This window comes from Mesocricetus auratus, unplaced genomic scaffold (assembly GCF_017639785.1).
Source record: "Mesocricetus auratus isolate SY011 unplaced genomic scaffold, BCM_Maur_2.0 Super-Scaffold_100004, whole genome shotgun sequence".
In the NCBI taxonomy this organism is placed as follows: Eukaryota; Metazoa; Chordata; class Mammalia; order Rodentia; family Cricetidae; genus Mesocricetus; species Mesocricetus auratus.
The window spans coordinates 43,069,375-43,213,553 of record NW_024429189.1 but is presented as its reverse complement, the minus strand read 5'-3'; the positions used below and the strand labels follow the sequence as shown (position 1 = coordinate 43,213,553).

Below are 144,179 nucleotides of genomic sequence, written 5' to 3'. Positions count from 1 at the left end.
AAAATGGTGGGATTACTAAGATTTTCTTCAGAGTAATATAAGAGTGTCCTAGTCACTGTTCTTTTGCTTTTCTTTTTTTTTAATTTTTGAGACAGGCTCTCTTTACACAGCCCTGACTGTCCTGGAACACACTATGTAGACCAGGTTGGCTTTGAACTCACAGAGATTTGTCCAGTTCCCAAGTGCTTGGATTAAAGGTAGGTACCACCACTGACCAGCCACCTGCTTGATTTTTAAAATGAGTTGCTATTATTATTATGCTATTTTTATTGTTGTGTCTGAGTTGCAGAAATTTTATTCGTATTTTGGAAATTAATCACTTATGAGGTATTCAGTTTACAAATATTTTATGCCATTTTTATAGGTTGTCTCTTTTTCTGTTCATTATGTCTTTCTCTGTCCTTCTTTATGGAAGTGGTACTATGAACATAAAAAAATTGATAGTGTCTCCTTATCAACATATCTCAACATGGAAATGAATGGAAAATAATATTGATGATTGGGCATCAATAATGCTGACATAGGAAAGGGAAGCAACAGGCAGGGCACTTCCTGGTAGAGACAACAACACAGCGTCCTGTAGGCAGACTTTTCTTTGCCACCCACCAGTTCCCAAATAACCGGCATGGGGACTTAACATTAATTATAAATGCCCGGCCAGCGGCTCAGTCTTGCTACTAGCTAAATGTTACATTTAAATTAACCCATATTTCTTATCTACACTTTGCCACATGTCTTGGTACCTTTCCTCAGTATGGCATACCCATCTTTTTTCTCTCTGCATCCGCTAGTGACTCCTCTGAGTCTGCCCTCTCCTTTCCAGCATTCTGTTTGTCTCTTCCACCTAACCTTATCCTGCCCTGCTATTGGTCTGTCAGCTTCTTTATTCAACCAATCACAGCAACCTATATTCACACAGTGTAAAGGAGTATTCCACACTGTCCTGCTGTGTTGACAAAAATACTGATATTGAGTGTAGTAAAGATAAAAAATTCAAAGTAGTATAATTTACATAAAACACAGAGCACTATTCATTTAAGGAAATTCATTAGCAAAAATCTAGTAAATGGGAGACTTTGAAACCAATCCAATTAAATTTTTTCTTAAAACTTACATTTATTGGGGAAGGGTCTAGGCCCTTCCCTATATGAAATGACAGACTATGGACACCCCTATGGAGGGCCTCACCCTCCCTGGGGGATTGGGGGGAGGGCACGGGAGGAGGGGAGGGAATGGGAGAGGGACCTGGAATTGACTTGTGAAGCAACCTCGTTTCTTATCTAAATATAAACTGGAAAATAAAAAAAACTTACATTTATTTGTGAGTGTATGTATGTGTATATATACATGTGGGTGTGCACATACCTCAGCATATGTGTCAAGGTCAGAGAACAACTTTCAGGAGTCTGTTCTCTCCTTCCATGCTGTGGGTCCTGGGGATTGAACTCACATGGTCAGGCTTGGCAGGAGTCACCTTTGCCAGCTGAGCCATCTCACTTACTACAATCTAGTTGCTTTATCAAAAATATTGCAAAGAATGAAAGAAAAGGGAGGATCTCTGAATAAAAAGACAACATGCTGGTGCTGGAGAGATGGCTCAGTGGTCAAGAGCACCGGGTGTCTTTCCAGAGTTCCAATTCCCAGTGCCCACACGGAAGCTCAGAGCTGTCACTCCAACCCCAGAGGGATGACACCTCTTCTGGTCTCTTCCAGCACAGTAGGCATGTGCTGTGCAGACATACAGGCAGGAAAAAATATACATGCACAATTTACAAAAGAAAAAAGATGAAAGATAAATCCCAGCTTGGTGGCTCAAGCCTGTGATCCCAGTGTGGGAGAATGAGGCAGGAGGATTGCTAGTTTAAAGCCTGCCTAGGCTATGGAGTTCAAGGCTGCCCTGAGCAATTTACTGAGACCACATCTTTAAAATTAAAAAATAAAAACGAGAGAGAGAGGTGGAAATATAGTGATAGAACTAAACCAACGACTGCAGTACATGAACTAATTTTGGGAACTTGCACAATAATTTATGATATTGTTGATATTAGTGGAAATTTGCACACTGGATATTTCATGGCAAGATATTACTATTTTTATACAAATGTAATGATGTTTTAGTTAGATTTTAAAGGAGCTCTTCTTAGAAAGAATGAGACAGGGCTGTGCTATATGGCCCAGGCTACCCTCACACTTGCAGCCCTCCTGACATATGGAATACTAATGTTTACATAGGAACCACATCACACCCAGCTTGATTTCATGTATGTTAGAGACATATGCTGGAGTTTCATCAATAAAATGGTGGGATTACTAAGATTTTCTTCAGAGTAATATAGGAGTGTCCTAGTCATTGTTCTTTTGCTGTGAAGAGCCACTACAACAAGGCAACGCTTACAAAAGAAAGCATCTTACCGGGGTTAACTTATGTTTCAGAGGAGTAGTCCATTATCGTCATGGTGCTGGAGGGTTGCTGAGAGCAACATCCTGACTGGCAGACAGAGAGGAAGAGAGAGAAACACTGGGCCTGGCGTAGGCTTTTGACCAGTGGCACACTTCTCTCAGCAAGGCTACACCTCTAGTCCTTCTTCTAACCCTTTCAAAAAGTGTCACTCCCTGGCATCTAAGTATTCAAATATATGAGCCAGTGGAAGCCATTTTTATTCAAATCACCATAAGGAGAAAGGGTAGGTGAGTATGGAGATGACTGGTACAAATTGGTATGGTAATCATCAAAGCAGATGATGTGCCCACCTAATGCATTACCTAAATTTCTGAAATTCTCCCCAGTAATGAATGTTTCAAAATGTTAGAAGGTACTAAACATGTTTTTTTTATATGACTTCTCATTAAGCTAAAATGAAAAGGACTGGCAACATTTACGTTGATGAGGTTTGAAGCCATTATAAATCTTGTTCACTGCTGATGGCCATATAAAGCCATGCATCATTTTGGAAACCCTTTACAATGTTGGACATATATCTATCCTATCATTCAGACAATTTTTCTTTGTTGTACTATGATGTGAACTGAGTGTACATGCCAGGCATATTCAACCATGTAGTTATATATTCAGTCTTGTCCTGAAAAAAAACTTTTTTTTTGGTTTCTCTGTATTGTTTTGGAGGCTGTCGGTCCAGCCCGGCCTCGACCTCACAGAGATCCACCTGCCTCTGCCTCTATTAAAGGCGTGCGTCACCACCACCCAGCGAAAAACAGATTTTAACGAGAAAGTTTGTAGCCGTCCTGGTCCCAATTTTTTTCCAAGAAGAATTTCCCTCTTCTGTCCACCTCAAATAGGCTGAGTGTTTCTCCTCTGTGGCCTTATGACACCCTGGATATCCATTCTTCCATTGCTTCTTCATAATGTTGTGAAATGATCTGAAATGGCCCCACTCCTCCACAAGACAATGCGGTTTCTGAGCTTAGGATTAAGTCTTACTCATTTTCATATCTTGGCTGCAACCCAACGGCCAACAAATTCATTTGTATTTGGATTTTTTCATTCTTTTCCTCATCAATGAGCTCAGAGGACCAGGCAGGATGATTTATAATGTGTGGCTGAAAGACAAATATGAGAAACAGTCCCATTTGAAGGCTGATTTCCATTCAAGTTAATTATCAGTCTAAAACTCGCAGACTTGGGAAAACAATTATAGGTAATCTGATTTAACTACCCACATGACAGTTGGAGCCCTTTCAACGCTTCTCTAAGTTGAGAATCTCAGAACAATATACAGTAATGGTGATAGGAAAGGGGAACTCCTTAGCTGTCTAGAGAATCTGTCATTTCTACTTTCTTCTGGTTCAGGATGTTGTGTGTGAAAATAATGCAGCAGAATGATCTGAATCAGAACACACATGCTCACATACAGATGCACATATGACCAACCACATGCTGTATGCCTAAATTTACAAGTGGCTTAAGATGATGAATGGTAGGCAATTATCTAAAATGTTAAGTGCAAGTTGGGGACTGAGACAGTACCCAGAGAGAAAATTATCTGTAATTTGAAGTTAAAACCATCTGTTAAAGAAGGGGCTCAGAGCAAAAGGAAAGAAATTGGTGAACTCCATAGATGAAGACAAGGACCAAGACCCACCCTACAAGTGACTGCCAGCTAGAACCAGCAATCCAGGCACCATCTTGCTCTGAACAGAAAAAGCAGACTATTATCCTTGAGTCAGTTTTACTCCACTGTAGTGACTTCAAGTACCATATTGGTCTCAGAGTTTTGGGAGCTCCTGGGGTCAGATATGTTTATTATAAAGTAAAGGACTTCCATGTTAAAAAGTGGAAAACTTACTTTGCCCAGAGGCACTTTGATGCATTATTGTAAAGCTATTTTAGTTGCTTTCCCCAAAGTTGAGTTGAAACTAATCATTCTGGAGGTTGTTGATTCTAGCTTTAGCCCTGAGTCACATAGAACAAGTTTTGATGCATGTCAGTTTAGTTCAACAGCAGAATTAGGTTTTCCCTTCAATCCTGACATTCCCTACGATGGGATTTTAGTAGGTTTACAGTTCCAGATATGGAATGCTTCTGTGCAGTAGGTCTCAAATCCAATAAGGTCATTCCCATTAGTGTGCCACTATTATATATGGGTGCACTTTGCCTGGCAATAACCTATACACTCTTTTAAAATTATCTTTAAAATTACTTTTGAAAAAGAAAAAAAATGAAAAGCCAGGCTGTGGTGGCTCATGCCTTTAATCCCAGCACTCGGGAGGCAGAGGCAGAGGCAGGTGGGTCTCTGTGAGCGTGAAGCCAGCCGGGTCTACAGAGTGAGTTTCAGGACAGGCTCCAAAGCTATACAGAGAAACCCTGTCTGGAAGAAAAAAATACTTTAAATTAAGTGTATATGTGTGTGTGCTTAGTACCTGGGAACACAAGTACAGATTTCTGTGGAGGTCAAAGGTGTCCTACATTTCTAGAGCTAGAGTTGTAGGGTTGTAGGCCATCCAATGTGGGTGTTTGGAACTGAACTTGGGTTCTTTGCAAGAGCAGCACACGCTCTTTAATTGTGAGATTTCTTTGCAGCCCCACCTACACATTCATAATGCTTTTCTCTGTGACAAAAATAAAGGCAACGATAGGTTTCATTTAGTTCATTCAAAGTAGTTTAAATCAGTATTTATCTGTGATGGCGAGTTATCAACCTGACACAAGCTAGCGTCACTAGAGAGGAGGGAGCCTCAATTAAGAAAAATGCCTCCATAAGATTAGTCTATAGGCAACCCTGCAGGGCACTTACTTATTTAGCCATCCATGTAGGAGGGCCCAGTCCATTGTGGGTGAGGCCATTCCTGGGCAGGTGATCCTGAGTTCTATAAGAAAGCAGGATGAGCAAGCCATTGGTAACAAGCCAGTAAGTAGCATTCCTTCCTGGCCTCTGCAACGGCTCCTGCCTCCAGGTTCCTGCCCTGGCTTCCTTCAATGATGGACTAAGTGTGGAAGTATAAGCCAAACAAACCCTAGTGTTTCAGCACAGCAATGGAAACCCTAACTAAAACATCATCCAAGGGAAGTCTATGGAGTTTGGAATGTTAGAAAGCATGAGCAGCAAGCAGTGTATGCACTGAGTCATTTCCCCAGCACTCTCTAGGTTTTAATCTATTCCTTTATTTAAACCTCTGATCTCTAAGCATTCATTTCATGATCTCACACTTCCTTGCTTTCCTTTGCTTCCCCAGGCCCCTATCACACTCTCATTTGGTAGCATTGGGGTGGTTCTTTCTTCTGGTACTGGGACCAAAGCTAAGGTTCCACACATACTTAGCCTGTGTTCTACCATGTGGAACCACCGGCTACTACTGGGAAAATATTTTGAAAGCCTAAGGCCTGTGTCCTACCCACAACGATTCTGATGTAATTGGTTTGGAATACAGCCTGGCTGATTGTGTCTGAGATTCCAGTGTGCAGTCAAAGTAGAAAATTGCTTTATTCCCTTCCTTTGGAAGACAGAGCTGACTTACAGAGAGCCCTGCTATGCATGTGTGTAGAACCAAACAATGGGAAGCCTCCTCAGTTTCCAATGCTAGGATAAAATAACTTGAGAAGTGCGTCATTTTGTGTGTAAAATATCATCCAAGAGTATTTTTGTATCTATGTGAAATCAGAACCATGTCCTTGTTTGCCATTTTGTTAAAGAGAGTAATTTTACCTTTTATGACATTTCATTCTTCCTTTTGAACTTAATGAAAGTAATTTAATCTTGAATGAAGACGAAGTGCCATTTTTTCAACGACTGATATCCGATTGATTGGCCTTCATGTGTCACAGTACTAACCTGCTACTGTGTAGGTGAGGGAAACCAGTATATTATCCAATTATTTCTCTGAATCCCCAAAATTTTGACTGAGCACTATTTTTTTTTGAGACAGGGTTTCTCTGTGTAACAGCACTGGCTGTCCTGGAACTCATTTGGTAGACCAGGCTGGCCTCGAACTAACAGAGATCAGCTGCCTCTCAAGTGCTGGGATTAAAGGCATGCGCCACCATTGCTTGGTTTGGCTGAACACTCTTTTTTTTAATCTACTTTTTAAAAATTTAATAATTTATGATCATTTTACATATCAATACCCCGTTCCCTCTCCCTCCCATTCTTCCATTCCCCCTACCAGCCCTCCCAACCCACTCCCCAAGGTCCGTGAGGCCTTCCATGGGGGATGGCTGAGCATTCATGACCCATGCCATTCTCCAGGCATTCAGGAATTACCAAGTCAACTGATTGATGGAGAGTAGAAGAACAAGGTTGTCTATTGCAGTGTGGCAGATTATCTCCAAACCAGGAAGTACTTTATGATATCTCATGATTTTGAGGGGCAAGCTGAGCTTGCTTTGCTGAATCCACAGTCTAAGTGACATCACGCAAGTCTTCTTAGGGCCTTCCTACAGAGTCTGGGCTGCTCTGGAGAATTGAATACAAGTTCTCCCATGTCTGGATAGTGTTGGTGGAGACATGGAAGGCAAGACCCTGTTAAGACTGCCCACCAGACAAGGCACTGACATGTGGCCTCTCCAGCATGCTGGTCTAGGGTATTAAGATTTCTTTTTAAAAATATGTGGTATAACATGCTGATTCCTTCTTGTATTTCTTTTATTGTGTGACAAAGCATACTTTACATACACTTTGCCATTTTAGCCACTTTTAGGTTTCAGTTCAGTGGCATTAATTACACTGACAGTTATTCAAACATCTATTTAAAAGCTTGTTCATTATCCATACAGAAATTCTGTGACCTATCTTAGTTACTTTTCTATTGCTGTGAAGAGTGTCATGACCAAAGCAGTTTGTAGAAGAAATTATGAAATTGGGGGCTTCCTGTCAGTTTCAGTAGGTGAGTCTATCACCCTCTGACAGTACATATGTGTGCTACAAGGATTCTGGAACCTGAGGAAGTCAGAAGAGGCAACAGAGCACAAGGAATTGGAGTTATACCTGGTTGTGAGCTGACATGTGGGTGCTGGCAATTGGGTCATTGCCAGCAACAAGTCTCTTAACTGATGAGCCATCTCTCTATCTCCCAGACTAGGCTTTAAGTGTCTTCTTAAAAAGTGCAGACTGCCCAAGAGAACGAGAAAAGAGAAGCGTCATCAGTGACCAAGGGGTAACTGCAGAGTAGTCGACAGCAAGGGAGATGGGTGGTGGTGCTGATTTCTCATGGTTTTCTTATCCAAAATCATCCATTTAATATATTTAATGCCTCATAAAGACCCAAGAGTACTTATCAAAACAATAAACCATTAAAAACATCCTCTCCCCCGTCTTTCAAAGAACAAAACAAAACAAAACCCAAAATGTATTAAGTCTGTGATACAAGCCAGTAGGCAGCAAAATACTGTGCTAATTTTGGAAGCCTTCCATATGTCATCATAACAGAAACGAATGCGTGTTAATGGCTCTCTTGTCACAGCCTCTGTTGGCTGAACACTGGATGTCATAGTACCTTTCTGGCTTAATTGTGCATTTCCTTGATTCCTTTTGGTTCTGTCTGTCAAAATAAAAACATTTTTATGCTTGTGCATACAAATATAAAAATAGTTAATGATGGAAAAATTTCATAGGCAGGAAATTTTTTGTTTTTAAGGTTTGCAATTCTAGGAATCACACCAGGGCCTTGTATACACTAGGCAAATTTTCTGCCATTGAGCTACACCAGTAGATCTGAAATACTTTAAAAAAACCCAAACAAAGTACACATATATGCTCTTAAAATGATCAGTGGGAGCCTTTACTGTTTTGGGCAATAATTTTAGTTTGCAAATTAGAGTCATAGTAAAAAGGTTTTAATATGGGCATTCAAGCCATGCAATGTGTCATTTATTGAAATGGATGTAAAAATAGAGGGAATTAACTTGGAAGAAGTTAGTAAAGTGGCACTGAGAACAATAAAGTGTATCATTTGCTCGCCACACAGCAAACTAGGAAAGCAGTGCTTATTTGATAGCTCAGCAAAACAGCCTGCATTGACTCCTGCGCAGCTTTCCTTGGGTAAAACACCTAAGTAACTGCACTTTAATAACCTGAAATTGTTTAAGGTATCATGTTTATGGAATCATAATCTTTTGAGAAGATGTCTAAATGTTTAATTATATGCAAAGTTTTTATTAGGAAAACCTGAAAAAAACTAACAAAATTGCTCGTCCTTTAAGTCAGTGTTAGTATTGGTACACTTGACAATGTGGACAAAGCAAACATTTGTCCTTCTAAACCCTGATAGACAAAGACTAGCTTCCTTCATGTGTGGTCTTGCTTCTATGTGCAACACAATGAAAAGTATTTAAGAATTTGGGGACAACGTATTATTAATTTAATATTTGGAGTGACAAAAATTTCTACATATATGTAACTTTTAGCTTCATACTTGTCAAAATAATAGAACATGGACAAGATGACTTTAATCTTAAGAATAAATCAAATTTAACTGTCCTGCTCTATGATTCAGAAGTTTTCCCTCTCCCTCCCTTCTTCCTCATTTTCCTTCCCTTTTGTTAAAGAATAATAACAATAACAATAATAATTGTTATTATTCCTTCTTTCCTTTGGAGACAGTGTCTCACTCTGTACTCTGTAACCCAAGGCTGACCTGTAATTTTCCACAATCCTTCTCTTGCCTCAGCCTCCCAAGTTCTGGGATTAAAGGCCTGAGCCCCCAGAGGCCTATAATCTGAGGGGTCCTCCTTAGGAACATAAATTATCATTGTTTATGGTTATAAAGAATTCTGGTTATTGTCAAACTCCATTGGGGGGAAACCCACGAAGTCTCAACCGTACACAAAGAACTGAAGGCAACCGGAAAGCGGAGAGCAGGAGACGTGGTCTTCTCCAGGGAAGGGCTCACCAGCTGGCTGTGCAGTGCCAGATGGTCAGCCCTGAAAACACACACATAAGTAACGTTACATAGACTGAGCAGGTTATAGCTGGAATATATGTGTACATGCGTACATGCGTATAATAATTAATCAAAAAGATGCAGGGAATTTGGAGGAGAGCAGGGGTGGGTATATGGAAGGGCTTGGGACTAGGAGAGGGAATGGAGAAAGTATAATTACATTAGGATCTCAAAAATAAAAAGAATTCTGGTTATTTGGTTCTCGTTAGGATGAAGCTTATGGCATTTGCCTCAGTTCTGCTTTGGATTTCATATATTTACGGTAATTTTGGTGAAATTATTTAAACCCGTCTTTTTTACTTGTTAAATATGGAATGGTTCACAAATTTGCATGTCGTTTTTGCACAGGGGCCATGTTAATCTTCTCTGTATCATTCCAGTCTCAGCATATGTGCAGCTGAAGCGAGTCCTAGACCTCCTCTTAGTGGTCTGGCTTGGTTGCTCTCAATCTCAAATTAAAAATTTCAACATCTGTTTCATTAGTCTCTCTGTCCATTTCACCCACATGCCCAACCTGATCTCTCACGTTCCCTTACCTCCACCCCTGCCCTCATTTTACCCAGGAGATCTCTTTACTTCCCCTTACCAGGAATATCCACATGTCTCTCTTTGGGCCCTCCTTGTTACCTAGCTTCTCTGGGGCTGTGAATTGTAACCTGGTTATTAGCAATACCCACTTGAATGAGTACATACCAAGTTTGTCTTTTTGGGTCTGGGTTACCTCACAGTTAGGGAGAAACCTGGGGCCAGGGAAACTCCCAGGAATCCACAAGGATGACCTCAGCTAGTACTCTTAGCAATAGTTGAGAGAGTGCCTGAACTAGCTTTCTCTTGTAACCAGATTGGTGACTCCCCTAATTGCCATCATAGAGCCTTCGTCCAGTAACTGATGGAAGCAGATGCAGAGATCCATAGCCAAGCACTGGGAGGAGCTCCGGGAGTCCTATTGAAGAGAGAGAGGAAGAATTCTATGATCCAGGGTGGTCAAGTCTATGACAGGAGAGCCCACAGAGACAGCTGACCTGAGCTCGTGGGAGCTCACAACTCTGGATGGACAGTTAGGGAGCCTGCATGGGATTGACCTGTTGTAGTTTTGTCTGTGGGGCTCCTAGCAGTGGGATCAGGACTTGTCCCTGTCACTTGAGCTAGATTTTGGGAACCCATTCCCCATGCTGGGTTGCCTTGCCCAACCTTGATGCAGGGGAGTGGGGTGAGCTTGGTACTGCCTCAACTTGATGTGCAATGCTTTGATGATTCCCATGAGAGACCTGCCCCTTTCTGCATGGAGACGGAGGAGGAGTGGATGGGGGGTGTAGAAGTGAGGTGGAGGGAGGGAATGGGAGGAGAGGAGGGAGAGGAAACTGTTTGGTATATAAAAAATGAAAAAACTTAATAAAAATAAATTAAAAAATTCAATCTCTGGGCATGGGGGTGCTCACCTTAAGTCCCAGTACTATGGAGGCAAGGCAGGCAAATCTCTTTGAGCTTGAGGTCAACCTGGTCTACATAGTAAGTTCCAGGTTAGTCAAGGATACATAGCTGCAATAAAATTTCCCCTATTTATTTTACATCTGATTTAGTATGCTGTATTATTACCTAACATTATAACATTAAATACTTTAGTGCTATATGTATTAACTCAAGTCAAGTAAAACTTCTCTGTCTAATGTGCATATGATATCTGATATACATATGTATGTTTGTTTTTTTTCTGTTTGTCTATCTGGCTTGATGTCAGATAAATTAAGGTAAAATTACATGAGGGGGAAATATTCTTTTGAACTCAATTTTTAAAAATACATATATGTATTACAGTTTCAAAAAGTAAGGACAAATAATTAGGGTTTTACCAGACTAGAATGGAGACAGTAGCATTGTGTTAATTTTACTTCAGTCAAGATGGTTTATTAGAAAACTGTCTTGCAGATCCCAAATTATAATTTAGGCAAGTGTCATTGCTTTATTCTGACAGTACTGTTTGACCTTCAGTTATTATTTGTGCTTTAAAAAAGTTAATGTAAGAAGCATCCATCTTAAAAGAATGTTATGACCAAGATTAGAGAATCCTAAATAACTCCCTTAATGTTTGAAAAAGGAAGCAACATAAGAAAAAATATTATACTGTATTTAAAAAACATAGTAAGAGGTCAGTTTCTCTGTGGCCCTTTGTAAGGAACGGACAGTTCCTCAACATAATATGTAGAAATCAGGTGTGTGGCTGCAGGGGCATTTACCTTTCCAGCTGTCTTAATCTACTTATATACATTCATGCATATTTCAGAATAGAAAGACACAGGACATATATATTTTGTTGACTTTAATGATGGAGATGTCCTTCTGTATGCTGTGAATATATGTTTCTTCTATTGGTTGATGAATACTGTTTCGGCCTATGGATAGGCAGGATGTAGCCAGGCAGGAAGTATAGGCAGGTCTACCAGACTAGGAGAAGGTGGGGAAGAGGAAGGCGGGGAGTGAGTTGCCAGAGAGATGCCATGTAGCTGCCAAGGAAGCAATAGACCTGGGCATCACCGGTAAGCCAACACCATGCAGAGAAACCCAGATTATTAGAAAAGTGTTAATAATTGAGATAGAGCTGGCCAATAAGAAGCCTGAGCCATCAACAAAACAGTTTATAATTAATATAAGCCTCTGTGTGTTTATTTGGACTAAATGAATATGGTACAGAAACTTCTGTCTACACTTTAACTTAAAATGCCCTGAAACAAAATGTAGAACCAATAATCTGGTGACTCATTGGAATTCTGAGAACAAAAGATTTTGTCTTAGTTTTTCTTTTCTTTTCTTTTGTTTTTAAATTTGGGATTGAACCCCAGGCCTTGCATCTGACAGGTATGCTCTACCACTGAGCTACAGCCCCTGAGAACCAAAGATTTAAGAGTCTGATTTTCATATTAGAAGTTGAGATTTGGAAACTGGTGACAGCTCACCAATTGTTTGAATTGGTTGCCAGGCATCCCAAGCTTTGGCAAATTTTGCATTTCTCATTTAATTCTATGTCTTAATTTACTAGTGACTTTTAATAAAAAAATATTACAGACACTAATGACACAAACTTGCAAGATGACATCTTCTGAGAGTCTCACTTGTTTCTGAATGGGCAGTTGACTATGAATCTTCACACTCCCACAATTTTATTGAGTGCTTTGAGGGTACAAACATTTTACATGAGTTATCTTCACTCAATCCACATGAAGTCTCTGTAACATAAACATTATTATTTCTACATTGTACCAACAAGGAAACAAACTTCTCAAGGAGCTGTTCATAAACTCAGCAATGGGATTAAGTGAGATCTGGCTGGCTCTAAACTAGCCCTCTTTCTAGTATACCACTGTCTAGACAGTAAACTCTGATAAATACAATTTATAAAAAATTAGAGGAAAGGATTTTGAGTGTTTTTACCATAAGAAACGATTGCTTCGGAGATGGAGAGATAACTTAGAGGTTAAGAGCAATGACTGCTCTTCCAGAGGACTGGGTTCAATTCCCAGCACCAACACGGCAGCTCATAACTGTTTGTAGCTCCATTTTCAGGGGATCTAACACCTTCACACAGACATACATGCAGGCAAAACATTAATGCACATGAAATAAAAATAAAGTTATTTAAAAAAGAAATGATTGTTTGAGGATACAGATATATTCCCTTGGATTTCTCAATTACACACCATAGACAAGTATTGACTCATCATATGATATTCCATAGATGTTTATAGTTTATATGATTTTTATGTATTGATTAAAAATAAATAAAATAAAATAAATGAAATTTTTTTATAGTTGAAGTTCTCAGGCTGTGTGGTAGTTCTTAGGTATAGAATTTTTAAGTGGAACTAGGAAGAACACAGACACCTTATTGCCATGTCTTGTGACCCAGAGCATTGCTCTGGCTTCCTGGGAAGCTGTTACAGTATGGGTTTGTGGGTGTGTTATGTAGACTATGAGTTGTTTATTGGCAGCTCAAGAACAATGGTTTTACTGTCTTTATGTGTTTACTTATTTGTGATTATTTGAAAATGATTTTAGACTAGTATTATTTGAATCTAGAAAAATCTGTACTAAACCCTTCTACATGGGAAAAACCTGAGGAGTAGGAAGAGCAAGTGAGGCTGCTGAGCTGTGGAAACAGGGAGACTCTGCTTCAAACCACACTGCTTACCCTTGGTAATATTTATATGTATGGTGCTTGCAAAGCAGCGACGTAAGGTTCTGTCTGATAGTAGTTAATAGTGATTTAAAACTATCTAAGTAGGAAGGAATGTAGTATTATTTTTGCATAAAAGCCATTCAAAACAGAATGGCATGTGGCAGACAGATAACAAGCGTTAACAAGCGGAGGAATTTGTCTCAAACAAGGTGTAATTATTGCTCAATACTTCTGAAGGCATAGAGATTGTCTAACCCAAACTTAGTGATTCTTATGGGGGAGGAGGTGTAGAAACAAGGAGTTTCTGAGTACAGTGGTATCTGACCCTCCCCTTGAGGAAAGACACTGAGATGACCTCATTTCTAGAATCTCATTTGCTTGCTGGAAATGTAGACATAAGCCTGTAAGATATCGCAGACAAGTTTCTTCTCGCTTTCTTTCTTTTTTCTAGAAAAAGGTTGTCCTATGATAGCACAGTATCTCACTATGGGTGCATATAATATGAAAATGATTTTAAATAAAAATTTAAACTTGCTGGGCGTTGGTGGCACACACTTTTAATTCCAGCACTTGGGAGGCAGAGGTAGGTGGATCTCTGTGAGTTCCAGACCAGCCTGGTCTACAGAGCGAGTGCCGGGATAGGTTCCAAAGCTACACAGAGAAATCATTCCTAAAAAAACAAAACAAAACAAAACAAAAAAGCCCAGGATGTTCTTGAGTCTTCTAACAGTCCTCTGTCCCACACCTGACCAAAGAACTTGCTCCATTTCCTGAAGCTGGGACAGCAATTAGGCCCATAAAAATGAAGTTCATTAATGAAAACTAATTGAAAATTAATTCACCATGACTCCAGGGAAGAGCTTGCATTTAAAACATTGTGTTGTTAGCAAGTGAGGCTGTAATCATCAGAGCATGGCAAAATACTTCAGAATGACACACAGGTTAATGAGGTGGCGAAGCGTCAGGAAAACAAAGGCTTGTAACATTAAAACAGCCACTGTGCTTAAGAGCTGCCCACCCTCCCTTTCTGCTTCATGCCCTTTTTATTTTATTCTCACCTGACAGAGCAGATGCCGTACCATTATCCCTTCACCCAGTGATCCTTCCCACAGAAACACTTCTACAGTAATCCTTCCATTTTTGAGTACTAAGTATGATTTCTGCAAGTGCCAATCTAGCCACTTTACAAACCCTTAAGAATCTTAGTTTATGTATTTTAAGTGGGTTCTTACAGAAAATTCAAACTACATAAGAGAGAATCGTGTAATGAAATCCTTTCCCCTGATTCCAGCAGTCATACGCCAGAGGCATGTTTTAAGACGTATTTCAGTAATTGTAGACAAATATTCAGATTTCTGAGACTCTTGTTTTCCCAAGTTAGATATTGCATCAGAAACACACTGGCTTTTTTCTTTTTGTCTGTTTTTACTTAAAAATACTTACTGAGCTTGAGATGTACCTCAGTTTGTAGGGCATATGCCTAGGGTGCACAAAGCCTTAGTTTTGAGCCCTCCCATCGGCAAAAAGCGTTAAAGGTGTGCAGGTGTGAATGCAAGAATGGTGGGCACTTAGTCTTTCCAAGTTTGTTGCAGGTAGCCTCTTGGGGGAGGGGCGAGAAGGTGGGATCAAGGACACAAAGCTCTGAGAGTCAGATGAGAAGCAAAAAAAAAAAATGCATGGGCAGGCCTCTTAAACCCTCCTCCCTGATAATGAGTTTGAAGACTACCTTATAGGCCATCCTAGAACCTTCATCCAGTGAGTGATGGAAGCAGAGGTAAACATCCACATCTAAACACTGAACTGAACCCCTGGAAACCAGTGACAGAGAGGGAGGAGCGATGAGCAAAGGGGTAAAAGAATGGGCTGGTTTAACCCACAGAAACAGCTGACCTGAACACGGAGGAGCTCTTGGACCCCAGACTGATGACTGAGAGGCCAGCATGGGACTGATCCAGACCCCCTGAATGTGGGTGTCAGTGAGGAGGCCTGGACAATCTATGGGGCCCTGGGCAGTAGATCAGTATTTATCCCTGATATATAAATGGACTTTATGTGTCCATACCAAAGAGAGGGATGCTCTCTCAGCCTGGACTCTTGTGGGAGGGCCTAGGCCCTGCCATAAATGAAAAGACAGACTCTGGCCAGGCAGTGGTGGCATACACCTTTAATTGTAGCTCTCGGGAGGCAGAGGCAGGCGGATCTACAGTTCCAGGACAGCCTCCAAAACAATACAGAGAAACCCTGTCTCGAAAAAATCCAAAAAAAAAAAAAAAAAAAAAAAGACAGACTCTGGATATCCCCTATGGGGAAGGGAGTGGGGAGAGGGTGGGAGAGAGGAAGAGGATGGTAGGGAGATGTGGGAGGAGGGAAGGGAGAGGGAGCTGGGATTGACATGTGAAGCAAGCTTGTTTCTATTTAAAAAATGTAATAATAATAAAAAAAAAACCAAACCAAAAAACCTCTCCCTGAGACCAGGAGCTGAGAAAGGCTGGAATATACTCACTCACTCTCTCTCTCTCTCTCTCTCTCTCTCTCTCTCTCTCTCTCTCTCTCTCTCTCTCTCTCTCTCTCTCTCTCTCTCTCTCTCTCTCTCTCTCTCTTTCTCTCCCTCCCTCCCTTCTTCTCTCCCTCCCCCCTCTCTCATTGGTCAGGTCATCCAGGCTTCCCAGCAGACTTCAGATTGCCTCAAAAGGAAGTTGTGAATGCCCAAAGGGTGACCTTGAGCCTGCTGTTAGCCTCCTTCTACAAAAGTTCACTTATATTTCTTCTAAGAGTTTATCTAAAACACCCTCTGAAGGTTTTTTTTTATCTTCGTGTTTTTTTTTTTTTGTGTGTATGGATTTAAAGTTTCCCTCATCAAAATTTCGTTGATTTTATTCACTTGGAGTGTGATTGTTCTTTATGAATAAAATCTTTTCTTCTTCTTTTTTTTTTCTTTTCTGAAGCAGGGTTTTCTTTGTGTAGCTGCCCTGGCTGTCTTGGAACTTGCTTTGTAGACCAGGCTGGTCTTGAACTCACAGAGATCCACCTACCTCTGCCTCCCGAGAGCCGGGACTAAAGGAGTGTGCCACCATCATCTAATTGAAAACAATCTTTCTTATTTTGCTCTTGATATCATTGATAGTTACGTTCATGGTAAGAATATAAGGAATGACTGCCTTTCCTCTCTACATGTGTTCCTTTTCTTATTTATCAGTCATCATCATCACCATCGCCACTAGAAAATGTTGAGTAAGATCTTCATACAGTAAATTCTGCCATGGATGAAAGGAAACACAGTGGGTTGGCCAATGTGGTTGTATGGAAGAGATTGTGGTGTGAGGAATAAATTCTCTTCCGATCACAAAAGAAAGACATCTTAGCATTTCTATCATTGTAATGTATTAAAACAAAACTTTTGTTGTTGTTGTTTTCCAGACAAGGCTTCTCTATGTAGCTCTTGCTGTCCTGATTCTCACTCTGTAGACCAGGTTGGCCTCAAACTCACAGAGATCCTTCTGCCTCTGTCTCCCAAGTGCTGGGATTAAAGGCATGTGCCACCATGCCCATTGAAACAAGACCTTTTAAAAAACAATACACACAAACAAAGTAAGAAAGTGTAGCAGAGTAAACAGTTAAACAGCAGATGCCATGCCCAGCACTGTCCAGTAAGTACTTAAAAAGAGGATGTCCAAGGGGGAAGAGACTGATATTGAGTCAAATTTTGACTTTTCTTTTTAGAATTTAATTGCCAAGAAAAATTCTATGTATTTCAATTTTTAGAAGACTTGATAGAATACTAACATTCAAAACCTTTCTAGATGCATCTTCATAGAGGAATCAGAAACACAAAAAAAGATGTGGATTATTTCGAGGTGAGTCTGTCTGTTAAATGTACCTGCTATACTTGGTCAGGTATCTCCCTCCCTTGACTGCATTTCTTCTCCATTTACAGCTTTGGGATATCATGTTGTCTGTTTCACATGACATCTTTTCCTGCTCTGGAAAAGTCCAGAGGGGTAAGTTAGCAAGAGTCAGGGATTTGGAAGGAGATAGTTGAACCACATAGTCACATTGTGAGAGGCATTCAAGGCTGACTGAAAATAGCCACACAGAAAGTTCTCTGCTTTCTAGAAGGCACACACCATGTGTGCCCTCTGAGAGCTCTGCCAAACGGAATGCACATACATATTTCTTGAGTTTCCCCATGAATCTTCCTAAACCCAGTACTCATTGTCTATACATTAAAGTCATTGGCTGATGCCAACGCAGGGACTTTTAAACAGGAACCATGTATTTGAATGGCAGAATCAAAGAAAATATGCCATATCAATTAATTACCAACAGCTAGTTGATTAAATGCCTCTACTTTTCCTTGGATAACTGACATGGAGCTTACAGTGAAGACTCGCTCTTGGAAACAGTTAAGTTACTAGTGAGAAAAATAGAAAAAAAAGGAGACCCCTGGCTTAATTTGAGTTTGAGCATTTCAAAGCTGGTATTTGCCAACTCAGAAAAAAGGGGAGGGGAGTTTTCATTAATCCAGGATTTTGGAAACAGTTACTCCTAGCTCACAACTGTGTACAAATACAAAAATCCTAATGGGACTATTTTCTTACTAAGCCTGTAACAGTTTACATTCACCTAATGGCCTGGGGTTATGAGCAAACTACTCAATTAGAGAATTTAGGCTGCTTGCCCACATATTTTAGAGCAAATTATCCTTTCACAAATGCAGAACCCCCTATATAAAAAGCCTAACTAGTATTTCCTGAAAAAAAAAAACATACTATTCCCCAAATTCCCACCTTGAGCCTACTAAGAGTTTGTCTTTCTGCTAGGGCAAAGATTTTATGAAAATATTTGTTTTCATATCACATACCTCACTGTTGGTCTTCCTGCTGGCTTGTGTTTCGATATTAAAGTAGCTGTGGAATTATGATCAAAACACTTCAAAATGAGGATTTTCTTTCTAAGGCCTTCTTCGAAGTTGAGGATTTCAGATTAGAAAGTATCAAATCCAGCCAATTCTTTGATAACAGATCTTGGCTTTGGGGATTAAATGAATTTCATGATTATTTTTAACACCATTTCTTCTTAGGCCTCTTTCATTTAAAAGGGGGTCGGTGCTTCCAATCTATAAACACCCATTAAAAGTTGTCCACCCTTTTATACTTGGCTGCTGGTCTTAATTGTCTGCAGATGGGTGGATCGCTGCATTTTATTTCAAAGGTAGAGATTTGCAAAATGTAAACGGGCCTATTAAAAATTCTAAATCAAGACTCTCAGCATCCATTAAAAGGATCCATGTGTAAAAGGGAACTGAACTCAATGGGAAAGTGTCTTTTGCCATCAAACATTTGTAGCTGCATTAAAGAAAAAGCATATGTTACTACCAGTGAGTTGCCCATGTGCTCAACACAATGCGTGGCTGGAGAGTTATCTTAAACATTCCTGCAAGAGTTGGAAGTAAGGAATAGGGATTGCTACACACCTCATCAATTAGCACTGCCCTTAAGAGGAATGGAAAGATTTGTTACACATTCCATAACAAAATAAAAATTCTGTATACTTAGACCTGTAGAGTATTGAATAGAGAATCTTAAAACATGACTATTTCCACTCCATCTATTGAACTATTATTTTCTATTCTATTAAAATTCCTTCCAAAAAATGAAGGATTCTCAATCCTGCCCACGACTGAGAACTGAATTCAGGCTCACTGATCTTGCCACTGTGGTGTTCTGGCTTATCTTGCCTAAGGGACTGACAGTTTATCTCGGCTCCTACAGTTTCATTTATACCTCTTTCACTAGCTTTCCCCCTTAGCCTTGTTTCTTATTAGCCCACCCTGATGGCTGATCACTTCTAATCCATAAACCAAGCACAAGTTAAACACAAAAAGCGTGTGTCTTTTATCTCTGCAAAATCAAACCTATTGCAGAGGTGATTTAATTTGTTTTCCTGGATTTAAAATGAAATATTCTGAATAGTACAGATCAGTGCTAAAATCTTTGTCCTTAAAAACTAGCCCAATATAATCACCTTCTAGTCAAGACTATAGTAGAATGGCTATGGAATATTTTGTTCACTTTGGCTTTGAGACCCAGAATCTATATCAGGTAGACCAATAAAGGCTTCAGCATTGGATATGTGTGTTACCTTCCTCCTTTCCCTAAGTACAATGAACCATTTAGTTTTATACAAATAATTTTCCCCCCTAAACTCAGTTTCAACAGACAGGTTACAGTGACAATGTTTAAAAGATGTTCTAGTCTTTGAGATTGCTATTTATTTGTTAAATTTGCTGTAACAAAAGAGGAAACAGAATTTGGGTACCTCAACAGAAAAAATGATAAAAACAGTTGAGGTTACTTTTCTTCAGCTTGCAAAAACACATTTATAAGCTTTAAACAGAATTTTACTTTCAAAAAGTATTTCAGTATTTGTTATCTTTCTTGGGGTAAGATCTCTGATACTGTTACATGTGGCTCTTATTATGTGAATAGTTGTCTAAGCTTGCATATGTAATTGTATGAATTACGAACTGTGACTTTATTTCTTTTATAATCTTTGTAGTTCTTGCCATTACTTTTACATGTCTATGTCTGGCATTATGTAGCTTTGAAACTGTGCCAAAAATATTTATTGTCGTATATCTGGCATTCTCGTACTGTGTGGTTGGGTTTGGTCTCCAAGCTGGGCAAAGCTTATTAACAGATACAGTTCTTGGCATTTGTGTGAAAATGTCCTAAGTAATTTTAGTATGTCCCTGAACTATATAGCCTTTTGCATTCCTTGAAACAAATATGAAGTTGAAATTTGATACTTGAGTTTTTTTTTAACTTATAAGGTAGGGAAAAAGGAACAAAAATAACTACAACAAAAACAAACAAACAAAACCACCTCAGAAAATAAAAATATAGATTTAGTTGCACACTGGAATATCCTGAAATAGTCTCATGACAGACTGAATAAAATATTTCCTTATATGTAAGGCCCAGAAAGCTGGGGCGGACACTGGTACTTGGTAGTGCTGGTATTTGGTGGTTCCATGAACTGATAATGTTGATAAATGCAAAGCATCCATGAACAATCCTCTTCTTAACCACCCGGAAGCATGACTGCTTTGTTGAAGATGAAGACACGAGCCTGTGCTTAGGTTTGTATCTTACCCTCCTGCACGTGGCTGTTCATTACATCAGACACAGCATCATGTTCTTCTTATGGCTCATTCTTAGTATACTTTTGTGTACATAAATATGGAAACCTAGCAGCATTATTTAAGCCGATTTAAAGGTATTCTTAACCTGAAAAAGTTCTTTACAAATCTTTTTTAGACTATTTTATGTGCATGAATGTTTTGCCTGCATGCACATAGGCACATCACATGTGTGCCGGTCAGAGGAAGCACTGTTCCTGTAACTGGAATTAAGGATGCTTGTTGAGACTTGCCTGTGATGCCAGGACATCTGACACCCTCTTCTGGCACCCAAACTCACATGTACATAATACCCCCCATAGATTTACATACATACACATAATTAAAAGTAAAATAACAGTGTTAGAAAGGGGAGGTTGAGAGATGGCTCAGCAGTTAGGAGTACTGGCTGAATTTGTGGAGGACCTGAGTTTGTTGCCCAGCACCCACGTGGCAGCTCACAACTGCCTGTACTCCATCACTACTGCCTGTAACTCCATCACTACTGCCTGTACTCCATTCTGGAGGCTTTCATACCTACTTCTGGCCTATGCAGTCATCAGGTACCAGGCACACATGCACACATGGTGCATAAATATATGTGTGTGTGTGTGTATGTACATATATACATGCAGGCAAAATACTGATATACATAAAATAAAATACAAATTAAAAACTCCTTCTGGGATTAGAAGTCCCTCAGTGGTAAAGTATTTGCTCCTCATGACCAAGGGTTCAGATTCAATTCTCAGCATTGCAAAGAACAAGAACATTCTCCTGGGGTGGGGGTGGGAGGATGACCAATCAGGGAATGTGGAAAACAAGACAGGAAGAGAAGACAGAAAAGTAGGACAGATTCCAGGCTGATTCCATCATAGAAGGTGGTTTCGGCCTCCCTCCATGGGGCCCATTTCTGGAATGTAAGTTAGGCCCACAATTGTCCTGGTTAGAGAGAAGGGACTGGTCTTTCATGTGCCTACACCTAGAACTCCCCCCTAGAGGCATTGTGGAATGGGGGAAAGCAAATGCCAGTCACTTTCCAGGGTTGACAAAATGGGATACAGTGTCCCAGGGACATCTCATGAAAAAGAGTTGGGTATTTGCTGTGGGAAGCAGAAGCAGGCAAAAGGATAAAAGAAGATTCAAGGCTATTGCAAAGCAAGGTTAGTAAGTGCCACTCCTGGGGCAGCCTCATATGAATTGTGTTTCTCTACCCTCATGGCTGGAGTTCATGTAGACTCAACTTGATAGTAACCATGACCTTAAGACCTTAAGAATGATCATGCATTTCGTCTGCTTTTGGGACCCTTTCCCTCCTACAGGGTTGCTTCATCATCCAGTCTTAGTATGAGGGGATGTGCCTAGTCTTATTGTAACTTTATATGCCATGTTTGGTTGATATTTCTGGGAAGCCTGCCCTTTTCTGGAGGGAAACAGAGAAGTGGATCTGGGGGAGAGACTGGGAGGAGGCGAAGGAGGGGAAACTGTGGCCGGGATGTAATACATAAGAGAAGAACAGATAAAGATAAAAATGAAAGCTGATACAAAGTGGTAGTGACAGTGGGTTCTCTGGATGATGCCACGGAGCAGAGATGTTTGATGTCGGATATTCACCTAGGAAAAGAAGGTAAAGCAAATACGCCATTTTAAAGGCACTGCATCATTTCCTGCATCTTCACACAGCAAACATGCACTTTTCCAGTCGATACAAGATTTTATTTGTTTTTTTTTTTTACCAAAAATTGTGTGTATTGTTGTTTTCCTCTACTAGAACATATGCTATATGAGAGCAGATTTGCATTGTTTTTGTCTATACCAGGTAACTATTTACTTAGTGAATAACTGAAAGTGTAGGGCTGAAGTTGTAGCTCAGTGATGGAGCATATACTCACAGCCAAGGGTTCTACTCCCAAACATCACAGAAAGCCCAAACCATAAAATGCCTGGTTCTCCTGTGCTCTGCAGTAGTGAACATGAATTATGTCAGTGGGAAAACTTAACCACAAAGTCAGTTACGAGTGATGTGTAACAAATAAAAAAGTTCAGTGAAAAATAACCTAGATAATAAGGTGAAGCAGTAACACATTAAAAATGGAAAGAAGATAAATTGCATCCTGTAGGAAAAAAACAAGGTACCGGGGCACCTTGGTAAGTGCCTTGGTGTATTGGAAAGGAGATTGCAAAGCGGTTGCTGACCAATTGTTTCCCGTGTCTTCAGAGGAAAACTCAACAGGAAATAGCTTAAACTGATCAGACAGTAATAGTGATTAAACATTAGAAAAGCCTCCAGGGGCATGCCACAGAATCTCTGTCTCTGGTGAATTTTAAGGAGAAACCATTCGTCTTAGACATTTTAGGCAGAGCCTTGCGAGAAGACAGAGATCCAGATTAAATGATGCCGTGCGCTAGCTTCTTTTCAGTTCTAGATGCCTATGCCACTGTATAGGGCAAGAAGGAGGGTCTGGTAAGCACATTGTTCACTGCAGTGATCAGCTGGATTAACTGGCATTTCCTGTCTATAACCGGAGAGAGTGAGGTCGTAGGTTTGAGTTGGAGTACATGGAATGAAAGATTAACTGACCAAATAACAATCTTAAAAAATGTCTCTTGAGTCTAAACCTTCTAAGTTATTAAGTGATTTCCACACAATAAAAATAAACCAGAGAAATCCTTATTAGGGTTTCTATTGCTGTGATGAAACACCATGACCAAAAAGTGAGTTGGAGAGGAAAGGGTTTATTAGGCTTACACTTTAGCATTGCTGTTTGTAGAGTGAAGCCTTCCCCGCCATCCGCCTGGATGGACCCTGCCACAGTTGCAGTCCCCAAATAACACACAGGACACTATATTAGTTATGAAGCTGTTGGCTGTTTGCTTGTTTCTTACTGGCTAGCTCTGACTTAAGTATTTAACCCATAATTGTTAATCTAAGTATTTTTCTTACCAGAGAAAAGGGTCCGGCCCTCTTACTCCTCTGGAGGCTACATTGTGACTCTCTGTGTCTCTCTTTCCCAGAATCCTCCTCGACTCCTAGTCCCACCTATCTTGCTTCCCTATTGGCCAGAAGGAGTACATACTGAGACCCTGTCTTAAAATATACTGTTTTAATGTTCCTCATTAATAATCATCACAGTAGATTTCCATCACTGAACAAACACTTGAGAGAACAACTTGAAGGAGGGAAGACTTTAGCTCACAGTGCCTGAGACTCATGAGGGGTGTATTTGTCAATATATGTCAAAATTATAATTACACATCTCTTTTAACTCAACAATTATACTTCCAGATTTTTTTTGTTAATAATGAATGTTGACACATAAAGAAATGACGCTAACACATACTGAAGTGTTCATTGTAGTGAGGGGCCAGAATAAGGTAAATATAGTGGAATTAAGTTTATTATTTAAAAAAAGCTTGCTCATACAGGATACACAATGATATGCATCTCACATGGTTTTGTTTTTGATAGGAACTCTGCAAAGTAGAGTTTCTTATGCTTATTTTAGATTTATCTTTACTTTTGTGTGTGTATATGTGTATGGTGTGTGTGTGTGTATGTGTGTGTGTGTGTATGTGTGTGTATGGGGTTGGAGGCTGGAGGCTGACACTGGTGACTCCTTGATTATTCCCTTTCTCTATATTGAGACAGGGTCTCTTGATTGAATCCAGAGCTTGCTTCTTTGACTAGTCTAGCTAGCCAGTGAGTGCATCCCCAGGATTTCCTGTACCTGCCTCCTGCACTGGGATTACAGATGGGCTGCCAGGTCCACCTGACATTCATGTGGGTGCTGGGGATACAAACTCTGGTTCTCATGCTCATGAGGCAAGTGTTTTACCCACTGAGACATTTCCCCAACACCAGCATTCCTATGACATATCCATAAGTACTTTTAGAATATCTTTTTTATTTTTTATATATTTTTATTTAAATTAAAAACAAGCTTGCTTCACATGTCAATCCCAGCTCCCTCTCCCTCCCCTCCTCCCCAGCTCCTCACCCAATCCTCACTCCATTCCCTAGGGAGGATGAGGCTTTCCATGGGGGATCTCCAGAGTCTTTTGGTTCAGGGCAGGGCCTAGGCTCTCCTTCAAGAGTCCAGGCTAAGAGACCATCCCTCATTGTGGGATGGGCATGCAGAGTCCATTTGGGTGCCAGGTATAAATACTGATCTACTACCCAAAGCCGCCTAGGGTGCTTAAGCATCCTCACTGACATCAACATTCAGGGGGTCTGGATCAGTCCCATGCTGGCCTCTCAGCCATCAGTCTGGGGTTCAAGATCTCCCCAGCTGATTCTCTGGGTTTCACCAGTCCAGTGTTAACCCCCTTGCTCATCATTTCTCCCTCTCTGTAACTGGGTTCCAGGAGTTCAGTTCAGTGTTTAGCTGTGGGTGTCTGCCTCTGCTTCCATCTGCTACTGGATGGAGGTTCTTGGATGGCATATAAGGTAGTGTCAAACTCATTATCAGGGAGGGGCCTTTAAGGTAGTTTCTTCACTATTGCTTAGTTTGTTAGTTGGTGTCATCCTTGTAGGTCTCTGGAAATCTCACTAGTTCCAGATCTCTCCTCAAACCTAAAATGACTCACTCTATTATGGTATCTCTCTTCCTGCTCTCCTCTATTCTTCCCCTGACTCAACCTTCTTGCTCCCCCATGTCCTCCTCTCCCCTGATCTTCTCCCCCTCTTTTTTCCTGGTTCCCTCTCCCCTCCCCCACATGCTCCCAATAGGCTCAGGAGATCTTGCCTCATTCCACCTTCTCTGGGTTACCATGCATATCTCTCTTAGGGACCTTCCTGTTTCCCAGTCTCTCTGGCAGTGGGATTGTAGACTGGCACTCCCCTGATCCATGTCTAAAATCCATATATGAGTGAGTACATACTATGTTTGTCTTTTTGTGACTGGGTTACCTCATTCAGGATGGTTTCTTATAGTGCTGTCCATTTGGCTGCAGATTTCAAGATTCCATATTTTTTTTCCTCACTGAGTAAGTACTCCATTGTATAAATGTACTACATTTTCTCTATCCACTCTTCAGTTGAGGGGCATCTAGGTTGCTTACAGGTTCTGGCTATTACAAACAGTGCTGCTATAAACATAGTGGAACGGATGACCTTGTTGTATGAATGTACATCTTTTGGATATATGCCTAAGAGTGGAATTGCTGGATCTTGTGGTAGACTGATTTCTATTTTCCTGAGGAGTCTCCATACTGATTTCCATAGCAGCTGATTTCCATAGTGAGTTGGTACTCCCACCAGTAGTGGAGGAGTGTTCCTTTCTCCACATCCTCTCCAGCATAAACTGTCATTGGTGTTTTTGATTTTAGCCATTCTGACAGGAGTAAGATGGTATCTCAGAGTTGTTTTGGTTTGCATTTCCCTAATGGCTAAGGATGTTGAGCACTTTCTCAAGTGTCTCTCAGCCATTTTAGTCTCCTCTATTGTGAATTCTCTACTTAGTTCTGTAGACCACTTTTTAATTGGATCCTTTGGTGTTTTGGAGACTTGCTTCTTGAGTTCTTTGTAAATTTTAGAGATCAGCCCTCTGACAGAGGTGGGGTTAATGAATATCTTTTCCCATTCTGTTGGCTGACTTTGTCTTGTTGACTGTGTCCTTTACCTGCAGAAACTTCTCAGTTTCAGGAAGTCCCATTTATTAATTGTCGATCTCAGTGTCTGTGCTACTGGTGTTATGTTCAGGAAGTGCTGTTCTGTACCAATTTGTTCAAGGGTACCCCCCACTTTCTCTTCTAAGAGGTTCAGTGTGACTTCATTTATGTTGAGGTCTTTGATCCATTTGGACTTAAGTTTTGTGCATGGCGATTGATATGGATCTATTTGCAGTCTAACTGCCAGCATCCAGTTATGCCAGCACCATTTGTTAAAGATGCTTTTTTCCATTGTATAATTTTTACTTCTTTGTCAAAAAACCGACTGTTCATATGTGTGTGGGTTAATATCAGAGTTTTCTATTTGATTCCGTTGGTCAACCTGTCTATTTTTTTTGTGCCAGTATCAAGCTGTATTCAGGACTATAGCTCTATAATAGAGCTTTAAGTCAGGGATGGTGATGTCTCCAGACGTTGCTTTGTTGTACAGGGTTGTTTTGGCTATCCTGGGTGTTTTGTTTTTCTGTATAAAGTTGAGAATTGTTCTTTCAAGGTCTGTGAAGAATTGTGTTGGGATTTTAATGGAGATTGCATTGAATCTGTAGATTGCTTTTGGCAGGATTTCCATTTTTACTATGTTGATTCTACTATCCAAGAGCATGGGAGAACTTTCCATTTTCCTTAATTTCTTTCTTTAAAGACCCAAAGTTCTTGCAATACAGGTCTTTCACTTGTTTGGTTAGAGTTACCACAAATTGTTGTTTGTGACAATTGTAAAGGGTGCTGTTTCTCTGATTTCTTTCTCAGCCCTTTTTTCTTGAGTTGATTTTGTATCTTGCCACCTTGTCTAAGGTATTTATCAGATGTAGGAGTTCCCTGGTAGAGTTTTTCGGGTCACTTATGTAAGCTACTATATAATCTGCAAATAGTGAAAATTTGACCTCTTTTCAATTTGTATCCCCTTTATTTCCTTCTGTTGTCTTATTGCTCTAGCTAGAATTTCAAGTTCAATATTGAAGAGGTATGGAGAGAGTGGACAGCGTTGTCTTGTTCCTGATTTTAGAGGAATTAAGTTGAGTTTCTCTCCATTTATTTTGATGTTGGCTGTTGGTTTGCTGAATATAGCTTTTATTATGTTTAGTTATGTTCCTGTTATCCCGGAGCTCTCCAAGATCTTTATCGTGAAAGGTGTGCTGGATTTTGTCAAAGGCTTTTTTAGCATCTAGTGAGATAATCATGTGATTTTTGTTTCTCAGGTTGGTTATTTGGTGGATTACATTGATGGATTTTTGTATGTTGAATCATCCCTGCATCCCTGGGATGAAACTTACTTGGTCATGGTGGATGATTGTTTTGATGTGTTCTTGAATCCGATTTGCTAGTATTTTAGCATCAATGTTCATGAGGGATGTTGGTCTGAAGTTCTCTTTCTTAGTTGTGTCTTTGTGTGGCTTGGGGATCAAGGTTATTGAGGCTTCATAAAAAGAGTTTGGAAAAGACCCTTCTGCTTCTATTGCGTGGAATACTTTGAGGAGAATTGGTATTGGTTTTGTTTTTGTGACAAAGGATAATTTTATATTCAGGCTATCTTTGCATTCAAGATAATCCTCCTGACTCAGACTCAAGTTTTGACGTTACAGGTATGATCTATGACTCCTAGCCTAATCCTGTTTAATTTATAGATTATTTTCATGATAGACATTATTTATGCTTATACATTATATTTATGTACTTATTTATTATAGATATATTTATTATTATACATTATTTTGATGGATTTTCAGACTGAAAGAGTACACTGAAAACCCCCAAAGTCTTTGTCTACTGCAAGTAGCACCAGAAGGCCATGTTTTCTTATATATAAATTGAAGCACAGGTAATAATAATTTTCCCTTTTATTTTGAAGTGCTGAAAGAACAGTTGATGTTATTATGTCTTACAGGGAACTATCAGAAGTTATTGATGACAATAATGGACATGATTCAAATAATTAAAACTCAATGCAAATCCTAGCTAGTCATTGATTTCAGCTAATTTTTGCATGAAACTTAAAGGAAAGATGTTCCAAATGAAAACAATAGTGGTTTATGAAGAATTAATTGAAATATGGGAAATATGTATGCACAATGAAAGACTGAGCAAATAAACAGACACCAACTATTGCTCTAACAGTGAAGATTCTGCAGATGCAAGGAATGTCATTGGTTGACCATTATTGTTTGTGTGTTTTGTTGAGGATTTTTTTAAATCAATTTATTTTTATGTTCCAATCTCAGTTCCCCCTCCTTCCTCTCCTCTCTCTCCCCTCACTCCTCCCCACCTCCCATCTGCTCCTTGGATTTGGTAAGGCCTCTCTTAGAAAGTCTACTAAGTCCGTCCCATCATCTTGTTGAGGCAGGACCAAGGCACCTCTCCACCCCACACCCCTGTGTCTACGCTGGGCATGGTATCTCTCCATATAGAATGGGCTCCATTAAGTCAGTTTGTGCATTAGAGTTAGATGTTGGACCCACTGCCAGTGGTCTCATATATTGTCCCAGTCACACCATTGTCACCTATGTTTAGGGAGTTTACTTCAGTTTTATGCAGGTTCCCCATTTGTCAGATCTGAGTCAGTGATCTTTCACTAGCTCCAGTCGGCTGATTCTCTGGGTTTCCCCATCATGGTCTTGACTCCTTTGTTCATATTATTGCTCCTCCCTCACTTTGATTGTACTCCAGGAGCTTGACCAATGGTTAGTTGTGGATTTCTGCATCTGCTTCCATCTGTTTCTGGAAGAGGGTTCTAGCTTCTCTGGGGTTGTCCATTGTAGGTTGGGTATCTTTTGCTTTATGTCTGGTATCCACTTATGAGGGAGTACATACTGTATTTGTCTTTCTGGTTTTGGGTTACCTCACTCAGCATGTTTTTTTTTTCTAGTTCTCTTCATTTGCCTGCAAATTTTAGAATGTCATTGTTTCTTACTGCTGAGTAGTACTCCATTGTGTAAATACATCACATTTTCTTTATTAATTCTTCCATTGAGGTGCATCTAGGTTGTTTCTAAGATCTGGCTATTACAAATAATGTTGCTATAAATATTATTGAGCAAATGTCCTTGTGGTGTGACTGTGCCTCCTGTGGTTTTGCAGGGTCTTGAGGTTTGTTGATCACTAATTTCTGAGAAATCACCATACTGATTTCTACAGTGGCCGTACAAGTTTACATTCCCACCAACAATGGGGGAGTATTACCTTTTTTCCACATCCTCTCCAGCATAAGCTGTCACTGGTGTTTTTGATGTTAGCCAATCTGATCAGTGTAAGATGGAATCTCAGAGTGGTTTTGATTTGCATTTCCCTGATGACTAAGGACACTGAGCATTTCCTTAAGTGTCTTTCTTCCATTTGAGATTGTTTTGTTGAGAATTCTCTGCTTAGAGCAGCACCCCATTTTTTAATTGGGTAATTTGGTTGTTTCAGTTCTAGTTTCTTGAGTTCTTTGTATATTTTGGAGATTAACCCTCTGTCAGACATGGGGTTGTTGAAGATCTTGTCCAATTCTGTAGGGAGCCATTTTGTCTTGTTGACTGTGTTCTTTGCTTTACAGACGTTTCTCAGTTTCAGGAGGTCCTATTATTTGTCATTCTCAGGGTCTATGCTACTGATGTTTTATTTAGGAAGTGGCTTCCTGTGCCTATGCATTCAAATGTATTTCCCACTTTCTCTTCTATGAAGTTCAGTGTGGGTAGATTTATATTGAGGTCTTTCATGCATTTGGACTTGAGTTTTGTGCATGGTGATAGATAGGGATCTATTTGCATTCTTCTACATGTTGACAGTCAGTTATACCGGCACCATTTGTTGAATATTTTTTGTTTTTTCCATTTTATATTTTTAGCTTGTCAAAAATTAGGTGTTCATAAGTGTGTGGGTTGATTTCGGGGTCTTCAATTCAATTCCATTAGCATACCTGTCTGTTTTTATTCCAATATCAAGCTGTTTTCATTACTACAGCTCTACAGTAGAGCTTGAAGTCAGGGATGATGATGCCCCCCTGATGATCCTTCATTGTACAGGATTGTTTTGGCAATCCTGGGTGTTTTGTTTTTCCATATAAAGTTGAGTATTGTTCTTTTAAGGTCTGTGAAGAATTGTGCTAGGATTTGGATGGGCATTGCACTGAATCTGTAGATTACTTTTGGTAGGATTGCCATTTTTATTATGTTGATCCTAACTATCCAAGAGCATGGGAAATCTTTCTATGTTCTGATATCTTCTTTAATTTCTTTCTTTAAAGACTTGAAGTTCTTGTTATATAGGTCTTTTACTTGTTTGTTTAGAGCTACCCGAGATATTTTATGTTAATTGTGGCTATTGTAAAGGATGATGTTTCTCTGATTTCCTTCTCAGCTTGTTTATCATCTGCATACAGGAGGGTTACTTCTTTCTCTTTCTCTTTTTTTTTTTTGAGTTAATCTTGTATCCTTTACTGAAGGTGTTTATCAGCTGTAGAAGTTTTCTGGTAGAATTTTTTGGGTCACTTATGTAACCCAAGCAGGAGTTTGACTTCTTTCCAATTTGTATCCCTTTTATCTTTTTGTTGTCTTATTGCTATAGTTAGAACTTTGAGTACTATGTTGAATAGATATGGAGAGAGTAGGCAGCCTCATCTTGTTCCTGATTTCAGTATGATTGCTTTGAGCTTCTCTCCATTTAGTTTGATGTTGGCTGTTGGGTTACTGTATATTGCCTTTAATATATGTTCCTTGTATCCCTATTCTCTCCAAGACCTTTATCATGAAGGGGTGTTGAATTTTGTTGAAGGTTTTTTTTCAGTATCTAGTGAGATAATCATGTGTTTTTTTTTCTTTGAGTTTGTATGGTGGATAACAGTGATGGATTTTCGTATGTTGAACCACCCTTGCATCTCTGGGATGAAGGCTACTTGGTCAAGGTTGATGATTTTTCTGATATGTTCTTGAATTCAGTTTGCCAGTATTTTATTGAGTACTTTCGCATCTATGTTTATGAGGGAAATTGGCCTGTAATTCTCTTTCTTAGTTGTTTATTTGTGTGGTTTGGGTATCAGGGCAGTTGTAGCCTCTTACAACGAGTTTGACAATGTTCCTTCTGTTTCTATTGTGTGGAATAATTTGAGGAGTATTGGTATTAGATATTCTTTGAACAACAGGTAGAATTCTGCAATGTATCCATTTGGACCTGGACTTTTTTTAGTTGGGAGATTATTGATAACTTTATATTTCCTTAGATGTTATAGATGTGTTTAAGTTGTTTATCTGTTCTTGATTTAACTTTGGTATGTGGTACTTATCTAGAAAATTGTCCATCTCCTTAAATTTTTCCTATTTTGTGGAGTACAGGTTTTTGAAGTATGAACCGATGATTCTCTGGATTTCCTCAGTGTCTGTTATGTCCCTCTTTTCATTTCTGTTTTTGCTAATTTGGATCTTCTCTGCCTTTTGGTTAGTTTGGATAACGGTTTGTTTATTTTGTTCAATTTCTCAAAGAACCAACTCTTTGTCTCACTGATTCTTTGGATTGTTTTGTTTCTATTTTATTGATTTCAACCCTCAATTTGACTATTTCTTGCTGTCTACTCTGTCTGGGTGAGTTTTCTTCTTTTTGTTCTATTTCTTTTCGTTGTTCTGTTAATTTACTAGTGTGGGATTTTCCAGCTTCTTTATGAAGGCATTTAGTGCTATGAACTTTCCTCTCAGCACTGCTTACATCATGCCCCATAAGTTTGCATATGTTGTGCAGTCATTTTCATTACATTTTAGGAAGTTTTTTTTAAATTAATTTCTTCCTTGACCTAGTGGTAGTTCAGTTGATTATTGTTCAATTTCCATGTGTTTGTGGGTTTTCTGAAATTAATGTTGCTGTTGAATTCTAACTTTAAGCTGTAGTTGTTTGATAGGCTACAGGAGTTTATTCCAATTTTTAAATATCTGTTGAGGTTTGCTTTGTTACAGAGTATATGGTCTATTTTTGAGAAGGTTCCATGAGGTACTGAAAAAGAAGTATATTATTTTGTGTTTGGGTGGAATATTCTATAGATATCTGTTAGGTCCAATTGAGTCATAACATGTTAGTTCCCTTATTTCTCTGTTACAGTTTCTGTCTGGCAGACTGTCCAGTGGTGAGATTGGGGCTTTGGAGTCTCCCACTAGTAGTGTGTGGGACATGATTTGTGATTTAAGCTTTAGTAATGTTTCTTTTACAAACGCAGGAGCCCTTGTATTTGGGGACATAGATTTCATCTTGATGGATTTTTCCTGTGATGAATATGGAATGCCTTTATCTTTTATGATTGATTTTAGCTTGAAGTCTATTTTGTTAGATATTAGAATAACTACATCACTTGTTTCTTAGGTCCATTTGATTGGAAAATTTTCTCCCAACCCTTTACTCTGAGGTAATGTTTGTGAGGTTGAGGTGTGTTTCTTGTATGCATCAGAAGGATGGATTCTGTTTTTGTACCCAATCTGTTAGCCTGTGTCTTTTTATAGGTGAATTGAGACCATTTATATTAACGGATATTAATGACCAGTGATTGCTAGTTCCTGTTTTTTTTGTTTTTGTTGGTGATGGTTTTGTGTGTTCAATACCCTTCTATGGGATTTGCTGTTTTCTTGTGTATGCAGGTGATCCTTGGGTTGATGTTTTCCTGCTTGTACTTTCTGTAGGGCTGGGTTTGTGAATAGATATTGTTTAAATTTGGTTTTATAATGGAATATCTTTTTTCTCCATCTATTGTTATTGAAAGCTTTGCTGGGTAAAGTAGCCTGGGCTGGCATCCATAGTCCCTTAGTGTCTGCATAACATCTGATCAAGACCTTCTGGCTTTCATTGTTTCCATTGAGAAGTCAAGTAAAATTCTGATAGGTCTGCCTTTATATGTTACCTGACCTTTCTCCTTTGCAACTCTTAATATTCTTTCTTTATTCTCTATGTTTATTATTTTATTATGTGGTATGAGGGACCTTTTTTTCTGGTTGAGTCTATTTGGTGTTCTGTAAGCCTCTTGTGTTTCCATAAGCATGTCCTTCTTTAGGTTGGGAATGTTTTCTTCTATGATTTTTGTTGAATATGCTTTCTATGCCTTTGAGCATAGAAAACATATTCAACTTCTTCTCCTTCTATCCCTATTAGTCTTAGGTTTGGTCTTTTCACTATGTCCCAGATTTCCTGCATGTTTTGTGTTAGGATTTGTTGGGTTTAAATTTTTCTTTGTGGTACATTTACACAATGAAATACTATTCAGTGGAAAAAACAATGGAATCTTGAAATTCGCAGGCAAATGGATAGCACTAGAAGAAACCATCCTGAGTGAGGTAACCAAGTCACAAAAAGACAAACATGGTATGTACTCACTCATATATGGATTTTAGACAAGGAACAAGGGAGTGCCAGCCTACAATCCCACTGCCAGAGAATCTGGGAAACAAGAAGGACCCTAAGAGAGATATGTATGGTACCCCAGAGAAGGGGAATGAGGCAAGATCTCCTGAGAAGATTGAGATCATGGGGGGAGAGTAGAGGGAGCTGGGAGGAGAGGGGGAGAAGAGAGGAGGACATGGGGGAGCAGGAAGGTTGAGTCTGGTGAAGAATAGAGGAGAGCAGGATGAAAGATGCCATAATAGATGGAGCCATTATAGGTTTGAGGAGAGATCTGGCACTAGTGAGATTTCCAGAGATCTACAAGGATGACACCAACTGGCAATCTAAGCAATAGTGGAGAGGCTACCTTAAATGCCCTTCCTTGATGAGATTGATGACTACCTTAAATGCCATCCGAGAACCTCCATCTGGTGACAGAGGGAAGCAGAGACAGACAACCACAGCTAAACACTGAACTGAATTCCTAGAACCCAGTAACAGAGAGGGAGGAGTGATGAGCAAAGAGGTCAAGACTGGGCTGATGAAACCCACAGAAACAGCTGACCTGAAAAAGGAGGAGCTCATGAACCCCAGACTTATGGCTGAGAGGCCAGCATGGGACTGATCCAGACCCTCTGTACGTGGGTGTCAGTGAGGAGGCGTTGGCAATCTATGGGGCCTCAGGTAGTAGATCAGTATTTGTCCCTGGTATACGAATAAACTTTGGGAGCCTATTCCACAGGGATGCTCTCTTAGCCTGGACACATGGGGGAGGCCTAGGCCCTGTCCCAGACGATATGACAAACTTTGGAGATCCCCCATGGAGTGCCTCATCCTCCCTGGGGAACGGGGCAGGTGATGAGGTGGGAGGTTGGTGGAGGGTTGGTGCAGAAGAGAGGGAGGAGGAGGAGAGGGGAGGAAGGGTGGGAGAGGCAGCTGAGATTGACATGTGAAGCAAGCTTGCTTCTAATTTAAATAAAAATAAAAATTTTTGACCAATGGATCTATTTTCTCTGTCATATCTTCAATGCCTGAAATTCTTCCATCTCTTTTATTCTGTTGTTTATGCTTGTATTTGTGGTTCCTGATTGTTTACGCAGTTTTTCCATTTCCAGGATTACCTCGCTTTGTCTTTTCTTTATTGCCTTCCAGATTTCATATTTTGAATCATTTCCTTCACTTGATTGCTTTTTCTTGGTTTTCTTTAAGGGATTTGCCAGTATCTTTCAATTGTTTGTCTTTTCCTCCATTGCTTTACGAGAATTTTTCATTTCCTCTTTATGGGCCTCAATCATCCTCATAAAGTTACATTTTACGACATTTTCTTCTACTCATCTGTGTTGGGATGTTCAGGTCTTGCTGTTGTAGCAGCACTAGTTTCTAGTGGTGCAGTACTGCTTTTTTATTGTTGAGTGTGCTCTTACCTTGTTGTCTATGCATCTCTTCCTCTAATATAGGTGTAGGTGGAGCTTGTGCTCTCTCTCTCCAGTTGGCATAGTTGGGGGTTGTGGCTCTGTTGATCACTCCTTCGTGCACAAGTAGAGCAGAGCTTCAGGTGAATGCTCCTCCTGGTGGAAGTGGCCCTCATGCTCAAGTGGTCACTCCTTGAGGTGCAGGTGGGGTTACAGTTCCGGTGGATGCTCCACCTATTGGAGATATAGGTAGGGCTTAGGGTCCAGTGGTCAATGTAGTAGCAGGATATATCCAACTGAGAAATGGCAGAGGATGCTGGTTGGGACACAGGTGCTCTTTCCCAGAGGAACTTTTTGAGATAGTTTCTGGAAGCTACTGCTGGAAAGTGCTGCTGTGGTTTCACCTGGTAATCACTCCTTGCTCCTGGGCCTGAGGCTAGGACATCCCTCTGACACTGCTCCCAGGTCTCATGTTCATTGCTTCCTTGATGGTGCTCAGGGCCTGAAGCTGGAAACTTCCTCTGCCTCTGCCTCTGTTCCTGGGTCTGAGGCTCATGGCTCCCTTGATGTTGTTCTAGGCCTGATGCTCCGGCCTCCCTCTGAAGCTGCTGCTTCGGGACTGAAGCTCAGCTTTCCTCTCCATTATTGTTCTTTATTGTTATGACTAAAAAGCTTGAGTTGTTTTCAATTTTGTCACCAATGGATAACTGGCCTACAGCTTTACTCAAGAATGTGGAACATGGACCAGGCCTGGTGATGCATGCCTTTTATCCCAGCACTTGGAGTCGGGTGGTGCTAGCAGTCTCTTTGAAAGGCTAGCCTGGTTTACATGGCTAGTATCTGGACATCTAGGGCTATATATAGAGACCGTGTCTCAAAACAAACAAACCTCCAAACAAAAACCTCCCAAACAAAACAACAATGAAAGAGAATGTGGAGTAAAGTTTGGACAACCATAACCTGTTGCTGAAAACATCCATGGAGAGTCACCTGACAACACAGAAACCACGAAATGTGGGGGAAAGCAGTGTCTGAACTCTTTAAAGACGTTAATAAGCCTGCAGGATGCACACCACTGTGACTCAGTGCTTCAGTCAGCTGAGCTGGGGGTGAGGATGGGGTGAAGTTACCTTCATGTTAAATGTTAAACCACAATGGCCCTTAACAGCTTCTTTTTCTTCTCCGGTTCCCCTCATAATTGGGGTATGTTAAATACACACGCCATGATTTTTTTTTAAGTTGAAGTATAATCCAGGAGCTGCCCATTAGAAAACCATTCAAGTCTTGCAGCACAAAGGTCAAGTATATTTGTACATTTTAAGATTCAAAATTTCATTTTTGAAGACTTGAAAGGAAAACCCTAGTACAAATAAAACAATCAAAACAAAAGAAAAAGACAAAAACTATCCACAAACCAAACCAAACAAAAACTACAACAACAAAAAAACCCCAAAAGCAAAACAACAAAAACTTATTCTAAGAGTTGACAAAGACCAGAAATGTGTCATTTTGATTGCAACTGACAAAGACACTTTGGATCATTCTAGCAAGTCATTTAGGAAAACAAAATTTGATTATTTGCATGAAGGAAACCTTCCTTTATGTATTTAAAAGTATTTACAAAGAACTAAGAAAAAAATTATAAAAAGAGGGATATGGAACAAAAATAAGGCAAATGATGACATTGGCAAAAATCACTCTAACATTGAGCATAAATTGTAAAAACCAAGGATATAAAAGCAGAATGAAAGCAGGACTGTACTAGAAGGAACACATTTCACAGAGAACTGACGAAGAGGCTCTTTGATTGTGTGATAATCCAATTAATGAGAAGAGGGGATATTTCTCTCTCTCTCTCTCTCTCTCTCTCTCTCTCTCTCTCTCTGTCTCTCTCTCTCACACACACACACACAAACACACACTGGAAAAAGATTGAAATTCTAATTTCTTTGACACAATAAAACAGAAAAAAATAATAAAAAATGTTACTGCAACAAGAACATCAAGGAAGGATAGCAATTTTCACTGTCTAAAAAATAGTTTCTTATTGCACAAAATTCTAAAGCTCTCATTAAAAAAAACCCCAGTGTATGTGTTCGTGTGTGTGTGTGTGTGTGTGTGTGTGTGTGTGTTATGTGTGTACATGTTTGTAGGTTCAGAGGACAATTTTGTGAATTAGCTTCTCTCCTTCAACCTTTACATATGGTTTAGGGATCAAACTTAGGGTATTAGGATTGAAACAAAAGTGCCTTTACCCACTAATCCATCTTGCCAGCCCAAGCCCTGAATTTTTAGAGTATACATACAAAACCCCAAAAGCACTATCCACATTTGATATTTCTCCTAAACATTTATCCACTGTCAATGCAAAGTTGAAACATTACTATCAGTTACAATTAACCAAATTACTCAATTATGTTTCACTTCTTTATAGGAGACATTAAAAAATCATTGTCAAATCAAGAGCTTATCAAAAAGGCTGGGGAATTTTATTATTGGCAGGGTGAAGGTGGTACACATCTTTAATCCAAGCACAAGGGATGTAGAGGCAGGTGATCTCTATGAGTTCTGGTGTGGCCTGGTCTACAGAGTGAGTGCCAGGACAGCTAGGGCTACACAGAGAAACCCTGTATTGAAAAAAAGATATTAACAAAGTACTGGAGCTTTGTCCAGGCCCATAGAGATGACTCTGCTTCTTCCTGACTTAAGGTCAGAGAGTTCAAACCCATTATGGCTCTCTTAAGGTTAAACAACAGGATATTTGGCCTAAGAAGTAACTAATGGATGACTTACTTTAACAACAAGATATTTAGCCTAAGGTGTGGCTATTATCTTGCCTTTACAACAGGATAATTGGTTTAAGGTATGGTTACTCGATGTTTTGGGTATTGAGAATGTAATTATGCTTGCTTTTTCTTTGTATCTTGCCAAGAAAGTCTCTTTGCCTTCCCCCACTTTTGATAACGGTATATAAAGACTATGTGTAATAAACCTGGGGCTTTTCCCCCAGTATTCATTGGAATGCCCTCTCTATTCTATCCTGTGTCTCTGTCTTCAGCATCGATAAATTTTCTACCTGCCATTTCTCAGTCTACATGCTTTCCTCCAAAAAAGGATGGGACGTATAAGCTGGGTGGGACCCAGCTGTTGTGGTCTCCTGGGACTGGGACACTACAGAGCCTAGAGCTGCAGCATAGTTCAGCAGTGGAGACATGCTCAGAGAACATGAGGCCTGTAGTCCAGTCTCCATACCCTGCCCCATCACAGCACAGGGGCAGGCAGAACTCGCGATGTCTGATGTTTGATATGCTTGATAATTAACAACTAAAAACTCTAAACAAAGCCCATAGGACAATTGTCTGGAGACTTTAAAGAGTGAAGCCAGTAGGTGAGAAATGTTGGAGAGGTGAGCAACTTAGAAGTGAGTTTCTCATTTCTCTCCTTTTTACTCACGGTCTCAAGCCAAGGGCTCCTGATAACACCACACATCTGAATGGCAGACAGTTTCAATTCTGAGATTCTAATTTCTGTCCAGAAGGGCAGGAAAATGACTGCTTATAGGCCAGATGGGTAATATAAGTTCTCTTGGCTAACCAAAGGCAGATGAATAGTGGAGATGAGTCTGTGTTTAGAGTCGTCCAGAAACAGGGCACATTGGTTCTCAGAGAGTTCATAATTCTAAAAGTCTTTTTTCCTCTTGCTGTTTCCTTTGTGGGTGGCCCGAGATGTGAGAACTGTGGCAGCTAGGAGCTGGTGAGGAACTCTATCACTATAGCCAGAAGATTAGGAGAAGGAGCCCTATGGGCCCCAAGGTGTGGGGGAAGCGCTGGGAGACAAGGGCCTCAAGATGATCCTCCAATTCTGTGGGTAAACCAGCATAATAGTTGGTCTCACTTCTGTGCTGCACATGTGCGTAACAGACACAAAGCTACACAGCAACAACTTTGACGGCTGACTATAAATCTCCAAAGGCAGACTAAACAAGAGGTGGTACATGAGACAAACATAACAGCTTAGCTAGGCAAAACAAAACAGCAAAGAAGAATCCCCGACCCCCCACCAGTGGATGATTTCTTACGGGAGAGATGAAATCTGTCTTCTGATACATGCCAATGAGTCAGCCCCATCCAGACTTCTGAAACTATATTCAAGTCAGGGTCTCCCCCAAACCATGTTTTGTTTATAATTCACTGGAAAGTGTCTTCTCTCTCTGTCTCTGTCTCCTCTCTGTCTCTGTCTCTGTCTCTGTCTCTGTCTCTGTCTCTGTCTCTCTCTCTCTCTCTCTCTCTTTCCATAGAGTTTCTCTGTGTATAGTCCTGGCTGTTCTAGAACTTGCTCTGTAGACCAGGCTGACCTTGAACTCACAGAGAGCCACCTGTCTCTGCCTTCCCAGTGCTGGAATTAAATGCATGTGCCACCAGACCTAGCCTGTGCTCCACATTCTTAAATAAGGCTGTAGACCAGTTTTCCATTGGTGGCAAAATTAAAACCTTTTTAATAATAGCAGTAAATCACAATAAAGGCCAACTAATGACATTGCTTACATCTGACAGAATCTGCACTGTAAGAGCAATAGGTTCTTTTCTGATAACCAAGTTTTTAGTTTAAAAATTTTATGGGTGTGGGTGTTTTGCCTGGAGGTATGTGTCCCTGCACCATGTGTGTGCCTGGTCCCTTTGTAAGTCAGGAGATGGCATACAACCACCTGGATCTGGGGTTTAAGTTGTGAGTTGCCATTTGGATACTGGAAATTTAACTCTGGTTCTTGTCAAGAACAAGCGTTCTGAACCTCTGAACCTCCTTTCCAGCTGCTGTTAATTTTTTTTTGAAGACAGGGTATCAGTAGCCCAGGGTGGCTTGAAACTCTAACTCTCTAGTCTGTGTTGGTCTTTAATTTGTTGCAGTTTGCCTGTCAGTCTTTCTAGTATTAGGATTATAGGTGCCAGTTGCCACACCTAGCTGCTGCATCACCACACTACCAAGCACCAGCACCACCACTACCACTACCACCACCACACCAACTACTACCAACAACCACAACCATTGCCACCCACTATCACCACCAACCCTAATCGCCGTCATCTGCCACCACCAACCACAACTACCACCACCGCCCACCACCACACCAATCACCACAACCACCAACAATCACAGCCATCACCACTAACAACTACAACACCACCCACCACCATCACCACCACCAACCACAACCACCACCACCTACCACCACCAACCACCACCACCACCACCACCACCACCACCACCGCCACCACCACCACCACCACCACCACCACCACCAACCACCACCACCACCACCATCACCACCCACCACCACCAACCATCACTACCACCAACTACTGCCATCAACCACCACCACCACCACCACCACCACCACCACCACCACCACCACCACTGCCACCACCACCACCACCACCATCACCACCACCACCACCACCACCACCACCATCACCACCACCCACCACCACCACCACCACCACCACCAGCATCATTATGTTTTTGGTACCAAATTAAAGATTTAAGCATGCTTAGGAAGTGCTCTATCATTTAGCTCCATCTTCAGCTAATACACATACACACACACACTTAATGTGTACATATATATACTATATATACATATATATATGCATGTTAGCAAACAAAGTAATTGCTTCATTGCAGCATTTTCACAAATAGTTTGTTATTCATCTCTCTCCACACCTCTTTCCCTGTTCCATGTATTCTTTCCACAAGTAGCTCCTCCTTTGCTTTCATGTTACATGGATTTCATCACAGTCCCTTGCTTGGTATCCACAGAGGCCAGAGAGGGGTGGAGTTACAGATGGTTGTTTTTACCCTGTGGATGCTAGGAATCCAACCCTGGTCCTCCGGAAGAGCAGCCAGTGCTCTTAACTGCTGAATCATCTCTCTAGCACACTGTACATTTGATCCTGAATATTTAATTCTGAATGCTTGTGTTTGCGTGTTCATTTATTTCTCCAGATGATAATTTTTCTGCTATAATTTCATAACTAAATTGCTCAGCCTTTAATACTTCAGCTCCTTTTCCCATTTTGTAGATTCTTAGGTTTGTCCTGAATAATTCTGGGAAGTTTTGGCCATGCTCATTTTTTCCCTTTATATAAGTCTGAATGCATTATTGTTTCAATCTTGTCCTCTATGTCCGTCTATTCTTTTGCTTGGTCTTGTCTATTGTGACACTATCCATGGTGTTGATTCCTCCATTTCCAGCATGTCTGTTTTGTTCTTTTCCAGAGTCTGTTTCCTTACTGAAAATTTCCTTTATGATTTTGAATTTCAACTTCAAATGTCTTCATTCATGGTGTTTAACTTTCCTATTTAGGCTCCAAATTGATTTCATCAGTCATCTGCTTTTGAGTCCTCATTATGGTCACAGATCCTTTTTAAAACTAGGATTTGAAATTTTTCTTCTGGAATTTCAGCTCATTTTTAGTTCCTAGCACTGGAGTTGTGAGTTGCAGATGTGTGACAGTGGCACATTTTCTCCAACTGTGTTCCTTTGCTGCATTTTGCCAGTGTTGGGATGAATGTGTTCTCCAGTTTTCACTTTCCCTTTTGTTCACTCCTCATTGATTGGTTTTGTATCTGTGGTTCTTCCTTGTGAGTTGTCATCTGAATTTATGATCCTCACCACGCTTCAGGGAGGAAGCTTACTGAAGTAACACACACAATGATTTGGCAGCAGCACCAGTGTTAACCTGCAAAACTAGGCATTTACTTTACTTGGATCCCAGAGAAGTTTCAGAGACAACAGCCCCAGTGTATGGATTGAGAAAAACAGTTTACAGTGTTTTTAAAACCATCATTATTGATAGCTAAGAAAAGAGGAGGGGTGGGAGGATGGAAAAAGGGGGGAACAAGGATGAACAACATGGAAATTGGTTGGTTAGAGGAAAGAGAACAATGAAGAAAAATATAGACACAGGGAAAAGTTCATAAAACAGTACAGAGAGTGGATGGTTAGAGGCAAGAGATCTACAAGGGAAAATATTGAATATACAGAGAGGTCATAAAAGTCTTTTCAGATGAGTTACAAACTAAAACAAAATGAAATCAAAATGTGTTAAATTGTATATTTAGGTATGGGATTAGTGGACACAGTGGCCATTGAATGGGCTTTAAGGCAGTAGGTGTGGAGGGGAGTAACAGAACAAGACAAAGAGGGATACTGGAGGGAAGGTTAGAGCAGAGATGGTGCAATGGGTAAGAAGATGTGTATGGGGTGAGCAGTGTGTGTGTGTGAACCAAACACAAAGCATGTAAGAAAATACCGTAAAGAAACCTGTTATTTTGTAAGCTAGCTAGAATAAAATTAAAACTAAAACAAAATTGTAGCAGGATCTGCAGGAAGAAGAGGGCTGTTAGAATGTTCTCCTGTTTACTACATGGAGCTCCTCTTTCTACAGCAATTCTCCAGTGTGAGACTCTTGCCTGTCCTTTAAGCTTTGTCTCCAGCATGCTAGTGTGCTGGAAATCATACTCTCCATTCTTGGTTTTCTGTGGATGAGGCTATGAGGGGGTGTGGCAGGCTTGTCCACACTTGTGTTTATCTTGGTTACTGGGTGTTTACTTCTTACTGGATCTTGGCTCCCCCCATCCCCATATAAGCTCAGCACACTTATGTTCCTGTTTGTTGCTTCCCTGGCAGCAGTGAGTGGCTTCTTTGGGCTGAGCTTGGAGAACCTCAGCTTCAGGCTCCTGACACACTTCTCTGTATTTCTGTTTATAGTGCATCTGGCTGCTGATCACATATCCACGGTCCACTCAGACATTATAGGTTTCATTCAACTTTAGGGTCTAGGCATTCTTTCTAAAAGTACATGGAACAGTAATCTACATTCACCTAGAATGACTGTCTACTTTAGTAGAGTGTGATAGATGAATCCAAATTGGCAAACAATGTGTGCCACAGTGTGACCTTCCAACTATCACTTTACATCCAAGCCTCTCTGATGAACTGTCAAAGATATTTTTGCTTACGAGAAAGTTTTTTTTTCTGCAGCTAATGCATTGTCATGTTTTAAATTTTGTAAAATACAGTCACACACACACACACACACACACACACGAGAGAGAGAGAGAGAAAGAGAGAGAGAGAGAGGGAGGGAGGGAGGGAGGGAGAGAGAGAGGGAGGGGAAGAGAGAGAGAGAGCGAGGGAGGGAGAGAAACACACACATACACACACGAGAGAGAGAGAGATAGATAGAGAGATAGAGAGAGATAGAGAGAGAGAGAGAGAGAGAGAGAGAGAGAGAGAGAGAGAGAGAGAGAGAGAGAGAGAGAGAGAGAGAGGAGAGAGAGCTCTATGACATGGCACATGTGTGGATGTCAGAAGATAATTTGTATGGATTGGTTTTTTCCCTCAACCATGTGGTAACCCTGGCTAAAACTCAGGAAGTCAGGTTTGATTTAAAGTGACTTCACTCACTGAGCCATTTAGCTAATCCTAACCATACATTTAATACCTTGAAGTAACATTTATCACATTGTTCTGTAGGTCAAAAATCCAGACAGTGTAGCTTAGCTGGTTCTGTTTTAGGTTTCACAAGATTTAAATATCAGTATGGTTTCTGTTTGTTGAGAAGTGTTTCCAGGTTTACTCAGGGAGTTTGAGTTTAATCCTACACATCAGCAAGGCTGAGCTTCTAAAGGATAACTGCATTCCTTGGCTTCTGGCCTTTCACCTCTGTTATCAAAAGTCATAGATGAAGCACCAAATCTTTCTTATGATTTGACTAGCTCTGATTACTTCCTATCTTATATTTTTACTATTTTCCCCTCTTGTTCCATCTCTCTTTTTTTACAGCTAAACCTCTCTCTCTCTGGCCAGGGAAGTAGTTCAATTTGCTCCACTCAGATTATCCAGGAGAATTTTCCCCTTTAAAAGGTCTATAGCTTCAATTTATTCTGCAGATTTCCTTGATAGCAATACTTGGATTATTATTTTTGACTAGCCAGAGTTGAGAATCTTACAGGAATACTTTGAGAATCCTGCCTATTACAAGGTATGGAATATAATGTAAATGAGAACAAATCTGGAGAATAAGAGGCTAATACCGGAGCAATTTAGGTCAAACAACGTTCCAGAAAGAAAGGCTTACATGAAAGGAAATGAATATACACAGAGAAGGTTGGATGAAAGTCCAATTGGATATTTTTTTGGGGTGGTGGTGAGGTTCTTGAAAACCTGATTCCAAAGATAAGACAAATAGAAGGTAACGATAATGACAATTGACTATGGAAAGGCAAGCATATTAACTCTTTTTATGAGGCTAGCTAGGCTGCCGTTGATACTAAAAGCAGAGAAAGACAGTAACCAAAAACAAACAAACAAAAAACAAAACACAAAATTAAAAAACCCAAATAAACAAAACAAAACAAGTCCAGACCATTTGTGAAAGCTCTCCATATCTGAAGCAAAATAGCATATCAAATTCAGCAATATATAAAAAGGCATAGATCATCAGGAAAGAAAACCAAATTCAGAAGTTATTTCATACATATATGACTTTTTTGATTTATAAGCAAATGCTGTGGTTATACATGTCTCCCAAAGGTGCACGTTTTTAAGCTTGCTTACCAGACTGAGTTGCTGTTGGCAGGCAGTGGAGCCTTTCTGAAGAGAGTCCTAGTAGAAGGAAATGAGATCTGTTAAGCTATGCGCATCAAGAGTATCCTGGGAGGCCGGCACTGTCGCTTCTTCTCTTTTCTGCTTGCTTGCTACCACGAGGCAAGGTAAGCAGAATCTTCTACCGAACATTATTACTATGATGTGCCCTCTTGTCATAGGCTCAAAATGAAACACCAAAATTGTACCGCAGAGTGAGCAGTTCACCTCGTACTGCTGCTAATTTTCCCCATGGAGAGGAGGGTACAACTACAGTTCTCACCTTTTTTTCTAATTAAAAAATAAAGTTCCAGAGTGAAGGAAAGCAAAATAACATTTTAGAAAAATTTAAAAGTCTTAATGTAGAAGGGCAAGAAGAGATCTCTGAAGTAGGAAACAGGAATTACTAATAAAGGAAAAGACCAATAAATTGACTTCACTAGGAACTTTTCCCCATCAAAATATTAGGAGAGAGAAGACATACCTTAAAGTGGGAAAAACCACTTATTTCCCTAGTATATAATGCACTAGTACAAGTCAATAAGAAAAATATCAAAAAACACACCATACAAATAGGAAAACACTGAATAATGAGAAAACTTCCATGTGAAGGTGACAGGCTTTTCATTAAAAGAAAAAAAATTCGAGATAGAACATTTCTTTGGTTGGTGTACCATATCCATTAGAAGGGTGAAAATTGAAATATCTGAAAACATCAAGTGTTGGTGAGGGCAGGCTGCATTATGAGTTGCAGTGCCTTTACTATACCCACATTTTCTACTCTTTTGGAAACATAATGGACTAAATACACAAAACAAGGGCTTTTATAATAATATTTCCTTACCATCATTGCTCAGCATGCATCAAATTAGCATACCTTTAGATTGTATTACGTTAGACTGCTTGATTTCAAAAAATGCTGCTTGAATTGCTGGCTTAAGCATCAAAAAACTGTTAAATTTTGTCTTGGAATTAGGATAAAATTTCAAACAATATTGGAAATAGTCCTAAATATACTTCTGTCACTTTTCACTATATAGTTATCACAGCACTGATAATAAAAAAGAAAATCTGGATGAACTGAAAAATGTTGAAGCTATTCGCTAGCCTATTCAGAAGCTCTTCTCAACCTGTAGGTCAAGACTACCTACCAGGTGCTGAATGATCCTTTCATAGGGGTCACTTAAGACCATTGGAAAACAGATATTTACATTATGATTCATAACAGTAGCAAAATTACATAAGAAGTAGCAACAGAAATAATTTTGTGGTTGGATTGTTGATTTTTGTTGATGATCTAACAAATAAAGCTTGCCTGAGGATCAGAGTGAAGAGAGACACACTAGTTAGCCATAGATGCAGGGAGTGGTGGCCCACACCTTTAATCCTAGCACTCTGTTGAGGCAGATGGATCTCTATGAGTTCAAGGCCACCCTTAGCTACATGAGATTGAATCTGTCTCACACAAAGGTGATCTCTGCACTTGGGATCCACACCTTTAATCCCAGCTCTAGGGAGGTGGAGACAGGAGATATGGCTGGGCAGAGAGAAGAATGTAGGGTGGGAGGAGACAAGAGACAGATGCAGTCTGAGGAAAGGGTCACCCCTTAGTCTGAGTATTGGTAGAGGTAAGAACTCTAGTGGCTGGCTGCTCTGCTTCTCTGATCCTTCAACTTTCACCCCTAAGAGCTGACTCTGAGTTTTTGTTAGGCCAATTAGAATTCATGCTACAGTTGTGGGTCACCACAACATGAGAAACTGTGTTAAAGGGTCACAGAATTAAAGAAGGCTGAGAACCACCATTCTATAGTATAAAATACCTAGCCAAGATTTAAAAATAAACAAAGCACAATCATCTCATTTAGTGTACATAGTCTTTTTTGTTTTGTTTTTTTTGAGACAATGTTTTTCTGTGTAACAGCTCTGGCTGTCCTGGAATTCACTCTGTAGACCAGGCTGGCCTCATACTCAGAGATCCACTTGATTGCCTCCGGAGTGCTGGGATTAAAGGCATGCACCACCACCGCCTGGCTTCAATTTTATATTTAATGAATGGTAAATTATATGTATCTTAAGAAATCATTTTAAAATAAAATTTCTTTAAGGCTTACTATCAGTAAATGATTTGTATATCTATTCAACACACCTATATACTCAAGGTTGCGTAAAAGCTCCTCCGTTACAAAGAGATCACAAGTGGAAAAATAGGGTACTTTTAAATGTGTGAACATGATCCTTTATGACAGAATGGCTGGTAATAGCCTAAAGCAAGAAATAGCTTATATGTTCATTGACAGCTAAAAAGTGTTATAGTACATCTAGGGACTATAGCAATCATCAATGGAAGTCAATAAACTGTAGCAATATCAACAGAAGTTCAGCAAAACCTTCAAGACATGCTAAAACAATCTTATTTTGATGCCACTTACCTAAAAACCAGAGATTGCACTATAATTTAAGACTGAGTTATTAGGCAGCAAAACTAGGCATCCTAGGGTTCCAAGAAGGGGCACACTGAGGCTTTCTGGAGTAGTGATAATTCATTTCTAGACTTAGATTTGTTGTTTGAGCATCTGTATTATTAGGTCAACAGTACATTGTTTTATGCCATTTTCTGTATGTGGGCCATGACAAAACATAACTCTAATCTTTCTTAGTCTTAATACTTGCTTGTTTTATTACTAGTCAGAAGCATCTACGGTCCTGTCCAAAGACGTTAGAGCTGTTACAAGAATATGTCTCCATGATCTACAACTTATTTTGTGTCTAAGAAGTTTTAGCCACTGAAATCCCTTATCTGCATAAAAACAAAACCTCCTAAAAACTGACATTCCTCTCAGATAGCTGTTCTAATAATACTCCCTTTCAAGAGATATTGGTATCACAGTCAGACTCTGCTACTAGATAGCTTATTTCTCATCTACCTTATGTGCCCATCATCTTTTTAAAGGTTATTTTCCTCGCCCAGATCATCTTTCTAAACCTTCCCTTCTCTGAAGATATATCTGTTCTTCCACAGATGCCCCACTTAAGATGACATATAAACCCCAAGTTTTAACCACCTTTTTGAGTCATACTTCTTTATGAATTCCCCCTTTTTCTATATTCACATGTAAGTTTTAAAACTTTTATCAATATACATCCTTCAGTCTAATACTCAGGAATATAAAAAAAGGAGGCAGATGAATACTTTTTTTTGGATGTAGCTCAATTTAAATTTCCAAAGTAGGTTCTTAAGAATAAGAAAAAAATAATGCTGAGTAAAACATTGTTTGATATTTCCCTTCTATCCCCCTGGCCAGTGAAAAAGACTGCACAATACTTTGAGGGGAGTGAAAGACAAGGTTTTGGAGCACAATATCTAAGAAAATTCTATGGTTATGGAGGTAAGGGTGGGCTTTGATGCAAGTAGCATAAAAAAGTTATCTAAGTGGGCTGAGGGCCATTTCTGTGAACAGGGCAGGAGTCTCAGGCTAAGAGTCAGGAAAGTTATCCATGTAGCTTGCAAGGTCTACTTTCCTCAGAACTGCCTACCGTGGAGGAGCTAGGCCACCACCATCAAAGATGATGGGTAAAGCCTTATACAACTGAGATGATACTGTGCTCAATTCTATTTTTTTCTTGTTCTTCTAATTTCTAGTCGTTTTAGTTTGCAGGGTCCAAAAATCTGTATTTTAAAAAATTATTTATTTATTCTGAAGGGTAGAATGTTTATGACACAAACACCACCCTTGAGGTAAATATAATACTAGTTGTTTATAGTGTGTTATGAAATATATAAGCAGAGATAATGTTTAGTATTTCTATGAGGCCAAGAATATTTGTGATGATATATTGTTTATGTTTTATTAAAGTTCACGCGAGGACTCAGAAAGCAAAGTCAGCCACAAACCATAGAAGCTAGGCACACTCCTTTAATCACACTGAGGAAAGGTTACAGTCAGAAGCTTGGTGATAGCTCATGGAGCCTGGATCATCCTATTCAGTCTGAGGTAGAGGTAAGAAGCTAGAGGCCAGCTGCTTTACTTTTCTGATATTTAGCTTGAAGCTTGAACCCCAAATCAGTCTCTAGGTCATTCATTTTTCATGTTACAAATATTTATCAGTCTAGTTCTTATGCCAGAGGAAGTCACTAAGACAAAGGAAAGGATAAAAATCAAATCCTTTATGAATTTAAATTTGTAAATTCCAAACAAATCATTACCAAATAGTACCAACTATGTACAAGGAAATACATAGATAAGCCAATCTCTTCTCACTGTGCAAGTCTGTTTCATTCTCCAAAAATCAACTAAGTAATCTATCACAGTAACACAGTAATGAGGAAAACCATGTAATGAGGTAAATACACATAGGATAATATTGACAGAACAGAATAGCCACTTGCAACAAAACAGTTTTCTAAATTCCATAGAGAAAATTATACAGGAATTGGTACTATAACTCAGAGATAAATTGCATACTGTCATTTTTGAGGACTTGTATCTTCAACAATGCAAAACATGCCAAGAAACAAAAGCAAAAGAGTGTAAAGAGAGAGAGAGAGAAATGGCTGTAACTTCTTAATTCCATTTTATTTGTCTATTTACTTATTTTAATATATAATGAATGGAAGCTAGGTCCTAGTGCATGCTAGGCAAGTGATGAACCAATGGGCTACATTCCCAGTATCTCTATAGCTGATTTCTTTTATTGAAAAATAGATTTTTCCATTCAATATAGCTTTATTACCATTTTCCTTCCCTCCACTTCTCTCTGTACCTCCCTACTTTTCTTCCCATCTAGATCCAACCCCTTTTTTCCCTCTCATTAGAAAACAAATAGGTGGGGTCTAGAGTGATGGCTCAGTGGTTAAGAGTACTAGCTGCTCTTCCAGGGAACCTGGGTTCAATTTCCAGCATCCACATGCTCACAACTGTCTTGTAATTCCAGTTCCAAGGGATCTGACACCTTCACATGCAGACAAAATACCAAAGTACATTAAAATAGTGATTTTTCTCTTTTCTCAAAGGAGAAAACAAACAGGCGTCTAAGTGGTAAAAAAAATATAGGATGAAAGAAAACCAAACACATTGGAGCAGAACAAAACAAACAGCAGGAGAAAAGTCCAAAAAAAAAGGCACAAGAAATATATAGATGCAGAAACATACTTGTTTGAATACTCAGGAATCCCATAAAACCACAAGTTTTGAATCTCTAAGGGGAAAAAGAAGAAAAGAAAAAGCCCATACATGACATTATGAAGCAAGGAACCTTGAAAGATATCACTGGGTTTGTTTCTGTTGGCCATTTACTGTTGGGCATGCGGCCTACCGTTAAGTGTAGTTCATTTCCCTACTGGGTGAGAAAAGTCTTTAAGAAGTACCTTAGAGATTCTCATGCAGGTAGTCTCTGGCACTATAGTACCATGGCCTGAATAAGCTTAGTAATTAAAAGGATCAACAGTGACACTTAATTAAAACTACAAATTTCAGGCCCCACAAGAGACAAGTATTTCTAAGGGGGATCCTGAGAACTTGGATTTTTAACAAGGGCCCCTGGTGAATCTCAGGGAAATCTGTCACATGGCTGTGGTGACTTCTACTTTGTACTTTCTGTTCTAAATGTAAAGACAAAATAGCTTACTTAGAGTAAGGGCAGCTTCATTGGAAAGAAACTGGCTACCCTGCAGACTTTTTGGTGTTTCAAACCTATAAATCCAACTGTTTACACTTCCCCTGGAAGTTATAAAAACATCCTAAACTCTTTGTTCAAGTTAAAAACCCCACTTTCCTCTAATCCTGGCTCTTTCCCAGGGTTCTCCATATCTCAATGGCATTAGAAGTGATCTAATGGGGCCACCAGAAATCTCTAGTTATTTTTAATCTCTCTCTCCTTAAATCTTGGTCTGTCACCAAGACCTTTCATTTACTTTCTCATTGGTTCCATTTGCCCTACTTATTCCCATTTCCTCCTTCTTATCTCATTCACTTGAACTTTGTCCAACTTCGCCCATCACTTGCATACCCTGGCTGGCCGGTGTTGACCATGTTTGTGCTTCCACACTGTAGCTGAGTGATTTTGTTCTCATCCTACCAAACCTTCTGTCGTCTCAAGGAAAGGATTGACTTACTTAAAACACAAGGTCAGAAAAAAGATCTTTTAGTGTGGTGCCCAGTTTCACACTGTCACTGTCTCCTTGTAGTCTGTGATCCAGTCACAATGGCCTCTTTTTAGTCTCTTAGTCTTGCAATGCCTGCTTCTAACAAAAGGCCTTTACATACGACATTCCTTGTGTTTTCCCACAGTTATGCTTCTTATTCTTCGGATCTAATTTGAGTGTGACTTCCTTAAGGAAGCTTTAACACCTCTGACCAGACTGATGAATGTGCCTCCTGTGTTCATAACACATTGAACTTTTTGACTGAATTACCTCACTTTATGATTCCATCAGCTTGAACAGTTTGTTTCCTCTCCCAAAGTATTCTCTGGACTTCACTTCCTTAGATGCAGTCCTGTGAAGTTTAGGCTTAGTAGGAAGCCATTCTTTTGAGACCTGGATTTGCTAAAGCAGCCGTTTCACGGGCTTACCAATATCATCCCTGGCTCCTGGGCTATGTTGAACACAGGTTTATACAGCAACACTTAACTTGCTTTAGTACAGCTATTTTATGTTTCCTTATACTTAACACAGGGTCTTTTTGTAGTCTGTTGTTTAGCAATATATCTCATGTTGAGTTCTTTGCTTGACTTCCCTCACTGTCCCTTGACAAACTTCCTTTCACTCCCCTTTTCATTTCTCTCATGGTACTGAGGACTGAACCCAGGGCTTTGTACACACTAGATATGTGCACTGTCACTGAGCACTGAGCACTCAGTGCAGATCTTATCTTCCATATATAAGAGAAAATGGTACAGTGCTATCTTTAACAGTGTACATGGCTTTCTACTTGGTTTCCTTATTTGAAAACTACTTACCTTGAAAGATTTGGGGAATACTTTTAGAGTTTATGCTTTCCTTTAAATGTGGCCAGGTTAAGTCTTTTCCTAACATAATCCCCCTAGGAAATTTTCTCTCAGGATCAGACTTTCAGACTCTCTTGTATCCAGCTAGCTTGTTTCTGTCTCGCTGTCCTGTTTTATTTTGAAACTCCCTTTATGACAGACCTTGATGGCTCAATGAAAAACCAGAGGACAAAATATTAGCTAGTCAAACATGTTCTTTCCTGTTCACTTGAGGAAGGATCCGTCTGAGATAAGACGCAGTTGCATAGCAGCACACGATTTAAATACATAGAAACTTCAAAGGCTATGAAGTAAAATGGTAAAATTTCCAAATCAAAACCAGTGAAATGGGTGTTCATTTTCTTCTAAATTTGTGAGGTGACTCACAATGCACATTGAAGCTTATCTCTCTCCTCCAATTCTTTTTAAAGAGCTGTAATTGAAGATTTTAGCATTTTATCATTTTACAAATGACATACTAAATCTACGTTGTCTTCTCCTTCTTTGCCCATCATTGTAAACATAGCATACTGTATCTATTATGCTTTGAAAATCAGAGAGATTTTCTTTAGTAAAGTAGAACCCATAAAAATGATTGCACACAGGATAAAACATAAAATTTGTTGAAGTTTCCCTTCTTGTTAAGCATTCACATTCAAGTGTCGTTTATTATTGATACTTGTAGTTGACTAGGAAACTTAACAGTCTTTAGGCAGTCTTCAAATCTCAGGGAAATACAGCACGATGGCTTTATGCAGGCCCAGTTATTCAGAGTTTTTGGTGAGTGTTCTTGAGGTTAGGAGTGTATAAAGATGGAAAGGTCAACCTTTGTTGCTACCCACAGATTTGAAAAGGACATCCTTCGCATCTGTAGCTCATGTCACTCTGATGAGGTAACCGCCCAGTCATCAAAGGACCCTTTTTGACGTCCGAGAGCAACGAAAGCCTCAAGCCCTCATAGGGTCTATGTCTCACTAGCTTGGCTGGGATTGACCTCTTCTGAGCTATGTAGCCTAAACCTTTTTTGCTGTCTCCTGGATGACAGCTGATCTGGGACCTCAGGTAACCCGCTCTTTTTTCAGACACCCCTAGTCTAGACCGTCAGTGGCCCTCCTCTTTGTCCTCTCCACTCTTCCCTCTTGCTCAGAAAGTCTGGGACACTCAGGATCAGTTTCTTTCCCCGGCGAGACCTGGGGGAGGGGGAACGTTGTTCAAAAGGACGCAAAGGAAGAATAAGAATCAAACGCTAGTCATCGGAACAGCTGTAACTTGCTGTGACCTAAGGGCCGTCATCCTACACTGTCAGCGGAAGATACGCAGCCTGAATCCTCAGGCCAAACGCGTCGCTCAGAGGCACCAACGGCTGGGCGGGCCGGGTCACGTGACGGGGGAGCGGCGCGCGCCGGCCGCGGCGCCCATTGGCTGGCGGCGGGAGCGCGGGGTTTGATGGGAAGGCATTGGCCGGGCCCGGCGCTCTATCAGTAGCTGCTGCTGCCTGCTCCAGGGGCGGGCTGCGCTGCGGCGACCCGGGCTTGCCGGAGCTGACGCCGGGGCCGGGGTCGGGGCCGGGGCCGGGGCCGGGCGGCTCCCGCTTTCCTCAGGTAGGACGGTGAGGGGGAGGGCCGCGTAGACGGAGGCGCTGTGGGCCTCGGGAACCAGTCCCCGGGTTCCTCTGCTCGCCGGCCCGAGTGCCTCCGCCCATGCCAAGTGGCCTAGGGCTCGGCGGCGGCTGGGGACACGCGGCCGGGCGGAGCCCCCGCACTCGGATGCCACCTTCTCGGGTGGATTGCCCAGCACAGCTGCCCGAGCGGCTCCGGGGTGCACGAGACCCGGCTCTGCCTCCCCCAGGCCGGTGTTCTCCCGGCCGTGTCCTCAGGAATTCCGTGCTGTGGTTGTTTGGAGCCCAAACCCATGGCCCCACCTGGGTTGAGAACTGCCCGAAGGTCCCAGAAAGCACATCCCTAGCTGAAATAGCCACCCTGAGTGCTCGGATCACCCCCGCGTCAACTCTAGCTGGCCAGATGGGAAGGACTGAAAACTGTCAGTGTCATGCTGCTCAGTCCGCGTGTGGGCGTGGGCTGTGAGCGACTTAGAGGAGCAGCTCCACGACCATTGTCCTTATTTGTTAAGAGGGACAGTGGCCGGCCTGGGTGGAGAGGGAGGGTGAAGATAAGTGGTGTTAGGGGCGGTCTGGCAAAGTGACTCCAAAAGGACATCAGTAGGTTTAATCCTTTGATGCGTTTTTGGACGCAGAGTTTGGATTGGTGAATTTAAGTTTTGTGTGCAGTTGTGAGCAACACCTGTGACTCATTGAGTTTTCCATGCTCTGCTCTTCCTTTTTGGCTTCTGGTTTGTTGTGGTTAGAGTCTGTTGTTTTCTGTCTCAGTGACCTCGGTGTCAGCGTTGACAAAATTGTCTAGAGGTGTAATGGATTGTGAGTAAATTCAGTTTCAGGCATATGTTGAAGCTGGCAGACAGGACTAATTCCTAGTTCCCAAAGGTCTCCTTAGTGTCTTAGGGAAACGGAGTTGATTTTGAGTGCATCTTCTTAAACAAGAGTGGTTCATTTAAACGTAGAGTTTTAAAAAAAGTTCCTTGACATCTGTTGTCAGCAAAGTAGTGCTGTTAATAACGTGTATAGTGTTTATATGTTGGAAGAATGCAAGGAAGGACAGGTGACTATCATATAGAAATCTCCCTGTATTTCTCTCTCTCTCTCTCTCTCTCTCTCTCTCTCTCTCTCTCTCTCTCTCTCTCTCTCTCTCTCTCTCTCGGCAGTCATCTCACACATCTAAAGTACTTTTTTAGAGGTGTGCTTCTTTTCATTTATTTTTGGACAAAAAACCTGTTGTAAGACATTTCAGAATTGCCTGTTTGGATATTTGAAAGCAATTTTGAACAAATTACATTTAATTCTAAATTGTATAGTATAACATGGAAGTTCTGTTGAAGATGAGTAGTTTATATTTAAGTTTGGAACTTAACCTCAAAACTCTCTTGTTGTTTGCAACGAAGGCATACAAGTTTATTATAATGAAGAATATTCTTTATTTCCATGCTAGAGTAAATGAGAAAAATATTTTCAGTAAAGATACAAACTTATTTTTAAACATTTTAAGTTATGGAATAAGTGCTCATTTTATGAAAAGTTAGGCATGTGTTTCATTTAAATGTTATACGTGAGTTTTTTTTTTTTTGCTAATAGCAGTAGTAATGGCTACCATTTATTAAACACTATGCCAAACACTAAGGGATAAATAATTTCGATTAATATATCATTCCATGAACTGTAAATATTTTCGCTGCTTTATAAACCAAGACTTAGAAATTTAAGTAATTTACCCAAGATCATATAGCTAGTATATGTTTGAGCCATGTTTTGGGGTATTATCCTATGGTTTTCATGTGATTTCAAATGCATTGAGAACTCAAGAAAGACATTTAAGATTTTAAGTTCTGTCACTTAAACCTGAGTGTGGCTAACAATAGAAAGTATCATGTAATTTGGTAGGCATTGTTGCTTATTGAGAAAGCACACTTAGGGACTTGGAGAGATGGCTTAGAGGATGGGACCAGTCAGAGCACCCACATGGTGGTTCACAGCCATCTGTAAGTCTAGTTCTGCGGTGTCTAACATCTTCTCTGACTTCTCTGGGCACAAGGCACACATATGGTGCACATATACATGCAAGAAAAACACTCATACAAATAAAGTTAAGTAAATGTTCAAAAAAATAAAACACATTTAGTTGCCTCAATCCTTAAAGTTGTATATACCAAGTCCTATTGTGACATCAGAGTTAGAAAGAGACATAGAGATTGGGGACAAGCCATTTTTTAAAATGGTGCTGAGAATTGAGCCCAGGACTCCACATGTAATGGCAAGTGAGTGATTTATGCTTTACAAAGAAAGGCTAAAGTTACTTGGCAAGAAAGTAGAGATGAATTAGAAAACTGCAATGACTACAGCAAGAGAAACAATTTCTTCTGAGTAATTGCCATGTTATCAGGAGTAAATAGTCTAGGGCATGTTATTTAAGCCTTTCACCTTTTAAGAGGATTCTAAGTGTCCCTCCTTTGCAGATGAGGAAGTTGAGAAGTGTTGATGTTTAAGTTATTTGCTCATATTTTCACAGTAAACAATGGGCAATCAGAATTGGAGTTAAAATGTCCAGGTGGAAAGGACAGAAGCTGTGGATGAGATAGAAAAATGAACTTAAACTGTAGAAAATAGTAATCATTTTGTGTTTAATATCTGTTAAAACTACTATCATATGTGCATATCATTTGTAGTAAATCAGTTTAATAAAACTAGAATTTGATAGAAAAAAATTCTGAATCAATAAGAATTGATTCTTTGCTTAATGAATATGAAAGCATGGATTTAATGACTATCACTAATATTTCAGAGGATAAATTTAAAAGCACAACTTCTTGCTTCAGGGAGACTGGAGACTAACCCATAGTTTGTTTCTTTAACACAAAACATTCTCCAAACCAATAATTGCTATAAAAAAGATATTTATTGTGAATCATGAGTATAGTTCGTATACTCATTCAAAAGGTAATATACGGTAACAACTGTTTTAGGCCAGTTGCTCTAAAAGTTCTAACTGGAGTCCTAGAAATTTAACAAGCCATTTAACTTCTATCTAATGCAGATTTTAGCTCTCAAATTTAATCAGATTAAGGAATTGGGCTACCTGATACATTGCCATAAATACTGTCTCTTGTGTTTATAACTCAATTTCAGTTTTAGCAGCTCTGCTTATCAACTAGTTAAGAAGGTCAGAGGTATCTTCATATATTTGATTTCACTTTGTTTTTATTTTTATTTTTTAAAAGGGTGCTGAGAATTGAGCCCAGGACTCCACATGTACTAGGCAAATGCTCTACTTCTGATATGTATCCTCAGCTATCTGTATCTTATACACAGATATTCCAGTCCATATGGATATATTCTAGCCTACACTTATAAGTATTCTCCATTTCTGATTTTATGCTGTTGGGAATAACTGGTTGCATTAAAAAATCAAAACTAAAATGCAATGTTTTGTTTTGCTGCTTAATATCTTTGGACCTTAACATACTACTTTTCTAGTCTCAGGGTCTTAACTTGTGAAGTGGAGGAATAGTATCTAAGTAATAAAATTCTTGCCAGCCATCTGTCATAGGGCTCCTTAGTGGTAAGTGTGTGTAACTGATGTTGTTACTAATTTCAAACAGTAAAGAGTACTGTTCAAACAGTAAACATCTAAGCCAGGCAGGGCATGATAGTGCAAGTTTGTAATGCCAGTACTCAGGAGGCTGAGGCAGGAAGGTAGGAATTGAGGGTAGTCTAGACTATATAGGGAGACCTGTCTCAAAATATCTTATCAAAACAGAAAATTTGGTCTCAAGGTGTTATGGCTACAAACTTGACTTGGAAGGATATAGTTCTTTAGATACAGTTTCGAAATAGTGGAGTGATGTGTAATTTGAGAATATCAAATTAAGTAGTTGATCTGAATATGTTTCCTTCTGCCTTGGTGACTATTTTTATATTAAGAAGGTTTTAAGGTTTGTTTAATATCATGTCTCAGAAATGTGTTCTTTTATACATTAGAGCTCCAGAATACCTCACAATCACATTTTATAATTTTGAATACTGAGCTAATATTGCATGATTAATATTATTTGGTTTGCAACTTAATTGTAGTTTATAAAATTGTTTGTATGCTTTAGAATGTCATAGAACAGTTAATATTTTTGTCCTGAAGAGTGACTTTGTAAATGAAAGTACTTTATAATAAGGCATCCATTACTTTCTAAGAAAAGAAAACTCTTAAAATAGGTATGCCTTGAGTCAATTCTGATATATAAATAGTATTGAAGTTCTTACTGGGTACTGATAATTACTTTTTAAGGTTAAGATGTGGGGGACATACCTATGAAAAAAAGTGTGTGTGCACATGTGTATAAATGAAGTAGTTTCACACACTGATAAGCATATACTTATAACCTGATAAAAACATGCCAATTTGAAGGTATAATTTTACCATTTCAACGTAAAAGAGTAAGAAATTCTATAGTGATTATCTGTTAAATTGATTTACGATATTATCATTTATGAGTCTTTATACAACATTTGAGAATCCTAGATAAACAAAGGGAATTCACAGCTAGCTGAAATGAAGGTCATCTAGCGTGAGGTCTTAGGCTTTTAGTAGCACATGTTTAACTGGGTATTGAACAGTAGTGTTTTTAGAAACAGGAGCCAGAAGTCTGAAGATAGAGGAACTTTATGGTATGTTTCTTATGTGCTATCAGACAAATCACTGACTGTTGTCATGGAGTTTTCTTATCTCCAAGGTGATTACACTAAAGGCTGTTTTGTGGCAGAATATTGACATTATTCACTTTAATTAACAAAGTAATTAAGGCTCAAACTATTGAAGGATTCATTCTTGTATAACACGAATAACATAGGGAAACTTCTTTAAAAATAGAAAGCCTCTATATATGTGTATACTTCTAAAGTAATTTGTCATTAAAAATTTCCAGCACTATTTTTACCTTTAAATATGTCCTCTCTTTGAATATACCAGTGGCTATCTGGATTAAAGTTTATTTAAATGGAGGCCAAAAAAATCCTTTATGGTATTTTAATGTAGTATTGCAATATAAAATTTTTTGACAGAATGTGCTGTTTACTGAAAAATTTAAAATATTTGCTTTATTTTTAGCTGTTTCTTTTGGACAACCCATGATATTTATTATCGTGCCAAGTTTCTACAAATAAAAGATGGGTGGATTATTTTCTCGATGGAGGGTAAGAAAACATTTCGGTATTGCAAGTTTTCAAGTCTAACATAAAAATGTTACATAAAGTTTTTTGTGAAGGTCTCCTTTGGGGTTTACTTTTCAGTGAGTTTTTGTTTTGTATTACATATTTTATTTCATTTATCTCCATTTAGAGTTACTTCTTTGGACATTATTTTGGTAGTCCTGTTATTTTATGGCTATCTAATTTATGTATTTTATGCATATAGTTTTCTTCTCATATTGCCCAAGTTCCATGTATATTCTAACAGTAGTTGAATTTAAAAGTTTTTTTTACCATATTTATGTTTTTTATAGACTATATAATCTATTTAAATTTATTTATTTATCTGCCTATTTATTTTGGAGACAGACTTTTCATTGTGCAGCCTTGAACTCATAGGAATTTGCCCTGCCCCTGCTTCCTTAGTGCAGACTCAAGGAATTGAATTTTTTTTAGCATGTCACATGAATTTACTGATGTCACACTAAATACACTTTTAAGAGTTATAGGTTGAACAAAATTAAAAATGAAGATTTTATTACTTAAGTCTTTATAGAAAGTATCTCAAATTTAGAGATATAAAGTTTAAACTATATTGATAAATACTTCTTAATGTAAGAAATAATATAGGCTAGGACAAACTAGGTTCCTCATTCCTTATAATAATGGATCATGATATATGATTTAGCTTTTGACTCACTAGATTAATCCATGTTTTAGATTTGTGTTATATTGACTTCCTCTTTTTTAAAAATCCACAGGTAAAATTGTATGCATTCATTATAAACATGTTGTTTTAAAGTGTGTACATTACATTGTTTAGATCTAGCTAATTAACATATGCATTAACTCACATTGTAAATGGAGTTCTTAACTGGTCCAAGTAATAAAAACCCCAGGTAGAAAAAAATGCTGAGAGATCAGAGAGAAGGAGCAAACCACTGCTACACCTTACCTCCTTCGTGTCTCAGCAGACAAGACACAAGTTCCTGTTTCTCCCTGCTTATATCCTGTTTCCGCCCAGCTAGCTCACTTCCTGGCTGTACAGACCTCCATACCTCTATGTTTAGCTAGTGGCAAGCTCCATTCTGTGACCTTCAGACAGGCTTTATTTGTACAAGCAAGATATCACCACATCACATAATTATACTTTTTGTAGTGAAAAACTTAACATCCCCTCTGTTAGCATTTTTCAAGAATATAGTATATCAGGACTAGAGAGACGGCTAAGAGTACCTGTTGCTCTTGCAAAGACCCTGAGTTCAGTTCCTAGTACCTCAGTCATGTCATTCACAAACTGCCTGGAATTCCGTTTCAGTGATGTGGCACTTTTGGCTTCCCGTGACACCTGTACTCATGTGCATATGTGTAGACACATGCATATGTGCATATTTAAAACTGCAATAAACTTTTCTGAAAAATCTCAGTATAAGATATAGTACATCACTGTAAGCTGTAATCACCATGCTGTATGGATTTGTAGAATTTATTTTATATGTAGTTTTATATTCTTTGACCCCCTAATCTTTCAACTCTTTAATTCTCTACCTCCAATTTCCCTAGATGGTAGCCTTTTATTTTCTACTTCTGTGGGGTCACCTCTTTTTTTTCATTCCATAGATGAATGAAATGACCTTTCTTTAAAAATTTATGATAGGTTGAGAATCTTATTTCTTTGTTTTTCTTATTTGGTTGACTTATATGAAGTTGCCAGTATTTTGCTTTGACATAAAAAAATGGCAATTTTGTATGGTTAAACCTTATGTTAACAACTCTTGTAGGTACTATAGCATTGACATTTGTTACTGTCTTGATAAATATTTTCTCAGTTGTCATTTGAAGCATTCTGGCTTATAGAAAATACCTTTGGCAAATAATCTCTGCTTTTGTAAAATATTCTTAGATATTCTTTAAAAATCTTTACAAAGCTGTGTACTTGCAGCTGAAGAGATGGCTCAGAGGTTAAGAGCACTAGTTGCTCTTCCAGAGGACTCTGGCTCAATTTCCAGAACCCATATGGTGACTCACAACTGTCTATAACTTCAATTCCAGGAGATGCAGTGCCATTTTCTGACATCTTTGGGATCCAGAGATACATGCGGCATACAGACATACATTCAGGCACACAACTATACACATTTCAAACAAAACAAAACAAGCAAACAACCCTCCCAAAACTGTGTGCTTTAGGAATCAGAATAAATGAAGGCTATGGGTTTTGACCTCCAGAGCCTTGCGCTTCAGTGCTGCAGTTAGTGTGGTACTTACACAGAGCCCAAGGTGAACTTTAGCATTGCGAATTAGACTATCTTTAGTCAGTATATTTTGATATGAAAATTTCTTTCTTTCTATAAAAGTCTGTTGAGGTTAAGAATGGTAAAAGTAGAGTTATCACAGTTGAAAGTTAGAGAAAAAGTATTAAGAATTCTAGCTGGGCAGTGGTGGCAACCACTTAATCATAGCAGAGGCAGGCAGATCCCTCTGAGTTCAAGGCTAGTCTGGTCTACAGAGCTAGTTCCAGGACAGCCAGGCCTGTGACCTGTGAACGTGGGTAACAGTTATGTGATTTGATCTGTTGGGGGTGGGGGGTGGGTGACTGGCAGTTTCACCAGGGCCGATACAAAGGAACTCTGTCTTAACCAAAAAAAAACCAAAAAACAAAATAACAAAAACTATATAATTTTGACAATTATAATTTTTCAATTATAGTTAAAACAGACATATAGCTTGATAACATTGAGACACCTAATTGTTTCTAAGTTTGCAGTAGCAAGTTTTTTTTTTTTTTTTCAAGACAGGGTTTCTCTGTGTAGCTTTGAAGCCTATCCTGGCACCGACTGGCACAGTAATGAGTTTAATGCATGTTTCATTTCTGTTTCTAAAACAGGCAAAACCTTCAACAGTAGAAGTTCTAGAAAATATAGATAAGGTATGTTCATTGACTCTTAAGTATTTTAATTTATTTTAGTAATTTTATATTGGAGTAGAGATATGGGAACTTAAAGAGAGTATAGAGGACTCTTGAAAACTTTAGCATGATCTCAAAAAAAAAAAAGAAAAAAGGAATCTGGTTTCGTAGTGACTTAAGAAGCTTGTATCAAGTAATAGAATATCAAAAAATAGAACCCAATAGAATTCAATTAGAACTAGCATGGTGAGCCAGGCATTGGGGGCGCACGCCTTTAATCCCAGCACTCGGGAGGCAGAGGCAGGCAGATCTCTGAGTTTGAGGCTAGCCTGGTCTACAGAGTGAGTTTCAGGACAGCCTCTAAAACCAAAAAACCACCCCCCCCCAAAAACCTAAAAAAACTAGCATGGTGTAAATCAATGCAACAGATAGCATAATAAAGGTTGCAGGCTACTGCACAACTTTTACCAGTCTGCAACAGTTCTGCACCTTTTTCATTTTTCTCTTATTTAAATAGTGATTTTTTTCCTAGTACTATTGGGAGTAGTGCATAGACTGAAATGATGTAGTTTCAGTCACATTTTTTTGTTTCTGTTTTTGGAGACAGTCTCACTGTATTATTCTGTCTGGCCTAGAACTGTCTATTTAGACCAGGCTGGCCTCAAACTTGGAGAAATCTGCCTGCCTCTGCCTACTGTGTGCCAGGATTAAAGGCGTGTGCCACCGTACCTGGCCCTTCAGTGTTATAATCTTTATTCTTTTTTTTCTTGCCAGATTTTTAAAGACCATATATGGAGAATTATTATTGTTTAACTCACTAAGTATTTGTTGGTATCAGTTTTATTTCTCCTGTCTTTGCTAATTTGATAGATTGAAAATATGTAATATTTCAGTTTAAAAAGTAATTATTTTGGGAAAGGCTTATTAGTTTTTAACTTCATTTTTCATTTTCTTTATGCTTGCTTTGGAATATGTTTGCGTTGGATTTCATTGCATTTTAGGAATCTTATATGATCTTTCTGTCATGTTCTTTCATTTTAATTTTTAAATGATTAGTGAGATTTACTATGTAATACCTCTTTCTTAACAGGAAATTGAAGCATTGGAAGAATTTAGAGAAAAAAATCAGAGATTGCAAAAATTATGGGTTGGAAGACTAATTATCTATTCTTCAGTTCTTTATCTGTTTACATGCTTAATTGTGTACTTGTGGTATCTTCCTGATGAATTTACAGCAAGACTTGCCATGACACTCCCATTTTTTGCTTTTCCTTTTATGTAAGTATTCTTTTTGTTGATCTTTCCCTTTTCTGACCAGATAATTTTAATATATTTATTCTCTTTATATTATAAAATATTAATGTCTCAGATTGAATAAGTTTGGATTATTTTTGCATGTTGATAACTATTTTTTAAAATTGTAGTGCAATTTTTATTCTGTAACCCAAAGGGAGATCACCATTGTTACTGATAATATTTTGTAGTTTTCTGATAGGTGTCTGTGGCTCCTTGTAGGCCAGTGGTTCTCAACCTATGGGTAGTATCAAATGACTCTTTCACAGATACCCTGTATATCAGATATTTACATTATGATTCACTAACAGTAACAAAATTACAGTTATGAAGTAGCAGTGAAAATAATGTTATGGCTTGGGTGTTACCACAACATGAGGAATGGTGTTAAAGGGTCACAGCATTAGGAAAGTTGAGGCTCACTGCTATGGCTATTGGGCATAGTGTATGGTGTATGGAGTATAGTGATGAGTGGGGAGGATTTGTAAAACTGAAATAATGTGTCTAAATGCCTTCAAGTATGTGTCTTTCATTCTAACTCCCCTTTTTAAATTATTGCTCTAAGACAATCATTCCTTTAAGTATAGGTGTATCTTCACTGAGAATTTTGAGAAACAATAAGAAGTCTTTTCATTTAACTAGCAAACATTTATGGATAACAATTGTGTAGACATTAGGTTATAATAGTATATAGTGAACAAAATTGAAAAATCATTGCTATAAATTTTAGGCTATATATTAAGTAATAAATATGTGATGTATGACAGAAAAATACAAAATGCTATGGGAACATTTAACAGGGGCTCTAACCCAGGCTTTGTGTGGGGTCAGGGTTCTAGAAAGAGTCTTGGTTATGTTTTCCATTGTTCTCAAGTTAAGCAGCTTAAAACAATACTCATTCATTATATCAGAGCTCTGAAGTTCAGAAACTCAGGCAGATTAAATGGGTCCTGCTTAGAATCTCATGGCCCTTAGTCTCCAGGGGTCAGACAGCAGTCTATTTGGAGTCTCTGGTGGGAGAAACTACAGATTTAGATGTTGGTCAACTTCTGAATTTCTGATTTACCTGGGTAATCCATGATAATTTCCTACTTAATATCAATAACTTTGATTATATCTGCACAGTCCTTTCATAGCACTTGTCTGTGTTATGTAAACAAAGGCTGCATTGGGAGGAAGGATATCTGTGGAATTGTTTACTCCAGACTCCTGTAAAATTGATGCTTGAATTTGAGACTTGCATAATGGATATGTGTAAGGTGGTGTGTCATGGCAGCAAGAGGAGTTCTAGCTGTGACTGTAGGAACGTGGTCACATTGCATCAGCAGTTAGAGGCAGAGTGAGGTACATGCTAGCTATACTTGCATTTACCTTTTTATTAAGTCTGGGACCCAGCCCAGAGCTTGGGTCTGTCAACATGCAGTGTAGGTTTTCCCATTTTAGATAAGTCTCTCAGACATGTCCAGATGTCTTTCTCGTAAGTGATTCTAAATCCAGCCAAATTGACAAGATTAACAACCACATCATTATAGCCACTGAGAGTGTGGCTCTAATGAATTAGAAGAAAGTAAGAGTGGATCTAGAGTAGGAAGCTAGAAGGATATTGCAGTTGATAAAGAGAAATGGTGAATGGTTTGTGTTGGGTGGGTGGAAGAAGAGCAGACGGATTGAACAAAATTGATGGATTAGAGCTTTAGGAAGTAGAACTGAGAGATTTGATTGGTTGATTGTGGAGTGAAGAGGAGGAATCATTTCAAGGGTAAAATTCAGGTTTATAATTTGGGGTGTTTGGTTGAGAGTATTCATCAAAATAGTGAACAACATGAGTAGAAGCAGGTTTGGTGAACCATTGTATTTTCCTATTGGAGCTGTCAAATGGATGGTTGAGTATGAAAATTACAGCAAAATTCAGTAGAAGATAAAAATTTAGGATTTTGTAGCTTATAAATGTTAAGAAGTCAGACCTGTAGTCCTAGCTACTTGGGAGACTGAGGCAGGAGGATCACAAGGTCAAGGACTGCCTAGACTGAAGGCAGAGGGAGTTGATTCAAGCTGTGCAACCTACTGAGACCCTGTCTCAGAAATAGAACGTACAAAAGGGGGTGGGGAGCTATAGCTTATTGGACGATCATTTGCTAGCATATGTGAAACTCTGGGTTCAGGTCCTAGTAACACACACACACACACACACACACACACACACACACACACACACAAATTGACCAAGCCATCATCTCTTTATAAGTATTAGGCATCTACAGTATGTTAGGTTGTAGTCTAGACCATAGTGATGGGAAGAGTAGTGGTAAGATTCTGCTTTCATGGAACTTGAATTCATCTGTGATTGGCAGATGAAAAATAGAGACAAGTTAACAAAGACATAATTTGAATAGAAATATGTGCAATGAAGGAAGTCAAATAATGTAATTAAAAATAGGTTTCTTGAAGAAGGTCCTGGGAAGCCTTCTTGTAGGAAGTAGTGTTTGAATTGAAGAACAAGTATGGAAAAAGTTGAAATTTGTGAAGACTATATGTAGCATATACTGGTAATACACCTACAAAGTTACATATAAAGAATTATTCCCAAAATATTAGTGTTAATTCTTTCTAATGGTAGGATTTTAAGTAGTTCTTTTGTTCTATGTTTTCTGGTAGTGTTTAATTTTTTTACATCAGTGTATACTTTACATTGTAAAAACAAAATCCAGTAGTAGAGGGATGATGTTTCTAAATTAGAAAACGGAGAATATGTAGACTGTTATACCTTATGTGAGGGGCAGAGATGACGGGCATATTTGGAATGTGTGATGGAGAGAAAGATGTTGTGAAGTGAGCTTAGAGAACGAGACAAGGTCCAAACCATGGAAGATCAGAGCTGGGGTGAGTATTTCATAGCGGGTGAACGGATAGCTCGGCCTCTGAGATGTGCTGCTGGCCTTGCTCTTAGCCTCTTTATTTCCTTCTTTTTAGAAATCTGTTGGATTTTTAAAATTCCAAAATAGATGAGTTTACGATGCTGAGTTCTTTTACATTGTTTCTTTTCTATTTTTCATAAAAAGCAGGGAAAAAAATAAGATTAACATTATGAGATACTTAGTTGATTTAAATATTTTCATAAAATAAGAAAATACTTTTACTTGATATCTAATTCTATAGAGTAGTTGATTTTCTGATTATAAAAGGTAATTTATAAATGTCTGATTGAGAATTCTGTTAATTTGAATTGCTACCCCAAATTGTGCTTTGCTGGATCTGTTACTAAGTCATAACAATTACTTTTAAGACAAATAAATCACTTTATTATAATAATTATAGTAATTATTATTGGTGATACCGGAGGTGGAACCCAGTGCACCAGTGAATTTCTACTGAGCTATATTCTTAATCTGAATCATTTTTAAAGGTAGAAAACTTCATTAAATGTTCAAGGGTACTTAAGTGTCAAATTGACTTAACCTAGAGTCATCGGAGAAGGAAGTCTGACTTGAAGGGTTGTCTAGATCAGATTGTCCTGCGCACATATCTGTGGGAGATTATCTTGATTACTAGTTGATTAGGAAGGCCCAGCCCACTATGGTGGGGTGTCATCCTTAGGCCAGTGGTTCTGAGCTGTGTAAGAAAGCTGCTAATCCTGAGCCTGGGAGCAAGCCAGTAAACAGTTTTCCTCCACAGTTTCTACCTTCAAGTTCTTGTTTGGGTTCCTGCCCTGACTTTCCCAATGATGGATTGTGACATGTTATGTATAAACCAAATAAAGCAGTTCCTGTCTCCAGTTGCTTTTGGTTAGGGTTTTATCAGCTACAGAAAGGAAACTGGAACAGCCACATCTGTCTGTCTGTCTGTCTATCGTCTATATACCTATCTATTGTCCCATTTATTTGTTTATTCATTATTTGTGTGTGTGTGTACATGTATGTGTGTTTGTGCATGTGAGTTTAGGTCAAATGACTACTTATTGGGTGGTGGTTCTCTTCTCCTATGTGGGTCCTGGAGATTGAATGTTCTGCTGTAAGAGCCTTTGCCCACTGAGCTATTTTGCCTGCCTATGAATATTGTGTCCTCTGACTGTTGTGTGTCACTGTACTTAGTGCTTTTTGATTTGATAAGTTGCAGAAACATTTCTCACTTTGTCTCATTCACATTCGTCACTCCATTCTCTACTGTTGTGGCTTCTGTTTCAGTGAACTCTTTACTTTGGGAAGCACAGACAAACTTATCTAACAAAGGATGGATTGTCTTTCCAGTCAGTGACAATAAGCAGGAAGCAAAATACAGGTGTGAAAGTGGACATTGTAGTAAATAAAGACTTATCACCACAGGGTCTTTCATTTGTAGTGTGAGGCATTTCTTAAGCTTAGTTGGACTTTTTTCTTGGGGAACAGTTCTGAGGGCTAGACTAGGATTTACTTCAAGTATTGGAAGCAGAAGGAGCAATAAAATGTATTGCTTTATTCTTCACATTTTGTATCGATTAGACCATTTAGAAATTTGTCTTATATGCCCAAAGTGTGACAGTTATCTCTATTCACATATTTGGAGATGACAATACTGTAGAAGTCAAGGATCAATACAGGGCATTTGCAATCTAGTCTTAGCTGTTCCAAAATTGCCCTTAGTGGTAAAATATCAATGCTCCATTTAAGATGCCTTGAGATTTTACTTCATCCTCACAGGGTTATGTAATACAGATGAACTTTAGATTCCATATTGTTTTCCAGAATTTAGATGTTAAGTGAATATTCATATTGTTTCAATTCTTTTTGAAATTTAAACACTGCTTTTTTAGTGCTGAGGATCAAATCCAAGGCTGTATAAGTACTAAACAAATGCTCTATGACTGGGTATATTCTCAGCATAAGGTTTGACTCCTCTTCCCTTCCTCCACCCAGTGCTAAGGCTCAAACCTCCAGGGCTTCACACATACTCCACAAGTATTCTATTACTGAACCACCCTCTAGCCCTGCTAAATTAAAATCAAAATGCAACATTTGTTTCATAGATATCATTAGGCTTTACCACAGGGAGGGAAGGTTTGGGCATACTTAGAAATTTTTATTTCTGCAGATATATATTACTTTTGGAATTGATTTTTTTGTTTTCTTTGAAATGGCATCTCAGTACATAGTCCAGGGTAGCCACTAACTGGTAATCCTCCTGAGTGCTGGAAATAATAGGTGTGTTTTACATGCCTGTGTGAGTTGGCTGTACAGACACACAGACACACGTAGATATACATGCACAAGCATACTTAACACTTGTTGTTTTTAGTGGTGCTAGGGATTGTGTGTGCTAGGCAATCAATCATTGTATCTGAGCTACATGCTCAAACCCTTTTTAGCTTTTATTTTGTGACAGGATTTTGCTCAGTTGTTCAGGCTGGCCTTGATGTTAGCTCTATAGATTGAACAGGGCCTGGAACTTTTGATTTTCCTTCTTTAGTCTCTTGAATGGCTGCATTAAAGACCTGGACTATCAGGCCTGCTCGTGTGTGTGTGTGTGTGTGTGTGTGTGTGTGTGTGTTGTATATGAGTGTTCTTGTCTCCCCCGCTTTAATTTTATGTGGTGCTTAGGATCAAACCCAATACTTCATACATGCTAGGTAAATAGTCTATAACTGAACTACATTGGTTCATTTTAAAGTGAACAACTCACAGCTCACCCCTGACACCTCTTCCAACAAGGCCCCACCTCCTAATCCTTTCCAAACAGTTCCACCAACTAGGGACCAAGTATTGAAATATATGAGCTATGGGGACCATTCTTATTCAAACCACCACACACACCTTTCATGCTTCCTAGCTGCTGGACATTTTCTGTGTTTAGTTAGAAGTCTGGTAAACACAGATCATAGCCTTTTGAAGTAAATTCAGTCAGTTGGCCAGCCTACTGCTTTTTCCTTCCCTCCCATCCTCCTTTCTGTCTCTCCTTACAAACACACAGGTATGGAGGTCAGAGAACCACTTGAAAGAATTGATTCTGTCCTTTTACCATGTGGGGCCCTGAGGATTATACTAAGTCCTTAGGCTTGATGGCAAATGCCTTCCTCAGCTCAAGGGTCCCATAACAAGTTAAAAAAGATTTTTTTTGATGAGATGCTCTTTGTCAGTTTTCTTTTTATGAATCTTGTTTTTCTTGTCAATTTTAAGAATTTCTTGCTTAATTATGTGTTATACTTGGTTGTAACGTATTTTTAATTGATTTTTGTATAAGAATGAGAAGTTGCTTGAAGTCTTTCTAACCCCCAGACGCTGCCTAGTGGATGAATTTTTAGAAAGGAATCATACCTTTAAAAACTATTTTAATAGATCTTTTAAAAGATGCACAATATGTACATATATAAGGAAACATTATAATGAAACCCATTATCTTATACAACTAATTTGTGGTAATAAAATTAAAAAGATAAGTGACTTTCTCTAGTGTTTCGTTTTGTGGTATTAACATACACTTTTTATTTTATTTGTCCCTGGTATGTCTCTGTTCATAATTTTCAGTCTGAGAAAACAGTTTGAAAATTAGTTCATGTTAAGAATTAGATTTTATCTTATGATCTAGTATGTCAATCTCTTTTTGAATTTCTGGTTTAAAGTTTAGTGTACTTTACTGATAAGAAAATTTGAAATATAATGTACTTTTTTTAGTTTTGTAAAAAAGATTTTCTGTATATTATGTTTATTTTGAGTCAGTTATTTGTGGGAGATTTGTTTGGAATGAATGGAATGTCTTCAACTGTGTTCTACTGTGACTGGAATTTTTTCTTAATATCTAGGTTTTTGTGTGAAGTTAGGTAACTGCATTTTCTCACAGGGCTGAATCTCTTTTCTCCCTCCTTGTCATAGAAACAATGCTTTTGTAAATACAACATTTCTGGATAATTTATTTTTAATCTCAGCTTTTTCTTTTCTTTTTCTTTCTTTTTTTTTTTTGAAACAAGATTTCCCTGTGTATGTTAAGAGAAGCTTTTTCTTTGCTAGCTGCTTTGGTATATCCCCCGCCAGTCGCCTGGGCTCTGCCGCGCCAGCCTGGTTCTAGATCCGCATGAGTCCCAAATAAACACACAGGAGGCTATATTAATTATGAAGCTGTTGGCCTTGTTCGTCTCTTACTGGCTAGCTCTGCCTTAAGTAATTACCCCATAATTGTTAATCTAAGTATGTTTCTTACCGGAGAATAGTTCCCGGTGTCCTACTCCCATGGCGTCACATGTTGACTCTCCTGTGTTTCTCCTACCCAGAATCCTCCTGGATTCCTAGCCCCACCTATCTAGATTCCTATTGGCCAGACATTGCTTTATTAGCATAAGACTTCCCCAACATGTGTACACCTGCCTGGCCTGGAATTTGCAGAGATCTCCATGCCTCTGTCTCCTGAGTGGTGGGATTAAAGGTGTGCACCCCTACTGCCTGGCTGGGATCTTTCTCTTTTTTTTTTTTCTAGGCCATGCTTTGTAAACCTATGCTTATACATGGATTCATTTTCCCTGCCACAGTTAAAAATCATATCAGAGCTAATTGTTTTTCCACTTTCAAAGTAGGTTCTGAATCTAAATACAATGATGACACCTGACAATGGTTTTAGGCATTTTTGGTAATTTTCTCATCTACTTCCAAGCTTATACGTTGTTAGCAAGCTTCAGTCCTTTAAGTGTTTACCACTGGCTCATTGACTTTCAGAGTAAGTAACCCAAGAAAGAAAAGACTGTCAAAGAGAGGGACTGAGCTCTGTCTAACTTACTCTTTGCTGTCACTTCTGTCAGAAGTCTGTGAAAGGACTGTTTTAAGGTCTGAGTATGAGGAGGTAGGGCTGCTGATACCTGCTGATACCTTCATTTGGAGATGAAGTCTTCAAATAGCAGTGCTGTATCTTTCTTATATTCTAAATTTATATCCAGATACAATGTATTTTTTGCACTTTAATTTTCATGAGTGTATATTTGTTGTATATTTTATGTATGTCTATAAAATAAGTGGAATAGGGAGTTTGCCTTTTTGGACTTACTTAACTTGATTAATATGATTATGTCCTCCTGCATTCATTTTCCTGAAAACTACATATACTTTGTTCTTCTTTATGACTGAAAAATTCCATTGTATACTTATGCTACACTTTATTAACTTCTCTATTGATGGTCATTTAGGTATTGATTCTACAATTTAGTTGTTGTGAATAGTGTAACAGTAAGCACTGATAGGCAAGTATCTCGATGTGTTGACCTGGAGACCTTAATAGTAAATACTTTGGATTGATAGACCTGTGTCTTAGGGTAGATCTATTTTTATTTTTTCTCAGAACCTTCCATCGCTGTATTAGCTCACATTCCCACCAGCAGCATATATAAGGGGCCCCTTTTATCTGTATGCTTGCCAGAGCGTCTGTTGTTTTCTTAACTGGCATGAGAAATGGAATCTCAGTGTAATTTTAATTTGCCTTTCTTTGATAGATAGTGAGGCTGAACATTTTTCATATGTTTACTGGTCATTATATACTTCATCTCTTCAGAATTACGCATTTCATTCTAGCTCATTGTCTTAGGGTTTCTATTGTGAAGAGACACTGTGGTCATGGCAACTCTTATAAAGAAAACATTTAAATTGAGGTGGCTTGCTTATAGCTTCAGAGGTTCAGTCTATTATCATGATGGAGGGCATGACTGTGCAGGCAGACATGGTGCTGGAAGGATAGACAGGCAGAAAGTAGAAGGGAGGGATGTTCAGTTTAAGGAGTCTTGTTTGAGAACACATTGGAGAAAGATCTTTTTCTGGAATGTTGGCGGAGGAGGAAGGTCAGCTAAGTGCTTTCTCTGCTTTTCTGAGACAGCAGGCTTTTACCCTAGCATCTGGCTCCCAAGTCAGAACTGAGTAGAACAATTGAGATGTAGGTAAGGCACAGGTGCTCTTGGATTAAAACCACACCACAACTACAAACAGAATGTTTCAGTAAGTAATGCAATCTCAGGGCTCACAGTATGATCAAATATCCTGCAAAGATGGTATTTTTATTACTATAGCTCTGTAGTATAACTTGGAATTAGGTATTATGATATGTCTAGTGAGTGCATGCATGCACACACACACACACACACACACACTTCTGTGGGTAATGTTGATGGGGGTTGCATTGAATGAATCTGTAGATTGCTTTTGGTAGTACAAATCATTTTCACAATCTATTCTTCCAGTCTATGAGCATGTATCTGGGGAATATCTTCCCAACTTCTAGTGTTTTCTTAAATTTCTTCAGTTTTACAAAGTTTTCGTTGTAGAGATCTTCTTGCACTTCCTTGGCTAAGTTTATTCCAAAGCATTTTGTTTTTTTTTCATGAGGAAATTGTGAATGGGATTGTTTCCCTGATTTCTTTGTCTGTATGGTTACTATTTGTACCCAGGGAGGCTACTGATTATTACATGTTAGTTTTGTATCGTTCTTTGTTGAAAATGTGTGCCAGTTTTTTTGTGGTCTTTAGGATCTCTTATGTGTACAGTTCTATCACCTGCAATTAAGGATACTTTGGCTTTTTCCTTCCCTATTTTTGTACCCTTTTATTTCCTTACCTTAGTCCTGTAGCTGACCTTAAACAGCACTCTGTTGTATCAGAGTAGAGATAGTAGACACCCTTTCCTGCTCTTGATTTTAGGTAATGCTTTGAGTTTTTCTCATTTAGGATAGTGTTGGCTCTAGCTTTGCTTTATATAGCTTTATTGTTCCTTCTATTCCTACGTTCCTCAGAGCCTAACCCCCCTTCTCATGAAGGAGTATTAGATTTTGTCAGAAGTTTTTCCTGCATTTATTGAAATGATCATGTGATTTCTGTCTTGAAGTCCATTAATATGATGCATTATATTTACTGATTGTGCATGTTGCACCATCCCTACATTTCTGGAACAAAACCAGGTGTACATGGTAGATGATCTTTTTGATGTTTTCTTGAATTGCAAATATTTTGTTGAGAATTTTTTTTTTTTTTTTTTTTTTTTTGGTTTTTACGAGACAGGGTTTCTCTGTATTGTTTCAGAGGCGATCGGTCCAGCCCAGCCTCGAACTCACAGAGATCCACCTGCCTCTGCCTCCGAGTGCTGGGATTAAAGACATGCGCCACCTCCACTCAGATACCGTAAGATTTTTTTTAAATAAAAGATTTATTTATTTATTTTATATACAGTGCTCTGTCTGCATGTATCCCTGCAGGTTATAAGAGGTAACCAGATCTCATTACAGATGGTTGTGAGCCACCATGTGGTTTCACTACTCAGGGTTTCTGGAAGAGCAGTCAGTGCTCTTAACCTCTGCGCCATCTCTCCAGCCCTACCAGAAAATCTTTAAAGGAATTATTAAAAATCAAGTATTTATTTGAAAGTAAGCCCCCACCCTCATTTCTACAGAATAAGAAGATCTCTCTAGTGGATTGTATAATAATGCTCATGTTTGGAAAAGCAAAACATGTTGCCTGTTAACACAAGGGAACATATAAGAAAAGTTTTTGGAATTGGCACTTATTAGAAAGCATGTTGAGGTTGGAGAGATGTCTCAGTGCTTAAGGCTTGTGCTGTTCTTGCAGAGTACTTGAGTTTGGTTCCCAGCATCTATGTCAGTTGGTGGACAGTTGTATCCAACTACAGGTGATCTTATACCTTTTTCTGGTCTCCATGGGCATTACCACACATATACACAGAAAAACACACAGACATATACACATAAATAAAAATAAAATAAATATTAATAAAAGAAAGAATTCTGTAGTATTGTTCTTAATGTCTTGGGGGATCCATAGACCCTTTAGAAGTTGACAAAAGTAGCGGTTTCTCTAGAGAAATGTACTCATAAAAGCAGTTTTATAATTCCAAGGGAACCCTCAGAAGGCCCATGTAGTTTTGGTTGAGAACTCCTCTATTGAAAACTCAGGCAAGCTTCTGATATTCCTTGACAGATATGATATTTTTTTGATTTTCAATACGTAGAGAGACATTCCTAACCCTAATTAGATTCTATGGATTCTGATTCATCTCTTGTAATGATGATTTTGTTTTGAATTTTCCTTCCTCTCTAGAATCTGGACCATAAGAACTGTGCTTATTTTCTTCTTTTCCAAGAGAACAGAGAGAAATAGTAAGTTTTAAGTTCCAAATATTTTTTATAAATATATATTCAATAAGCAAACTCATCTTAGTGTGTGATATTTTATAAGCCAGTTATGAAATGGTTTATGAGATCATAGTATGGTATCAGAATTGTTTGCTGTACAATACAACAAAGTTTATATTGTAAGAAATTTCTGCTTTTAATGTGTCAATTCTTATTTAGAATTTTTTACACAACTTTTTTTTTTAAATAAAGGCAAATTGTATTTATTAAATTAGCCTTCGTGGGAAACATTGGTGCAGAGTAAAATAAAGCATATATATTCTTGTTCTTTTTATTCATTTTATTATTTTATGTGTAGGGTATTTTAGCTGCATATTTGTCTATTCCATGTGTGTGTGTGCCACGTGGTACCTCTGGAGTTCAGAAGAGGTCATAGGACCCCTGGCTAAAGATGGTTATGAGTGTGTGCTAGGAATTGAACCTGGATTGTCTGGAAGAGTAATCAGTGCTTTTAACCACTCTAGCCTTCTGACTTTTCTTTTAACTATATTGCTCTCACCAACTTCACAGCCATTTTGCTTTGTTTTAAATGAAATCCAAAAATCCAAAAATCAGCTTCTGTGTATGTTTTATATATGTGCAAGTTTTAAAAATTTTCAAGTCTTACAAAATATCTTAATCAGTTATATGTTATTTATTGAAAAGTTTTTTTATACAGTATATTCTAATCTCTGTTTTACTTCCCTCAACTTCTCCCAGATCCTCCCCACTTCCACACTAAGCCAATACTACAAGCCTTTTCTCTCTTTAGAAAACAACTAGACAATTAAAAAACAGCCACAGTAGGAAAAGCAAAAACAAAGAAAAATCACAAGAAACACACACACACACACACACACACACACACACACACACACACACACACACACACTCAGATACATGCAAAAACAAAACCCATGAAAGCACAAAATCAAAAATATAATATGTAAGCAAAAAACCCAGTAAGACTAAAAATATGTCTAAACAAAGCAAATATGAGACAAAAACCTATAAAAATACCTTTGAATTTATTTTGTGTTGGCCATATACTACTATTAGGCATGGGACATACCCTTAAGTGTGGTTAACATGTCCAATGAGACATCATTGGAAAAAACTAATTTTTCCTTTGCAAGAGGATGATGTCTTTTGGAGAAACTTTTTGGTTAAGGGATGGGAGATAGTATCAACTTCTACCTTTCAGCACTGGAACCCTGTCTGGCTTGAATCTGTCAAGCCCTGTGCATGCTGCCGTAAGTCTCTGTGAGTTCATATATGCATCCGTCCTGGTTTGTCTGGAAGACAGTTTCCTTAGCGTCACTCATCCCCTTTGGCTCTTACAGTCTTTCCACTGCCTCTTCCTCATAGCTCTCTGATTCCCTGAGGGAAGGAATTTGGGGAAGACATCCCATTAGGACTGTATGTTCCAAAGCCTCTCACTCTCTGAGTATTGTCTAGTTGTGGATCTGTGTGTTAGCTCCCATGTACTACAAGAGAAAGCTTCTCTCATGATGCTTGAGTGAGGCATTGATCTATGTATGGGTATGGCAGAATGTCATGAGGAGCCATTTTATTATGTTCCTTTAGCACAGTGGTTCTCAACCTTCCTAATGCTGTGGCCCCTTAATACTGTTGTGGTGAACCCTAACCATAAAATTATTTTTATTGCTACTTCACAACTGTCATTTTGCTTCTGTTACGAGTTGTAATGTAAATAACTGATATGCAGGATATCTGATATGTGACCCCTGTGAAAGGGTCACCTGACAGCTAAAACAGTTGGGACCCAGGTTGAAAAGCACTGTTTTAGCAGAACAATAGTATTTGGTTTTCTCCTAGGTCCATGGCATGTCTAGGCTCAGGCCTTTGGCCTGAGTCCATCCTTGGAGTGGCCCTTAAATCCAAGCAGAGAGCAGGTGGTCACTCCCACAACCTTTGTCCTATTGTTGTGCCCGCGTGTCATGTAGACAGGCCACCATGTAGATCACAGGGTTTGTGGAGTATCTTTTAGTCCATGAACACTAGTCTTCACTAGTGTTCAATACTTCTCTGTGCTCAATACTTTCATCTTTAACTAACTTTCCATAGGTATACTTCCTTTTCTTTTCTTGTTTTTTGTTTCTTTTTCACTGTACGAAGTTTAATATATTGATCTCTTGTATACCTATAATCAACTCATTCTCTATCTTAATTTCATTTTTGCCCCCACCTACACTGCTTATATTATTTTGAAGTATGTCTTTTAATAGAGTAATAAGAATGTAATACATTTATCATACTTAGAAATATTAATATAAAATATAAAAATAGTAAACTTCCAGTAGTTTAAGAAGTGCTACTTGCTTTAAAAATATTTTGCTTAATTCAGTGTGTAAATAAGGTGTACAGATAGATGGCCTTTAAAGTAGCCTCCTTGCATATGACCTCACTTCTGTCCGGTTTAGGATATGTGGTCTAGCCCAAATAACCACTTATTTTCAGTCACCTGTGATTTTTTTTTTCCCTACACTTTTCCTTATCCTCTTTATTTGGCATGCCCTATCCTGTTTAAATATATTTATGTCTAATCTTTGACAAACACTATTTGAATATACAAATTTTTACTTAAAAAGTTTTATTATACATACACACACATGTATCTGCCTGTGTGTTTACATGCTACATGTATGTAGTACAGGTGTACTAGAGGCTAGAAGAGGGCATTGGATCATTGGAACTGGAGTTACAGTGGTTGTGAGTTGCCCAAAATGGGTGTTTGGAACCAAATTCTATTCCTGTGCCAAAGTAGCAAGTGTTCTTCAACTGCTGAGCCATCTCTCCAGGTCCTTAAATACACTAAACCTAACTCTGATTACCAAACCAAATGTGTATTGATAGTTGTTATATAGTACTATTATTGTTCCCTGGCAAATTTAGTCTTTTCTTAAATAAAAAACTATATTATTTATTGTGTTTGTGTATAACTACTGGTATGTGTAGATGTGCCACATTGTATGTGCGGAGGTCAGAGAACAACTTGTAGAAGTTACTTATTTTTACTAACTTTCTACAGAAAAACTACAAAGTCAGTACATTTGTAAAGGGATTTCTTTTTGTATGTGTGTGTTTTGCCTGCATGCATGTGGAGTGCCTGGTGCCTGTGGAGATTAGAACGAGGGTGTCAGATCCCCTGGAACTTGAATTAAGGGTGGTGGTGAGCTATCATGTGGGTGCTGGGAAGTGAACCTGTGTCCTCTGCAAGACCAATAAGTGCCCTTAATCTCTGAGCCATCTCTCCAACCTCTCTTTTATATTTCCAAATTATCTTTTTTATTTAAAAATTATTATTTTTGGGACAGAGTTTCAATTTGTAGCTCTGGTACCTAGAAATCTTATGTAGACCAGGCTGGCCTTGAACTCACAAAAATCTTTCTGCTTCTGCCTCTCCTTGGGCTTAAAAGTATGCAGCACCATACCTGACTTAGGGATATCTTTTGATATGATTCTTCATGTTTCATTATGCCAACTTAAATAAGCATGAAAATTTTAGAACTCTTTAATTTTGATAAGCTACTGATACCTCTTTGTAAATTTCTTCTCAGGTATAGGAAAATTTTTCAAAAGTTAATTATTTTTTAAAATAACTAACATACTTATAAACAAAAATTTTTTATTAGTATATAAAAGGAGATTTGGTATTTATAAATTAATGTGGGTGGAATGTTGAAACAAAGTAAAAGTGTTTTTCTGAAAACACTAAGAATTTTGTCTAGAGGCTGGAGAGATGGATGACTTAGCAATTAGGAGCACTGGTTACTCTTCTCGAGGACCCAGGTTCAATTCCCAGCACCCACATGACAGCTCACAATTGTCTATAACTCCAGTTACAGGGGATCTGACACCCTCATACAGACATACATGAAGGCCAAAACACCAATGCACATAAAATAAGAATAAATTATTAAAAAATTTTGTCTGTAGAAAGTCCATTTAAATTTTTCCTAAATCATGAAATGTATAATACAGGCAGAACATGAAATGTATAGGTTAACATTAAGATAATTTTTATCTTTACAATATGTGATAAATTTAGAGAAATCCTGAACATTGTCTTGTGTTTGCTTCATATATATTATATATGATGATTGAGCCTCATATCTAAGCATCTTAATACTTGATTTGTCTTTGATTTAAATCTTGTTTTCCAGATGAAGCACTGGATGATTTAAAATCCCAGAAGAAAAAGATAGTAAGTTAAATTTTATTTAAAGTTAATTTATATAAATAAGTTAAGAAATGGATAAGTAATGTTTATATGTTGTATCTTAGTTACTCTCCAAGGAACACTTTTGACAGTATTAATGTTGAAATTACTATGAATTTTTTTTTTTTAGTTAATGAAAATACACTGGAAAAAATTGGTTAGGTATGTGGAGTTTTGAGATTCTGAGAACTTATGTTAACTGGAAGCTGAGAAGTAAGCAGATAATTTATATTGAAGAACTAAATGAGGCAGAGAGGGTATGAAGGTGAGTCCAGATTGTTTACTAGAGTCCCAAACGGAGGAACTATATACTTGTGTTAATTCTTGTGTTTCCTTAGTACCATGAGACAGACAGGGGTAGGGGGCTGGGGAGAGAATATTAGGATTAGTTGTAGAAGCAAATTGAAAAGACTGAAACGAGGGAATATGATTTTTCAGTGTCTTTTAGTTTACCCCAGGAATGGTGAGCACATGGATCCCTGCTGTGAGGCCAGTTAGTGACTGCTTGGGTGTTTTGGGAGGAGTGCTAGTGTAAGAAAAAGGGCCGAGGTGCTCAGTGGTGGACATGTGAGAGTCTGTGTAAGTGAGTGCATCTTCAGGTTTGTCTTAGTGGTTTCACATATTCTTAGTATTAAAGTGTGGAAATAGTGGTGATTGCTGACAGTATGATGTTATGTAGAAACTAATAAAATGAAATTTAATCAAGTATTCAAGTATATATGGTCTGTTTAATGTACTTTTGTCTAGAGTAATAAGTTGTCTTAGTTTTCTGTTGCTGTGACAAATAACTGAGGTATTCAACTTAATTGGATGACAATTTACTTTGGTCCTGGCTTTAAAGGTTTTGACCCTTGATAGAGCACAGTACCTCATGATGGGTGCATATAGTATGAAAATAATTCTAAGTAAAAATTAAAAAACTTGTTGGACGTTGGTGGTGCACACTTTTAATCTCAGTACTCAGGAGGCAGAGGCAGGTGGATCTCTGTGAGTTCAAGGCCAACCTGGTCTACAGAGCGAGTTCCTGGACAGCCTCCAAAGCTACACAGAGAAACACTGTCTCGGAAAAAGAAATATTAAAAAAACTTAAAGGGGAATAGATTTGTACCTATTAGTGCTTTACAAATTATCTTATTTAAGATAAATGAAACACAGACACACAAAGGCTGAGTGATCTACTAGAAATAACATTTTGACTTCGAGTTCTCTGTTAAAGATTATGGTTGTATCTAATCTTTTTGAAATTTTAAAACATTTTTATCTTAAAAGCTTTCACTGCATATATTCATTATATTTATTATCTTACATAAGGACATATTCATACAAGCATGTATTATATATTGAGCAAATTCTCCTTATATCTCCCAGCTCTCCTCACTTCCATTAATACCCTTTGTTCCCATAGATAGTTTCCCTTTTTCTTCATGTCACATATGTCTACATGGTTTTGTGTGTGTGTATAAAATGTATTAACCACATCCAGGAGACAACATATGATACCTGTTTTTCTGAGACTGGCTTAATTTTCTTAATATACCAATCTTTGTAAACCTAGCAGTAGGTTGCATCAGTAGTTACACTGATCAAATTGGTAGTTTCTTGCCACATTGACCATTTTCATTATTTATGCTGAAGTAAAACTGTAAATTTAATTTGTAGGTCATACAGCCACATTTTAAGTGTTCTCACTCACCATAGTCATCTTAGTGACTTCTATGGCGCCAGTGTAGAGCATCTGGGTCACCACCGAGAGTTCTGTTGTATAACAGGGTTAAAAGTTATTACTTACTCCATGATGACATTGATTTGGGGATGTATTCCATGATACTCTTTCTCTACCTCTATTCTTAATTTTTCCCTGTCCAAAATGAATTTTACATCATAAAATTAAACTGTCGGGTGTTCGTGGTGCATGGCTCTAATCCCAACACTTGAGAGGCAGAGGCAGGTGGATCTCTGTGAGTTCAAGGCCAGGTCTACAAAGTGTGTGCCAGGACAGCCTCCAAAACAATACAGAGAAAATTTCAAGACCCTGTCTCAAAAAACAAAAAACAACAACAAAAACAAAACAAAAAAATTGAACTTGCTTGAGAATTTATTATAATTTTGAAATATTAGTAAAATATTTTAGTTTTACTAAATTGAGAATTATAAATCATCTAAGAACTTTGTTAAATGTTTAATGGGGAATCTATTAATTTCTATTGTGATGTATTTCTTTTTATTTATTGTTTACATATATCTTTTAATTTTAGAAGCACTCTTATTTACATACCAATTCCCCCCCATTCTCTAGCCCTCCCATCCTCCTCACCGACCCCCCTACAAAACCCCCACCCTCTACCCACTCCATGGGGACCATCAAAGACCATCACATCATTTGGGGGGAGGACCCAGGCCCTCCTTCCCATATCTGGACTGCAATAGTGTCCTTCCATAGGGAACAGGCTCCCAAAGTCCATTTGTGCTCTAGGGATAAACACTGGCTCCACTGTTAGAGGTCCCATAGACTGCCGTGACTTCCTAGCTGGCACCCACATTCAGAGGTCTTGGTTCAGTCCAATGCTGGTTCCCCAGCTTTACAACTAGGGTCTCTGTGCTCTCATTAGGTCAGGTCAACTGTTTCTGTGGCTTTCTCCAGCACCATCTTGGCTCCTTAGCTCATCCCTCCTCCCTCTCTGCAACTGGATTCCAGGAGTATGGCTCAGTGTTTAGCTGTGGGTGCCTGTTTCTGCTTTGATCAGCTACTAGGTAAAGGCTCTAGGAATGGCAACCAAGGTAGTCATCAGTCTCATTATAGGGAAAGGGCATCCATCAAAGGCAGCCTCTCCATCACTGCCGAGATTCTTAGTTGGGGTCATCCCTGTAGATCCCCTAACATTTCCACTGTGCCAGACATCTCTCCAAACCTATGCTAGCTCCCATTATCAAGGCATCTCCTATCTTGCCCTCCCCTGTTCCTCCCGTCTCAGTCCTCCTGTTCTTCTTCTCCTCCCCTCCTTCCTCATCCTCTCGCCTTCCACATCCCTCCTCTCTCCCCCATGTTCCCATTTTGCTCAGGGGTTTTTGTCCCCCTCCCCTTCTTCAGGGGATCATGCGTTCTTCTCTTGGGGTCCTCCCTGTTTCCTAGTTTCTCTGGTGGTGTGAATGTAGGCTGGTAGTCCTTTGCTCTGTCTGATATCCATATATGAGTTAATACATACCCTGATTGTCTTTCTGTGACTGGGTTACCTCACTCAGGATGTTTTCTTCCAGTTCCATCCATTTGCCTGCGAATGTGTGAGGTTTTATATGTGATTTGAGCTTTAGTAATGTTTCTTTTATGAATATGGGTGCCTTTGTATTTGGGGCATAGATGTTCAGAATTGAGACTTCATCTTGATGGACTTTTCCTGTGATGACTAGGAAATCTCTTTCTTCATCTCTTTTGATTGATTTCAGTTTGAAGTCTAATTTGTTAGATATTAGGATTGCTATACCAGCTTGTTTCTTGGGTCTATTTGATTAGAAAATCTTTTCCCATCCCTTTACTATGAGATAACATTTCATGTAGCAGAAGGAATGGAATCTGTCTTTGTATCCATTCTGTTAGCCTGTGTCTTTTTATAGGCAAGTTAAGATCATTGACATTGAGGGATAATAATGACCATTGCTGATTCTTGTTTGTTTTGGATTTGTTGGTGGTGATGTTATTGTGTGTGTGTATGTCCCCCCTGTTTTTTTCTTTTGGTGTTTGGTAAAGTGGGATTATCTATTGCCTATGTTGTTGTGAGTATAGTTGTCTTCATTGGGTTGGAGTTTTTCTTCCAGTACTTTCTGTAGGGCTGGATTTGTGGATATGTATTGTTTATATATGGTTTTGTCATGGAATATCTTGTTTTCTCCATCTATAGTGATTGAAAGCTTTGCTGGATATAGTAGTCTGGGCTGGCATCCATGTTCCTTTAGTGTTTGTAGAATATCTGCCCAGGACCTTCTGGCTTTCAAAGTTACCATTTAGAAGTTTGGTGTAATTCAGATAGGTCTGCTTTTATATGTTACTTGACCTTTTTTCTTTTGGTGATCTCTTAATATCTTTTCTTTATTCTGTGAGTTTGGTGTTTTGATTATTATGTGGCGAGGGGCCCTCATTTTGTGATCCAGTCCATTTGGTGTTCTGTAAATATCTTCTTCTTTCATAGGCATGCGCTTCTTTAGGTTGGGGAAGTTTTCTTCTATGATTTTGTTGAATATGTTTTTTGTACCTTTGAGCTGCATTTCTTCACCGTCTTCTATACCTATTATCCCATATTTCCTGGATATTTTGTGTTAGGGATTTGATGGACTTGAGATTTTCTTTGGTCGATGACTGTATATCCTCTAGTGAGTCTTCAGTGTCTGAGATTCTCTCTTCCTTGTATTCCATTGGTTATACTTACATCTGTAGTTGCTGATTGTTTACCCATCTTTTTTATTTCCAACATCCCCTCATTCTTTGTTTTCTTTATTGTTTCTATGTCAGCTTTCAGGCCTTGAACTGTTTGAATTGTTTTCTTCACTTGTTGCTTTTTCTTTGCTTTCTTTAGGTTCTTTAAGAGATATGTCTATATCTTGAATTTTTTGGTTTGTCTTTTTCTCCATATCATGTATTTGTTTGCTTTTTTTTCTTCTATTTCTTTAAGTGATTTTCTCGTTTCCTCTTTAAGGGTCTCTATCATATTCATAAAATGGGTTTTAAGGTCATTCTCTTCTGCTTCATCTGTGTTGCGCTTTTCAGGTCTTGCTGGTGTGGAGTCCCTAGATTCTGGTGGTGTCATATTGGTCTTTCTATTGCTGAGTGTGTTCTTATACTGTCTTCTTCCCATCCCTTCCTCGAATGGGTACAGGTGGGGCCTCTCCGTCTCCTCTCCTCTCCTGGTGGCATATTTGGGCCAAGACTGCAAGTGTCTGCAACTCTGAATGATCTGGCCTTTCCTTTCCTGGTATTCTCGTCACTCAAGCAGAGAGCAGAGGACAGAGTGGGAACCAAGAGTGAGGTGTGGCCAGACTCAGGGTTGTCTTTCCTGCCTAGGCGGGTCCACTCTAGGAGAGGAGCAGGCCCAGGAAGAGCTAATGGGGGGTGGTGGTGTAGTTGGGGCCCCCGAGCAGAGCCCACACTCACCTCAAGCAGAGGGCAGGCGAAGGGTGGAGGGGGAGGTGTGTTTCTACTTTTATCTGAGTAAATGTGGTCTGGGTAGCTTTTTAAATAACATGACATATAATGAGTATAAGTGGTCATTGGCCATTGAGAAGGAAAAGGTTCTGTTCCATTTTTTCCAAAATCATTTTATGTTCAACATGAGTTATTTGTCATAACTGAGTTTCTTGTACTACATTTCAACTTTTTCTGCTGAAATATTTTACTAGTTATTACTTTTAAAATCGAACCCCTGTATTAGGTTATAAAGTGACTTGAGAGCATTGTAAATAAAGCACTATAGCAATGAAGTATTACAGTCGCTAGTGTGAGCATAAATCTCAGTAAAAATTTTACTTAAATCCTGTGTTTAGTTTTTTCTTCTAAGGCTGTTTGAATCTAAGTAAAAAAAACAGGAGTGGGAGGGTGTTAGTTTTTTGAGTCACTTGAGCAAATTCCATGGCTGTTCTCCCAGTTAGTGAGTTTCCACTGCATTTGCAGCAAGCTAATTGCTTCTGCTAATAAATAATCTAAAATCGATGCTGACAGCAGTTAATTGGCACAGAGATTTTATTTTGTATAGCTGTTGGCTAACGACCTTCTTAAATTAATAGCATTAAGTGCTATGAGGAAATAAATCTGAGGAATTGCCTGTCATTTGCTTGTCATGTCTAATAACTTCCAATAATGATGGCTGATAGATTTTTGCACATTCCATTATTGAAGTTGGTGCATGTAATTATTCTCCTCATTATATGTAAACAATTAGCGATATTTGGTATTTCCTTGCAGTAAAGCTGCTAAAATACAAGCAATGTATTAGAGGTTAGAAACTATTTTAAAAGCATGGATTTTAAGTATTTGATTGTAGATAATCTTTCTACTTAGATTCATTTGATGAATATAAGTGCAAAGGGAGAGGGATGGCTTTATTTTTCTTAATTCAAAGATTGAAAGTTTAATAACTTTTGAATAAGATTTATAAAAATAAGTAGTATATGTTTCAAAATACAACAATTTATGGAAATTTTTGTTTGTAGCTTGAAGAAGTCATGGAAAAAGAAACTTATAAGACAGCTAAGCTAATTCTTGAAAGGTTTGATCCAGACTCAAAGAAAGCAAAGGTAAACTGTGACACTACTGTTTTTTCATTACAATTTATACATTGTATTAGGGACTGTATAATTTAAGCTTTATTGTAATTGACAGGAGTTTGAGCCGCCATCTGCTGGAGCAGCTGTAACTGCAAAACCAGGACAAGGTAAATAACTTTGTAGAAACTGCTGCTGCTGTTGGAAAGATCCATATTTATACAAGTGAGTTCACAAGTGTGTGTTGGTGGTGTGCAAAAAGTTAAATGCTTTTATGTTCATTTATACTTGGTAATCTGACACATGACTTAGGGTAAATAACAATAAATTTATTTTGTTTGTATTTTATGAAAATATGTTGATAAGTCTGAATACTGAATGTTTATTGAGATTAAAGTATATAATTGGATTGAAGCTTGAAATTTAATTAATTTTGTCTGTATGTTAGCAGTCTTTTCCCTTACAGATAATAATCTTTGGAATATCTGTTATTAATATCTTTTCATTTTTATGATTTCCTTCTGGAGAACGAAGATTTTTGTGAGGGTTAAAGTTTGTTTTAAAATAACGCAGTTACTTAATAAAAAGTAAAGTAATTTAAAATGAGGAAGACAGTTGAGTATCTATGAATTCTTTGCATAGTTTATATGGGAATATACAGAAAGAAGCATTTCTTATAACAACCCATGTTCGGAGTTGTGCTTCCTACCATGCCATCATCACCATTATCTTATCAAACCGCAAGTAATTTTATTTTAATTGTGAATTATTTAAATTTAGTTTACTGTTATTGTGTGTATGACGTTGGTGTGTGGGGGCATGTGTGTCAGGGCTTACATGTGGAGGTCAGAGAGTAATTGTCGAGTGGACTCAGTCTTCCTCTTTTATGTGGGTTACAGGGATTGAACTCAGGATTTCAGGCTTCTGGGGGAAGTGCTTTTACCTACTGAACCACTTCACCAGCTCCCAGAAGCTGTTTTAAATGATTATATGGAATATCTCCTAAAGAGGAATGTGAAGATATTTTGAGTTTGCATTAGTTTTTAATTTTTGTATTTTTTCACTAGAATCTGATAAATTTTTAAGATTTGTGTCATTGAAGAATATAAAATACATAGAAAACTATAACTCTAGTCCTTACAGGATTAAAGCTGGTTTTAAAGTTACAAAACCATTTATAACTTTGAGAAAGGAATCTTATAAATCTTATAAATATTTACAAGGACCATGAAGATTAAACGAGTCACGTTTTTTAGGTCTTCTAATTGGTATTGCTGTGTGGGAAGAATTCATTCAGTCTTTATAACTAGGATTTGGGTTGGAGTTCATTTCTTTTTACTGCTTTTTTGGTAAAAGTAAAAGTTCACATATTAAAATAAATTACATATATTTGTTTCTAGTGAAATTTCCATATTCATAATTAGTGTTAAGTTTTTCTATAGTTTAAACATTTGTTTAGCAATCATAGAAAAGTTTTGTTATATGTAAAACACTTTTGTATATATACGAGAAGTACTAATTACGAAATACTGAATTCATAGAAACAGAAAGTAAAATTTTTGTTTCCAGATACAGAGAAGTGATGGGACAAATAGGGAAATACTGGTTAAAGAATAGAGTTTCAGTTATATAGATGAATATAACACCTAGACTGCTAGTGTACAGTACCGACTATAGTTAGTAATGCTGTATTGGTTATTTGAAATTTGCAAAGAGTGGATTTTATGTGTTCTCTCCACATACAGGAAAATTGGTATGATAGATATGGCTAATGGTTTGACTGTAGGAATTATTTAACAATGTGTAAGAAATTCTATGGATAAGTAATAACAGTATTACAATATGATTTTTAGTGTGAGTGTGGTATTTTACATAAAACTGTGGCTGTTAGTTTCCTAGGTATTTTAGTATTTAAAGTAAGTTATTTTAAGAATTTAAACATTTCTTAGAAACTTTTGAGACCCAAATAAAATAAATTCTTCTGACAACATACAATAATTCTAGAAAAGTTACTGCTGATTTCATTTGTTTTAGATACTTGTACTGCTTTTGGGTAGTCTTAGAGAATGTAGGAGTGGACCCCATAAAGCTATCCGCCCAACAGGGCGTGGTCAAGGTAGATATAAAAGGAAGTGAAAGGTAAAGGGGCTTCCCTTTTTCTCCTGGAAGCCAGCCACGTTTCTAACTCCTGGTCTGTGCGACTCTCTCCCTCTCTCTCTCTGGTAAATAAATATATTGTTTTCCTTATATAGTATCGAATATCGTTATAAGAGAGAATTAATATTTAGCTATATTGTAATCAGTCATTTAGAAAACGCATTTAAGGAGCAGGTAAGATGACTCTGTGGGTACACATTTGCTGCCAAGTGTGATGACCTGAGTTCTACCCCCAGGATCCACATGTGGAGAGAGAGAACTGACTCCTGCAGGGTGTCCTTTGATTTGACCTCCACGTATACACCATGGCATACAGGCACGCATTCCTCTCTCTCAAGTTAGTAAAGGCATTTAGAATGTATGAATATTTACAGGCAGATACCTTGGAGAATAAGGAGATGAGGCTATCATTTTTAACTTGAAAAAGATGTATGTTGGTGTGTATTGTGTGACCTCTTGTGTGTACATTCATGTGTATTCAAATGTGTGGAGGCCCAGGGACTCCCTCAAGCTGTCACTACAGGTGTTGTTTACCTTTTGTTTTTCTTTTGAGTCAGGGTCTCTCACTTCCCTGGAGCTCTCTAAGTAGACTAAGTTGTCAGGCTAGCAACCTCGAGACTACCTGTCTCTGCTTCCCCAGCACTGGAATTACAAGGGGGAAAATTCATGTCTGGGCTTTCATTTTTGTGGGTTCTGAGGATTGAACTCAGGTCCTGCTACTTGCATGACAAACATTTTATGATTGAGCCATTTCCCCAGTGCCATCTCCCTCAAAAGCTTAAAACGTAAACAAAAAATTTCTTTCTAGGATATCTTACTTGTTTGGCATGTAATTGCTGTTTTGATTTTTTTCTTAAAGATTTATTTATTTATTATGAATACAACATCCTGCCTCCATGTATGTCTTCACATACCAGAAGAGGGCACCAGATTTCATTACAGATGGTTGTGAGCCACCATGTGGTTGCTGGGAATTGAACTCAGGACCTCTGGAAGAGCAGTCAGTGCTCTTAACGTCTGAGCCATCTCTCCAACCCTTGATTTTTTTCTTAACATTTAAAAAATTCCCATGGAGGGCCTCACTATCCCTGGGGAGTGGGTCTGGGGTGGGTTGTGGTGTCGGTGGGAAGCATGGGAGGATGGGGGGGATGGATATGTAAATAAGAGTGCTTCTAAAATAAATAAAAAAACAGAAAAATTCTAAATTATGTTATAATTTTGTTCTACCCTTTCAGAATTACATTTTAGTTATGCTTAATCTTTTAGATTCATGTATTTGTTTGTTTACTGGACACAGGGATTCACTCTGTAGCCCAGACTGATCTGGGACTGTGGCGGGAGGACTGCCACAGAGTCCTGAGTGCTGGGACTACAGGGGTATGCCACCTTTCTAGCTCCTGTTGTTTTTATGGTGACGGCCACAGAGCCCTGAGTGCTGGGACTGCAGGGGTATGCCACCTTTCTAGCTCCTGTTGTTTTTATGGTGAAGGCCACAGAGTCCTGAGTGCTGGGACTACAGGGGTATGCCACCTTTCTAGCTCCTGTTGTTTTTATGGTGACGGCCACAGAGTCCTGAGTGCTGGGACTGCAGGGGTATGCCACCTTTCTAGCTCCTGTGTTTATGGTGACGGCCACAGAGTCCTGAGTGCTGGGACTGCAGGGGTATGCCACCTTTCTAGCTCCTATTGTTTTTATGGTGACGGCCACAGAGCTGTGGATTGTATGCTAGTGTTAGTTCTCAGTCTCTGTTAGTTTGAAATCTTTAGTTTTTGCTGCACTTGCATACTAGATTTTTCTCCCTCAATCCTCTTTTTCCTTCCTCTCTTCCTTCTTGCCTTCTCTTACTTTTTAGTTTGATTTTTGGCTAACAAAAAGTGAGGTAAAGCACTAAATACATATATTGCATTCATATATGGCCCTTGAAAAGATCTGCTCTCCAAAAGGATTTTAAATTGGAGTGTCTATTTTGCTAGCTCTCTTGCAAATTGGTGAACTGCAAAAACTGATGCATGTATAATAAATACCTTTATTTTGAGTAACTTGAATTGTTAATGATGTTTACTGTGCTTAGACTAATCAGTCTAATGTTTACTGTGCTTAGACTAATTTTGAGGATAATATTGTTTGATTTGCCTAGGGCTTATGTTCAAAGAAATACCATGCTTACTGGATGATTAACCCATCTTCCCTGACATTCTCTTTCAGTTCCAAGTAGATTTCAGTTGTTTTTTTCTTTTTTTAAGCAACTTTGGTTTGTAGATAAATAACATTGTAGAGTTCCTGTTTGTTTTGTATCAAGTTTCTCCTGTTATAACAAGAAGGTATGTTTGTAACCATGAGATATATACATATTGTTAACCGAAGGCTATTCTTTACCCTTATATGTTCTATGATACCCTTTGAGTTCTATGTTATGTTTAGTTGTCTTTATTTCCTAGACTGCTTTTAATTGAAATGGTTTTTGGATTTTTCTTTAATTTTGATGACTTTGAAAGATGTTTCCCTAACATATTCCTTTTGGTAAGGAATTTTTAGAGTATTTAATCTTAAAAATAATTGGTTATCATTTGATATGGAGGAATAAGCATATAAAGTAGGGATCTGTGCGCATATACATTGAATAGAATCATTTGCTGCTTAGATACTTGTATTATCATGGACTAGAAGATGGAAATATTTTTGTCTCATTATATTAAAAAGCAGTAAAACTTGGACAGAAATAAAAAAAAATGAAATTTGACACAGTATAAACTTCTGAGTACCCTCTATATTACATAGAAATGTTAAATATTTGGGAATGCTGGAAATTAAATTTCGCTGAAGATTTTAATTATACAGAACTAAATTTTTCAAGGACTAAACTTTTTCATTTTCAAGATCTTGAAATTCAGGACTATATTTAATTCTAATGTACTATCTTAGGGTTACTATTGCTAAGATGAAATAGCATGACCAAAAGTACATTGGAGAGGAAAGGGTTTGTTTTTATTTGGCTTACAGTTCCACATCTCTATCATCAAAGGAATTTAGGACAGGAGCTCCAACAGGGCCAGAACCTGGTGTCAGGAGTTGATGCAGAGACCATGGAGGGGTGCTGTTTCTGTCTTGCCCCTCATGGCTTGTTCAGACTGCTTTTTTATAGAACTCAGGACCACCAGCCCAGGGGTAGAACCACCTACAATGGGCTGGGTCTTCCATTGATCACCAATTAAGAAAATCCCGTACAGGTCTGTTTATAACCTGATTGTATGGAGGCATTTTTTCAATTAAGGTTTCTTCCTCTAAAATGACTTTAGCTTGTGTTAAGTTGACAAAACTATCCAGCATATGTATTAATGCCTTCTTTTCTTTCAACAAGTGTTTACTGAGTGTCTGTTTGCTACAAGAGGTTTTAGGTATACAATAGTGAACAAAATAACAAAGTCTTTTTGTTTTCCAAGTTGTAAAGAAGTAGACAATAAATTAGAATTAGGTAGAGTAAAATAAAAGATGATGAATAGGAAGTGCCTACAGGGAGGACAGATTGTAGTTGTTTTTTTGTTTGTTTGTTTGTTTTTTGTTTTTTGAGACAGTTTCTCTGTGGTTTTGCAGGCTGTCCTGGAACTAGCTCTTGTAGACCAGGCTGGTCTTGAACTCACAGAGATCTGCCTGTCTCTGCCTCCCGAGTGCTGGGATTAAAGGCATGCGCCACCAACACCCGGCGACAGAGTGTATTTTTAGTAAGCAGAATTGCTAGGGAAGATCTCCTTGTTAAGATTTTCTTTAAGTCCAAATCTAGTGTTGAAACAGAAAACCCAGGAGAGTTTGGAACCCAGACTGTAAGTGAAGAGGATGTTTCTAGGCAGGTGATCATTTGTGATAAATACTGCAGTTTAGGGTTGAAAACTGGCCATTTGTATTAGATGTCAGTGTTGAGGTTCTTTGTAACTTTGAAAAGAACATTTTGATAGAGGGATAGGGAAAAAGCAAAATCATAAAGGGTCGGAGTGGAGAAGTTGTAGACAATGGAAAGAGACAACTCCTTTGAGTAAAATAGTATAGAAATGTATGGCAGGAGAGAGGGAAGCATTTTGAGTAAACAGCCTAGCATACTACATCAAATAAACAGTAACATGTTTGCGTGCTAAGAGAAATTGCTGAGGAGACATTAAAATAAGTGATGACAATATAGAGAAAGAAGACAGTTGAGTATTGTCCATGGATAGGCAAGAGGAGATGTGATCTTAGTTTATAAGTAGAAAGGTTGGCTTTTGATAAGAGTTGATGATAGTTCTGCTCTAGAGACAAAGGTAGATACAGATGGGGAGTAGGAATTGTCTTTTGATTGTATTAAGGTAAGGAAGGTCTCACACTGTAGCCTAGGCTGGTTTTGAACTCAGGGGAATCTTCTTGATTCATACTTTGGGAATATAGGCATATACCGCCATGCTTGGCTTCTATATCTTATTTTTATATCTGGGGGAGATATAGTTGGGTTTTGAAGAACAGATATGAAATAATTCTTTAAGAGAGAATATAGGTTTGAGAAATGTAGAAATGCAAGATACCCTCAAGGATACATATAATTAAAATAATCATGAATTTCAAACTGTGGTTATGTGTTTTCTTGTTCACTCCATGGTTACAGGCATAGATACAGATATATGCAAGTGGTTGTCATTTGGAAATAGCTTCTGGATTAGGGGTGGTGGCATGTGTCTACTTCTTTCAGCTCTAGGTCTCCATCTGGTATAGACTTCTGCAGATCCTGTACATGCTGCCTCATTCTCTGAGTTCACATGTGCATCGGTCTTGTTGATTTAGAGGACCTTATTTTCTTAGTATCCTCCATCCCTCTGACTCTTATACTGTATCCCCCTCCTTTTCTTTGAGTTTCCTGATCCCTAAGGGGAGGAATTTGATGGAGAGATCCCATTTAGGGATGTTTCCAGTCCTTTTTACACTGTATATTATCTGTGTGTGAGCCTTTGTATTTGTTTCCATCTACTACAGGACGAAGCCTCTCTGATGATGACTGATCAAGGCACTGATCTATGAGTATAGCAGAATGTTTGTTAGGAGTAATTTTATTGTCATGTTCTTTTAGTAAAACAATAGTATTTGGTTTTCCCCTTGGTTCTTGGTCACCCAAGCAGTGTTGGGTATGAGTTTCATCTTGTGGCATGGGCCTTAAGACAAATCAGATATTGGTTGATTATTCCCAGAAACTTTGTTCCATCATTGTATTAGCATTGTAGGACAGTGTTGTAGATCCAAGGGTTTGTAAGCTGGGCTAGTGTTTATGTTTCTGTTTTGGTAGAATGCAGAGTACCTTCCTGTATCAAAGATAATAAAATAGCAGGTAGAGGTAAAGTCCTATGGAGCCACCAGCCAGACTTCTCCATATTCAGTGAGTTGTGTAGGTCTTGTTTTCAACAATAGGGCCTTGCCATCAGTTTGTGGAGAGCAACCTATAGTGTTGGCAACAGACTAGGTTGTTTGGGGGTTCGTATAGGACCCCTATGGCCAACAACTCAACTTAAATCTAATCCATTTCTAGTACTGGAGGCTTCATTGGTGACAAGAGATGTCCAGTTGGGGTTTGATTTCCCCCATTATTTGGTGATTTAATTAAGATTACTTTCATATATTTCTTCCCTCTCCTTACTTGATCCTCCTGTTCCCATTGTTCTTCCTCCCCATCGCACCTATTAACTTTCTATTTCCCTTTCCTAGGGAGATGTATCTAGTCCCTCCTAGTCCTTACTCTATACCTAACCTCTGTGGTTCTACAGATTATATCTTGGTTATTATTGACTTAACAGCTAATATACACACATAAGAGAATACATACCATCTTTGTCTTTCTTGGGTTACCTAACTCAGGATGATTTTTTTTTTCTAGTTCCACCCATTTACCTGGGTATTTTACCATTTTACTTTTTAAAAAATCTGAGTAGCATTCCATATTGTTTCCAATTTTTAACTATTAATGTATAGAATAGCAATGAACATGGTTGAGCAACTGTCTCTTTGGTAGGATGATGTGTCCTTTGGGTATGTGCCCAAAAGTGGTATAGCTGGATCTTGAGGTAGATTGATTCCTTAGGAACCTTGCGACATTGGTTTCCATAGTGACTGTACCAGGTTGCAGTCTTAATCAGCATGGATGAGTGTTCCCCTTATTCCTCGCTAGGAGTTTTTTTTTTTTTTAAGCTTGGAGATTGGATAGAACAGAGAACAAAGCTGAGATATCTAAATTTAGAATATAATCTGGTATAGATATGAGAGGAGCACACAAATCATACAAAGTTATGGTAACATAAATGAAAAAGAAGCAACTAGAGCAGCGGTTCTCAACCTATGGGTCCTGACCCCTTTGGGAGGGTTTAACGACCCATTCACGGGGTTTTATATCAGATATTTACATTATGATTTATAGCATAGCAAAATTACAGTTATGAAGTAGCAATGGAAATTTTATGGTTGGGGGGTCACCACAAGAAGAGGCACTGTATTAAAGGGTCCAGCATTAGGAAGATTGAGAACTATTGAATTAGCTAGAGAAAGTAGATTGATAAGGTTTGATGTTGATTATATTTGAAAAGCAGGGTGTGGTAGGAAGAGTCAATAAATCATCTAGATTATCTATTAAGACTCTTGAGAGACATTATAGGAATAATGTCTGGTAGTATAGTTTCTAAGACATGGTGCCCTTTCTATGTGAGAATCCGCAAGCAACTATGTGGTTGCACTGTCTTTCCAGTATTGCTAAGGAGATATTTTGATGGATAGTCTATAGCTTTATTGAACAAGGAGTTGATTTTCAAATCACTATTGGAAATTCCTAGGTGAATTTTGAAGAATAAAATTAAGTTATAGTTATTTTCATTATAGAGTATTCAGCTCAAGAATTATTAACAGAAAGTTACAGATATGAATTATTTTACATAGATTTTCACTAAAGAAATTCAGAACTAACTTGTGAAATGTTTAGTGTATGAATTAATATCTGTATTTTATTATTTTGTTGATTGCTTACTAATAAAAATGTTAAGTTATCCTCCTGTCAAGAGTTTACTTTAAGGGTGGAGTACATAGCTCAGTTTGTAGTGTCTGCTTAGCATATGTGAAGTCCTGGGCCTGATGCTTCATGCCTCTAATTCATTACAGGGAGATGGAGTTACAGGTCCTCTTCAGTTACCTAGGGAGTTTCATATATGTATTCTAGCATTTTTTTGCACTATTAGATGGAATACATATCCAAAGTGTTTCATGCACTTTTACAGTTTAGACCAATGACTATATGATTTCTTTAGTTTCGGCCCAGTAATTTAGACTTATAGTTTAATGTGATATATTGAATTAAAAAAGTTACAAAGGGTCTTTTTATTTGACATCTAATGCTAAGGTGTAAAAGGGGAAGTTAGAATTTTATTTGTCATTTAGTAAGGATCATGAAATAGTCTGTATAGCCAGTTAGTAAATAGCATTGAGAACCATATGGTCCCTTTTGCAACTGTTTGAATGCAACTGTAGATAATATGTAAACAAGAGAGAGACTGTCATCCAATAAAACTACAAAACCAGGCAGCAGCTTAAATTTAGTGCATTTGCCCAATCCTCCTCTATAATTCTGTGATTTCTAAAACTGAAAGCAAAGGTTTATTTATGACAAAATACTATGTATACACAATGGAAGTTTTCCTTCTCTGAATGTATTGGTACAAATAAATGTGCCCAAAAGGTAATCATAGTATGAAGGAATAGGTACCTAAATAGCAAAGCATAATTTTTAAATAGCATTTTTATGACTACTTAAATTATTTTATTATTCCAGAATATACATGTATATATTTCCTGATTAAAATTATTATTTTTAGTATTGAAAAGCAAATCTACTGTTTGAAATTTTCACTAATTCTGATGTTTTCTTTTTTGTATCATAGTTAGGTCATATTTAGGGAGGCTTATTATAAAAAGATGTGACCCATACCTGGATGGCGATTTTATTATATTGAATTTACTTTTAAAATGCCAATAAATGAACAAATCAATTTTTTTTTGGTTGTTTTGTTTTGCTTTTGGTTTTTCAAGAAAGAGTTTCTCTGCATAACAGTCCTGGCTGTCCTGGAACTCACTCTGTAGATCAGAGTGACCTTGAATTCACAGAGATCCAGCACTGTCTCCCAAGTGCTTGGGACTAAAGGTGTGCGCTACCACCACCTCGCTAATTTTGTTGTATAAATATGTACAGATGAATTATGGATTTATAAAAAGAGTTCTCTAGTTTTGGTATTATGTAGAATTCACATTATTAAGTGGTTAGATACAGTGCCTTTTGGTGCTACAAAATTTTAGCAAACGTCATTTATGGTTGTAGCTAATATGGTATATTAGACATTAAGTCTAGATTATGTTTATTATTCTCAGAGATTCGTCAGCGAACTGCAGCGCAAAGAAACCTTTCGCCAGTACCAGCAAGCTCTAACCAGGGCCCTCCTCCACAAGTTCCAGCATCTCCTGGGCCATCAAAGGACGCTTCAGCTCCTGGGGGACCTCCAGAGAGGACTATTGCTCCAGCCTTACCCAGGCGCCTTGGATCCCCTGCTACTTCAGTTCCAGGAATGGGTAAACAGAGCACTTAATGTTATTTACAGTTTATACTGTTTTCTCTGGTTACCAATAAAATGGGCCATTTTCAGACAGTATGGAAATGGCATTTCATTTGGAAATAGCAGAGCAGTTATCTGATTAAGCAGGAGTTCCATATTCAATTAGCTATAACTCTTTACAGCTGGCACCTTGTGATACCAAAACCTATTTCTTGAGCTCATTTAACTGTTATGGCTTCTTTGTTTAAATGGCAATAAAACTTTGTAGCATTCTGTAGTCTACAGTGTAGCATTATCTTTTTATATTCAATTCTTAGAATGGCTCCAGATTTATATATAGTAGGGAAAGAGGAGAGCACTTTAGCAAGTACTCATATACTTTGCTGATTCCTCAGATAGACACTAAGACAATACAATCACCATATTTCAGGAAAAACATTCAAGCACTGTAGTACCTGATATTACTTTTGTAAATATGAGCAGTATATTTTTTTTCTACTAAATCATGGAACTATAATATTTTCTATTAAGTGTGTGATAGATCTGTAGATTTTACTCAGAGAGGTGTAACGTATAGCCAGCTGCTTTGCATTTTTTTGGAAGTGTGATTATGGCATGGAAATCTATTCACTGCTTTAGCATATGACCTTGTTTCATGTAGATTTCCATGTCAGATTATTAAATAAGAGTAAACTATATTTTATTTATGGTATTTAATGTTAATTCAGGTACTTTAGTACTTCATGACTAATTGCTACTATATAAATAATGATTTTCAGAGTAGATACTACTTTAATCAGGTGGGTAATTAGAACATTTATGTAAATAAAAAAGCCCCAATGTCTTGCTTGTGTTGCTGTAAAAATGCAGCTAAGATTTTAGAAGACTAAGAAGCTATTGATTTACAAATTAAAACAACTGACTACAAATCGAATGCATTAAAATCTTAGTATTTAAAATAATTTTAATAATACCTTTATTATGTGTAATGATAAAAATAGTCATGTATTTTGTGAATTTGAGAAAGTTTAATGGATTGAAAACAACTAATTTTTCAGTTGTTATCTAGGTGATTTGAGATACCCATATTTTGTAAATTCAAGTTTCGATTGTTAATGTAAGGACTTCCAGTGAGAGTATTTGACTCACAGGAACTTAGCCACTTATATAGTTGTAAGGATTACACTGTATACAATAGGGCTATAAAAGCAACTGTAGCTTAAATTTCATGTGCATGTAAATAAAGCTTGTTTTGCCTAAGTTTCTAATTAGTTTCTGTAGAAATACTGTTTATATTGTACATTGCCAAAACATGAATGAGTTAAATAATCTATTATAGAGGAAATTAATAATTCATTTTTCTATTCTAACATGTTTATGAGAGAATCAATTTAATGTATATTACCACAGTGCTCCCATATGTTTGAAAATTAATAACCAGCAGGTACTTGATAATTTGCCAAGCTGTGTAAAAATGCCCAGTATTTCTACAATAATTGCTTTTGATGTTTATTATTTACTCTTTCTCATGACAACGTGAGTATTAAGATGTATTATTTTAAAAGTTGCTAAGTTATTTAACCAAGCTATTACCAAGTTGCAGGAAGCTTTTATGTATCCAGATTGCTTTGTGGACTTGTTCACTTTAAAATATATGCTTTCAAAATCTAATTTGGTAACTGGGGATTTAGCACAGTGGTAGAGTGTTTGTCTAAGTACTGTATTTGCTACACATGAATTTTTTTGTTTGCCTTTCTTTTTAACCTAGTTAAATATTTTCTAACTTGTTTTCATTTTGCTTTGCATCCTGAATTAGTGAGATATATTAATTTGTTTGGTGAGCTTTAAGATGTTTTCTGTTGCTGATCCAAATTCTTTTGTAGTCAGATTATACCTTGTGCTGTTTGGATCTGATTAAACATATTGAGACTTGTTTAATGACCCATTATGCCCTGTTTTGGTAACTGTTTCTGTTGGATAAAACTGGTAGTAGTGAGTGTTCATGTCTGTTTTTCTGATTTTATGTAAATTTAATTTTAAAAAAACAATTATTAGTAGGAAAAGGTTAGAACCTCCAACCTTAATTTTATATGTCTATTTTTTTTTGAATTTCTGTTAGCTTTTGTTTTATGTGTTTGAAGTTCTCTTATGATGACTTAAATGTTTGGCATGGCTGTTCTTTAAGGAAGAACTATAACATTTATTCATTTATGGGTGTGTGTGCATGTGTATGGAGGTCAGAACTTGTTGGGTTAGGTTCTCTTTTCCCTGTGGGTTCCAGAGATTGAACTCACATCAGTGGTAAGCACCTTTACCCACTGAGCCATCTTACTGGTCCCTAGATCATCAGTCAATACCCCTGTCCTTGTGAACTTCATAGTTATTTAAGGTTTCTTATGCTTAGTGTTAGCATATTTTTGTGTTTTTCTATTTTACTTAGAATGTATCTATTTTCCCTATTTTTCTTAAAAGCATATACACAGCATGTATTGAAGAGCTGCTTCTTTATCTAGTCTGGTAGTCTGTTTTATCATGGATGCTGCCCATGCTGCAGTGATTATGTCTGGGTTGTGCTATCCTTTTCTTCATTTGCTGCCTCCTTTTGAACTGAAAAATTTTATGACTACATTTAACCTTTTTTCACTGCCACATTGTTTGTAACACATTTTTGGATATGTGATTTTAATGGTTGTGTTGATATTTAAAAAATATCTCTAATTCCAGTTGTTCATGTGATATGATGCCATCTCATATATAATTTTAAAGATAGGACAAAAATGTAATTAATATTTTCCCTCATTTGGCTCTTGTGTTATTTATTTAGTATTTATTTTAGTTCTCTTTTATTTTACATTTTACTTTCTATACATATTATAAATCTCACAATTATTTTTTATTTAATCAGTTATGTAGTATCACTATGTAGCCTTGGATGGCTTGGAGCCTGCTATGTACACAGTGTTCCACATGCTTTTGCCTGCCAAGTGCTGGGGTCAAAGGTGTTCATAACCAAGCCCAACCTTCTATGTTTGACAGAAGAGGGCATCAGATATTATGGGACAGGAGTTCCAGGTGGTTGTGAGCCTCCATGTGGGTGCTGGCAAACAAATCCAGCTCCTGTGCAAGAGCAGCCAGTGCTTTAACAGCTGAATCACCACTGAAGCTTAGATCCATTTTTGTATTTATATCTATTGTCACTTCCTTTGGCTTCAAGGACTTGTAAAAATTATTCTTGTAGTTTGGCCATTGATGAATTTTTTTGTTTTAAACATCTGGATAAAGACCTCATTTTGCCTTGTCTTTGTTTACAAAGTTGTTTATGGTGGATGCAGATTCTAGTCTTACATTTTCATTTTCAGAATAGTAAACATAAGTTTCATTTTAGCTTGCATCTGATGAGAAGACTGCTGTCATTTTTTTCCCTATGATGTACCTCTGTTGGCATACTGTTAAGCAGTTTGATCATTTTTAGGGTGTGTGTGTGTGTGTGTGTGTGTGTGTGTGTGTGTGTGTGTGTGTGTGTGTGCAGAATTGTGTGTCTTGTGTTTGGGATTTGTTAAGATTCTGTGGTTTTAAAACTTGCAAATTTAGAAAAAGTTATATATTATTTCTTTAATTATGTATATTTTTATTTTCCCTACAGACTGTTCATTTGACTGTTTGAAATTGTTCTACAACTTACTGAGTCCCCCACCCCTCTTAATTTTTGGTCTTTTTTGTTTCATTTTGTATGGTTTCTATTGCTGTGTCTTCAAGTACACCAATATCTTTTTTATAATGTCTTTTTCTCATCTATGGGTTTTTTTTTTAATCCTACGCATTGTAGTCTTCATCTGTGAAGTTTAGTTTTGGTACTTGGTTTTTTTTTCTCATATCTACTATATTCTCAAACATGTGGAAGTTACCTACCAATTGAGTCATATCTGAAATATTTTTTCCTCATTATACATTGTTTTTTTGTTTGTTTGCATGGCTGGTAGGTTTTGAATGCCAGACAGTGCAAATTTCACCTTACTGGGTATGTTTCTTCCTCCTCCTCCTCTCCCTTTTTTTTTTTTTTGCGAGACAGGGTTTCTCTGTATTGTTTTGGAAGTTGTCCTGCAACTCTCTCTATAGACCAGGCTGGCCTTGAACTCACAGAGTTCCTCCTGCCTCTGCCTCCCGAGTGCTGGGATTAAAGGTGTGCACCACCAATGCCTGGCTCTCCTCTTCCTTTTTAAAAATTAAAATTTTTATTTGTTTATTTTGAGATTTTCTACTCTAGCTCTTAAAACAGGCAGTCATTCTGACTGTGTGAATACTGTTTCCTTCAATCTTTTGGAGGAGACATTTCTACTTTCAAGGTAGTTTTTTTAGATCCATCAGCTGAGTGTTTTGAGAGACCCTCTGTAGATGCCTAAGTGTAGCAGGCTTTCTTTTGTGTCACCAACCAGCTCCCAAATCATGGCGACTTACTAGTTATGAATGCTTGGCCTGAGCTTAGGCTTGTTTCTGGTTTGCTTTTTTTTTTTTTTTTAAACTGAAATTAACCTGTTTCTCTTCATCTACATTTTGACTCGGAGCTTTTTACCTTTTTTCATTCTGTATGTCTTACTTTTCCTGCTTCTGTGTCTGTCTGTCTGGTAACTGCTTGCCTGGCTGGCCCTGGTCATTTCCTTCATTCCCTCTCCCGGCCTCCGAGGCTAGCTTCCTCCTCCTACATATTGCCTCTGCCCACTAGCCCTCCTATCCCTCTGCTGCCTATCTATTGGCCATTCACCTTTTTATTAGACCAATCAGATGCTTTAGGCAGGCAAGGTAAAACAACAACACATCTTTAGATAATTAAACAAATACAGCATAAACAAATGTAACATATCTTTGCCTAGTTAAACAAATGCAACATTAACAAATGCAACACACCTTTACATAAATTAATATTCCACAACATAAACAAATGTAATGCACCTTTACATAAAGTAATATTCCACAACACTTACGTGATTTTTTTTCTTCATGTCATCTCTCTTCTTTGACACTGTCATTTGAATTTGAGCTACCTCGGTTTCACCAGAGTTCCAGTGCTATCTTCTCAACTCTGGGAGACAGCTGTATTTCCTCTGGGTTTAGCCTCCTACCTCTGCTTAGAAACTTGAAGCAAAAGGCTGGGGCAGTTGTAGTATTTGTCCTGGTTTTTAGTTTTCTAAGGAAATTGAATCTATATTGCTTAGAAATATGCTGTTAATTCTTAATACACTTCATATATTTCTCACAGTCTTTGGGAAAGGTAACCCTGATCTGTTACTCTGAGCCCGAAGTGGAAGTCTCTAAATTATTACCATAGGCTTTTAGGAGTAGGGTATTTTAAAAATCAGTTCATACAGAACCCAACATAGTTTCATATCCTAACAAATAATGCTGGTGGTTCTGATGTACATATGTAGTAGATTTTTATAATATGGTTCATTAAACATTTAATGCTGTATAGAGATTTATGAGTTAGTATTTTGTTAAAATCTTTTAAATGTTCTAACACACCTAAATCTCTTTGGTAGTTGAGTTAAATCTTGTGTATGTATCTTATACATACAAATTTCATGTGTTTTTACTTGTTTGCTAGGCCTTCATCCTCCAGGTCCACCCTTAGCAAGACCCATTCTCCCCCGAGAACGAGGTGCTCTGGATAGAATTGTTGAATATTTAGTTGGTGATGGTCCACAGAACAGGTAATGTTTGCTAGGCTTGTAGATAAAGGGACATGAAAAAAACATTATTGGCCAGTATATATTTGTGATGCTTTGTGGATTGTATTTGTACTTTTTAGTTCTGCTATCATATTAGAGAAATTGAATTATTTTGTTCAAACTACTAAATTTGAAGAGAGCAAGAATAGCAAAAACCTGATAGGTTAATGAGAAATGGATTTTTTAAATGTGTATCACTGTTGTTGGTGGCGATGGAAATACTTCCAGTAGTAATGAAAAAAAAATTGCATTATTTAACTCTTACTGTTTTTCTGATTATATTACGTGGTCCTTACCATATGTCTAGGAAGGTAGTTATAAGTGTGCAAAGCATTTGTTATTGTGTAGGCTTTCAAAAACCTCATGGAATAATAGAGAACATGTTTGACAGTTTTACTAGTTGGTATCAGTTTCATAAAGGAAACATGATTTAATGCTAATGTAAGTTGTATATTATTCAAAACAGAATGGTTTGATTAAGCCAAGAATATGTTGAGTTCTGATTAGAGAACAGAAAATGAGATGTTTATGAGAAATGTATTAGAACAACATCATATACATTTTTCCTATTGGCCCAAGTTATATAGAATTAAATACATTTATTTTCTACAAGATTTCTCAGAGTTTCCTTTAATTTTATTTTTCATAATATTTATACTGTATCTCTAAGAAGGTTCCATCATTTCCAGTCTTAACCAAATCACAAATTTGGAAGCTACCATCCCCAGGAATAAATTATTGAGAAACTTAGGTGTTTTGTTGCTAAACTTTAAAAAAATATATTTTATTATTTTTAAGTTGCATATATGTATATGTGTCTACATGTATTAACGTAAGTACACACAGAAGCCAGAGGCATGAATCCCTGGAGCTGGAGTTACAGGTGGTTGTGAGCTGCCAATGTAGGGGCTGGGAATCAAACTCTGAACAGTAGTGTATGTTATGCTCTTAATCTCTGAACCATTTCTCAAGCCCTTGATTGCTAAACTTGCTTTTGTTAACTTAGGATATATTCAGCTGTTCCCTAGTTTATTTTTAATATTATGTATAAACTATGTATAGATGCCCTTACATACACACACACACACACACACACACACACACACACACACACACACACACACATTTATTTAAATGTCCCGTGTTTATTATAAAGTGTTTATTGATGCTGGGGAAAGAACTCAGGATCTCGCACATGCTAAGTAAGCATCCTATCACTGAGCTACATTCCCAACTCTTAAATTATATTTCAAACTGATTGAAATTTAGGTTTGTTTAACTTCAGCTTTTGCTTAAGGAGTGTTGCTAATGATTTGCTAACATTTGTTTATTATGGCATAGTCATCTGTGTTTGATATAAGTCACAATGGAAAAGTGGCCTCTCTGGTGAACTTTATCTTTAGTTGTAACCAGTGTGTTATTTTCCTTTGTGGTGTAGGTACGCTCTCATATGCCAGCAGTGTTTTTCTCACAATGGGATGGCTTTGAAGGAAGAATTTGAATACATTGGTAAGGATTTTTGGATAGTTAGGTCTGAATATTTTACTCGTAAATATAACATTCTCACCCACTCCCATGTAATAACATTTTAGGTATTGACTGTACATATCGATCAGGTACATTGTCTCCTTATTTAATACTAAAAACAAAGGAAAAAAGCTAAATCAATTCCTTTTTATAATGCACATCTTCTAAGTTAGCTGTTCTCAGATGTTCTGCTACCCACACCCACCTACAGGGAGTCTGTTTTAATTACTGCAGGTGGGAATTTAAGCATTAGCATCTACTTTTAAGATCACCAATTATTTTCACATGCAGCCATTATTAAATATTCAATGATAAAGTATGCTTTAGAAATACAACATGTTACATCTTGGACAAGATTCTGGGTTTTAAGATATGTAATTATTCTATTGACTAGAAATGCAAGTTCAGTCAAGTATTTAAATAATTATTATTTACATAGTTTTACTATTAAACTATTTAACTTGTTACAGCATTACTACTTTAAAATTAATAGTTGAATTGTCAGTAATCATGCAATATGCTTTAAAATTAATGTTGATTAGAATACCTATTATAACAACTCATTCAGAAGTTATACATTTATAACAAGTCTGACTTATAAAAGTAATCTTGTGAGTTATCTGATTAGTTCTTGAAATTTGGTTGACTTTTCTTTTCTTTATTAAAAAAAATCTATGCAGCTTTTCGATGTGCCTACTGCTTTTTCTTGAATCCTGCAAGAAAAACCAGGCCTCAAGCTCCTCGGCTTCCAGAATTTAGTTTTGAAAAGAGGCAGGCAGTGGAAGGCTCAAGTTCAGCTGGTCCCATGTCATCAGAAAGTATACCCTCACCAGAGAGCCATTTCAGTGAAGGTATGAGTACGTTAACTGAAGTGTTTGTCTTGGTAATGTATGTAGCCTAATAATAAGAGTATAATACTTATAATGATGACAGTGGATTTATCAAATTCTTCAGCATGTTTATGTCAGCTGTTGCTCTGATGGCTTCTTCTGTGATTGATGTGTTTCAGTTCTTAAATGCAGATCATGTTGTGATCAACAGCATTTAGCACCAGTTGACTAAGCTTTGTTTATGGAATGAACTCATCGGAAGTTCAAGAGACTTGACTAGTGATGATCTCATGGAATCATTTTGATGTGTCTAAATGAAACACTGAAATTATGAAACAACTCTTCTCAGGACAAAATATTAGAGTATGTGTGGATAGAATAGGTGTGTGTCTACCACTCAGATTGGTAGAAATGACCAGAAAGTAGGAAATTAGGAGTTGGAAAGATATCTTTGCATGTTTTGAACAACTTGGTTAATATTAATAGCACTGTGTTTCATTTGGACGGTTTATTAGAAGTCCACGAACTTAACATTGCCTGATTAAAAAAAAGTCACTTTGTTGTATAGAAGTAAGATTTAGCAGAACTTGTGTTTTAGAATTATTCTTGTTAGTCTATCTTAGGAATTCTTAAGGAAGTTTCATGAAAAAATGGAAAAGGTACAGTTGAAAACTGCCAACTATTTCGTGTTACTAGTATTCACTCATTTTTTTTTACTCATTCTAAATTATGAAGATGGCCAAAATTATGAAACAGACCATAATATTTTGGTACTATTGCCTAGTGTGTGAAAACATCATGGAAGTTGATAAATTTTGTAGCAATTATCATTTATATACATTTGATTTGTTTTCATAAAAGTATTAAAATTGCTTTAGCTGGATTATATGAAGCAGTGAATACTTTATATATCAGAAGGTTAGTATGAGATTTAAGGTTCTTTTTTAAAAAACTTTGAGGAATGAATCAGAAATATATGTGGAATTGGGCTTGGCTTTTGGCTTACTAACAAGTATCAAAGTGATCATGAATACAGACAGCTGTGACTGAGCCTGTGTCCTTCCAACGCTGAACGAATGCGTCTTCATCACCAAATCTGCAGCATCAACTCCATACAGTGTCAACCTCTTTCTCTTGCTTAAGTCATGCTCGGAGCTGCATGCTGACACATGCAAACCATCTGCCTTGGCATTGCGGCCTCTTGGAACTGAGAATAAAGGATTTTATACTGAAGATGCCTTGAGGAAAAACTGAAGTCCCTTCCATGAGTAACCTTGCTTATGAAAGCTAAAGTGAATGCTTGAAAGACAATAGTATTTTTTGTTTGATTTTTTTTTTAAAGAGGAAAAGAAAAAAAGTCCAACAAAATATAAATCTTGATAATGGGTCCTATTCTTTATTTCTTCTACTAAGGTCAAGATGGATAGTTAGTAAACAACACACAGCTATACCTTTCCTTCTCATCTAATCTAGGAGGAACAATACCTCAGATGTCTCATTTTCTATCTGAAATCTCCGGAATGAAGTCTAACTGGCTCAAAGTGAACCCCAGTAAGGTAATGTTAATAGGTGAAGACTACACTTGAGGCAGGGTCTGATTAGTCCTTAGTACTAAAAGCTGAAGCAGTAATTCCATTTTGTTAAGGACGTTTTTGGAGTAGTAACTTTTTTGTCCTTTCTCTTTGAATTCATCAGAGTGGCCAACTACCTTTTTTCTTTTTGTTTCTTCAGGAGATAGAAACTTTTCTCCAAGACTATAATAATAAAATTATCAGTCCAAAGCTGGATTCTATTGCAAATGATGCCAAGTGTTTCTGATAAACAAAAAGAACTGCATTTATTTTAAACACTGGTGGTTAAATTGAGCAATTATGTTGGACAGTATGATTTCACTTGCTCTATGCCAGCAGCCAATGTAGCTGGGAGACTAAAGTTCTGATTTCTAAATTTATCGGTGTTATAGAAAATTGAGGACTGGACAGGAATTTTGTTTTCGTTTTTTTTTTTTTTAAAGCATACTGAAATAGCTTCTTAAGAGCAGGAACTGTACAGAGTATGTTGTTGAATTTACAAATACACTGCAAAAGATAATTTTCTTCTGAAGTTTTCTTCCAACAAATATCAGTAAGCATTTATATAAATCATCTAGAACCAAGAATTTTTCCTCCCAGTTTATGCCACAGGTCTTTGCAGTTAAGATTTATCTGCAAATTTTCAATTTTAGATATTAGAAGAATTTGCATTTAGGGTGAGGTTTTTAAAAATTCTGTATCACTTTTTAGAATAGCATTGAAATATTGTCAGATTTTCACCAAAGAGACCTAGAAGAAATTCCTGCTAATCCCTGCACATTTTTGCATTTAAGAATTGTACATCCAGAAATTTTGACAACAGACAATAACAAAAACACAAGAAACTAGGGATATTGTTATATTTCTAAAACTGAACTAGTTGTGGCATTCCGAAAAAGGACTTGCTTTTAGATTCCTTATTTCCTTTTATGAGTAAATGATAATGTATAAATACACAATGCATAATACATAAAAAATTACCTCTGCCAACTGACATTAAAGTGGTTGATTGTTTTTTTTCCTACCCTCAAAAACTTCGGTCAGTAAGATGACTCAGTGAGCAAAAGCACTTGCCATGAAAGCTTGATGAGCCAAGTTTGACCTTGAGTCTGCATAATGGTGGAAAGAGAGAGCCTGTTCGACAGTGTTGTCCTTTGGCTTTCACATGTGTGCTGTGAAATAATGATAAATAAAATCCAAATACCTTATACCTAGTATTCTAGTCATAGACGTAGTTAATCAGAGCAATGAGGGCTCCACATTCTTGTGTGAGTTAAGTGGTTCCTTCTTTTGCTACTGTGTTTGAAATAATATTGTTTCCATTACTCAGTTATGTTTGTGTTGAGCTCAGGTAATTGCTTTAGTTGAAAGTTACCTTGTGTTTACTTGATAATATGAAAATTCATGGCTCCTGTCCAATACTGATAGTTAAGTAAACTTTATATAATATAAAATCTGGTAATCTGACATCTGTTCTTTTTTTTTCTTATATGTAAAATATTGTTACTATTGGGTTACACTGAATGAAAACGAATTCTGTTTTTCTTATGATGCTCTAGGAAATTTTACCATTTGATAATGAAAATTTTGTTGGCTCTTGCGTATCTATCAGACTCCTCACCAAAGTTGAGCTTTCTAAATAGTATATTGCTATATTTTGTTTTAAATTTAGATGTAATTTGATCTTCTGTTTTCCTTTTTCTTTTCTTTCTTTTTTTTTTTTTTTTTTGTGTTTTTGAGACAGGGTTTCTCTGTATTGTTTTGGAGACTGTCCTGGAACTTGCTCGGTAGACCAGGTTGGTCTCGAACTCACAGAGATCCTCCTGCCTCTGCCTCCCGAGTGCTGGGATTAAAGGCATGTGCTACCAACACCCGGCCTCTGTTTACTTTTTCCAAACACTTCCACCTAATGGATTAGTTTTAGGTCATTGCTTCATTTGAAACACTTAATTTAATTGAATTGTTCACCAATATAAATAACCAGATAATATTCTATGTTTAGAATTTTGGCTATTTTTTTTAAAAACTGGTTATAATTTAATCGGATTATTTATTGAGTCTTTCTTATGAGTTGGGATGAAATTCATGCTTTTGTTCCTTAAATATACTGACCCTAAGGAAGGCAAAATTGCCTGTTTTATAACCTATGGACCTAAAGACTGATTGTCAATTTTAATTTAATGATGGGGAGGAATATGGATAGTGTACATAGTGACCAAGTTTTCTCTACAAAGCAAAAACAAATGAAATTGTTTTGCTACATTATTTGTTTCCTTTCTTGAGAGCTAGGATAAGAATCTAAAGCTAAGGTAGGCTCTTAATATCTTTTTGCATGTGTGTGTTTGTAGGTGAAGGAATAGTATTTTTATTATACAGTTATGTTGTTTTTAGTTTGAGTCGTCTAGTTGAGCTGAGACTTAGCCTAAACAGTCAGTCAGTTATTATTTGGTAGGAAAACACTGCCTTCTTAGTAATATTGGAATGAAAGGTGGTATATAGGAATAGGGAACAAAACAGATTGATATATCATTTTTGTTTTATCACATTGTGATATACTGTTTTTTGTTTGTTTTGCATTATAGATGCCAAAATTGCTTTGAATGATTTTTTTCTTGCATATATAATTAGGTCATTCAGGTCACTATTTTGAGTCTTATTCTTTTGGTATCTTATGGTCAAATACTAACATCTTTTAAACTGTATTTTATATTACCAAACTAGTTTAAACTGAAGCTTCATTAAACAAAGCAGAAAAAAGTCAATTTTTGTTTTTGTTAGAATAGGCAAATGATGCTCCCATAGAAATGTGTACTTTGGAGATAGTGCATGGTCTTATTATAATGCTCTAGTGTTTAAATGTAAAATTGTTATTACATGTCTGTTAATACTGTGCACCTGGTCTTTTAGATCTTGTATGGTTTCCTGTAAGGTGGAATTGGCTTCTCAACATCAAATGCTAACTAATTTGCATCATTGTGTGTAACATGCCAGTTTCTTTTATAGTGTTGTTCCCATCAAGATTGTTTTTCTACAGATCAACCCAAGAAAAATACTTATAAATAGACACTTCAGTTATTTTCAACCCCTACTTCATTTCATTAAGATTTTAGTTTTTCATATATTTTCTGAAATATAATTTTGACTGGAAACTGCGTCATATTTTCTAAGTGTTGAGACACATTGTATTTCTTTGAATTCATGTATTATAGATTTTTAAAATTTCCAGTTCCATTCTCTGTTTTAGCTTTTTGCACAAACCTAGAATTTTAAAATTGGCTTTAACTTGGTAAAGTTTTAAAAGTTATATTATGAAAGTTTAATATAATAAACTTTGAACGTTGACCCCTCTACTATTGTGTTAATGTGTTAGAATTTAGCCAATTGTATGTGCCTATGTTCACTTAAACATGGTGTTTGTGGATTGTGTTCTATGTTATTAGCTTTTTGTTTTTCATTTTATATGGCTTGATGGGTTGGTTGCAGAATGCTTACTAAACAAATGACAAAGTTATTGCTGAATAAATATTGGTTTATGGCCAGAGAGTTGTGGAAAACTGTGATTCTTAAAATTCTACTGTGAATAAATTCTGTGAGGGTTAAATTACAAATGGTTGGTAACCCGTAAGTGTTCTGCAGAAGACCTTGGTTGCTTTTGTACCAGAAATGATTTGTATATATACATAAGAGTGTCACTTTTCCTTTTTGCCCTGCTTGGTTAACAAATGAGTGGTGTTTTTCTTCCCTGGGTTTCTGTTAAGATTTCAAGTGGTATGGCAATGCCATTTAAGTTCTGGATTATAGTAAGCCAGGATTTCTATAATCATGTGTCACATGTATGATTTATGACCATTCCTCGCTACTTTTGTGATCACTACTATTTGGATTGTCATACATCATTATGTGGATGCCCCCAACCATGGAATCTGGACCTTTTATTCTATAAAAGGAGAAAGTAGTTGTAAAACTAATCCCGTAGATGGGAGTCCAGAATATCTGTTTTAGGAGGCAATACTTTAAAAATATTTTCCAAGTTCTGACAAAAGGTTTGTTTGTGTTTATTGAAACTAATATGCTAAAACCATGGATTTCTAGTACTTCTACAGTTGTGTGTACATAATACATATACTTTTCTTGCAAAACTATTTAATTTGTGAAATTTTGACTATATGCTACAAGGAATTTAAGTAGAACCTTTCCATAAGCAGACTGACCTTCCCCCAGATTTTTTTTTCAATAACACTTGTAGTTTGTCCTAAATAACATTTATGAGTATAGGAAATTTTGTCTTTTGCTTAGCTCATGTGGTTTAACTACTTTTCTGCTAGCAAGAATATTAGGTTTATTATAAAAAAATGAGAAATGCCTTAAAGCTAGATGTTCATCTTTGACTTGAAGATTTGGTGACTCAAAACTTTCGCTGCTTCTATCACTCCTTTCCCCACCTCATTCTTTAATATTTAAAGAATTTCAGAAAGTTAATAAACTTTTTATTATTACTAAGATTTAAATTAAAACTAAATTAATAATTAGAATTTAAAGGGAGTAACTTTTCATGTAGGGACAAACTTTCTGTGTATAGACAGAAGGCAAAAGACCCCTTCTTTGTCCCAGCACAATAAAGTATGTAGCATATTCTATTTCCTAAGTTTAAATAGTGAGGGCTTGGATAGGAATAAAGAGACAAGACAGACAGTTGGAAAGGTGGATCTTGACTTCTCTCATCCTTGAATAATAGAGATGTATATAAGGTCTGGAGAATACTGTCTCCATATACATACATGTATATACACAAAAGCATACATTTATACATTGCTTCCAGTTTTGCTTAGGTGTAAGGAAACACTTTTCTGTTCAATAACAGAGGAGAGCGTACATTTTTTTGGTTTGTTTTCTCGACTCTTATTGTCCTCTATTGTTGTGATAAAACACTTAAAAAACCAATTTCATGAAAGAAATGGTTTATTTCACCTTATAACTCCCAACTCCCTGGTCACAGTTCATCACTAAGGTATTTGGGTCAGGAACTCAAGCCAAGAGCCTCCAGGCAGGAACTGAAGTGTGGACTGCAGAGGGGTGTTACTTACTGACTTGCTCCCCATGACTTGCTCAACTTGCTTTTTTAAAATTCAACTCAAGGTCACCTGCCTAAGGGTGGTACTGTCCAGAGTTGGCTGGGTCCCTCCCATATCAATCATTAATCAAGAAATGCCCAAGCCCACAGACCAATCTGATGGAGCTAGTTCTTCCAAGTTTGGATCAAGTCATCAAAAGAAAAAGAAAAAAATCAATGTACTATAGATTCTCATCCTGTTGGAGCCCTGAGGTTTTTTTTTTTTTTTTGGTTTTTTTCGAGACAGGGTTTCTCTGTATTGTTTTTTGGACCATGTCCTGGAACTCGCTCGGTAGACCAGGCTGGTCTCGAACTCACAGAGATCCGCCTGCCTCTGCCTCCCGAGTGCTGGGATTAAAGGTGTGCGCCACCAACACCCGGCTTGGAGCCTTGAGATTGCAGATGTATCTTTAGAAGCTTAATGTATATGAAATTATAAAAGTATGGGTTTATTTCCTCCAATTTGTCAGTTATACTCATACCTAAGTGATATAGAGTTAAGAATTTATTGTAGAAGATTTAAAAGGTAAATAGACCATTGTGCTTTTTCTTAGTACGTGTGTATGCTTATCTTTGATTTTGCCTTATTTAGCGGTTTTGACATTTGGCTATTCCTGAAGTCTGATGTCTTTCTCTTTACAGAATCTTTAGAAGAACAAGATGTTCTTGATAATAGTACAGAGCAGAGAGATGACAAAATACCAGTGACAGAGCAGACAAGCCAAGTGATTGAAAAACCATCTGGTTCAGAGGAACTAGAAGAGAAACAAGAAGAGACTGGGAAAGAGGAAACGTCAACAAATGAAGCCAAGTCAATGGTTCTAAGAGCTGATTCTGTTTCTAATCTTGAACCAAGTGGAGAATCTTTGGTGACGCAATAGTAAATAATCCCATGTGCCTTCAACTGGATATTTGTAGTCTTGTTGATGTCAGTCATTGCTTTTTTTTGTGGTACTCAAAAAAAATGCCTTTTAGATATATACTTAATGCTATTCAAATTCAGATTGCCTAGCATCTTCAGTGTATTCAAGTCCTGTCTCCTAGGCATTGAAAGTGAAAGCACGTGGTGTCAGTGAATGTGCAGAGACCCACATAACTGTTAGAAACTTTGTGCATTCTAAAGTTTAAAAAAAGAAGAAGCATTTTTGTTTTCTACATCTATAATTTGTAAATAATACCCATTTTGACATAGGACAATTTTGGCTAGAAATAATTTCTTTAATAGTGTTTAAGGATTGAGACATAATTAAGATTTTGAGTACTTAATCACTAAATTTTAACTCCTGCGATATTTGCCAGTGGGAAGGAAATATCTACTTAGGTGTTTACATTAAGTGATACTGAAAGCTGTAACCTTATTTACATAGGTATTGGTACGAATTCTCAATAAGAATGCAACTGAACAGTCAAGTGCAGTGTTTCTTTTGATGTCTTTTGTTTTGCAGCTGGGCCAAAGGCATGTGATGTATATAGTTAGTTTATGTTTACATATTAACAAATAGGAACTGCATCTGCACTTGACTGTACTTGAATTCTTGGTATTATTTATATTTGTAAAATAATGATATATAAATGAATGCTTTTTTTTTTTTTGGTGTGTGTGTGCTTTGTTAAAATAAAGATGACCTGGCAATGGTTTTTCTTTGTTAAATATCTAGACTTCTTCACATAGTGTTCTGATGGATGACTTGCTATCTGAAAAAAAAAAATTTGGTAGGAGAGTTCACTGTATGTATGTGCTATGATAAATACATAGTAAATTATGATGTTTTTTTTTTTCATTTAAACTTTCAAATTCAGAGAAATAAGAAAGTTAGTGTTTTTAATCAAAAGTTAGCATTTTCTGATTTTGAAACACATGCCACTTGTAGTTTTTAACTGAGAGACAAATGTGTTTTTGGAGTAGGCAGTTAATTGCTAATAAAACTCACTGGATTGAGTGTGTATTTCAAGGATCAGGTGGGAAGATTTTTGCTATAGACTAGTTATTCTTAAATACAATATCATAATTTGGTCTAGCTTCCTTTTATGTGTCTTTTCCAATATTGAAACAACTATAGGGGAGACATGTTAGCATAATGTATCTGGCTAATATTTTGGTTATAAATGTTCATTTAAACTATTCTTTTTATCATTTGAAAGCTTATTTTTATGATTTAATATCTCATGTGACATATATTGAAGAACCCAGTTTGTTAATAGTCTAAAGCATTATTCATGCCCATAAATTCAAGCATGTGGAACTAGACTTGAATGTCAGCTTTGTAATCTTGGGCATTTTACCTAACCTCTCTGCATACCTATAAAATAGGGAGAATAATATCTGTTTTCCATAGGTACTGGAATGATAGAAATAATTTATATGATGTGCCTAGCTTTCTTGCTGGATAATTAATAGATACTAGTTTACTTGGTAGAATTTATTATTATATTAATTATTATTGAAACCCTTGTGAAATATGGAAGGTCCATAGATTCTTTTATGGCAGATAGTGAAATTTGAAAAACATGAACATTCAGTTCAGTTGTTCTGGACAGAAAGTTTTCTGCATTAATGTCATATACACGTGTCTAAGTGATAGATTAAAGCAATGGAGATCTGAAACTATGGAATATAATGCTTTTATAAAAGATGAGTTCATTTTTATGAGTGTGAATTTTTCACTTGCATATATGTATGTGCATCTCACGTGTGCCAGGTGCCTGCAGAGGTCAGAAGAGGGTACTGGATCCCTTGAAATGATAGTTACAGATGGTTGTGAGTGTTCACGTGGGTGCTAGGGATCAAACTTGGCTGGAAAAGCAGGAAGTGCCCTTAACCACTAAAGCTGTTTCTGCAGCTTCATTTAACATTTTTTTTTCTTTAAATTTCACTAGCTATGTATATGTTAATGGCACCTTGTTGCATCTTCTTACCATCTGGTGTACAGTACTCACAAATAAGTACCTCAGAGAAAAGGAATTTAATAAGGAAGCAGGTATTGTAACAGGTATTATAAGACACATCTCCAAAAAGAAATAGTAGAGAGACTCAGTGGTGAGTGAGTGTGTTCTTACAGAGTGCAGGGGCTTGCTTCTCAGCTGCCACCTTGGGTACCTCGCTTCCACCTGTAGCTCCAGGTCTAGTGAATTTGATGCCCTCTATCTGGCCTCCTAGGACACTAGACTCATGTGCATTCTCTTCCCTAGAGGTACACATAATTAAAAATAAAAATCCAAGCCGGGCGTTGGTGGCGCACGCCTTTAATCCCAGCACTCGGGAGGCAGAGGCAGGCGGATCTCTGTGAGTTCGTGGCCAGGCTGGACCGACAGCCTCCCAAACAGAGAAACCCTGTCTCGTAAAACCAAAAAAAATAAAAAAATAAAATAAAAAATAAAAATCCAAATCTTAAAATGAGATTTGTAAAACTAACACAACAGAGAAGTAATTTGTGTATTTTAAAACAGAAAATCTTATCTGATGTTAAGATAACAGCTGAAGAGACTCAGACTCCCTGTCTCTGATTATTAAGAGTAGTGTGAAAGAGGGAAAGCTGTTAGCCAGAGTGCTGGCCCCTATCCATAAACGGTCAACAGGTGGTGTCCAGTGTGACCTACAGACAGTCTTTAGCTTCTCTCTCTATCCTTCCTACACAGTCCTTGTAGCCGCACGAGTCTCCCCTCAGTTTTGTGGCTATGCTTTGTCCTTTCTGCATTACATGTCAGCTTCCTTTGTTTTTTCTGACAGAGACTCCCCCTCGTCTCCTTGTCTGAACTTGACCCTCTGCCTTGTAGTTCTTCCTGTACCGTGTCTCTTTGTCCTTGCTCAGAGTCCTTCCTGCAGGGGTTTTGTCTTCCCGTCAGCTGTCTTCACCATTTGCTTGTCTTCAGTCTGTGTGTTGAGGGTCTAGCAGTGCTCCCCTCATTTATCACACAACCAGCTTGCCAAATTCAGTGAGTACTCTCAGTTCTTAACTTGTTCTCCTGTTTGGCATTTTGATTTGGCTGAGTGTTCTTTTTCCTTTGAGACACATTTTTTCCTTTTGGTTCTAGACATACACTACCATTATCTTCTTTGATTCCTTGTTTTCGGTGGCCTTTGAATGTTGATATTCCCTGGCTTTTACCTATTGTCAGTTCTTCACTCTGCACATTCATTCACTAGGAGCACTCATCAATGCCCAGGAATTTAATAATTACCGTCTGTCTATGAACATCAGATCTCTAGCTTGCTCTGTTTCTCGTTCTTCATAGCTACGTATTTAACCATCTACTGCCATTTTATTGTGAAATCATTCTATTTTAAAAAGAACCCGTGTTCACACGTGTTTCTCATTTCACCAAGTAGCATCAGTATTCAAGCCAGAATTTAGAGTGTATTCCCTTTTCCTTTCCCTCTGTAGTCAAGCTGTCCATCCCAACTTGTTAACACCTCCCTTCCCCCAGAATATTTCAATGTAGCCCAGCTTGGTCTGGGATTTGTGGCTTGTGGCCTCAGATTACTGGGTGATGGGATCATTTTGTGAGCCACCATTACTTGCTCTCCTCTAAACACTATATATATATAAAATTTGGTTTTTCAGAACAGGATTTCTCTGTGTAGCTTTGGAACCTGTCCTGGCACTCGCTTTGTAGATCAGACTGGCCTTGAACTCAGAGAGATCCACTTGCTTTTGCCTCCCAAGTGCTGGGATTAAAGGCATATGCCACCAATGCCTAGCTCACTTGAGATATATTAATAATAAATTTGCATTGTTCCATCAAACAACATGCTGCCTGCTGTATATAAGTGTGTTTACATACAATTTTGGGATTTTTTAAAAATTTTTGTAGGGGGGAAAGACAGTTCTGTGAAGGTTTTTGTATCTTGAGTTATGGGAAAGAAATAAGATGTAGAGAGAATAAGCAGCTTTCTCTGAGTTCTACATCGGTGTGTGGAAAAACGGAGAGCTGAATGTAAACAAATGAGTAATGGTGACTTTTTCTTTCTGTCTGTGGAATTGAACCCATGGCCTCATACATGTTAAGCACAGTTCTGCTCCTGAAGTACTCCAGCTCCTAAAAGCCTTACATTTCATCACCATGGAATTGCCTTTTAATGCATGCCTGCATCACCTAGGTGTATACCTTTTAAATTGGTTCATCTGTCTTTGTCTGACTGCTTTCTTACCCATTCTGCACAGTGCAGACCTTTGCTTCCGTCTTCCAGGATTTCTGTGTTTGAGGGAGGCAGTCTGAATTTATGGTACTGACCCACAAAGCCCAGGGCAGTTTTCTCTTTTTTTTTGCATTACAACTGCTGCTACTACTACCTGCCTTCCCCCACTTACATACTTTCAGTATACACACATCATTATTTTTTAGTGTTGAATATATACAGAGTTCTCTTAGCCTCCTGGGTTTCTCAAGCTCTTGTTCCTGAAATACCTCCTATTTATGTAGATACTCAAGGAATTCAATATATAATTACTGAATTGGAGTAACTCCACTTGAAACCCAAGTTTGGACATTTTATTATTGCATTTTTCATCGTGAACTCATTGTGCATACTCATCTTTACAGCAGAATCAAGTCTGTAGCTGCTGTAGCTTCATGTGTGTGTGGGGGGGGGGGGAGTGATTTTAATTATGTAATGATTGCCATTAAATACTATACACTGAGTTCTACAATACAGAATGATTGTCAGTTTTAGGTCAGGGACAGAGGGCATCTGAGCCCAGTCAGATCTAACTTAATGCAGGACAATTTCTACTGAACCATTGATTTTTCAATGTTTCAATCTTGGTAAGTTTAGAATTTCTTTAGCAACTTAACTTTTGTTTCCACCTGACAGTACTTACCTTAATTACCATACAACCTGTTAAGAGTTTTGTATGTATCAGTTGAAGGGTAGACTGAGGAGGATAGCTGTTTTCTGCTCTGGACAATAGCATAAAAAATGTAGAACACACTAGATATAGTTCACAAACTAAAGAACCATCAAAAAATAATTCAAGTACCAGGTCATAATAAATCAGGGTAGAAATGGTTGTGTATTGAGACCTGTTAGATCATAATAATATTATAATTTGAAATATTTCAAGTTTATTAAATTTCTAAGTGTATTAATACTGCTGGTTAGTAGATAAATATATTTTGAATATAGACAATAATATAAATATGGAAAATTTATGTCTTTGGAAACAAAAACTGAGTGAAGAATTAAAACTTTATTCAATTGCATCAACCTGTGTGCAATTTGTCTCAGCTTTCTTTTAACTAGTTGACATTTTCTACTTTATTTATTTACTTTTTACTGATGTTACTTTTAACCTTTTTAGGGCTGGGGGATGGCTCAGCAGGTAAAGATAGGCACCTGCTGCCAAGCCTGCTTGATTTCCAGTACCCACATGGTGGAAGGATAGAACCCACTTCTCAGGTTGTCCTCTGACCTCTGCATGCCTGCTGTGGCATGCCCACAGAGACACAAATGAAATCATTGTAAAAATAAAAGACTTCAAAAGAATTGCTGAAGTCGGAGCCGAGAGAGCGGTTTTTGTAAGCATGAGGGCCTGAGTGTGGGTCTGTAGCTCCTGTGTAAAAGAGCTGGGCATGGTGGCCTGTGACTGTCATCCCATCACTGACAGGTGGTGACAGGTGGATTCAGGATCACACTGGCCATCTCCCCCCATTTTCCTTTGGCATCAAAACTCATATATGTTGCAGGTACCTTGAGAAGATTAAAAAGTTTTCTTAAAGCCTCCCTCAGTCCAGAATCTGTGAAAGAGGCCAAATTTTTAGCTACTCAAGACGTTTTACCAGATCTCTGGCATTTGATTTAGGAAAATTGTGAAAAATGTATTTTCATGGAAATAAATATTTCTTAGTCTGCTTTGAAGAGTGTTTCAGGCAGGGCAATTGGTGTACATAGTTGCAATGCCTCCTGTTGGCCAGGCTTATGTTCTAGGTACTATCCCATGCATTCTCTTAGGGTTCTCTCAATGACTTCAAGGAGAGAAGAGTGTCACATGGAGATTAAACTCATTTCCTAAAACTATCTGGTTTATGGGGCTGAAAATAGGGTTTAAACATGGTGACTGGAACTGCTTTTTTCATCACCTGTGAGCAGTCCTTTGGCAGATGAAAGAATTAGGCTAAGGCTCTTCAGGTTTTCATGCTGTGTAGTATCTCATGTGCCATTTGTGCAGGAAGCACCTGGTTGCTTGTTATTTTTCCTTCTCAGTTCTCATTGAATACTGGAGATAGACCATGTTTCATAGTTATTGCCGTGTCTTGATCTCAAACCAAAGTAAACCAGAACTTGGCACAAAGATGTTCTACACATAAATCAGAAAGTAGATTCCTGTTATTAAGTACTGAACTTGCTTTTGCTAACACAAGAGGTTGATGTGCTTTCTGCCTGAAATTCCTATGAATAATGGAGTTAAGAGAAGAAAGTGAGTGCTTGCCCGAAGCACTAATTGGAGGCTGGGATGCATCTTTTGTTCTGGTGCCTGGCACAGGAGAGCTGCAATCACATGAGCTAAGCTGGTGATGACCTAAGCACATGTGCTGTGCTGGGAAAGTGAGAAAGCATGGCCCTGGTTCAAAAGAGCCTGCTACTGGGGTTTATACATTGCTGAACATTAATTTGGGTTCAACAACCCTTTCACTGCTCCTTAAGTTACTTAAAGAACACACACACACACACACACACACACACACACACACACACAAAATCTCTCTCTGGTCTTGAATTTGCTGTGTAGACCATACTGGCCTTAAACTCAGAGGTCCACCTGTCTCTGCCTCTACAGTGCTGTGATTAAACCTGTGCACCACCATACCAGGCTCTGTATTGATTTTTACTTACCCATTTCTAACCCGTTTGATGCTATGACTAATGTTATCTTAGGGCTTTTCATAAGTTGCTGTTTTTTGATATCTGAATCTAGTGGGGCCTAGATTCACATGCCTCCTTGTATGCAGTATAATTTAAGAATATTTCCTTTTTCAGTATATAGGCCAGTATATAGATTTTAAAGTTGGGTACTTGCCTCAAAGAAAAACAGAGCAAGAGGAAATGAATCCTGTACTTGTACAAGTATAATTAAGACATTCCATTGTGTGTTTTATGAACTATAAGCTGTTTGCTAAAAATGAATCTGGCTACTCATGTCTTATTGTGTATAGCAAGAATTCCAAAGCTTTTCTTACTTTCTAGGAGTTGATACATTTTATAAGTTAATAGTGGTTTGCTTTATACAGTCTTTCAAAAAATAAATTTGGAATAAACTTTTATTCTCACCTATGTGTTCACATAGCTACAGTGTATGGATTTTTAGATAAGAATGCTTTGGGTCTTGTAATTGAAACTGAATATAGATCGAAATAAAATTGATATTCTTGAGACCTATTTTGCTTGAATGTTGTGATGGATTCTTGCTGTTCCCTTTGAGCACATTTTTCTTTTGGGTTTCAAGGACCTTTTTTGATTTTTTTTCCAATTGTAAGACCTTTCTTCTCTAAAATACAGCAACCTCTTATAGTCCAATTTATTGCAAAGTAACCATAGCCAGGCAAAAATTTCTCAGTTGGTAAAGTCACTTGCTACCAAGCCTGACTACTTGAGTTCAATCCCTAGGACATGCATGGTGGAAGGAAAGAGCTGATTTGGAAAGTTGTCCTCACATCCACATACAAGGGCCATGAACCAGTGCTCCCACCAGAGTAAATACTACATTAGTCATAGTGTACTGAAAGCAAATATTTTCATTCTGCTATTCTCCATTCTCTGCTCCTACTGTCTCCTAGTCCTGATGGAGAGACTAGCAGCTGTTCAGGTTTCAGTAGATTCTGAAGGCCAATTTTTCTACCCAGCAAGCACTAGTTTTGAATCCAGGATGCCACATGACTACTGAGTTGTATGTTAGCAGGGTTGTGTGTGTGTGTGGAGTAGGGAGAAGAGTGTGAGGAATGCTGGCATGTCTTCTGATCAGGAGCTGAGTTTTAGGCTGCTGCACTCTGGATGAGTAGTGAGGGATATGGCAGCTGAGACTTGTGTTCTCAACAGTGCCTTCCACAGGCGCGCAACTGATAGGTGTACTGTGGGTTTTTATTATCTCCAGAGAGTGATTTATGTCCTTATTTTTGCATTATTGTCCACCAAGTATTGCCCTCTGTCAGAGGGCCTGTGCTATTTAATTTTTTAGGTCTTCGTCTTCATTAGTATAGCAATTTTTGCTTGTAATCATTGTACTAGACCTTGCTGATAAGCTAAGACACTGTGAGATTCATAGTACTGACATCTAACCCTACCACTGACTTCTTGACCTTTCTGCTTCCGAAACATGGGTTCATTTTTTTTTTTAACCACGGTAAAACTCCACCTATTTTTCACACATATTGTGGGCAGTTTAAAGGTTGGTCAGAATCAAATATTGTGCTTTCAAATTTGATAATGTATGAGTGCAGAAGGTTGACCTTTGCTACATAGTCATACATCAACATGACATGAACAGTAGATGCAGCAATTACCTTTAGTATATTGGAATGGTGCTTTAGTTTCTATCTTCCATGCAATTTTTGCAAAAAAATTAAAAATGCATTTAAGTTTCAGTTATGAAATTTGTAAAGGTTAGCATTTTTGGAAATAGTTGTAATTTATACATTTGTTTCCCACACAAGCCTTGTTTTCATAAGATCTACTTGTTCACTGATAAACATTGTTAGTTACTGCTATTATAACAGATTAATGTAAAGCTGTTTTGTGTTTTAGGAATAAGTTTTAAGACACAAATCTAGGAAATTTTATCAAATTTTTTAAAATACACATGCCAGTAGTCAACTAAAAGAACAGTTAATGATAATAAGGACTCTTGTAAGAACACAATGCTGCATATAGATTCTTCCATCTGTAGGAATTTTGTCCTAGTGTGTTCATTTAGTCATTCATTCTCTCTCTGATGAATGCTATCTATGACCCAGGCATGGGAGACAGAAATGAGATTGGGAGCCTATTCTCAAGAGTTGGTAGTGCCTCTGTTTTGTCTGATAGCCTGGTTCAACCATAGGAAGCTCTGAGATGAAAACACAGTGACTTCACTTAACTAAATGCTAAATGAAATGTGCATTGACCAGTGTGATTCAGAATGGTCAAGTTCTTTCTGTAGTTCTGCCCTGTCTTCATTTTTCTGTGGCTCAGTTTGCACTTTACTAGTTAGTTGTCTTTAAATCCCTCCTTTTCTGATACAGAGGTTGTTAGAGATAAAAGGAGTTCAGAGGCCTCTGGGAATGGTTTTGTACAGTTTGTATGTGTACACACATTGATACTGAAAGAGAATACAGATCTCATTTCCTAAGAGGACCAGGCGTCAAAGGGGATGGCAGTTGTGCCATGGGGAATACTTAACTGCCAACTGAATACTCAGCATTATAGTGGTGTTTAGACTGATGTAAAAAATTGAATCTTTCTGCAGGCATTAGAGAATTCTTCAAACTGTCTCTTTATGGACAGAAGTCACACTAAGTGATAAAATTAATGGAAAAATGTGTTCAGTGTATTTTTGGACTCATGATAGCTTTATTGATCACTTTGTATGGAAGAATGGCTTGAAATGTGTCATAATTTTAAGTTTTGAAAATAAGATGGAGTTTTGTGAGGAACCATAGTACATTTGATATTTTAAATATATTTCCACTTATTCTGTTCCATTTTATTCCTAGTTCCCAGTTCTTCCCTCCCAGAAGCTTCTGCTGCAGTGATGTCATAAAGTTAATTTTTCTCACTCATGTCTCCTTTTCTCTATCTTGTTCTTGTCCTTTTAGTTCTAGAGATTCAACCTAGGGCCTAGTCTCTGTCTCTGTCCCTGTCCCTGTTCCTGTCCCTCTCTCCCTCTCCGAGACAGGGTTTCTCTGTTTCTCTGTGTAGCTTTGGCATCTGTCCTGGAACTAGCTCTTGTAGGTCTGGAACTCACAGAGATCCGCCTGCTTCTGCCTTGCAAGTGCTGGGATTAAAGGCGTGATCCACACCACCCAGCTAGCTTTCTATTGTTTTAACACATAGTTTTCTCTCTTGTGTTCTTTCTTTTTAATATTTAGTCCTTTAATATTTAGTTTGCATACTTTATAAATTTTATAATACTGCCATATAATTAGCTATATTCTTAAAGCAAAACTGGGTCTAAGCAAGATACTCTCTGGGTGGGACCAGAATTTGCTTCTTGTAGTTATTTTCACATGAATTGCTGTTACCAAACTCCAGAATCAATCACTGTCCGCTTGTTATCATCTGAAGCCTTCTGGACATCTGCCACCAAGAAAAGACTGCCGGCCTTTAACATGCATTTTACAGACCTGGAGCAGCTGCCAATGGTAATGAGTTTCCCCCTCCCATGTAGACAGCTGAGGGCATGGAAGCATGGGTGCATAGTCTCAGTTCTTACCTTAATTTCCCCTGCATTTTTGTTTTGTTTTTAGTTTAATTATTTAGTATGGTGAAAAAATAGATGATCAGAATGAAAGGGGGAGGGGCTTTAATTCCTTTAAAATATTTTTTAAATTAAAAAACAATGTTCTGAGAAATGCTTGTTTGGTATTAAGAGAAAAGTGGGTACAAAGTTACGGTACATATGGTCTGACCTTACTATGAGAATTCAGATGTGTGTGATGTTGGACATACATAAACAGAACTTGACTATTTCAACTGTGGGATATGTATTACTTTTTTTCTTTTCTCCTTAGTTTTCTAAATTAAATTTTCACTACTTATTCTTAGTTAATTTCTTATTATCTACATTTACTATTTTTAAATAAATTTAAAATCTAGAACGATGGCCTATAGCAAATCACTGTTGCAGAAAGATTGCCAGACCTCAGTTAATACTTTTAGTTTCAAATTCAGAACATATTTATATGTATAAGTCTTTTGGTAAAGAGTTGAGTTAAATTCAGCTTTAAATGTGGGAGAGAATCAGAGTCTGGAAAGAAAAAGAGTTTATGTGAGCACTAAAATGTAAAGTCCTCTGTTACCTAGAAAATGGAGAGGAGGAATGAATGTTTTCTGAATGATACAGGGTTAAGAATTAGGAAGGAACCAGAGCTCAGATGGCTTCCAGTAGCTTAAAGCACTCTCAGCTTGTCTGGCACTTTTAAGGTCCTCCTCCCCATATTTGCATATTTCCTCTGCCTGCCTTTTATATACATATATATATATAGATATGCACAGCTCATTAATTCTTCTAATTAAGAGAAATGAATCAAAGCTTTTGTCTTCTAATAAGTACTTATTATATTCAACATGGTGCCATAATCTTTGATCCCTTAAAATATTTCTTTGGACATCTTACAACTGAGGAGACTATTTCTTAAGTGTGTTCAAATAATTTCCTACAGTCAACTCTGTATATAAATTTAGAAGTGATTATGCTACATTATGTAGTAATGCATGCTAGTATAACTTGGTTTACAATTCTCATGCAACAAAGGACAGTTACTACAAAATATGGTACAAGTATCACCAATTGAGAATTTATGACAATAGGTTTGAAAATTAATTTCACTATTTAGGAGATTAAAATACAGATAGATTTATAGTATATGTGAAGTTTTGTAGGGCTATTACTGAAGAGTTACATGTTTTAAATGTCTGACTATGTATGTATAACAGTGTAATTGGAGGCATTTTGATGCATTAGTTTCCTATGGGGTGGAACTGTTATTGATAACTTAATATTTATCCTGCCTTTTATATTCACAGTATTTGAGCCTTGGAATGATTCTTTGGAATAGACAATATTTATTCCCATCTTGTAGATAAGGAAACTGATGTTAAAAGTTAACTAACTCACATAAGGTCATTCACTAAGTGGTAGAGGCAAAGTTTGAACTTAGGTATCTATTGTGTAAGTATTTCATATATCCTCCACTCTTTTTAAACCTAATTTAAAATTTGATTCTTTGGTAAGTTTACATCATGCGCCCCCCCCCTACTCACACAGACACTCACTTCCCAGGGCTTCCATGTCTGCCCTCCGCCCTTATAGCCTCCTCCCAAAAGAAAATGAAAAATAAATAAAAATGATTTAAAACAACCACTTCGTTCCTCCATCTTGCCCTCCTCTCCATCACATATTCACTCTTCATAGTGGTGTTGGAAGCTGCAATGTGTCACACAGTATACCCTTTTGCCCCAACAGCTTTGCTTGCAATATTCACTGCAATGAATTGGTGGTGGTTCAAGGCCTCCATTAATACTGGACCCTCACTGAGACTCCTCCTGTTGTCCCAGTCGTGGAGATCTGCGGCTGTGGATCTGCAGGACTGGTCCCTTCATGTGCTCTAGCAGATCATACATGGTATAGATGTTGTGTTGGGCTCACTCAAAGCCCAAGATGTGAGCCTGGTGGTAGCTGGATTGGTCTGCCAGGATGACCTCCAGAAAATGCCTCTCAAACAAAGGGTGGGGCCATCTCTCCAGCACCCACATCACTGGGGGAACAGCCAGCCAATGGTTTTGGTGCCCTACGTTTTACCTAGTGAACATAAACTGTTCATGCAGTGACTTCATCTGGTTTGATCTTGGCAACCAATCATCCTTTTTTGTAAACATCTCAGGACTCACCCTCCTGACTTCCCCCTCAGCGCCATCTTTAACTGGCTCATGTGTCCTTCAAGTTCCAAGGCTAACTGGACTAAATAGTAGAAAACTGTTCAGAAAACCAACCAACCAGCCAACCAACCAACCACCCACCCACCACAACAAAGCACCTTTCCAATAGGATATTCCCTTAAAGGATTAAAAGAACTATGCAGTTATTGTCTCCTCAGAATGTTTGTTCAGAGTTCACATTGTTGGTTTGGTTTATACAAATAAAGCCGATTTTTGCACAGACTGGATATTCCCTGGGCAAACCAGTGTTCCTTAGGTAGATTCAACTGTCTGTCTTCACAGTGCTTAGCAAACAGTAGTTCTCCACAGCTGAACTGATTTTTTTTTGGGTGAGGCACTGGGCCCCAGTGTCAATGTTCATCTTCATTGGGCTTTAAAAATTTTCACCAGAATGGTAAAAAATACTAGGTTTAGATTTTCTTGCTGCCAGGTCTTTTCTTTTGTTTTTGGTATAGTAGAAGCTAGGGAAGGAAGGGTATGGGTGGCTGCTACCCATAGCTCCCAACCCTAGAGCTTTACCTAGAGGTATAGGTTTTGAACAGTTGCCCTCCTTCATTTAATCTGTGGATCCAGAAAGCCTGTGTGCCTGGCCCCTCTCACTTTACATTCTCAGGCATCATCCTTATGTTCTAGACTGTGCTCACCCAGCACTTTCCATCTCCATTATTTGGGGTGAGGATCAATCTTTACCTTAGTTCTTTATGAACTTACTTACACATTTTTCATAATTCCCATTTATATGTAATTCTTACACTGATATTTGCAAAAGGTGTACTTTCTACAAATGCATATTGCAGCAGATTATTGTCAGATGTTTTAGATGGGCAACTGTGAGACTCTGGGAAGGGAAGTGGCTTGTCCTCTTTCAGCTGACACTCCCAAGGGCAGTTCCTGGGCCTGACAATAAGCCTTTGCCTGGAATGGCACCCTTTCCAGAGGTCCAGGGGACTCTTTATTAAAGATCTCATTTTTATGTCATGCTTCATAGAATGCAGATTCCACATAGTTATTTCTCAATCATTTGATTCAACTTTCCCCCTAAGAGGATTGTATCTTTAATCACTTAAGGATAGCTATTACACGAGACTTGAGTAAAATGAAGCTAAAGAGACTCCTGACTGAAAGCTAGAATTGCAAATACTTAAAACCTCTTCCAATGATATATGCCTGTGCGTGTCTGAGGTCCTGGATTCCTTCCTTAACACCACAAAAGTGAGTGAACAAAAACAAAATTTGTACTTTAACTTTTATGAGATTATGACTCCTTTCAGATCTCAGTACTTGCTGATTCAAAACAGTTATTACCTCTTTACTTAAGGGTGTTTATTCATCTTATTAAAAATTATGCGGAGTTAGAGAGATGGCTTAGTTAACAGCACTCCGTTGCAGAAAACCCAGGGTCATTCCCAGAATCCACATTTTGCAGGGGCTCCATCACTCTCTTCTGGAGTCTTGGGTGCCAGACATGGTGCACAGGTATGTATGTATGCATGCATGTATGTATGTATGTATGTATGTATGTATGTATGTATGTATGTTTGTATGTATGTATACATATATATACTCATACACATGAAATAATAAAAATGTCTTTAGAAACCATGTCTTTTTGTTGTAACAATATTCACACTTCATAATACACAAACATAAGACTATAAGATGAGTCAGTGTAATTTAATTATGTGATAGGTCAACTTGTAATCATTTTCTTTTTTAGCTTTGAGGCTTTGCTTGCCATGACTATAGACTCAATCTTTAATGTAGGTGTGCAGCAACCTTAAGTGATGCACACACAAATATACTTTATGATAAATTTTAACACCCAGGAGCCACTAATTTATATCCTTACTGATGAATTATATTTTATAATACTTAAATGTTATGAGGTAAAAATTATAATATAATGTTTTTGCAAGATAGAAGGTGGCTGACTCCAGTTGTGGACTCAGCTTTTCTTTCAGATCCAAGGCCCTCTCATTTCTCATCTGGGCTTTTGTAATAGGCACTTACCTGCTTTCCTATCATGCTTTTTGTATTTATAGTGGAAGCCTGTCATCACAATGGCTTCCAGGCCTTATATTGCTCATCCGTATGCCTGTGTAGCTGTCCTCTTCCTGGATCCTTTTTTCTGCCTTAAATTTATCTTGGATACTCAGATAGCAATTTGCTGTCTCTGACTTGGTTATCCTTTTAAAAATATTCCTTCACTCCCCTTTCTTGCTTTCTTTATTCAATTAAAACAACTTCACTATTATTACCAGCATTCAGTAGCAACATTATCCTTGTCTAATATATATATATATATATATATATATATATATATATCCAATAGAAAAAAGATGCCTGTTGCCAGAAATATCTTTGCTATGTTTACAATACCTGTAAGATGGTAGGTTGTCAATACATATTTGAATTGTCTAGGTACAATCTATGAGATCCCAATCATTAGCAAGTAGGCTAGATTTCCCTGGATCTCCTTCAAGGGGAGAGGAACAAGATGGTTTATGTGGAGACTTTTCTCCTTGTAATTACTCATTTCCTGGGAATTATAGCCAAAGTATTTTGACTCAAGAGAATTGCTTTTTTCGGCTGCTGTTGCATTTATTTTATTCTTTGAGAATTTTGCACTATGTTTTTTTTATTATATTCACCCTCCTGCTCCTCTAAGCTCTCCCCCCTTTCCAACCCACCCAACTTTGTGACCTTTCTTTCCCCCATCAAATCCAATTTGTGCTGCCCATATATTCTTGGCTGTGTGGCCTTCCAGTGCAGTGTGATCGATTTACCAAGGGCAAAACTCTTAAAGAAAACTGACTTTTGTCTTCCAACAGCTGTCAATTGCCAATAGCTCCTTTGCCAGAGGTGGGACATCATGTCCACTCTTCCTTTCCATGCAGGGATTTAGTCTGGCTTGGGCTTGTACCAGGCTTGTGCATGGCATCACAATTGCTGAGCTCATACATGCAGCTGTCCTGTTGTATCCAGAGGACACTGTTTTCTTGCATTTGTTCACCACCTCTGGTCTTATAGTCTTTCCACCCTGTCTTTTACAATGATACTTGAGCCCTGGGGGGAGGAGGTGTGATATAAATATCCTATTTAGGGCTGGGCATTCTACAGTCTCTTGTTCTATACACCTTGATCAGTTGTGGGTCTCTGTGTTCATTTACATCTAATGCCAATAGATGCAAATCAGTTTCTCTGATAAGAATTGAGATATTCATTAGTCTATGGGTATAATAATGAGTCATTAGGAATTGGTTTAGTACTATGCCCATTGAGTAGAACAATAATAGTAGGTTTTTCCTTTGACTCTATGACCTGTCTAGTCACAGATTATTGGCCTGACAATGGTGCCAAGGTATGGGTTTTGTCTTGTAGAGTGGGACTGAAATCCAATTAGAAAGTGGTTGGTCACTCCATGATGTTCTTGCTACTATTACACTAGTAGGCTTGTCTTGCCAGACCAGACATTATTGTAGCTTCCAGGGTTCACAGTTAAGGTTAATGATTATTCTTCTCCATTGGCAGTGTGCAAAGTTAGCCGATAGGGATGAATACGTTCAGTGCCAGCTTGATATTTCATGCTCTGTGACTCAAATACATGGTGTCTTTAGCAATAGTCTTACCATCAAGTTACAGAAGTTGATCAATAGCACAATAGTCTGTAATATTTGGGGGGGCTCCATGGGCCCTCATTGGCCAACAATTCTTGGCACTTTAAAAAATATATTAGCCTATCATATCAAGTAGAATCATTGTCATACTGTTACAAGGTAGACTTTATCTGTCTATCTATCTATCTATCTATCTATCTATCTATCTATCTATCTATCTATCTATCTGTGTAAATTCCGTTAGAAAGCTTCTACAGTAGTAGGCTTCCATATGGCTTTTCAAAAGACTTTCAGTTGTCTCTACCCATATTCCTTCCTTTACCTTTCTCTTCCATCTCTTCTCCATTTAATCCTCCTTTCCCTATTTTATGTTTATAATACTATATTTTTCCTTCCTTGTAAGAGTCCCTTATCTTCCCTTGTCCCTTATTAGCTGTCCAACTAACATCTATATATCAGAGAAAACATGCAATATTTCTCCAAACTGATGGCAAGGTCCTATTGCTGAAGACAAAACTTAGGTCATCAAACATGGAGAAACTGAGCTGGCACCCAAGTAGTAGCTTCACTCCTACTGACTTATTAGTGTTTATGGTGTTGCAAGGTACTTTGCATTGCTCTGGTAGGAGGAGAAAAGTAATCATTGATAGCAAGTCACGATGATTGTTTCAAGCTCCATCAATTTATATGCAAATTTAATTTTCTTAACAGCTGAATAATATTCCATTATTCATTCATTTGTTGATGGACATCTTGGCTGTTTCCATTTCCAGTCTATTATGACTAGAGCAACAATGAACATAGATTAAACAAGTACCATTATAGTAGAATATAGAGTCTTTGGGGTATATGAACAAGAGTGGTATAGCTGGAACATGTGGTAGATCTACTTTTAGTTTCGTTGGGAATCTTCACACTGATTTCCATAGTGGCTACCCCAGTATGCACCCCCACCAGCCATAAATAAATGTTCCCCTTGCCTTAGGCCCATACCAGCATTTGTCATAATTTTGCTTTTTATCTTATCTATTCTGGAATGGGTAATCTCAAAGTAATTTTATTTTGCATTTCCTTGATGGCTTAGGATATTGAACATTAAAATATGTTTCTTAGTCATTTGTATTTCATCTTTTGCTAACTCTCTGATTAGTTCCATGCAACCATTTTTTGAGTTGGGTTGTTTTCTATGTTTTAATTTTTTGAGTTTGTATAATCTAGTCTCTATTAGATAGATGGTAAAGATTTTTCCCCATTCTGTAAGCTGCCTCTTCACTTGAATGATTGTGTCCTTTGCTGTACAAGACATTTTAGTTTCATGAGGTCCTATTTTCTGGCGGGTCTTTAAAAATTATTTATGTGTATGGATGTTTTGATTGCGTGTATGTATGTGTACCTTGTGCTAGAAGAGGCCAGAAGAAGGTGTTGAATCCTCCAGGACTGAAGCTACAGATAGTTGTGAGTTACTATGTGTGTGCTGGAAATGAATCCCGGTCCTTTGGAAGGGCAATCAGTGCTATTAACCTTTGAGCCACCTCCCCAGCTTCCAAACTGTTGGTCTTACTTCCTGTGCTATTGGAGTACTGACTAGAAAGTATTTCTGTGCCAATAAACTCAGGCATATTCCTTACTTTTTCCTCTGTTAGATTCAGGACCTCAGGTCTTATGTTGAGGTCCTTGATCCATTTGGAGTTCAGTTTTGTGACGTGTAAGAGATAAGGATCAAGTTTCATTCTTTTCCATGTAGTTATTTGATTTGACTAGCACCATACTTGATTAGCTCTAAAAACATGATTTTTAGGTTAGTGAAGCATCATCAAGCACACTGATCAAGTTAATGAAAATTTGAAATTAAGACATATAAAAGTATATTTGTATGACAGGGGAGATACCATGATCACCAAGGTAGCTTTCCCAGTGCTAGGCTTATCCACTACACACTATATGTGCTGACCACTGCAATTTCTCCAAATGTGGGAAACTCAAGTGCATAATTTGTGGTAGTGGGGGGAGAGTGTGAACACTGGGGAAAAAAGTGTACAAAAGTCCCAGGACATGGTGACTCACACCTGTAGTCTCATTATTGGAGGCTGAAGTAAGATTGCCTTGAGGTCAACCTGGGCTTCATTGTGAGTTATAGGTCAGCTTGGATTATAGAGTAAGACTTTGTATCAATAAAAAGAATAAAATAGAACAAAAGATGAGAAATAATTTCAAGAAAAAGTTTTATTGATTTTAATTAAAGCAATTTTATTTAATGTATTTATTTAAAGTGCTTTTAAATAGAAATATCTTCAAATGATATGGAATCAAAGAAGTAACTGAGTCCATCACCCCACTTCCCTTCAATTACTAACAGGCTCTACTACCATCCCATCAGTGATGATAGGCTAAATTTATTGTCTAATGGTGGATTATCCAGGCTTCCTTATCCTTTGTTTGCCTCTAGACTTTTGGAAAATTCTCAGCTTGTTATTTCTCACCGTGGTAATAAGTTGAAATTAAGGTAGTCAATGTTACAAGTTCTGGTAAATAGCTGGGTGGAGGGAAAAAACAATTACTGACTGGAAGGAAATTTAGAGTCCAAATGGATTGTAGTTGCACACATTTCATTAGCACACATAATTGATAGCAATGCTAATGCATTAAAATGATTATTTTTTAATGCCCAGCTTGCATTATTAGCACATGTGTATTTCATTAACATACATAAGCAAGAGCATTTATACATGTGGTAGCAAATGAGCTTTTAAAAGTCATTTTGTAGTTAGTGCATATTTGTAAGGCCCATCCACTAGTGTATGTAAATGTAAACACCTCTGTATGCTATAGTGACATCTTTAAGTAATTGGAAATTCAGTATAGAAGCTGTGTCCAGCCTTAAGACCAATCTCAGTTAAAAGGTTATACCTTTTAATAGCTGAATAGGCTGCCCCCTCAGTCATACCTCAGAGTAGAAAATTTATTATATAAGGTACAATCTCATTGGGTATGCAAGGTAAATAACCTCATTAAGAATGGAATGTGAGGGAGACACAGTACTATTCAAATAGGGCAAAAAGAGGCCAACAAGGTAGAACAAAGGCAGTTATGAAAGTCAACCACTGCTTTTATTTTGTGTTGAATAAAATAGATTGCCAGGGCTGCTACTTAAAATCGAGAAGATCCAAAGAAAGGGCCCTGGGCAGATTCATCCTTTTGTTCAAAGCAATGGATTAGAACATAGCCTGTTGGTCATGAATTAACTGAACAATCCCCAAAAGGTAGAAAATGCTTATTTTAACAAGTGTATCTTTAAAGGGCAGTGAAGAAAGACATCCTCTTAGGTATGTTTCCCCAAATTGTGGGCATCCCCGATAGATGACTTGATTACCATTTTAATGTTTCCCATGCCTTCTCTTATGCTAGAATTTCTAATTCTTTTTAAATTGTTTATTGAAAATCAAGTATTTTCATACAGTATATTCCAGTTACAATTTTTCTCCCATCATTTCATTCCAGATCTTTCCCACCTCTCCATTCTGCCAGCTCTATGCCTCCTTTTTCTTTTAAGAAAACAAATAGGCAAGTAAAAAAGACAAACAAACTAGAATAAAATGCAATGAACGATCTATGGAAAGAAAGGAAAAAAGAAAGGAAGACCTTGAGAAATGCACACACGCACCTAAACACACACACAAACACACACACACACACACACACACATTCAAAACCATAATATATAAGCAAAAGACCGCAAGGTTAAAAAAATGTCCAGACACAGTAATATGAGACAGAAAATCTCCCAAAATTCTTTGAGTTCATTTTGTGTTGTCCATTTACTTCTGGCATGGGGCTTGTGGTTAGTGTGGTTTTGTTGGAGAAGCTAAGTTTTCCTTTTGGAGTTGTTAGCTGGAGATGGCTGAGTTAGGGCTGGGAGCATGTGTCTACTTCCCCATCTCAGTGCTGGAGCCCTGTGTGGTTTAGACCTGTACAGGCCATGTGTATGCTGCCAGTTTCCATCATGTTCCTATGTTCATCAGTCCTGTTGTATCTGGAGGCCTTGTTTTCTTGGTATCATTCCCTGCAGCTCTTAGAATCTTTTGCTTCCTCCTTCCCAAAGTTCCTTGAGTCTTTAGAGGAGGGCTTTGACGAAGACATTCCAAGCAAGACTGAATGTTGCAGGGTTTCTCTCTGTGTGTACATTTTCTAGTTGTGAATCCCTGTGTTAAAATTACCATGTACTGAAGAAGAAAGCTTCTCTAATGATGACTGAGCGAGGCATTTATCTGTGAGTATAGTATGGCAGAATATTGTTAGGAGCCATATTATTCCTGTATTCCTTTAGGAGAACAATAATATTTGATTTTCCCCTAGGTCCATGGCCTATCTAGTTTCATATTCTTGGGCACCCAAGTAGTGTCAGGCCTGGGTTCCATCTCATGGAATGGACCATATCCAATTAGTAGTTGGTTGCACAGCTTTTGTGCCAACAATACAACAGTGTATTGTGCAGGCAGGTCACCATTGTAGACTGGAAAGTTTATAACAGCATTGCTAGCATGCAGAGTACTTTTCATAAACCATGGTAGAGTTGAAGGCACCGGCTTGACTTCTTTGTGTTCACTGAGACATAGGTGTTGTCTTCAGCAATAGGGTCTTATCATTAGTTTGTGGAGAGAAACCAATAGCTTTGGTAATAGTCTGAGTTGTTTGGAAGTTCCCATGGTTTATACTGGAATTTTAAAATGGAGAATGGTTCTTTTTATGGAGGTAACATGCAGTATTCTGTCACCAAATAGTATTCAATTTTATTGTCTTCTATAATAGCTATATCTATTGCTATGTACTCGTCATCCAAAAATTAAGTTAGAGCTGACATGTTGGCTCAGTGGCATTTGCCTCCAAGCTTGACAACCTGAATGGTATAGGTGTTTGCTAATCCCCAAAACCTGAGTTTGATCCCTGGGACCCACATGATAGAAAGAGAGAAGAAGTAATTCTCCAAAGTTGTTCTCCGACTTCCACATACAGCTTGTGGTGTGCACATGAATGCATGTGTGCACACAAACAAGTGTAAAAAATTAAATTGAATTGGAGCCTCTAGAATGAAACATTTCTATAATAGAAAAGCTATTTTAGTTGGACATTGGAGGTTATTTTATTTAGTCTTACATTTTCAGATTGTCAAAAAAAGAATGCACATAGGCCACTTAGATACCTTCTGTCTTCTAGAAATACTTTATCTGCATTTGGACAACTTTTCCAGTATATTCCATGTTTCCATGGTACTAATTAGCTTTTAGACAACTGCAAATAGGAGAAAGGGCCTAATACAATTCAGGGGGCATCTGTTTGTTATACACGGCAATTATTTCATCTAAAATCACAGATAGGGCAATGCAGCAAGTTTCACAACACAGAATTCAGGTCTAAACTACTACTAAGAGAAAGGTAGTCATGTGCTTAGTCTCAGAAGCACTTGTTTTGTGCTTTTATGTACCCTTCAGGTATTTCCCCTTGTTTCTATAAATCAGCCCCAAATTATCCCTTTAAACAGTCTATTCCTACCTATCTCCTTACTATGGTAATGTATTCATTTTTCTTCAAGATAAATATTATTTTTATAATATCTTTTAATCAGGGTGTTGGTTTTTGTGATAATATATTGCTAGGTTTATTTTTTGTTGATTTTTTTATTACAAATGCTTAAGCTTTGGGAGATCTATTTTTGACTCAATTTCCCCATTAAGTCAAGTGATACCATACATGTGAGCATTTCTTGAGCCATACATATATCCCAGGAGAATCTTCATCTTGTTTGTTTGATGAATGTTCTTGTGGCTGCTATGATTGGGTATCTGTAGGGCGTGTCCTAAGAAGCCAAGCTAAAAACAGAATCATCCAGAAAGAACCTAAGGTTTAGAGATTAATGGAATGTCCTCAAAATTTATTAAAACTTTTGTAACTTTAGTGGGCTTTAAATTTTTAAAAATTGGCTGCTCCACGTCCACCCAAACCCAGGGCAGAGGACAGAAGTGAGCACACTTGCCCTCTCTCAGATCCCCTTGCTTGGGTATTGCAGCCAGGTCAATCCCCCCACCCCATGGATGACCAAGAAACCAGGAGCCTGCAGAGAGAGCTACTCCACTTCCACCCAAAACCAGGGCAGAGGGCAGAGAGCAGAGGCCACAGAGTATTGGATTTACTTGCACCCATCAAAAGGGAACCCTGGTTGCCTACCCACCAGGAGAGGAAGAGACTCTTTCTACACCCACTGGAAGAAGTGATAGGAAAGAGGCAATATAAGAACACACCCAGCAACAGAAAAACAAATATGACACCACCAGAGTCTAGAGATTCTACACCAGTAAGACCTGAACACCTCAATGTGCATGAAGCAGAAGGTAATGACCTTAAAAACACCTTCATGAAAATGATATAGGCCCTCAAAGAGGATGTGAGAAAATGCCTTAAAGAAATGGAAGAAAAACCAAACCAAAAATTCCAAAAAATTGAAGAAAGGGAGCAAACAAGCAAAAATTACAAGAAACAATTCAATGCAAGGACTGAAAGCTGACATGGATACAATGAAAAAACACAGTCTGAAGGAATCCTGGAAATCGAAAAACTGGGGAAATGGACAGGTACTACAGATGCAAGCATAACCAACAGAATACAAGAGACAGGAGAGAGAATCTCAGGTGGTGAAGACACACTTGGAGAAATAGATTCATCAATCAAAGAAAATCTGAAGTCCAAGAAATCCCTAACATAAAATATCCGGGAAATATGGGACACTGTGAAAAGGCCAAACCTAAGAGTAATAGGTATAGAAGAGGGTGAAGAAACCCAACTCAAAGGGACAGACAACATATTCAACAAAATCATAGAAGAAAACTTTCCCAACCCAAAGAAAGACATGCCAATGAAGGTACAAGAAGCTTACAGAACACCAAATAGAGTGGATCACAAAAAAGTCCCCTCTCCACATAATAATCAAGACCCCAAGAATACAAAATAATAAAAGAATACTTAGAGCAGCTAAAGAAAAAGGTCAAATAACATATAAAGGCAAACCTATAAGAATTACATCTGACTTCTCCATGGAAACTCTGAAAGCCAGAAGGTCCTGGATAGATATTCTATCAACACTAAGAGACCATGGATACCAGCCCAGACTACTATACCCAGCAAAGCTTTCAATCACTATAGATGGAGAAAGCAAGATATTCCATGACAAAACCAGATTTAAACAATATGTATCCACTAACACAGCCCTACAGAAAGTTCTGGAAGGAAAACTCCAGTCCAAAGACACTAACTACAACCAGAAAAACATAGGAAATAGATAACCCCACTTTACCAATACCCAAAAGAGAAAAGGGGCAGAAATTCCACCAAGAACAACCATTCCAAAACAAACGAGAACCAGCAATCAAAGGTCATGAATATCCTTCAATATTAATGGTCTTAATTCGCCCCTAAAAAGGCACAGACTGACAGAATGGATTTGAAGACAGAACCCATCCTTCTGCTGCATACAAGAAACACACCTCAGCCTCAAAGACAGACATTACCTCAGAGTTAAGGGTTGGGAAAAGATTTTCCAATCAAATGGCCCCAAGAAACAAGCAAGGGTAGCAATCCTAATATCTAACAAACTAGACTTTAAACTGAAATCAATCAAAAGAGATAAAGGAGGTCATTTCATATTCATCACAGGAAAAATCCACCAAGATGAAGTCTCGATTCTAAACATCTATGCCCCAAATACAAAGGCATCCACATTCATAAAAGAAACATTACTAAAACTCAAACCACAAATAAAACCTCACACACTAATAGTGGGAGACTTCAACACCCCACTGTCACCACTAGACAGGACTACAAGACAGAAACTTAACAATGAAACAAAGGAACTAATAGAGGTTATAACCCAATTGGGTTTGACAGACATGTATAGAACATTCCATCCAAACACAAAAGAATATACCTTCTTCTCAGCGCCACATGGAACCTTCTCAAAAATTGACCACATAATTGGCAACATAGCAAACCTCAACAGGTACAAAAAAGTTGGAATAACTCAATGTATCTTATCAGACCACCATGCTTTAAAGTTAGAGTACAACAACACAAACTGCAGGAACCCTACAAACTCATGGAAATTGAATAATGTGCTATTGCACCTTGCCTGGGTCAAAGAAGAAATAAAAAAAAGAAATTAAAGACTTCCTAGAATTCAATGAGAATGAAGACACAACATACCCCAGCTTATGGTACACTTTGAAAGCAGTGCTAAGAGGAAAGTTCATAGCACTAAGTGCCCACATGAAGAAACTGGAGAATAGTTACACTAGAGAACTAAGAGCACAACTGAAGGCTCTAGAACACAAAGAAGCAAACTCACCCAGGAGAAGTAGATGCCAGGAAATAATCAAATTGAGGGCTGAAGTCAATAAAGCAGAAACTAGGAAAACAATACAAAGAATCAATGTAACAAAGAGTTGGTTCTTTGAGAAAATAAACAAGATAGACAAACCTTTATCCAAACTCACCAAACGGCAGAATGTGAACATGCAAATTAACAAAATCAGAAATGAAAAGGGGGACATAACAACAGACACTGAGGAAATCCAGAGAATCATCAGGTCATACTTTGAAAACCTGTACTCCACAAAATTCGAAAATGTAAAGGAAATGGACGACTTCCTGGATAGTTATCACTGGCCAAAATTAAATCAAGAACATAAGCAATTTAAATAGACCTATAACACCTAAGGAAATAGAAGCAGTCATCAAAAGTCTCCCAACCAAAAAAAACAAAAAACAAACAAACAAAAAAAAGGCCAGGGCCAGATGACTCCAGTGCAGAATTCTACCAGAAATTCAAAGAACAGTTTATATCAATTCTCCTCAAAGTATCCCATGCAATAGAAGCAGAAGGGTCTTTGCCAAACTCTTTTTATGAGGCTTCAGTAACATTGATACCCAAGCCACACAAAGACATAACTAATTAAGAGAACTTCAGACCAATCTCCCTCATGAACATTGATGCAAAAATACTCAATAAAATATTGGCAAATCGGATCCAAGAACACATCAGAAACCTCATCCACCATGATCAAGTAGGCTTCATTCCAGGGATGCAGGGTTGGTTCAACATATGAAAATCCATCAATGTAATCTACCATATAAACAAGCTGAGGAACAAAAATTACATGATCATCTCACTAGATGCTGAAAAAGCCTTTGACAAAATCCAACACCCCTTCATGGTAAAGGTCTTGGAGAGATCTGGGATAACAGGAACATACCTAAACATAATAAAAGCTATATACAGCAAACCAACAGCCAACATCAAACTAAATGGACAGAAACTCAAGGCGATTCCACTAAAATCAGGAACAAAACAAGGCTGCCCCCTCTCCCCATACCTCTTCAATATTGCACTTGAAGTTCTAGCTAGAGCAATAAGACAACAAAAGGAGATCGAGGGGATACAAATTGGAAAGGGAGAGGTAAAACTTTCACTATTTGCAGATGATATGATAGTTTACATAAGTGACCCAAAGATCTCTACCAGGGAACTCTTACAGCTGATTAACACCTTCAGGAAAGTGGCAGGATACAAGATCAACTCAAGAAAATCAGTAACCCTACTATATACAGATGATAAAAGGGCTGAAAAAGAAATCAGAGAAACATCACCCTTTACAATTGCCACACACAAGATAAAATACCTTGGGGGTAATGCTAACCAAACAAGTGAAAGACCTGTATCACAAGAACTTTGAGTCTTTAAAGAAAGAAATTAAAGAAGACACAAGAAAATGGAAAGATCTCCCATGCTCTTGGATAGGTATGATCAATGTAGTAAAAATGGCAATTCTGCCAAAAGCAATCTACAGACTCAATGCAATCGCCATAAAAATCCCAGCCCAATTCTTCACAGACCTTGAAAGAACAATTCTCAACATTAAATGGCAATACAAAAGACCCAGGAAAGCCACAACAACCCTGCTCAACAAAGCAACATCTGGAGGCATCACCATCTCCGACTTAAAGCTCTATTATAGAGCTATAGTCCTGAAAACAGCTTAGTATTGGCACAAAAATGGACAGGTAGGCCAGTGGAATCGAATTGAACACTCTGAGATTAATCAACAAACCTATAAACAGCTGATTTTTGACAAAGACACTAAAATTATACAATGGAAAAAAGATAGCATCTTCAACAAATGGTGCTGTCATAACTGGATATTGGCATGTAGAAGACTGCAGATAGATCCATGTCTATCGCCATACACAAAACTCAAGTCCAAATGGATCAAAGACCTCAACATAAATACAGCCACACCGAACCTGTTAGAAGAGAAAATGGGAGGTACCTTTGAAGGAATTGGTACAGGAGACAGCTTCCTGAACATAACACCAGTAACACAAACACTGAGGTCGACAATTAATAAATGGGACCTCCTGAAACCGAGTACCTTCTGTAAGGGAAAGGACACAGTCAGCAAGACAAAAAGGCAACCCACAGACTGGGAAAAGATATTCACTAACCCACATCTGATAGAAGGCTGTTCTCCAAAATTTACAAAGAACTCAAGAAGCAAGTCTCCAAAACAGCAAAGGACCCAATTAAAAAGTGGGAGACTGAACTAAATAGAGAATTCACAATAGAGGAGACTAAAATGGCTGAGAGACACTTGAGAAAGTGCTCAACATCCTTAGCCATTAGGGAAATGCAAATCAAAACAACCCTGAGATATCATCTTACTCCTGTCAGAATGTCTAAAATCAAAAACACCAATGACAGCTTATGCTGGAGAGGATGTGGAGAAAGGGGAATACTCATCCATTGCTGGTGGGAGTGCAAACTTGTACAGTCACTTTGGAAATCAGTATGGACATTCCTCAGGAAAATGGGAATCAGTCTACCACACGACCCAGCAATTCCACTCTTAGGCATATACCCAAAAGATGCCCATTCATACAAGGATGTCTGTTCCACTATGTTCATAGCAGCATTATTTGTAATAGCTAGATCCTGAAAGCAACCTAGATGCCCCACAACTGAAGAGTGGATAGAGAAAATGTGGTACATTTACACAATGGAGTACTACTCAGAAGAAAAACACCATGGAATCTTGAAATTTGCAGGCAAATGGATGGCACTAGAAGAAACCATCCTGAGTGAGGTAACCTATTCACAAAAAGACAAACATGGTATGTACTCACTCATATATGGATTTTAGACATGGATCAGGGGAGTGTTAGCCTACAATCCCAGGGCCAGTGAGTCTGGGAAACAGAGAGGTTCCCAAGAGATATGCATTATACCCCAGAGAAGTGGAAAGAGGCAAGATCTCCTGAGAAGATTGGGAACATGGGAGAGAAGAGAGGGAACCAGGAAAAAGGAAGGGGGATAAGAGGAGGGCAGAAGAAGACATGGGGGAGCAGGAAGGCTGAGTCAGGGTAAGAATAGAGGAGACCAGGATGAGAGATACCATAATAGTTGGAGTCATTATAGCTTTGAGGAGAGAGCTGACACTAGTGAGATTCCCAGAGATATACAAGGATAATACCAACTGGAAAACTAAGCAATAGTGGAGAGTCTACATTAATAGCCCCTACCTGATGTAAGGTTGGTGACTACCTTATGTGACATCCTAGAACCTTCATCCTGTGACTGATGGAAGCAGAGACAGACACTCACAACTAAACACTGAACTCAACCACTGGAACCCAGTAACAGAGTTGGAGGAGTGATGAGCAAGGCGGTCAAGACAGTGCTGGTGAAACCCACAAAGACAGCTGACTGGACAAGGGGGAACTCTTGAACCCCAGACTGATGACTAAGAGGCCGACAGGGGACTGATCCAGACTCCATGAATGTAGTGTCAGTGAGGAGGCCTCAGAAATCTCTGCGGCTTTGGGTAGTAGACTAGTGTTCACCATGGCATACAAATGAACTTTGGGAGCCCATTCCACATGGAAGGATGCTCTCTCAGCCTGGACACATGGGGAAGAGCCTAGGTCCTGCCCTGGATGAAATGGCAGACTCTGGATATCCCCCCCAAGGAGGGCCTTACCCTCTCTGGGGAATGATGTGGGGATTGGGCTGGGGGTGAGGGAGTGGGGGTGGGGCTGGTGAAGGGAGAAGGGGGGGAGCCAGAATAGATATTTGAAGCATGCATGTTTCTAATTTAAATAAAAAGCATACAAACAAGTTTTAAAAATTAACTTCTTAGGTTAAAAATATGAAGTGTGTGTTTAATGATGGAGTTTTCATAAATAAATGCCATTATACTTTGTTCTAGGTTGTCCACCTCCTTCTTTTCCTCTGCATGTAAAACTTGTCTCAAGATCAGAGGGTGGAGCTTGCCACTAGCTAACCATAGAGGTCTGGGGTTCCTGTACAGACAGACAGGAAGTGAGGTGGCTGGGTGGAAAAAGGAATATAGGCAGGAGGAAACAGGGATTCGGTCTGTGTTCCACTGGGAAGCCAGTGAGGTAAAGATGGCTTTGGCTTGCTCCTTCTTCTCTCTCAGCATTTCCCCAAGTATCTGACTCCAGGCTTTTATTATTAAGACCTGTTAGAACTGGTGCTACATCTTCCCTCACCCCACCTTTGGCTGATTCTCCTTCCCCCAGATATGCCCTGTTCTGCTTTTATTTCACAAGTATTCCATTACCTTCTCTTTCTCCCCCCTATTTCTTTTCTTCCACAAACATGATCCCCTTCTAGCTTCAAACACACAAATATAAATACATACATACATGCACATGCAATAACTTTACATCCAGGTTTTGTGCATGAGAAAACATTCGGGGACTTAATCTTCTGAGTCAGGCTTATTTCACTTAATATAGTCTATCCATAGTACTACAGATGCCATTATTTCATTTTTCTTTACAGATAAATACATTTGGACTACATGAAAACACAACATTTTCCTTATCCACTCATCTGTTGATGGACATTTAGGCTAGTTTCATTTCATTGCTGTTACTAAAATGCAAATGTAAGTTCTTAAAATAGTCACTAACATCTAGATTTCACTGGAATCTATGAAACCTCTGGTTTCAATAGAATCAACTTAATCTTTGATTGATTCTATGCATTTTTGCCTTTATTATGTTAGTTTCTGCTCTGAAATCTAGCATCTATTGCTTTGAGGTTTGAATTGTTAGTGTTTTTCTAAAATGCTTGGGCACAACATTAGGCTATTTCTTTGTGATCCTTTTGGTTTCTCTCTCTCTCTCTCTCTCTCTCTCTCTCTCTCTCTCTCTCTCTCTCTCTCTCTCTTTGGTTTTTCGAGACAGGGGTTCTCTGTATTGTTTTGGAGGCTGCCCTGGAACTAGCTCTTGTAGACCAGACTGGCCTCGAATTCCCCCTGCCTCCCAAGTGCTGGAATTAAAGGCACACGCCACCAACACCCGGCTTCTTCTGATTTCTTAATGCAAGCACTTGCAATTACACTCTCCTTTCTTAGAATTGCTTTAGCTGTTCTTAACTTGGTCTCAAAGGTTCTGGTAACTTACATTTTCATTCTCGTTAAGTTCCTCCATTATTTCTTCAATAACCTACTCACCATTCGAGAGTATGTTGCACAGTCTGCATGTATTTGTGTAGTCTTTATGCTATTGGATCCTACTTTTATTGCAGTGTAAGCTGATAAAATACAAGTGATGGTTGCAATGATTTGTGACTTAGAATAAGGTCTACTTTAGAGACAGTGCATGCACTAACAGAAAGAATGTGTATTCCGTATTTTCCACGGAATGTCCTTTACATACCTGTTTAAGTCATTTTCTCTGTAGTGTGGTTTAACTCCGAGGTTTCTTTGAGTTCTTATTTTAGATGACCTATCAGATTTAGAGCACCACCCACTGTTATTATATCAGAACCCATTTGACCTCTTGTATGTGCATTGCTGTCTGTTTGGTATATATATATTTAAACTTGATATGCCTTCTCCGTGCATTTCTTTGGAAGCCCAGAAGTTCCACAAACTTTGAGTCTTAGTGTAATGCTCATATCCCTTAGGCCTCCCTTACTCGGAGAATGAGAATGTGTAAATTGATTCTTGAAGTAGAAAGGTACCTTTTCTGAACTTTCTGTACTTTCATGCAACCATTAGAGGTAATTCTTGGTGCCAAGAATATAGTTAGTTGCCCAAACCTACTGAAAACAATTCTGAAACAGAATCTTATCTTTTGATCCCTCCCCCTGCCCACTGATCTAGCCCTCAAGACCCTTACTCTGTCTGCTGATGCTTTTCATAGCTAAGAACACAGAGTGATTGTACATATGTTATCCCGTGAGTGCTATTTCACCTCAACACAGATACAGTTTGCTGAAACACTAAGTGTCTAAAGGAAACCCTACATGTGACACACTATGTTAACACCCCCAAATTATATATCAGTGCATCATTATGGACCTGCTAAGGCAGTGCCTTGATCCAAGATGGCAGCCATAATGGAACAGGGTATATGTATCTCTTATGTTTTGCTAGATGACAGAGTGTTATGAATTTTGCAAATTATCTGGAAGCTGAGACGAGATAGGTTGTATCATACCTCAGAAGCAATGCTATTGCCTAACCGGTTTCATCCGTGATGACACGTTTAGTGACAGGTGTGCAGTAGATATGTGAGTGTTGACATGTTCAGTTACTCCAGAAATTATAATCACTGTGAAATCTTAGGTGCTCTGAACTAAATTGTTTTGCATGACAAAGCCACAAAGTCAGCCTGGAATAGTGAAATTCCCATGAAATTGCATTGATCCTCAAATTATTGGCTAAATGATAGAACAGTAGCAGCTTAAGAACATGTTAATGTGAATGGGAATTGCTCACCCAATGCAGTGCAAGGCCAGTTGTGAAGTGCACCAGGCATGTTACAAAAAGCCATTATGCTCATCTTTTCATAGATGCATGGTTTGTTTTATTCTAAAAACATTTGAGGTTTAAAGTTTTTATAATATGCCTTATGAATAAGAGTGCAATGAGGTTGAAAACCAAAATAGTGCTCACCGCCATACGCAGAAATAGAAAAGAAGAGCTTTAGCCAAATGGTTTTCCTTTGAATCCCCTTTTCTAAAAATCCAATTTAATTTTTTGTCACTTGTCTCATTAACCCCAAGAGTTAGAGAAATCAAATGCTGCTTGAGTAAAATGAGACTGACAATTCAAAATATCTTAAAAGGTCTGGTTTTTGCATCGATCATTCTGCTAAACATTTTACAATTAAACGTTTACACGTTATCAAATTTCTTTTTGCAACATATGTAGTTTATTCCTAAGCTTGAGTCCACCTGTCTTAAATGTAGACTGAGCTCTTATTTATGCTTTGAAAATCTAGCAGATAAAAGGAATAAGTGTTTCTGATATTATGTTTTGTCATCTCCAGCTAAGAAGATTGAAATCCTGAGAAACAATTTTCTGAAGAAATGAAATCGTATGCCCTCTGAACCCTTTGGGGAAAATAGCCTTTGTGTTTGCTCAGAATGCGAGACAGTGAAACAGGACAAGCGCAACAGCCATCCGTGCCATGCATGTGACATTTCTGTCTGTGGTGTCTGAAACGATGTTTTAAAAAGATTTTGGGGATTTTCATTTATTTATTTATTTAAGAAATCACCAGTAAAGATAATACTGGCCCAATCTTGCTGATAGGAGATTTTTCAAATCAGATATATGTATTTTCTGGGGAACTTGGGAGATTGCTTTGAAACCTGTATGACTTTCCCAGAGAACGTGTGGAAGTGTTCTGTCATGACAGCTTCTCTGAAAGCACTGGATTGCCTGCACTGGTCACTCGAGTGGGTGTCTTGGTCTCAGAGTGGGTGAAAGAATTCCTTGAAAAGGAAGGAAATGTTTTAAAAGACAACCCCGGACATTATTAATGTTATAACTGTTCTATTTCTCAAAGAGGAAATAATTACAATTAGAATAAAGAATCTTTGCTTATTATTCTCTCTTGTTCCTAATAAAATACTGTCTGGTATATGATAGACGGTTCATAGTTTTTGAGGTTAAAATTCAAATTTTGACTTGAAAAATAAGCTTACATAATATATAGAAAAGCATATGGCAGTATATGTATTGGTGTTATTATCAGACCTTAGAGTTAGGAAAAATAGTTATCCTTATTTTCACTAATGAATTAGTTAGACAAATGAGTTAAATCACACAAATATTTTGAAATTTTACTTTGTAGTTAAGCTATATATAAAATTTAAACAGTATATAACTGAGTAAAACTACCTGTCAAAGGCAGTTTATAAATAATGAAGTAGAAAATCTATTTTTCATATTTATATTCAATATTATTTTAATGCCAAATGGTTTTCTAAGCTTAATTACTCACCTTAATCAACAACTTTGGCTCTCAACATCTGGCTCACTCCAGAAGTTTAGACTTTTCTCCAATGGTGAAAAGTCAGTACTATTATGAATATTCAGGGAAGTAAGTGGTAATCTAGGAAGGCTACCCCCAAATAGAGTTCTGGTATTGCTGTGAGAAGTGGCAGCCTCTGAAGACTAAGTATGTTGCTGTAGACTGATGACTTTGAAGGGAAAAAGCATACATATGGGATTGACTCTCTGCTATGTTTAATTACCAATCAGTTTCTTTATTGTAGAATTGGAGCTTATATACTATTTGGACTCAGAATGCATTTTTTCCAGATTCTCTATGAACTCATGAAACTGTTGGGGGAAATGCTATGGTTTTTAGTAGATAGAATCACCTAATCCCCAAAGTCCTGGCAACAGAGAAGAGGGCAGCCCTAAGAACTTCAGATGAAGTTTGGAAAAATTAATTGAATTTTCTGTTGCTAATCACATTCTTGAAAGATTTCCTGATCAGTTATTTATCTGCATATCTATATATCATTCTGTCTTTTTGTCTGTCTGTCTATCTATCCTTCCAGTGGCACAGCAATTTTGGTTATAAAGGTTATTTTGAGTATTTTTATGCATATGAATCTTTTATGTTTCTGTTAGAAAATTTAAATTAGTTTAAGATAGAAGA

General features: G+C 37.8%; 1 protein-coding gene, 1 long non-coding RNA gene and 2 other non-coding genes across 6 annotated transcripts; 2 read left to right on the top strand and 2 right to left on the bottom strand.

Annotated features, from left to right (window-relative positions):
* Nucleotides 1–9,696: 9,696 nt before the first annotated feature.
* LOC121140645 lies at nucleotides 9,697–9,799 on the bottom strand. The gene has a single exon (XR_005877562.1). It is a non-coding gene; the product is annotated as a U6 spliceosomal RNA (small nuclear RNA).
* A 38,890-nt stretch (nucleotides 9,800–48,689) lies between these two features.
* On the bottom strand, nucleotides 48,690–52,754 carry LOC121140393. Its single transcript, XR_005877206.1, has 2 exons — nucleotides 51,753–52,754; nucleotides 48,690–48,927 (listed from the first exon to the last, which is right to left on the bottom strand). It is a non-coding gene; the product is annotated as an uncharacterized LOC121140393 (long non-coding RNA).
* On the top strand, nucleotides 52,754–118,278 carry Lnpk (lunapark, ER junction formation factor). 3 transcript variants are annotated; one of them, XM_040745611.1, is made up of 14 exons: nucleotides 52,757–52,841; nucleotides 58,505–58,590; nucleotides 61,472–61,513; nucleotides 62,583–62,770; nucleotides 73,830–73,888; nucleotides 78,091–78,131; nucleotides 84,342–84,425; nucleotides 84,511–84,562; nucleotides 94,962–95,159; nucleotides 100,743–100,848; nucleotides 102,305–102,375; nucleotides 103,074–103,244; nucleotides 104,697–104,779; nucleotides 110,547–110,689. In XM_040745611.1, the coding sequence occupies exons 2-14, from the start codon at nucleotides 58,564–58,566 to the stop codon at nucleotides 110,553–110,555; spliced, it is 1,131 nt and encodes a 376-aa protein (XP_040601545.1). In that variant the 5' UTR covers nucleotides 52,757–52,841; nucleotides 58,505–58,563; the 3' UTR covers nucleotides 110,556–110,689. The 3 variants fall into 3 exon arrangements, with proteins under 3 accessions (XP_040601544.1, XP_040601545.1, XP_005065201.1); XM_040745610.1 differs by lacking the exon at nucleotides 104,697–104,779 and having other exon boundaries at nucleotides 52,754–52,841; nucleotides 110,547–118,278; XM_005065144.4 differs by lacking the exons at nucleotides 52,757–52,841; nucleotides 104,697–104,779 and adding an exon at nucleotides 53,290–53,380 and having other exon boundaries at nucleotides 110,547–118,278.
* Nucleotides 118,279–129,013: 10,735 nt separating this feature from the next.
* On the top strand, nucleotides 129,014–129,173 carry LOC121140617. The gene has a single exon (XR_005877540.1). It is a non-coding gene; the product is annotated as a U1 spliceosomal RNA (small nuclear RNA).
* Nucleotides 129,174–144,179: the final 15,006 nt, after the last annotated feature.

Coding starts and splice junctions, on each gene's coding strand:
- Lnpk (XM_040745610.1), top strand. CDS start 58,564: ATGGGTGGATTATTTTCTCGATGGAGG. Junction 62,771..73,829: donor TTTTTTGCTTTTCCTTTTAT/GTAAGTATTCTT, acceptor CTTCCTCTCTAG/AATCTGGACCATAAGAACTG. Junction 78,132..84,341: donor AATCCCAGAAGAAAAAGATA/GTAAGTTAAATT, acceptor TTTTGTTTGTAG/CTTGAAGAAGTCATGGAAAA.